This window comes from Chamaea fasciata, unplaced genomic scaffold (assembly GCF_029207755.1).
Source record: "Chamaea fasciata isolate MVZ Bird 193981 ecotype frontalis unplaced genomic scaffold, bChaFas1.0.hap1 SCAF_12, whole genome shotgun sequence".
Taxonomy (NCBI): Eukaryota; Metazoa; Chordata; class Aves; order Passeriformes; family Sylviidae; genus Chamaea; species Chamaea fasciata.
The window spans coordinates 967,864-1,101,611 of record NW_027094097.1 but is presented as its reverse complement, the minus strand read 5'-3'; the positions used below and the strand labels follow the sequence as shown (position 1 = coordinate 1,101,611).

Here is a 133,748-nt window from a genome sequence, read left to right as displayed (position 1 = left end):
CTAACAAGTAATAAGTATCAGCCAGGTATTGCTGAAAAGGTGGAAGAAAGGAGACGAGACAGGGATGGAGGGAAGGGGGTTTATTTGACTGATAATGATCAGTAATATCAGGGAGCACAAATTAAATTAAATTAAATTAAATTAAATGCAGGTCACATTTAATGCCTCTGGCTCCAGAAAAGCGAGTTCCATGTGGCTGCAGAGGCAGCCCAACTGCACTGGCACTGCACTGCGCTCCAGCCTGGAATGTGGCCCAGGCAGAACCTGCCATCCACACCTACTACATGACTTGTCCACAAGCTTAATAATGGATGTGAAGTCAGAATTCTTAAAGTTGACGGTGTTAATACTTGATTTCAGTGTCAATTTATTATTTATACGTAGATGAAAACACACAGACAAGCATTTCTTTTCAAAACAGCTTTACAGGAATTGAAACAACGTGCAAACAGGACCATCCAAAGCTACCAGTTTTAATTTAAATCTAATTAGAAACACAAAGACCTCAGTATTTAAGTATATATGGAAGCAGAGAGTGCTGCCAAAATCTCCAATCTTGTAGACGGTGCTATGTTGCCAAGGATGCCTGCTCCCTCAGAAGTTCACTTAGGCTGAACCGCTCTACTCAATCTCCCTCCCTAGTGCCGTGTGACATCCCTCTACCAAAACCATCCACATTCCCGCTAAAATCTGTTCCTTCGGGAGAGGTGAGCATCTCCAGAGGTCATCCCTGCTCTCCCACAGAAGCACCACCTCTTGCAGCTTCAGCTTCCCATACTCAGAAGCTCCTGTCTGCTGGCAGGTGACAAGTTTAGCTCAGCGTCATCGGAACGCAACCTGCGAACAACCAGCTCACGGACTGCTGTAGAGGAAACTCCCTGGTGTCGTGACTGGCAAAGTCAAATAGAAGTTCCTTAGTTTAGATTCCCGAGACTTAATCCATCGTGACCTTTGAGTGCGTTCTATTTTTACCCAGAAAATTCTCTTAACAGAAAAATTCAGCAGTCACCCAGGATAAGCACTGAGGCTCTCTTGAGTTCACCGTGTAAAACTGTATTAATTCATCTGAGTTCTAAACCTGTGAGTACATGGCTTCTTTTGGTTTCTCTAAAGAGTAACAAAAAGTGTATGACAGTGACTTGTTAAACCAATTTCTTTGTAATTATATCCTGTACCCAGAATCTAACATTCCAGGGAATGTAACATCAGTTTACAGTAGCACATCCGAAAAAACAGTGCCTACGACAAAACCCACTACCTAATTTATCAAACAGCAAATTACAGGAGCGATCAGTTTCCTGAAAAAGAACCTGTGCTGGGTTTGCCCGTTAAACATGGATACACGCAACAAGTGTTCTGACATTTTCATGGCAGAATTCCCAGTTACCAAATCTGACCGAGAGCTCCTGTGTGTTACCGCACCTCTGCAGACAGAAGTGTTGGGAGGCCCAGGGTAAGGATGTTCCATTCAGCTTCTACGGACAGGTGTCCTTTTTGAAACAGTGCCTGTGAAGCCAAAGTTTCCAAAGACAAACTCAAACTGCCTCACAACAAACCACAGCTGGCACTGAGGTGGGAGCACAGCCGCCCACTCTGCTCTTGCCCTCCCCTTGTAGTCACCCAGGTCTAATTCCCTTCAGCATTCAGCCAGACTCTGAGAGCAGCTGCTTTGCTTTCTTCTCTGTGCAGCAGGAAAAAAGAAAAAAAAAGCCACAAGATGCTGGAAAAACCTTTAAAAAACCCTAAAAAAGCAAAAGCAGCAGCATGTGTATTACTTCTCACTCCTATCCTAAATAGCACCAGATGTGTTTTAAATCGAGGTGTCCTCGTGTCAGAATGCGTGTCCCGAAAGTCCCAGCTCAGCCGGTCCGAGACACCTGAAGAAAACGCGGAGGAGAAAACGTGCTGGACGTTGATGCAAGGTTCAAACGCACCGCAGCAGCACACACCAGGGCGAGCCCTGAATGAGAAGTGCCAAACACAACCAGCGACTGCTCGAAAACTCACAAGATCTAAATGAAAAGGTGGCCAAACGGAGCAGCAGCAAAAGGGAGAAGTTAATGTCAAAGCTTCCTGCTCTCTGCTCGAAAGAAGAGCCCCGGTGGAAGGTGGCCCGCGTTTGTAAATCCCCGCTATTAGCCTAGTTTGCCTGGGCATACTGCGGGCTTAAAGTAGCGGCACTAAATTAGAAGCTGGGTTAAGAACCTTTGAAAATCTGCCCCTATAATAGCAAGACCTCTGGAGGATTTGAATGCTACCTCGGTAACCCTGCTAGGAGCAGAAAGGTGACTGATGTTTGTCTCTCTGGAGTCTGGAAATCACTCTCCTAATCAACCCCTGGACTCACTCTGGTTCAAGGCCTGCTAGAGTTCCTAATATGCATCTATTATGGATTCCTCTGTCAAAAAGTAAGTCTCAGTTGAAGACTAATTCATTTGTACTGAAGAAGTAGTAATAAATCTGGTTACAAATCCCACTTTCATCACTTAACCAAGGCCAATTCCCTGAAAATTGATATGCTGGTACTTAGAACATACTCGTAACTGAGAAACAGTTGTGAGAAAACCGTGCAAAAGTGCAGAAGGACCAAGCTCAATCCTCACGTGCTCCAGTAAATTTTATGGCTCAAAAACTCAAAGGACTTGGGCACATTCCTCCAGGTACTTGTCTTTTAGCATTTGAGAGACCTTGGTGTCATTGTGACATCTTGGCGAGACCAAAGCTTTCAGCAATATGTTGGTTACTTCTGAAACATGGGAATATTCCTGAGAACTCTGTCAGGACAGTCAGCAGGAGCTGCAGTGCAGGTAATGGAAGGGACAGGATTTAAGTGCCTCTCCTGACCAGCATCCATTTCCACTGCATATGACTCTACAGATCTTATTGGTGTATTATCTTCTTCCATCAGCCCCAGACAATCTGATTCTTAGGAAAAACTGCCGAATAAATCATCACGAGCTCCCAGAGAAAGGCAGTCTGGAGGAAAATGAGCGCAAGGAAGTTTTCCCTCGACTGCATCCCATATATCAAAGGCAAAGCTACAGCAGAAACACCAAACAGGACCGGACTTCTCTGCAGGGACCTACAAATGTGACCTGACAACTTGTGGGAACAGCATCAGGGTGTCCAGCGAAGCATGACTGGACGAGGACTTGCCAGAGGACAACGAACGTGATGAAGAGACTGACAGCAACAATAATGGCTGCGTAATGTGTGGATGGCTAGCAGGACAATGCATTAAGGATTTCAAAGTACACGCTCCCAAACGTGATTTTTATTATTTTTTTAAGCATAACTCCACATTCTAATTAGCACAGCAGGCATTTCCAAGTTTTTGCTTTACTGTTATTACCACGACTCACACACAAGGCGATCTCTTGTGTTCTGTAACTGACACAGCTGCTTGCCTGCAGAACAGACCTCAAAGCAGATTTTCAGCTCATTTTGAATAAGGCACATAAAATTAATTTTCTCCTTTACGGAAAATTTTTGTGCTTTAAGACAGTGGAGTGATAGAAATTTTAGAAAGATACACCTCTCTATAGTTCAGGTGTCTTAATGCCTCTGTCCATCAGATATATTAATTACGTATGTACATCAGGATATTAATAGTAACAGTACATGATCATGAATCTGCATTCATATATTATGATTAAGAGTAGTTTATTAGGAGTATATGTGCAGTAATATCGCTACATTATGGAAGAAAATAGCATGTTACAATTCCACTCAAATCTTAGCAGAAACAGCTTAAAACTGATAATCCTGTGTGGATTTGGGTTAAGTCCTACAAACACACAGAGAGGTTCTACTGGAATTCTCTCTTCTCAGTAGCAGGCCCTGACAACCAGTGGAGATCCCTGCCACCACATCCAGCAGTGCACGCCAACCACCACTGGCATCCTAAGTCAGAAATCTGACCCAGGCTTCATTTGCCCAAAAAGAATTTTCAAACCGTTGTGTAACACAACGCCAACTACAGCTGCCTCAGTATTCAATGCTGGATGTTTGACTTTCAAGCCAGGCACACCACAGACACCTTCCATAAAGTCACCCATTCAAAAGAAATCCTACTCAAAGAATGGTTCTACTAATTCGATTGTTGGCACACACACGGATTTTGCATTTGACAGATTTTCTTCCCTAGCCTCAGACAACGGAAAAATTTCAATCACTTCCTCACAGATCCTGGGAAAGAGGAGATGAAACACAAAACGGCCCTTGCAGATCATGAACATGACAGTAACATGACACTGGAACGTCTTATGTCAAAAACGACTACTTTTAAAAGTCAGAGAGAAAATAATACTTCACATTCCAAAGGGTAAGAGCATCTTTTTATTTAATCAGAAAGTATCTTTCCTCTTTTTTATCTTCAGTATGGAAACTAACGGAAACAGGTTCTGTGAGCAGATTGCTTTTCCCACGTATTTGCAAACACCACTCATTTGCCCTTTGCAGTATCAAATCTAAGCCCCCTCTACAGCTCTCTTTTCAATTTATACGGAAAACTAAAACTGAAATTATAAACTCTACTCCAGAGGTTTTTCCTACTTTAGCTGCTTAATTCCCTATTAGAGTCAACTCGTGTATCATCAAAAATCCTTCTTAGGGCAGCTCATCCTGAAGTCTGCTTTTTTTCTCTCTGATATTCCCTCCAGTTGGAATTACTTCCTTTTAGCTTAATATTACCGACAAAAGCTGCAGCACTGAAATTCATTCCCTATCACCACAATCGATCTTCGTAATCCACTGCTGAAACCTCATCATAGGTATCTATCTATAATTGCTGATTTTTCCTGCCTATCTGTGGTTGAAAACTGATAAACTGAAGGATTTGCTATACTGCCTTGCTCTGAAATCCAGCCACGTTAGGTAAGGTAATACACGAGCTGGCCACATTTCTGTTCACAGGAAATATATGATATGTCATCACTCCGAATTTTCATCCTTTGGAAAACAAAAAAAGGAAACACAAAAAATTAAGTAACTCGCAGGGAAGTTTAATCATAGTAAAAATGGAAATAAATGGTAATGAGTCAGTAAAAAAATAGCAAAAGTCTCTGAAACGCTTAAACAGCAATAGCAACAACTAAACAAACAAAAGAGGAAAAAGCCTTAGTACTCCTATCCTAGGAAAACTGGGTCACACTTCTCACATCAAATTTAAGATATAGAGAAGAACTTAGGAAGGGAAAGCCCTCTAAAAATCATGAACTTCCTGGGACAGTTCCAGTTAAAGACTTGTCAAAATTGACGGACATAGTGAAAATTACAAAAAGCAATCAGGCATCTTGATGGGATAATTGTTCTCTTCTGCTTTGGGTTCTTCACAGTCTACTGAATTCAGGTTTATCTGAAAAATCTCTTCTGTGATGGTCACCACTAATTTTCTGGGAAGGGATTTTAACATAAAGTAACACGAACCAGTTCCTCCAAGCTGCTATTGCAGCTGGTTATGAAAGTTCCTTGACTTGCAGAGAGATATTGCAAACTGATGAATCCTGTCACTTCACACAGCAACTAGAAAAAAATATTCCCCAACCTACCAATAAAGTTACACCAAAGGTGGCAGGAAGAAGGCAAAGGATTTAACACTTAATCATCCAGTTAACAGCAACTTTTGAAGGCTCTCCTGGTTAAACCGAGCTTTGAAAATCCTGCCTGCTGAGCCAGCCGGACTGCAGTCTCCAACACTGGAGGTCAGAGCTGCCTCTAAACCCATCTCTTTTCACCATGTCAGATGTTAAAAGATGCTGTCAATCTGTGAAATCCAACGTATTCTCAGACTTCTGATTGCATTAGGATTATTTGACTGTCTTTTCTCTCAAAAATCCAACGGATAATTCTCTAAGATAAGACTTGAAAATAAAATCCTTATATTCATTAAAAATGTAGGTTTCTCTGCATCAGTATAATTGATAAAACTGACAATGCCAGACATTCCGATTTTAAAAAATCTGACAATAGAGAATATGTAGTTGACTGAACACGTCACTGCAATTGTGGACAAACATTATACGTTCCTTGAATGTACTGAGGGAAGAGGTATTATATTATCAAGATTAAACAAAAAGGGGTGAGAAGCTAGGTTGCTCCTGGCATTTTCAGGTCATTACAATTTATTTTTCAAAGGAGATTAAGAGAGTGTTAAAAGTCTCGCAAGCCTTGAGGTTACTATTGCTATTGCATACTGCCCTACATCCATCAGCAAATTAAGTATTCCAGCTGGGATTTTTCTTTATGGCTTGTGGGGGCTTTTTTAGGTTGCTCCCACTTCTTACCTTAAATAGACCAATTTTTTGGAAGGCTCAGGGGGTTTTTGTTTGGGTTACTCCAAGTTAAATGCTGAAGTTGGTTTAGAGGATATTGAAGTTTCGAAGGCTCTCTCCAAATATCATACAGTGCTATTCTAAAACCCCACTCTGTAAAATGTCTTCATGTAAAATACCTCCTGGCATAGGGTTGGGGAAGATACATTTCCAGAAAAAAAAAACTTAATGCCCTAAGCTGCAATCAGGAGAAATCTCTTTTCCCATTTTCATACCATAACATGAGATAAAAGCTACTGGTTATTGTACCCAGTCCTACTGTATATCCTTCAAAAAAAAAATAGGACAATTATGCACAAACATTTCTCTACTGTCATTTCTGAAAATTCCTGAGGAATATGATGGGCTACTTTTAAGTACAGTAGTTTGCTCATTCATAAAACATAAACCTTCTAAAGAGATAACTTTGATGGGCTCAAGCTGGGGACAGCCCACGTTCTCTCCTAATATGCCTCATCTTTTCTGCAGACAGAATAATGACAGCCTGGCATGTCTCTGCTCCTTACCATCATACTGCTTTTTAAAACAGAAGTTAAAGCAAACCAGAAAACAAAAGTCAAGAAAGCATCAGAGGAGCTCAATGATCGTGGCAGAAAGGATATTAGCGTAAATAACCAATTAAAAGACATTAAGGCGATGACCACGCTCTCAGGGACTTCCCAGTGTGGCATCAATCTTCTGAGGGTGGCAGACAGGGAAACCAAGCATGCCCAGACGTGAACTAATGACTGCAAATTCATGGTCACAACAGCTATCCTTAAATAACAAAACGTGCGTCTTAATGAATTACCTTTGATTGCCAAAAAGCATTCCCACAAGTGGAGAACTTGGCTAAAGCAGGAGCCGCTACTGTGCCACTGTAAGATGGGAAGTCCTCTTGAAATTTTCCTTAGAATTCCTTGGGGAAAATCTAGCTTGTTTCTCTGTAGTCTTTCAAGTGCATGGAGTCAAAAAAAAAATAAAATAAAATAATAAAAAAAAAGGTAAAAATGCCACCACAGCCAGTAGCCTCACCAGCAGAGCCCGCTGTAATTCCTTGGATCACTATGGAATGAGTTGGGTGGGAAAAGACCTTGGAGCTCATCTCATTCCAACCTCCTACCGTGGGCAGGGACACCTCCCACTAGACCAGGCGGCTCCAGGCCCCATCCAACCTGGCCTCTATGTTCTATAATTTATTAGTTCTAGCAAATTGTCAAATTTGTGCTGAAATTTAGTTAGATCTTGAGAAAAAAAAAAAACAAAAACAAGTTCATTTCTTTTGCAGAAACTGAATGCTTGAGACGATAAACAGCCAGAAGATCTAAACAGCTTTGGTGTTCAAGTCATAGCAGTCTCATAAAGATATTTTTAATCTGCTTGGAATAGAAAGTAGAAAATTTCAAAATATTCAGACTGATCAAACATCAAGATGGTGCTCCACAGCTTCCTCAGGCATTCCTTTCTACCACAAATCAGTAACATTCCAAGCCTGTAAACACCCATAGCTGTCCTGAATGCACACAGAACACAGGTTGGTTGTTTTTTTTCCCCCAACTTAATTGCATGAAACCCACTGCAGTTTAATGAAACCCATCTGCTGGAAATGGATGGTGATTTCGACTTCAGCTCAGCTTGAAGTGTAACTGTTGACAGCTGTAATTCATGAAAGAGGTCATAAGAAATGTAAAAGGCAGAACATCACCCAGAAGCTACTTAATTCTTGGGGATGATCCCCCCAGAATCAATGCAGCTAGTAGGGAACTAAGGCCTCGGATGAAATTAAAACATGATCCTCGACTTCCAAGCATGAAACCCTTCAAGGTGAAAATATTACAGGAATTGGTATCTCCACTCTCTGTGTTGATCTGAACAGGATAAATACATTTAAAATACAAGCGATGCTGTTAACTGTTGGAAGGCAAGTCAAACATCACCCTCAGTGAATCCCCTGAGAAGAATAAATGAACGACAGGAGATTACGAAGCTAATGCCCATGGATCAAGTAAGGTCAAGGGAGCTTGAGACAGCAGGATTAGAGAGGCAGGATCTTTAATGCACTTCCCCCAAGCACTAATGGAATAATAATGGCTCCTTCTCAAATTAAATGCTACCCCCATGTTGAAATATTAATGTGTGTGACAGTCTAAGAAATTGTACCTTCTGCTCACTGGGTAAAAACTTAAAATAGCATTATGCTTTCACGAAGAATAAATTGTGTCCCAGTGAATTGAATGGCAAAAAATCCCAAAATGCCACCAAAAAAATGTGAGCATAACCATCAGTCCTTGCAGGCAGGGTTAACTGAAGAATATAACCCAGGGCTGCGTGATCAGTGGGGTCACTAGAGGAAACTTCTCCTTGAGGACCATGTGCCAAAAAACATGTTAAGCCCGGCAATTCTGGCATTCTCTTTAGCATTTCATGGCACAAACTAATGCAGAGGGTTTTCCTGGTGTTTCCCTTTGGTTTGGGGTTGTAAAGTTTGTGTTTTGGTTTTGTTTTTGTTTTTTTCTTGTGGATAAAATGTTTGCTAATTACGAAAAATGTAAAGATTGCCAGGCCATACTCCAGTTTCAAGTATTTTCAGCCCTCAAGATTGATCTTTCTGTCCAGTGTCAAGGCAGAACCTTACAGCACCTTCCAGCATGTGAAGGAGCCTGCAGGGAAGCCAGGGGGACACCCTTTGTCAGGAATTGCAGCGACAAGAAAAGGAGTAATGGGTACAAATCCAAAGAGGGGAAACTTAGGTTAGGGTGCTCGGAAGAAACCTTTTACTGTGAGGGTGGTGAGAGACTGGAACAGATGTCTCGGGGAGGTCGTGGGTGATCCCAGCCGGGCAGTGTTCCAGTCCAGCCTGGATAAGAGCTCACCTGAAGTCGCAATACCAATCAAGGCACTCTGTCCTCTCTTGTCCAGGCCCTGAAACTCCTCCACACACACAGGAGAATCCATTCCCTTGAAAAAGCACTGAGCAGGTCCAGATCCTTCCCTTGCTACATTCTAGTGACTAATTACTGCCTCCAGAGAACAGAAAGTGTGATAAAACATAGTCTACAACGTATCAAAAAACCAGAGAGATACACAATAAATAAACAGAACTAGTAACTGCTATTTCCTCTACAGATTGCAGTTAATTTCCCTGCAGCAGTAAAATAGACCAAACTGTTATTTCCCAGGAGCAAAAAAGGATTGGTTTTGGCATCTACATTAAAATAAAACTGTGACATCGATAACCAAAACATGTCCAGTCACAAAGTAACCACAGCTGGTAATGCGCTGGTAATAATAATAATTATACTAGTGATTTGTGCACATCCCTTAGAAAACCTTAGAGCTCAACTGCAGCTTTGCCAAAAACCTCTACCCTGGATGCTGAAAAGTTCTTCATTCTGCAAAAGCCCCTCAAATCTACCCCGACACAGGAAAACATCCCCCAGCATAAAGCCTATGGGCGACTAAGGAACACTCCAGGCAGTGATGAGTGTGTGTTGCACCGGTGGACACTTGCCAGGCCAGGTGGAGTGAGCTCAACTCACACCTTGAACAAAATGCAACTCAGAGACAGAAAACCCTTCCTTGTCATGAACACGTGGGAGGTACCTGGATATCGAGATACTAAAGGTCTGGTTGCATCTGGAACACCAGCCCTGCACACGCTGCTGTGCTGATTACCCAGGACAGAATTGACAGGAAGCAGACAGGAAAACATTCAAAATTCTGGTTTAGCTGAAGGGAAAAAAAAACAAAACCCCAATAAACATACAGTCTGTTACATGCCACTTGAAGAAAAGTTAATTCAGGCAAAGGACATCTCCTCCCCAGTGCCATTAATGAACTAAAGAGTGGGGGCTGTCACAAACTGGGAAGAAACTGCTCAGTGTTGCTTTATTACCATATATCCATCTTCTTGCTACTATTTTGAGAACTCTCCATCAATTAAAAAAAGAAAAAAAATCAGTCATTATGCCCAGAGATGCAATAGGACCACTTGTGGCACAATGCTTTTAAGCACTTTTTACTGCTGTAAAGGTAATGAAGTGCACCTTACAAATGATCCACAATAAACTACGTTGAAAAGATAAAGGTAAAAAGAGAGTAGATTTCATAAGCTAAAGTATTTTAAACACCTTGTCTTATTCTTGACATCATTGCCTGGGTAGAAGAAGAGATTAATGACAGAATTAATTACTGGTTCATTTTCAGTTCTCAGTTAGCAGGCAGCAATAGTGGAAAGTGAAGAAAAAAAAATTGAAGTAATTAATACAACTTCATACCACTTGAAAATTAATAAATATCTGATATAATAAGGTCTAATACCAGAACCCCACAGCTACTGAAATGTTTATGGTTATGTGTAATGTAAAATAAGTGACCACAAATGTTAAAAGCAAAGTAAATAAACTGGAGAAAGTATGTGAACTTGCACTTTTATTCACAACAAAATTCAGTGTAACCATCTCCACACTTTAATTCATCCTGAAAGTTCACTTCGGTCAACACTGTGTTTTCTCCTGAAGCGTTTGTAATGTTCTGCATCTATTTCAGACTAAGTAAAACACACAGGTATGCTAAGCATCTTTCACCTGCCCCGTCCTTTTGGTTTTCTTTTCTCAGATTACTGTAGTTTGGACTGTAAGGAGACAGACAGAACTTTCTAAATCTCTTTCGAAGCATTATGTTAAATGTGTTTTAACTCCTATAAAAGGAGTATGAAAGCATTCCACAACTTGAAAGAGTTTTGAAAGTATCAAGTCATTATTAACCTTTATTGAAAACAATAGTATTAATAAGATGTATTCTGAATTTAGTCTCCTTTAAACCAAGAGACTTCAAATCACCACTGTCTAAAGTATGGCATTTGGACTGTCCACAATTAATTGCTGTCTACCTAATCTCAGAGTCAGAACTTGGTCCTACATATTTCTTAGATTTATTCTCTTACTACAGCGTACTGCCTGCACTTTTATATTAGGCTAGTGGAAAATGCTCCAAACTACTTAGTGAAGCTACACGATGGTAAAAAAAAATCTCTTAAAATTAGGTTAAAACTTGTTTTAGGGTTTTTTTAAAGCTGCATTAGCAAGCAGTGCCTTGGAAGTGAAATCTCGGGCATGACAGAACGACAAGCTTTGTTCCAGGCAATCTCAGACTTCTATGTTCAGACAAGGTAAGGGAAAAAAAGGATCACAAAGGTGAGACCAGCAGTAACCGGGGGCAAGGTTAGCTACCACTCCTCTAACAGCATCCCCTCGATCCCGACAGAGGGAAGGAACCGTGACACCAGCAAAGGGCTGGAACCTGGGCTACGTGCCAGAGTGGGTGAACATGCCGGCGGCAGAGCCGGCTTGAGCCGATGGGTTCTGTCAGTGCCCCGCAGCTGCGACGTTCCCCTCGGCAGGTAGCCTCGCTCAAGACCGGGTAGCGAGGGCAGGGCACACAGAGCGCTGGGATACAGCCTTACACGGGGCCAGGGGGTCGTGGGGCCCGTGAAGATGTATCAAGACTGAGGGCTGACCTTGCGACCTCCCAGAGAGGCTTAATGACATTGCCAGACGGCTCCTCGGGTGTGTTCTGTAAAGCGAAGGTTCGAATAGAAGAGAAAACAGCGAACGACACAGAAACGAAAGAACAAAAGGTGTGTGCAGGTGCCAGAGAAGCATCTGACACCTAAGACATCCCCAAAAAACACGGAGCATCTCTGAGCTCCTTCTTGAATACACAACCATCGAGGAGGGACAGTTCGGCTTGTTGCCAATACAGTTACAGGTTTTGAGGAACATTTCTAAAGCTCAACAGTGTCCCTGTCCTGGCACTGAGCTAATGCCGGTGAGAGGGGCACGGAACTTTCTCGCTTGGTTTCTTTCTAGGTCCAGAGGTCAACCGAAACTTTTTCTATAAACAGAATCATTAGCATGGGCGTGGAAACGCCCTGCTACAGCGCTGGGTTTTGGAAATCGGTCCGTCAAGCCCTTGGTCTGCAGCCAAAGCTCAGGCCGGAACACAGCACAAAGCCAAAGCAAGTGGCACCAACACGCGACAGCGACAGGCACGACAGAGGCCCCGAGGATGGAGAGGGGGATCTGAGAGCTGCTGCTCAGGAGCCGGCGAAAGGAGCTGCTGACGCGTCCCAGGGGGAAGTGCCGGTGTCACTGAGACCGCCAGCGCTAATTAGAGCCCCGCAGGCATCCCCAGGGATGGCACAGACACCGAGGAATAAACTGCCTCTCGCTCCTGTGGGCTGCCCCTCAGAAAACAGGCGAGATAAGGCAGAGGAATCGCGTGGGAAGCTTTTCATCTCTCCCGCCTGCGCTGCTCCGTGGCGGAGGGAAATCACCCCGAGCAGCTGCACCGCGGAGCGCTTAATCCTTCCCACAACCACCGCAAGTCCTTCACACCAAACCCTTCCGGAACCTTTCCAGGAGGAAACCAGCCCAACCAGCTCCTTTCTTCTGATGAGATTTTCTCCAGAATACTCACTCTGGGCAATCTTTGGAACCTTGTTACAATCGCAAGTAACATAAAAAAAAATAAAAAAAATAAAAAATAAAAAAAAAGCGACACGGTGAATGTGCAGAGATATCCACCATTCATAAATCAAAAACATGCTTAAACTAATATGTATTTTTAAGTGAAAAATATTAACCAAAATGACGACTGAAAAGGAAAAGAGAATTTTAAAAAGCAGTGAATGAAATCAGCTGTTCCATTTAACTTGAGTAAGTGCTTGTGAAAAATGACAATTTTAGTCACAGGCACAGGCATTTTAATGGTGCACACTGAACTCCGGAGATATTTTTTTAAAAAGAACAGCTACCTAAACACAAAGGCTCCAGTCCTGCAAGACCCCACATCAAGCTTGTGAGTCAAACACGCTCAACTTTAACAAAACTCAAAACTCCATGGCTTCAGCTGCACGCTTCAAGTTAGGCGCTTACGAGATGAGAGCTATAGGGAACATTTTTATAACAAACACCTGCGTGTAGGAAGCGTGCTGCGTCTGACCTGCCGTGCCTTAACCACTCACTAACAACTAAGACTTCTGACTGATGAAGCGCTTAAGCCCCGCTGAGCGCTCCGAGCATTTTCACCGTACAGCCCACTTTTCCTAAGCTGCGTAGTACCCCTTGTCACTTCCAGCGGCTTTAATACCAACAATTTACAAATTTAAAAGACCGAAAGTACCTTCCGCAGCACTGCACGTGATGCCAAACCACTGTGAGGTGCTTGTTGTCACCTAGAAACTGTCCTCCGACTCCCTGGTGGGACGAGACCTCGTCCCTTTCTACTTGCTCTAAGGCTTTGCCTGGCACCCACCTCGGCGCTCCTGGACGCGGACGACGAGCTCCCAGGCGGCCGCCGCCTCCCTGTCCAGGGCAGCGCGCAGCGTCACCTCGCCGCTCTCTCGCCCCACGCTCACCGGCGACTCCCCGACGGGCGGCGACAGCAGCTCGAACCAGGCGGAGGCGAAGCGCGCCGGGGCCAGGGCGGCCAGGCGGGTGCCCGGGCGGGCGTCCTCGGGCAGGGCCAGCGCCAGCGGCGCGGCGGGCGGCAGCGCGGCCCGGCGGCGGCGGGGCGGCGGCGGCGGCGGCGGGAGGCGCTTGGGCTGCGGCAGCACCTCCAGCTCCAGGGGCTCGCTGAGCAGCGCGGGCCGGCCGCGGTCCCGCGCGTAGAGGCGCAGAGGGATGGGAGCGCGCAGGTGGAGCAGGGAGCTCACCAGCACCACGCGCCCGCTGCGCGGCACCACGAAGAAGTGCGCGCTGCGCGGGAGGGCGAAGTAGCGCAGCTCCGCGTTGGCGCCCGCGTCCGCGTCCTCGGCCCGCGCCTGCCACACCTGGGACTTGAGCGCCAGCGTCTCCTCCACGCGGAGCTGCGCGGAGCCGGGGCCCACGAAGCGCGGCGCGTTGTCGTTGTCGTCCAGGACGCGCACGGTGAGCGCGGCCAGCTCCGCGGGCGCGGCGCCCTGGGGCGAGCAGCGCTTGCAGCACAGCCCCAGGCGGAGCGAGTAGAGCGCCCGCGCCTCGCGGTCCAGCGGGCGGCGGGTGCGCAGCCACACGCGGGCCGTGCGCGCGTCCAGCGACACCTGGAAGTGCGAGCGTCCCTCGCCCAGCAGCTGCAGGTGCCAGCGGCGCCCCTGCACCTTGGCGCACCAGGGCTCGGGCCCCAGCCGCGTCAGGGGGATGCTGAGCCCGCGCACCCGCGTGCCCGCCGGCCGGTTCTCCGCGACGTGCCCGTCGAACGAGGGTGTCCTGCGCGGGGCGGCGCGGGCGGCGGCCAGAGCCCAGCACAGCAGCAGGCAGGCGGCGGCTCGCCGCGCTCCGCGCCGCGCTCCGCGGGGGCCCATGCCGGCTGCGGGCGGCGGCTGCGGGCGGGTGCGCGGCGCTGCCCGGCCCGGCCCGGCCCGGCCCGGCCCGCAGTGGGCGGGCGGGGAGGAGCCGGGACACGCGGCGCCGCTCCCAGCCCCGCCCTGCCTTCCCTCGCCCCGGTGTGCGCCGAGAGAACCGTGCGGGGCGCCTGCTGGAGCGTGTCCCCACGGGGCGAGCTCCCGAATGCGCCCGCCGGTGGAGCGGCGCGGCCTCCCTCGCCTCCTCCCGCCCGCCGCCTTCCCCGGCGGCAGAGTTCTCCGTCTCCGGGCCGCGGGCATCGGCGCGCAGGTGATGTCCTGCGGTCTGCGGCGTGCCGAGCGGGCTCTCGCAGCACTCCGGTGTCCCCTGAAAGCATCGAATCGTTGGTTTCCAGGCAGCTGCCTAGTCTAAAATGCCAGGTTTGCTCTCAGCCTGTACCTGAGCGCTGTCACTGACCTAAAATCGCATCTTTGGTCACAATCAGCCCCCTTATACCTCCCCATCTCTGAAAGTAAAAAAAAAAAATATATATATATATTCTTGATGAAACGTAGCCTGACTCAAGAATGTTTCTGGTGATAACCGGAGAGAAATATAATCCAACGTTTATTTGCCTGTTTGGATTTTTGGAGTAAAACTAAAAACCCAATAAAACTAAATTTTGCCATGTTGTGACTACATAAATCAGGGATATTGTAGGAAAAGTTACTAGATTATGCAATTCCTCTTCAAAACAGATCAGTGCCTTCAAGAATAAAGTCCAACACAATATAAAATGGGAACTGGCTGTGTTTATGTAGTACGTGAATCATTTAAGATTAAAGAAGAGCAAAATAAGAAAAGACACTCCATATTGGTCACATTACTCAAACTTCATGAGACTGAATAATGTTTACATTTCACATAAAACAGTGCATTTCCCTTATGTGTGCCACCCAAGGCTGTGAAAAAGCTCACAGACACAAAGTTGTGCCTTCCTTTTAGAGAAACTGGTTATCTTTTGGGGGAATCGGCAGTCCAGGACCAAGTCGGAAGCCCATGGGAGACTCAGAATGAAAAATCCAAGTGCCCTACTATTACCAACGGGGAGCGACCTTCTCCATGTCATCCCGCGAACAATCAACATACAAATCATCGGCCTCACCCGTGAGTCTATTCTCTCCATTTACACCTCACATTGAAACGTCCCTATAAAAGCACCCTCCTGGATGGGACGTTATCTTCAGTGCTTTTGTGGGGGCTCTTTTTTGGCCTTAAAATAGAAAATTTGGGAGGTCTGTGGGTGTGTAGCGAGCAAAGGGCAATGAGGACTGGAATGGGACGAACATGTAATTTGGTCACAGAGATTCACATGGCTTCAAGATAAAAGGAAATTTTTTTTCCAAGAGTTTCCTAATTAGTAGGATACTACAAGGAATCTACAATTAGTATTTGGTCAAATTTTGATCAAGCCATTTTGTGAGAGCATTTTAGTGAGTTCTGTTTTCAACATCCACTAGGATTTCCCCCTATAAAAACATACCAAGAGCAATACTATATTTTGCAAGGAACGAGGAAGAACACTATGTTTCACTTCTGCGTCAGCAATTCAACAGATAAGTAATTTAAGCACACAGGTGGTGTTAACAGACTAAAGATGAGCCTCATTCTTGATTTCGAATGCAGACCTCAACCTACATTATCCTAATCAGCAGGTAGACAGGAAACTGGGAGGTTTCACAAGGGTTTTTTAGACAAAAATAGAGACCTTATAGTATTGTTTATTTCAAAAACAAAAGGATGTTGTTTTCTAGTTCACTGCCCTATGGTAATCATAGAGAAATACTTGAGACTCTCTAATCCTATTACCAACTCCGCAAATCAGTGGGAATCTGAATTGGTGCCCTGGGTATTGTATAGTCCGAATCCTCCTGACTTCAGCCCACCTCCAGAAATCCTGACCATGGTGGCTTTACAGGACAAACTCCTCAGGTCTTCTACTTCACATGTTTGTTGAGATCTAGAAGATAATAAACTTTACACATCATTTCCTTCCTTTTCGTGACTGTGGAACAGCACTCTCTGAGGTCTCATCAGGGTTCTCTGAATGTTCCAGACCATTCTCCCATTTACAAAAACTTTTCTTTCTGTTACCTCTAAATTTGGATTTGTCAAGATGCACCAGTTCTTGCATTAAAGGAAGACCTTTTTTTTTTTTGTCCTGCCTTGAATTACACGTGCTCATCTTTTATTACTTGAAGTAACTTGAAGTTTCCCTCTTTTCTCTGGAAAATCCAGGATTTAAAACCCCAAAACTAAATTTCCTGCCCAGGCTCACAGGCTGCACAGATTCTTGCAAGCCTGAAGTGCAGGTGAGCATCATTTCCAGAGATCTCACACGACCACAGATATCTCCTGGTCACACACAGGAGATCAGGCTAAACCAACCTGCTGGGTACTGAGGTTCACCTGTGTGACCAGGTGATGGCAAGGCCAAGATAAAACCAGAATCTCTGTTGGTGCTATGAACTCATGTTCAGGAATTACTGAGTTGTAACAGTCTGTAACTTAGTGATTTGTATATAAACGTAATTTTTTACACAAACATCATGGCAAGCGTTTGATGCAAAATTTGCAGCGTACAAATTGGAATTCCTCTGAAATATGAGCAGGAAACATTCTGAGGAAAATCTTGCCTTAACCTTCTGGGGCTGCAGTGTCAATGTTGAGGCAGGAAAGAAGAACAAGGCATTCTTCCTGGTTTACATATACCTTGTAGCTGAAGAGCAGGATGGCTTAAGGAAAAGTGGGACAATCAACTTTGCTTTTGATCAAAAGGCAAATATGCCTGAAGCAGCGAGTGCTCTTGACTGCCACATACTCAATAGCTGGCTTTCCAGGAGAAGAAAGGGGCTGGAAGTCCCCTAAGATCTTTTACTATAAATAACTGTAAATATATAATCATAACAGAATTAATTGACCCCTCTGGAGCAAGATGTTTTGTGTGTCACCAGGTGCACCTGGCATTCCTCTCAAGCACAAGTTTAAACCTTCCAGAAGGGCTCTGCTCTGCCGCATATCCAGGCAAAGGATAAAATATACACTATTTTCTCCGCACTCAGGATTCTACAAGTGTCTTGGCAAGCAGCTCTGCAGGATCCAGCCCAGAGTGACACACCAGCCCTGGTGTAATTTGAGATGGTTTGTACATTGTCACTTTTTGTAACAACACTTGTAGCTCCAATTTCTCAAATGCAAGTACAAGTGATAATCCTTTCCTGTGTAATTTTGCAAATTAAACCTAAATTATTCAGAAGTACAGCTGCTGTTGTCTAATCCTTGCTAGTTCTTTATGCAGCTTTCTCTCTATAAGTCACAAATTTTTCTTGGAATCTAGCGCTGAAATAAGTGCAAGAAGCACCTTCTGTCATGCTAAAAGCAGAATTCTCCCTCCAAAAGGGAAAAGCTAGTGACATTTCCAGTATCTTTCATTATTTTGTAACAATTACTTTCCAGTTTATTTCAACCAGCTGGAAGACCCTTTCTGCTGTTAAGCACGGTGTATATACAAGGCCAAGAATGTTAGAGCAAATGTTTTAATTACAATAATGTACCTAAATGGACATGCCTCTGCAGCTGGAAACACCTCCTACATGACTTAAAATGAAATTAAATCAGCTCCACAGCCATATCAAACAGGGAAACCTGAGGTGTGTTGAAATCAGACCACGCAGTCGTGGTCAACTGTCACTGAATCACACTCTAAAGGTATATATACTCTGTTCTCCCTGGCTGCTGCCTTACTGCTTCCCAATAGAAGCACATTATTGATAATGTCCCTGAACAGTTTGAAAACCTTTACAGAAAAGCTTCTCTTAAACCCCTAAGTCTTCACATGATAAAGTTTTTTGACATGTGACTGACACGTTAATTAAAGGGGTTTTTTTAAATAAAGATTTTTGCATGACTTTATCCTACTCTCTAAACACTCATTTTTCCCCCAAAACTATGTTCCATCGCCATACTGCCTTAATAAAATATCTGTGAGAAGCAGGCTGCTGTTTTCACATTCAGTACATAAAACACAACAAATACATATGCCCAACACTAAATCTCAGTAAACCTTGTTCCATTTTTTCCAATTATTTGTATACATGCAATAAACATAAAGAAGCCACTCATCCTTGCTTGTCTTTACAAGTGTAATTCTCCATAACTTCAGTATCTTTTGTTTTCGTCATCACATTTCCCTGTGTGTGAAACCCAAACTATTTTTACCTCAGCAGAACAAATCAGAAGAACAAATTACATTGTCAGACTGTGCAGATTTGGCAAAGAAAACGTATCTGATTCCACTCTGCCCAGCTTCCAGCAGGAGCCAGGCAGGCCTCTGGTGAGCTGCCCAGCATCTGGCCTGAAGGGCTGCTGAGAGCCCTGGCCTTGCAGATTCCCCAGTTTTGGGAAAGACACCACTGGACTGCAGCCCTATGGCTTGGGATGTAAAGGCTCCCAGGGTCTGGAGCAGAGAGCTGCCACAAAATCAGGGAGCCCACATCTGCCAAGGTCAGGAGCTCTGAAACCCGCAGATGGACTGACCTAGATCCAGTGTCCAGAGCAACACTCCTCCACAGAGACCTCCTGGTCTGACAGCGGTTTGCTCCCAGGCAGAAAGAAGCAAATTTTGAGGTAAAACACATCAGTACATTTAACAGAGAGGTACTTCCAGGAGGTTTCTATAAACAATCCTTTGAGAATAACCTTTGTTTAAATAACTCCGAACAGTGTGACAGTACCATGCACCGGTGCTTGGTTCATTTCAGGTATCTTACAGTGTACGTCACAATGAGCAAGGGTGTCAAGCAGAACAGTTATTAGAAGAAATATTCTGGTTTAGTCAGTGATAATTACTTTAAAGGTGATTTCTGCCCTTGTTGGTAGTATATTATTCTTTATCTCACCTTCATCTTTGAAAATTAAAGACGCTCGACAGTGATACAAACCTAAATTAATATTCTGATTTATCTAACTCACATTTTGTGCTCTTACATGTTGAAAATACTCAAGCATAATAATGCTGGAAATTTGGAAACCAAAGCTTATGGCTGCTGTACAGGGGATACAGAGAAAATACTGTCCGTACAGCCCCAGGAATCAGTGAGGAATGATACCTCTGCGAAGGATTCACCTTTCATGTGATATGAAAGTGTGGTGAGACAAGCTGAAGGCAGTCAGTCTACCTCTTGTTTAATTCTGTTGGAAATAACTGCAGGTAAAGCACAGCACAGGCAGCAGATCCCCTGCTTTCCTCATCATTCTGTCAGGATATTCACTTTGGTCCCGCTCCACTTCCCTCTCCTGCAGCAGCTCACAGGGGTGTGGAACAGCCAAAGCTCTGCAGGTCGGCTCAGGCCTTCTCAGCACACCTTGACCTAAGCAAAGGCAAATGACAGAAGTAAAACATGAACAAGCTGTACTTTTTACCCCCATCTCACCTTTTCTCTCCCAGCTCTAGTCTTTCAATCACCCCCCTCTAGCTTACTGGGAAATCTGCCCTCCATTTGTTCCTCTGACTCTCTTTTCATCTCAGGGAAACAGCAGCCAAAAGGGGAAACAGACAAGGAGGTAAAGTGGGTAACTTCGATATTTTTCATGTGCATCTTTTATTCCTTGGGCTCTGAAATAAATAATTAGAACCAACAGCATTCCAACCGTTTAAAGTAGACATTTTTCCATAGGCTACAGCAAAATTTAATAGTTAAAATGCAATAAATACTTAACAGTGAAAAAAAGATAATCTAGTGCATCCCATACCTGTGTCATTTCCAAAAATAAGTAAAAAATCAGCACTAGCTCGTGCCTGCTACTAAAACAAGTACATACTCAGGAGAACTGCTGGCTTACTGCATCTCTTTTTTAAACAGTAGTATCTTTTAATAGAGCCATGCTTCAAATGCATGAAGTTCAAAGAATATGGAAGGGTTTATTTCAGGTTGTTTAGATTTATTTTTTTTTTAAGGAAAAGTAATTCTGGTGGACAACAAGGGTAAACCTCCACATCTCTATGTAGCAACGTTTATAAAACTCCTAAATGAACACTTCTATAAAAGTGAGAGTATCTAATTTTACTAAATAAAACAATACTACTGGCATCTGCAACAGCTTACCTTTTAACTTAGAGGGGTATTTCTAAATTGTCTACTCCTTTTAATTCATAGTTCAGATGCTTTTTTGGGGAGCTGGGGAACATGTTTCAGAATAAGAAAAGTTCAGCTGCAAGGAGAGCCAAGGAAGAAGGACAATCCTGATCTTCTCTTACAGGTGCTGCTTTACCTGCTCAGCTGAATGCAATGGCTCTAAACTGTCAACACAGTTGTGCCATTCAAGTTAATTCCTTCTCTGAACCTGAAATATGGAAAAAAATCTTTCAGAAGGGACAGTAAAACAATACAGTCAGCATTCCTCATAAACCAAACCAACAAATGAGTGACTAAGTGCTTAATCTCGTAGAAATTTAACAATACAGTAAATATTATCAGGGGAAAACATTCCAGTTCCAAAAGAAAAACAGGAATTAGTTTCATCCACAGTCCACCCTCACTTCATATATGTGCTGATAATGCAGAGTTCCTGTTTTATTTGCCTGCTGTGCTCCAGCTCATTGCACACAGCTGCTTCCCATGGGCACAAGTACAATACCCAGAAGGAGAATGAACAACCTGAAGTATAAGATTTTAGCTGAAAAACTCAAAGGCTTGCATGGTCTACTTCTTGAAAATGGGGAAAAAAAAAAAACAAACCAAAAAACCCGTTTAACACAGATGTTTTTTAAAAACTAAGGTGTATGGGCATATATATAGTAATAAAAATCCCACTAATCAAGTAGTTTGCAGGTTGGGCTTCAACCCCGATTCAGTTCCTACTGAAATCTGTAAGATACTATCACACCTTCTGCATCCTACTTTAAATATATATATATATATATATACACATATATGTGTATAGTATAAGGAAACATCTGAATGTGCTCCTCACATTTGATGACACTATATGGATTGTGTTCCTATAAAACATTTGCTATTTAGTCTTTGAAATTAAAGGCAATTTAAAAGTCCGTCAACAAAACTGGAAAGAGTAATATTTTTCCTTTTCTCACTCCTGTCTTTTAGAATCTGAGATCTCCTCACACACGGACACCATTCCCTTTCCAAATCTATTCTACTGCATTTGGCCATTATTGCATACAAATCTTTGTAAAGCCATGATCCAGCCTGACACTGTTTGTCACGACACATTAATTTATTTATTAGAGCCCGCTGCTGAGACACCATTCAGAGTGTTGCATTGCAAATAATCCTTGTCTGCATTGGTGCATTTGTTTATGGCACAATGGAAATTAAAGAGGAAATCTTCTATGGTTTTGGAACAGGCACAACGTTATTGTATAATTACTAATTAGATGCTTAAAATTCGCTGTTAATTATTGAAGACTGTCATTTCCAATCTCGCAGTTAATTTTTTTAAAATTTCTTTCTCATCAAACAATTCAGTTTTTCTTTTTTTTTTTTTTTTCTTTTATGTTTCTTTTCCTAAAGCACCTTACTTCGGCTTCTGTAAGGTGGAAAAATCTTGCCAGGCTTATTTTGAAGGTGTTGCAATGTTTGCCAATTTTTTGTAACAAAGTTTCTGTGATTAATTTCTATTAAAATTTTCATTTAGGCCAGAGACGACTAAGCAAGGATTTCATCAAGCAAGGATTTCATCAAATGAGGATTTCCAAGCAGAAGTGCCAAACACAGAGTTTAGTGTTGTCACAACCATCAGTATTTTGCTTTATTTGCAATTTCTTGAGCGGTGAGGTGTATTGCTCATGCATTTTTTCATGCATTCTGTTATGACTCTAATACAGTGTCATTCCGAGGATCATTATGAGGTCAATGTGAGCAGTACTTAAAGAAAGACACCATTTATAGTGAATAAAACCTTGGGGAAAAAATCAGCAGCTTTTCTTGAGCCCTCTAGTGTTTGAAATTGAGTCTCAGAGGGCTTGTGAAGGATATTGAAAAGCATCTCCTGGAGATTTTTACATATCTCAAGTAGTCCTGAGAACTCTGATGAATTCCTAATGTACACATAGTGCATTATTACTTGCAAACAAATTCATACTGAGCATTTTTGACAGCTGACATTCCTAAAGAATACAGAGGATAAGTTTAAAAAATAGAAAAAAACAGTCTCTTTAAAACATCTCTTTTCTGTTTACCATCCTTCATCAATATAAATGAGGCACAGAATTCTGTGGGTATATCGAAAGTGTCTAGAACTCTCAGGAACCCACCATTTCTGCATCACAACGAAAGGTTCTGAACTGTACAAACAATTCAAAACCCAACGCAAAAGCATGAAAGGGTGGACTCTGAGAAACTTTGGTCCGTCCTTTCTCGCTTTTGCATCAAGAGCCGCCCAGTTTGCAGAGGAAATGATCTATAGCTGGGAGCAGCTGAAAAAGAAACCAGGTAGCTGATGAACCAAAAATGATACACAACATAAAGCCCTGCTGCCTCCAGACTGCTGTAACGAACCAAACTCTCCCTTTTGGCTTCCCGAGCCTCGGATCGTAATTGACAACAACTACGGCACCTTCTCAAAACGCAAAAACTCATCAGCTGCCAGCTCCCTGCTAATAAACTCATCCAGAGCAACTTAGTAGGACATAACCTTTAAATGTGTGAGCAAACAAAACGCAGTGAAAGCCGCGACAGAAACATCTACGAAGCGAGATGAAGTATTAGGATTACTGCAGCTTTCTCTGGGCGAAGCCAAGCATATGGTGGTATAATGGAGCATGAATTTACAGCAGCAGAGATGTACGATAGAGATTAAAGCTTCATCTGGGAGAACATACTGCACGGAAAGAAAAAAAAAAAAACACAACAAACCCACCCCAACAAACAAACAAAAACCGCCAGCGATAATTTTTTGGTTTGTTTTCTGGTTTAAGCGTGGGCGCCGAGCGCTCTTGCGTAGAACGAGGGTTCCCTCTGCTGCCCACGGGCGAGGACAAACCAACCGGTGCCGTCCGAGCCGCTAAAAACGCCATCCCGACACAGCCCTGGCTCCCGAGGAGCCTGATGGCGCCTCTCTCAGGGCCGGGATGGATGCGACGTTTCCCGGCACGGCGGACGGGCTCCTGTGATCCGGCTGGAGGGTGCGGCAGGGAAAGGTCCGGAGGGAATCAGCTCCACCAAGTTTGTCTCTGTTCGCTGCAAGAGCTGCTGACACATTTCGGTACTGCTACGAACTAGACCAGAAATGTTTGGCGACACGTCTTTGTTAGCCCTGCTTTAAGGGAGTTGTGGTTTATTCATCCTGGTAGAGCAGCTTTTGGGGTTGTTCCTTCGGTTAAATTAAATCTCGAAGCGGAAAACCTGCAGCCTTGAACAAGAAGTGTGACGGACCAACAATAAAGGCCGAAATTTGAAATAGTTACTTTTCTAACGCGACCGAAGCTATTAAACGAGTGTGCTGGTATTCCTTGCATTGCTATTTTGACGCTATCAGAGTGTCCTCGTACCCAGTCTGATGGAGGCCGGTACCTTTGTCAGCTTTTGGGGAGAGTTTGGGGGTTTTTTCTGTTCGATACCAAAGACAGGGCCGTGGCTGGAGGTCGGGATGTCTTTTCGCCCCACTGAGGACCGTGGACCGGAGTGCGGAGCAGGGGGTTCGGCACAGGGAGGCACTTTCGGGGAGCCCCAGGCGGACAGAGCGCCCTGCCCCGCCGCCCCCGCCCTGCCCTGCCCAGGGGGCTCGGCCATCGGCGGTGGATTGGCCGCGCCTGCCCAGGGCGCGGCGGGCCGGGGGTACCGCTCGGCGGTGGATTGGCAGCGCCTGGCGCGGGCGGCTCAGCCATGGCGGACGAGGAGCTGGAGGCGCTGCGGCAGCGGCGGCTGGGGGAGATCCGGGCCGAGCACGGGGTGAGGGCACGGGGAGATCCGGGCCGAGCACGGGGTGAGGGCACGGGGAGATCCGGGCCGAGCACGGGCCGAGGGCACGGGGAGATCCGGGCCGAGCACGGGCTGAGGGCACGGGGAGATCCGGGCCGAGCACGGGGTGAGGGCACGGGGAGATCCGGGCCGAGCACGGGGTGAGGGCACGGGGAGATCCGGGCCGAGGGGACGGGGAGATCCGGGCCGAGCACGGGGTGAGGGCACGGGGAGATCCGGGCCGAGCACGGGGTGAGGGCACGGGGAGATCCGGGCCGAGCACGGGGTGAGGGCACGGGGAGATCCGGGCCGAGCACGGGCTGAGGGCACGGGGAGATCCGGGCCGAGCACGGGCCGAGGGCACGGGGAGATCCGGGCCGAGCACGGGCCGAGGGCACGGGGAGATCCGGGCCGAGGGGACGGGGAGATCCGGGCCGAGCCCGGGCGGAGGTACTGGCGGGAGCGGGGCCGGACATGGGGTGAGGCAGCGGCTGACCCTCCGCCCGAAGCGCTCTCGGCGCCCCTCGGCGGCTGCGGAGGAAGAGGAGAGGCATCTCCGTGGGCAGGGCGAGGGGAAGCGGGACTAGCCCCGCCGTGCCGGAGCTTTGGCTGCAACGGGCACCGAGCGCAGCCCGGCCCCCGGCGCCGCCTCCCTCCGCTCCTGCCCGGGGAGGTCCGGCACTGGAGCGCTCCCGCCCCCGGCCGCTCACTGCTCCGTGCATTACTGCTTTCCTAGTGTTTCCAGCCATCTCAGCGTTCAGAGCTGAGTCACAGGATCACAGAGTTGTTAGGGCTGGAAGGAGCTTCTGGAAATCATCCAGCCTCTCACCAGGGCAGGGGCACCTGGAGCAGGTGACACAGGAACGTGTCCGGGTGGGTTTGGGATGTCTCCAGAGACGAGACTCCTCCCCGGGCAGCTGCTCCAGTGCTCTGCCACCCTCCATGGAAAGAAGCTCTTCGTCGTGATGAAGTGAAACTTGTGGTTTTGTTTATGGTCGTTGCTCCTTGTCCTGTGCTGGGCACCACTGAAAAGAGTTGGACACCATCCTCTGACACAATCTATATACGGATTTATTTGAAGTGGCAATTTCCTTGTTCCTGTGAAGGATCTTCCCCACCTCCAGCCAGCCCCATTTTCTGTCTGTGGTTTTCCATCCTGCTTTAACACTTTCAAATGTTACCTGTAAAATTTGAGGTGTTGACTCCATATGAAGTTCAGGTTTTTTCCCTTTTTTTGTTCCTTGCTTCTGAATAGTCACCAGTAATAGTGACTTGGAAGTTTACCCCCTTTTATTTTTCATATGTGTTAGTGTTTAATGCAGGAACCAACTCTTGTAAAACCCTCCTCATTAGCTTTTCATTGGTTTCAGGAGTTAGACTTGATGATTCTTGTGGGTTCCTTCCAGCTCAGAATATTCTGTGATTCTGTGACTTCAGCTGCCCCGCTGAGAATGTGCTCTGTTTCATTTTACTGAACTTACCGCAATGAGTTTGTAATGCTTTTGTCAGTGTGCTGGCCTTTGGGGAAGCCTGTTATCCCGGTCGTGAGGGGAAGGGCTCTCCCTGCCCAAAGGCACAGGAATGTGTGGATAGACCAGGAGCAGCACTCACCCCGCTGCCGGCACGGCTGTGCTGGGAGGAGAGCTCAGGGTGGCACATTTATCTGCTGGGGCAGCAGATTCCCATTCCCAGCATCTCATCCATGGGCAGGCTGCCTTAGCAGGGAAGTTTTTATCTTCCTTGGACTCTGCTGGAATTTAACTTGGTGTCCTGTGTGGAATAATTCTGGGTTGTGATATTTGCTCTGCTCTCCTGCAGGATCCTTCTGCTGATCCGTCGCAACAGGAGGCAAAACAGAGGTATAAATGAGACTGTTGAGCTTTGGTCTTGCATCTAATAATTTTTAACCATTTACTCTTTTTTTTTTTTAGTATTTCTTTTCTTTGGAATGGTGCCCCACATTTGTTTTGTTGCTGGGAGAACCACCAAAGGGATTGAAATGGATGAAAGGCTTGGCGCAGGTGTGGCTCCCGTGGCATGACCTGAAGCCTGCCGGGGTGGGAGGGCACCAGGAGGAAGCAGCAGCTGCAGCTCCTTTTCACCTGGGGCTTGTCCGAGCTCAGTGATGCAGCCGGGGCCCTGGGGAAGCACCGTCCCTCCCCCTGTCACCTGCTGCTGGAAGGCAGAGTCCCTGGCTCCTAGGGTTGGTAGGAGTTTATGATCCAAGTCTTGAAGGCTGGCAGAACTCCTCCCAAACGGCTGCTTTTTCTCAGTAGTGAGGTTGGGTTTGGCTGGTATTGCAGTGGGAAGAGTTCTTCCCGGCTGATTTTTCTGGGATATCCATTCCAGTTAAAAACATGAAGCAAAATGATTTTTTGTCAAAGCTCAGTGTGGGAACAGTGTTGTGCTAAGGGGACAGTTGTAAACAAGTGTTTGAAGAGCTGACTGTGCACAGTCCAGGTTTGTATTAACTGAAGTTTCATAAACTAAAGCTCCAGTTTTGCAGATACTTACATCAACTATTGTAAATACATGGAGACTTAGCGAAAAGTTCTAAATACATAAATGAGCTTTGGTTTGGTTTGGAAATTGCATGGACAATTCCTTGTGCCTGCCTTACCATGCACTGCCTTGGGGGGAATTCCACATGGATAAATGCAGGATCTAAAGGGTAGCACAGCTTTTGTCTCTTAAAATGTAACCATGAGCAGTGACAAGGTGTAAGTATGAAACTCCACCTTGATTTCTCGGAAGATGTGTAACTTCCAGCATACACAGAGTGCCCAGAACAGGAAATGCTGTAAAAGACACCATATCAATGTAAGGTTTGCAGTGACCTAAACAAGTCACTTCCATGAATCAAAAGTCTTCTGTAATTTGCTGCTCTGTGCATGTTATTTTAGGTGTTTGAAATCCCACTTTTTATGTGTGTTCACTTTTCCTTACAGGGAAGCAGAGATAAGAAATACTATTTTAGCTCAAGTTCTTGATCAAGCAGCTCGTGCAAGATGTGAGTATCCAAGTAACTTTCTAATAAAAAAATCCTCGTCTAAGTGACTTCTCAAAAGTGTGTGTTGTACAGAGGCCAGACTAGAAAAATGCTGTTGTTGCTGAGAAGATAAAACTTGCAGCTTTTCAGTTGGCAATATCAGTGATTAGAAGGGAGAGGCTAATGGATATCTGAATTATGTTAATGTTTTGGGGTTTATTTAAATTAGTAGGAGGAATTATACTGAGAGTCAAAGTTGTTTAATCAGGGGCAAATATTTAAAAGTAAGAAATGTAACTGTCTTGTACCTGGCATAAATGAAAATGCCTTTTTCAGTTTATGTCACGACCCTGGCATAAGGAAGATTGTTTGCTAGGGACATTTCTCACTTTTTTGTTACTAGTGAAGGTACTGGAGAATGTTTTAGACCCAATTGAACAGAGCCTGTTTTTGTTGCAGTAAGCAATTTAGCACTTGTGAAACCAGACAAAGCAAAAGCAGTAGAGAATTATCTTATACAGATGGCAAGATTTGGACAGCTAGCTGGAAAGGTGAGTATATTTCCTAATTCTTTCTCACAGATATTTATTTTTAAAACCAACTCACTCTAAAAAAACGATGTTTGTTAAAGATGTAAGTTAAATTAACTGTAAATACCCTCCTAAAGACATAATTCCATCCAAAACTTTTTGTAAGAAAGGAAATTGTAATTGTTTGATACTAAGCATCTCTCAGAGTGTGTTTATCCACATTCTGTTTGCCTTTCTCAGGTATCAGAACAAGGTTTGATAGAAATACTTGAAAAAGTGAGTCAGCAGACAGAAAAGAAAACAACAGTGAAGGTGAGTTTCCTTTCCTAAACGTGCTGTGTGAAGTAGAGCAGCAGAACTGCAGGTGTGGGACAGTCGGGGTGGAACTTGGTATTTGCAGCTGTTGCCCTGCTGCTGCTGGTTCCATCAGGGCATTTGCAGCTCCTGGAGACAGCTCCCAAGGACTGGGACAGCCTTGTGCCAGCCTGCATTTACCATCACCCTCCCATTTTCACTTTATCTATTTCATTTTAGTTCAACAGAAGGAAAGTCTTGGATTCTGATGAAGAGGATGATTATTAATACTACTGTAAGGCTGCCAAACAATAGCCTGGAAAAATGCTGTTCACAGGCAGAATGCAAGATCTGAAAATGTTTACACTTCTTGACTTTTTTTTTTATTATTATAAAAGGCCAACAAATAAACTTGTAAAATAACTCTGAGAAGGGGGATTTTATAACTTCGAGTTTTGTAGTATAAGAAGCCTGAGCAGTGTGGGGTTCCCTGTGGCTTCATTGGCATGAATGTTTTGTTGCCCCTTCCTCACTGTAAGCTCTGCTTTCAGCCACTGCACGCACTTAACTTGCTGTTACTGGAGATCCCAAACACAGGAGGCAAGTGAGAAACTGGGAACAGCCACTCAGAGTTTAAACTCTGAGCTGGCTCTGCCACAGCAATGTTAGAAAGGAGATTCCCTGAGCTCCTGAGGATTCCTGTCCAGCCAGTCACCAGCTCCTAAGTCCTTGAGGGAATTGAAAAATTGAAGGTGTCCCAATAGTGTTTGGATCAGGGGACTCCTGTCAAGCAATCTGGGTAAAGAAATGTTACCAGCAGTGTTCCCCTGTCAGTTCCCGGGCTCTCAAACACAGCAAGTTAACTGCGTCAACACACAGCACTGTTCAGACACCTGGTATCATGTACTCTTAAAACTACCTCCACTTTTATCAAATGGCTGGAGTGTTTCTTACCTGGAAAAAAAAAAACAACAAACATTTTCCTAACCTCGGCAACTCCTGCATGCATAAAGTAAAACTGAACTTGTGCTGTACCTTTATTGAAGACTATGGTTATGGAAATCAGTAGGATAAATACTGTAATGTGCTGATGCACTCTCCCACCACAACCCCCTCCTCTGACATAATTTAACAGGATTGTGTACAATTCCAACTGCAGTGTTTTTTGGAACAGAATAAACTTGTTTCAAGTGAGCAGCAGTGGGTGTGGTTTTTATCTGTCTGAATGTGGTTAGAAAATATGAAACAGTTGTTATTTTTTGTTTCATTTCGTTTAGACTGTGCATTTTGCTTCTCTGTGTTTGTAATTAGGATGCCTTAGCTTTAGTGATAATGTGTGCCAAATTTCTTCAGACTAATCACCCTTACTGAGTTTGAAGCCAGAGTGTGGTGAACTGATTTTTCTTATCTCTATAGCTGAGAAATCTGAAGAATAGTTTAGTTTAAAGTGCATGCTACAATTACAACACAAGCAAAAATCTCACTCTGTAGTTTGGAAATCAGATCTATAATAGTCTACTTGATCTTAAATATCTGGAGTATTCTTGCTACAGGTAAGGACCAATGACTTACTCTGGGTCATCTTCATAGTGTCACAAGAAGGAAAAACCTGTTACCTCTTTCCTTTTGTGTCTTTTGACTTGTAATAGCTGAACATCCTTTTTTTAAAATTTGAATATAGAGCTAGAGAAGGAAGCTGTGTGAAAATGTTTAGTTTCACTAACAGTTCTGTTTTGTACACCTCTGTGCATAAATCTAAAAACACAGAACCTAATGAAGTTACCTGTAAATGTAGGAGGAAGAGAAGTCCAAGAGTAAACACAAGGTGAAGTCTTCAAATGCCTACAAAAGCAAGCAAGGTAACCTGTAATAGACTCCATGCTTGGACAGAAGCACTCACAGAAAACAGCTTTTTCCAGAGTTCTTTTACTAGTTTTTTCTTTCCATCATTTGGCACAAATCCAAGGCACGTCAGAAAATCAGATGAACTCATAAATTATTAGAAAAATAAACACATTACCCTCAAATCCAAATGTCATTGACATTTTACCTCTTAGATTAAAAAGTTAGCTGAAAAACTCTCCACTCTATCTTCCAGCTTTGTATTTTGCCAGGTAGTTTACCAATACCACAGTTAAAAGAAAGAGAATTATCTATACAAACAGTTCATGAAATAAAATGCAAGCTGGATGTGATGAGCCAAGAATAAAAAAATACTGCACTGCAAAACCTGGCTTGTGCTATTTACACCTTCTCCTCCCATAACCGAACAGTAGAAAACGCACTTCAGATCTAAGCAGCCACTCGGTAGTTCCCTGTGAGCTTTAATTCTTCAGTGATCACCCCTGGGACCGGGGCAGGATTGGGCTCTTGCAGCCAGTGCTCACTGATGGGAGAAGTACCTTTCATAAGGGGAATTGCACCTTTTTCAGAGCAGCCTCCCAAGCAGTTTTGTCTGTGGATGTTGCCCAGGTTCAGAATCACGAATACTTGTGCATTTTTGCGTTATTTGCTTTAGAGGAGGGGAAAAGCAACTTAATTTTGTGTGCCCTTGCACCTTGTGCTCGCTTCTGCTTTTTGATTAGGCTGTGAGCAGCAAGTCCAAAGTTTGGCCTCGTCCAGGGCTCTCCACTTTTCCCCAGTATCCTGGCTCCTCTGTAAGAACTCGATCTTGCAGCTCCAGTACAGGGGAGCATTGCTGAGAGATTAGCAAGGATTACATCCCTTCACATTAATAATGCAGATGTTAGGGACTACTGTTTGCCCAGCTACGGAAATATACAGAAATATATACTATAATGGTTTGTAACATTACAATAAAAATAGAGACATTTCAATTACCTCTGGCAATAAATACCTTGTTATCCAATATATCTTTTTTTATATATATATATATAAATATATTTATATTCTGAATGTAGTGATAAAAACTGAAAATGCAAAAATTATTCAAAGACTTTTAAAACAAAGTGGGTGGCTGAAAAATACAATCCAGGATTTGATTTGGTTTACTGTTACATAGACCTTTTTAATAAGTGCTGAATAGAACAGGAAAGCAATTTTGCTGTCTTCATCTCGTCATGTCCCTGTTGGTGAGATCAGGAATGGTCTGGCTGTGTGGTCACCGTGAAGAGGAGTCAGAACATTGCAGCTGTGCTGCAGGAGCTGTGCCTGCTCTGAACTGGGGGGTGCGATGCCTCCCACATCTGACACACCCTGAAGGGAGAGCTACTGAAACCCACACCACCAGCTTCCTCGGGCTTCCAATCCGTGTGTTCCCTGTCAGTGATGTGCAGCTGAGCCATGGCAGTGCTGTGCCTGGGGCAGCCCAGGCTCTGCAGGGCTGGCTGGGCCACTGTCACTGTCACTGTCACTGCCCTGCTCTGCTGGCAGTGCCACACTGACCGTGTGTCTGCGCTGCATTAACCTGCTCCTGTCAGGGGCTGCCGTGTCATCATCATCTTCCACAAACTCACCGCTGCACCCCGGGGCAGTCACCTGACCTGTGCTCTGCTCCAGCATTCCAACAGATTTCAATTTGCTTTTATCAAAGCTTTTAATAGCCATCTGTGAGGAGAGAGGAATGCTACGTTAAAAGCATTATCTACTTTCTTCATTAAGAAGGAAAATGAATACATTGTTTCTTGAACATTACTATCACACGAATTTCATGGCAACAGCCAAGATTTAAAATAGCACATTTTGTAAGAGAATAGTTATATATTTGGGCTGCATATGAGAAAACCAGAGGCCAACCTGCCCCAGGCTACACGCACATCAGTGCCAGACCTGAAAACAGACGTTCCAAAACTTACTTTCACCTCACTATCCCAACATCATCCCAACTCTTCTAAACACCTTTTGTAATGCAAGTCTCAGGGCACTTGAGATGACCAGCCATTTCTTGCACTGTTAAGAAAAGTGTAAGTAGTAACAGACAGGGTCACCCAGGTACTGCTGAAGGCAAAGGCAGCATTCCCTGCCTCCAGGGGTCACCTGGCAGGGAGGAGACCACCACCCTCCCACCCCCTTAGTGCCTCTTTTTGGTCCTTCCAACTGTTCCTATCTTCCACACCTGCTCCTGTTTCTCCTGTACAGAGTGGGTGGCTGTCCTGGATTACTGGCCACTCTGCAAATGTTAAAATAACCAGGAGAAATGAAGAGAATCCAAGCATGCCAATGACAGATCTTCTAAGACAAGAACTAAAGGAGAAAGTAGCTTATTTTACTGAAGTCGTGTCAACAATCTTGGAAAAAGCTGCAGGCAGAGGTTATGCACGTTTAAATCCACTAACAATTCAGAGCTGTGTGGACTCATGAATTAGTTCAGCCACAGCTGTGTGAACTCACAACCACAGAACAGGGCTGGAGTGCTCTGTATCAGGGTCACAAATGAGTTTTCTGACACCTGGGCACTGAAATGACATACTGCCTTCAGTGATCCACAGTTATAAATCTAAATCCCAAGTTAAGTAGTGGAGTATTATCATTTAGAAAGAATTAATAAAATATTGCAGCTTTATAGAATTAATTTAGTGTTCTCAAGGCTTTTGGCAAGTATTCAGGTCTTCTATGGGCTGTAGGAAAAGGAAGAGTATCCCATTTTTCAGAAGGACATGAGCAGCAGAGTTTGCATTTCCAAGGCAGTGTCAGTCTAATGATGGGCAGCTGCTGGACTAACGTGGTAAAAACGGGGTTTTTTTGGACAGGTCATTTTTCTCTTGATTTAGTGTTCTGAAATGGCTCAGCAGAAGATGCAAGGAGAGTCAAAGCCCCAAGCAGAGGTGAATCTATTGCACACGACTGTATCATGGCTGACAGTGCAACGCGCAGTTTGCTGTCACCCTTGCAAACAGTCTCCTCTTACAAGCACCCTTAATGCAAACCCTGATTTCAATCTACTGAAAAATGTCTCTTGCCAAAGTAAGCTACAGCTCCAAGAAGCTGCAGAGTTTTTCAGTTGTAGGTTTTGCTGGACAGGACAGAGAAAACAAGAGAGAGATGAAGCCTGCAGTAAGAGGTTAAGAGGTTTAAAAGTAAGACTGAAGTGTTTAAGAGGCGCCACAGAAGCACCACTGAAGTTTCAACAATGATGAAATGAGCGATTCGGCAAACAGAACTTCTGTGATTCAACCACCACCACCACTAGGTAAACCTTCTTTCCATGTATCCAGAGTAATAGCAGAGCAAACATATTTGGTGTAATAAAAGAATAATCTGAGAAAGTATTTCCACTTACCTGGTGCAGTAAGTGATAGTCAAAATTAGGGACACTTTTGTCTCTTGTTATTGTTCTCCGTAAGTGTTTTTCTCTGAAGAAGATCAAAGAAATTAAATGTCTTCACATAAGCCTTTCATAAAAGCCTCCCTCTCAGAAGCTCCACAGGGCGGAACGGCCTCACCAGAGACAGGCAGCTCCCTGACAACACCTTCCCAGAACTGCAGCCTACTCGTATTCCCTGTATTTTACTACGGAATTTACATTAAGGCTTAAAAAGATAATGAGCAAAACCCAACCAATGAGTGAACACCACTGCAGTATTTTTGAGCAGTCTGGCTCTGAAAGGCTTAATTGATGGCACACCAAGTATTGGTACAATTCCAATTTTAGAAACATTTTCAAGCGCTCCCTCAGCACCCCAGTGAGTTTGTCATGCCCAGAACATCTGCCTGGGGCTGTGACCGTGCCAGCCCTGCAGGATTAACACCCCGTCACACCACCATGTCATGTGTAACCACCCCTGACCCACTCTGGGGCTTTATTAGCAGCTGCACTTCTCCTTTGCTTATGGGAAACAACAAACACACGCTGAGCAAGCTTCTCTGCTTACTTGTTAAATCTGTTAATTGATTGGACCAGTTGAAGTTGTCTGCTTATGGGATCATCGGCTTCCTCACAGGGCTTAGGATGCACTGGGGGTTTAAAAGAACAGGCGGCTAAAATTACAACTGAGTCTCACTTAGGAATCAAATAAACACAGTTCTGATTTTAAATATAACAAAAAACTGTAACAGGGCTAACTTGAATTAGACTGGTGATTTATCTTTGGGAAATTTAAAAACTTTTAAGCTGCAGAAGTAAACATTCTTCCTCAGATTAGTACAACCGGCCAAGCTTCCGAAGTGACACTAATTCTGGACTTCGAGGCCCTGAATTCCAGTTTTTACCAACCTGAATTAACACACAGATGCTAAACCACCTCTTCTTTAGTATTACTTACTCATCTCTTCTATTGCTCCTTCAGAACTATTCATAATATTTGAAAGAACTATTCTCAAATTTAGGTATCAGCATGCTGTGATCAATTGTGGTTTTCTATTAACCAGACATTCACAATCTCTCCAAGAGAAGGAGGCAAGAGTTTGAAAACTCAAGGATGCTGAAATAGGCACTCCTGCTCCTCATCTTCCCTGATTGCTGCTTTGCAGCCTCCCTGTTTTCTTTCTACAGTCCTGGTGGCATCAGGCCCCTTGTTGAGCTGTCCAGCTCGGGGGGAGCAGCTTTTCTTACATGCCCAGGGGAGTGAACTTGAAAATTCACCAGAAAAACTTCTGAGGCATCAGGGAGCAGTGGATAAGGCAGATCAGAAGCTGGGGGTGAGAGGAGAGGAGAGGAGGGAAAATCTGTGGTCCTTAAGCTCCATCTCAGAGGCTGCTTAGGCACATTAAGAGAAGGGCCACGTGTCAAATCCTTTAAGGAGTGAAATAATTTGGCATCATTGACTATAACATATAATGCTATTGCTATCAAAAAAGGGGAGGTCAGAGTTAGCAGTGCAAGATAAAAGGTATCCAAAGGACGGTAAGTCTTCCTTCCCAAAGCACCTGGGCCCTGCTGCAGCCCAGCTGTGCTGTCACTGCACCACCTCCTGCCACTTGCTCAAAGTCCTCTGCAAACTGTGCTGGAAGGTTCACAGTCACCCCTGTAGCTCTCATTTCTGTCCCAGCACCTGAGAGACAGTAACCAGTGAAGAGTTACTCCCTGACCTGTTTTAGGGCAATAGAAATGACACCCAACAGTCATTTAAATCTGGTCTGCTTTGCACTGAAATGCACAGCTCTTATATGGTTAATTGTATCATCTCAAATGTGGTGTGTTTTTATCTTTAAATGTTTTTGTAGGTAAAATTCACACATATGTCCCAAAGCAGGTGAAAAGTAAGTTTGAAGCAAGGTCATGAGTACAATACAAAGTCTGCTGCATTTAATTACAGTATTTTAGGTGTTTAGGTGTTTCCTATCATAAATGTGCAAAATAATTGACTGTTCTATTACTATATGTAAAGCAATTACATCAAATCTTTGATACAGTCATCCATGAATTCCTAAATCCCTTTTTATTCATACCAGTGGAAATCTCACAGGTACCTTTTTTCCTTATCTTGACAGTAACGTGCTGCTCAGTCTCCTTCTCTCCCTCTGCTGATGCGGTGCTGCTTGGTGCTGCTTCCAGCAACTTCATGATGTTTGAATTCTTGATTTTAACAGTTTCCATTTTCAACATTATTAAAGAAAAAAAAAAAAGTACATTTTAGTATTTTAGTATGTGCAGAGTGTATTAATTAATGCTTCCATGAATCAATGCAACACACATTAAATAAGTCACTAGGTAACAAACTTGAAATCGTGTCATTCTGAGTAGAGACAAAATCAGAGTACAAGTTACACTGTAATGCAGTGATGGAGTCCTGACCTTACTGTAAGCTGTATTACTTATGGTTAAGCCAATTTCAGTTTAAATGGTAACATACATACAAAAATTGATTCAGGACAGAGTTTTGTGGTCATTAAGCTACATCTCAGAGGCCATTTAAGCACATTAAGACAGGGGCCATGTGTCAAATCCTTCAAAGACTGAAATAATTCTGTGCAATTTAATATTACATGTAATGTTATTGCTAATAATAAAGGGGGAGGTCAGTTATTTATTGCAAGATAAAAGGAATCAAAAGGCTTGAAGGGCAGAAGATGGTGGGTGGGACAAGGAACGTTGCTGCCAGTGCAACTGATTAGTGCAAGGTGTTAATTTGCCTGCACCCAACATCGCTTCTACTCTCTCTGCCATTACAGGGATTTTAATGTTAATTTTATTTAGGCCTGCGCTTTCACTCTTCCTAGACTCATCCTTTTTATCCTGGGATAACTTATTCTAGAAACACAACCGGGTTCACAGGCTGGCGGGATCATCCGTAGGCTGTGCACGGAACAGGTATCTCAGTGTTTACACCCCGTGTCCCTGCTGGCTGCAGCTCAGCCATTGCACCCCCAGTGCTGACCCCCCCAGTGCTGACACCCCCAGTGCTGACACCCCCAGTGCCGACCCCCCCAGTGCCGACCCCCCCAGTGCTGACCCCCCCCAGTGCCGACCCCCCCCAGTGCCGACACCCCCCAGTGCCGACCCCCCCAGTGCCGACCCCCCCAGTGCCGACCCCCCCCAGTGCCGACACCCCAGTGCCGACCCCCCCAGTGCTGACCCCCCCCAGTGCCGACACCCCAGTGCCGACACCCCCAGTGCCGACACCCCCAGTGCTGACCCCCCAGTGCCGACCCCCCAGTGCCGACCCCCCCAGTGCCGACACCCCCAGTGCCGACACCCCCAGTGCCGACCCCCCCAGTGCCGACACCCCCCAGTGCCGACCCCCCCAGTGCCGACACCCCCAGTGCCGACCCCCCCAGTGCTGACACCCCCCAGTGCTGACACCCCAGTGCCGACCCCCCCAGTGCCGACCCCCCCCAGTGCCGACCCCCCCAGTGCCGACCCCCCAGTGCCGACCCCCCAGTGCCGACACCCCCCAGTGCCGACCCCCCCAGTGCCGACACCCCCAGTGCCGACCCCCCAGTGCCGACACCCCCCAGTGCCGACCCCCCCAGTGCCGACACCCCCCAGTGCCGACCCCCCCAGTGCCGACCCCCCCAGTGCTGACCCCCCCCAGTGCCGACACCCCCCAGTGCCGACACCCCCCAGTGCCGACCCCCCCAGTGCTGACCCCCCCCAGTGCCGACACCCCCCAGTGCCGACACCCCCCAGTGCCGACCCCCCCAGTGCTGACCCCCCCCAGTGCCGACACCCCCCAGTGCCGACACCCCCCAGTGCCGACCCCCCCAGTGCCGACACCCCCAGTGCTGACACCCCCCAGTGCCGACACCCCCCAGTGCTGACACCCCAGTGCCGACACCCCCCAGTGCCGACACCCCCCAGTGCCGACCCCCCCAGTGCCGACCCCCCCAGCGCCGACACCCCCAGTGCCGACACCCCCAGTGCCGACCCCTCCAGTGCCGACACCCCCCAGTGCCGACACCCCCCAGTGCCGACACCCCCAGTGCCGACACCCCCCAGTGCCGACACCCCCCAGTGCCGACACCCCCCAGTGCCGACACCCCCCAGTGCCGACACCCCCAGTGCCGACACCCCCCAGTGCCGACACCCCCCAGTGCCGACACCCCCCAGTGCCGACACCCCCAGTGCCGACCCCTCCAGTGCTGACACCCCCCAGTGCTGACACCCCAGTGCCGACCCCCCAGTGCCGACACCCCCCAGTGCCGACACCCCCAGTGCCGACCCCCCCAGTGCCGACACCCCCCAGTGCCGACACCCCCCAGTGCCGACACCCCCAGTGCCGACACCCCCCAGTGCCGACACCCCCCAGTGCCGACACCCCCCAGTGCCGACACCCCCAGTGCCGACCCCTCCAGTGCTGACACCCCCCAGTGCCGACACCCCCCAGTGCTGACACCCCAGTGCCGACCCCCCAGTGCCGACACCCCCAGTGCCGACCCCCCCAGTGCCGACACCCCCCAGTGCCGACACCCCCCAGTGCCGACACCCCCAGTGCCGACACCCCCCAGTGCCGACACCCCCCAGTGCCGACACCCCCCAGTGCCGACACCCCCAGTGCTGACCCCCCCCAGTGCCGACCCCCCCAGTGCCGACCCCCCCAGTGCTGACACCCCAGTGCCGACCCCCCCAGTGCCGACCCCTCCAGTGCCGACCCCTCCAGTGCTGACACCCCCCAAGTGCTGACCCCCCCAGTGCTGACACCCCCCAGTGCTGACACCCCCAGTGCTGACACCCCCAAGTGCTGACGCCCCCCGGCGCTGTCCCCGTGTCCCCGCCGGGCAGCCCTCATTGCTGTCCCCGTGTCCCCGCCGGGCCGCCCCCGGCGCTGTCCCCGTGTCCCCGCCGGGCCGCCCTCATTGCTGTCCCCGTGTCCCCGCCGGGCCGCCCTCATTGCTGTCCCCGTGTCCCCGCCGGGCAGCCCCCGGCGCTGTCCCCGTGTCCCCGCCGGGCCGCCCTCATTGCTGTCCCCGTGTCCCCGCCGGGCCGCCCTCATTGCTGTCCCCCGTGTCCCCGCCGGGCCGCCCTCATTGCTGTCCCCGTGTCCCCGCAGGGCAGCCCCCGGCGCTGTCCCCCGTGTCCCCGCCGGGCCGCCCCCGGCGCTGTCCCCGTGTCCCCGGCGGCAGGCGAGGCCGCCGCGGCCCGCACTCACGGCCTGGGCGCACTCGGCGGGGCTGCAGCCGCGCCGGTTCCGCAGGTGCCGCAGGGCGCCGTGCCGCAGCAGCAGCTCCACCAGCGCCTCGCTGCCGCCCGCCGCGGCCTCGTGCAGCGCCGTGCTGCCCTGGGCGTTGGACGCGTTCACCGCGGCTCCGCGCTGCCGGCAGAGGGAAAACACGGTTAGCCTGAACGGCCCCGGCCGCGCTAGCGCCCCGCCGCGCAGCCACGGCCTCAGCCCGTTCTGCGTCTGCGAGGCCCCGGGGACCGCTACTTTCTGAGCCTGAGAAATGCTAGCTCCTCCCAAGGGAAACTTTTCGGCAGTTTTCTTTTTTTCCCCAAACAGCCTTGTGTAAACAATATTCCTCTCCCAGGACGACGGGTGTTGTTTTGCTGTTTGTGTTACTGAGCCAACGGGAGAGTGTCGGCCCTATTGAACAATAACGTGTCTTCTTCATGTTTTAAAAGGGCTGAATGAATTGTAAATAAACCTTCTGATTTCTGCTGCCTGCTAACTGAGTCAAGCATCTTTATTTCGACATATATCTATTACATATTCCAAGCTGAAGAGATTCTTAAGAAACCCCCAACCCTAAGTAATAGAATCCCAGGCAGGAAAACCTGCCACCTGCCACACAGAAGCTCCATATAAACAGCCACCTGTACAACAGCAAGGAAATAATTATCTAATTAAAATCTGTGAAGGGATGGGACTGAAAGGAATAACTTTAACAAAAACTCTTCTTTCTTTCCCCAAGTATTTTTGACAGAGAAATACATAACTAAAAATCCTGATCCTGAGTACTCGGTAAACACAGATATCGAATGAGAAATAGCAGAACACTCTGTCTTCAGTGATCTTACCTGCAACAACAGGGCAGCAGTCTCATAGTGACCATTCGAGCATGCATAAATTAAGGGAGTATTTCCATATATATCCTTTTTGTTTTGCTTAGCATTGTAATCCATCAGACACTTCACCACCTATTGAAAGAAGTGACAGCTTTACTCTTACTGAATACAAGTATTGAGTTACTGAGTATGAGTCTAATTTTCAGACTTTAACACCCACTTAAAAAGAAAAAAAAAAAATTAAGCAACTACAAGAAAGGCCAGAAAATATAACTCGAGGTGTGTGAAAAACAAATATGACCAGTAACTTAACCAAACATCAAAACGCAACCACCACAGCAGCAGCACCACTTTCCAAACCCATCACAACACTTGGAAGGAGTTCTTTATACTGTAATTACCCCACGAACTAATCTACAACTATCACATGAATTCACCTACAACTGAGTTGGTTTTTCTTGCTTCCCTAGTGCTTTGTCTTCCCATCATTTTCAAAATTCTCTTTTTTTTTTTTTTTTCCCTCCTGCAGTCTTCATCCCTTTATTTTTAAAACCCAAATTTTCTGCTTTTCTGAATCTTTCCATTTGCCTGTGTGTCCCTGCTGGTTCATGTTTGTTATTTTCCCCGTCTCGTTTACTCTCCCTCCTGTACTGACACCCTCCGTCCATGGGCTCATGCTTCCCCTTCGCTGCTTTTGCTTCCCTGACTTGACGTGAGGGACAAGTTATCCGCTGCCTCAAAGCTCCGCTGGGCTCACGATCTAATTAAAGGAGTTGAAACTACAGTAACTAATACTGTGCCTACTGAAGGTACCAGGACACAAACACAACCTGAAGAAGGAATGCACACAGAAGCTTCAGCTGCACAAGGGATGTTTAAAGCATTAGAAGTGCAACAGAAGGTTTCGCGCCACTTGCATTAAACCAGAATTTAGATAAGTTTTCAAGAAAAGGCGTCTACTGAAACGATTTCAGCTCCAAGTTCCCCTTTCATTCGGGAGATTTTAGACACCGAAAACAAGAACCAGAACCGCCAAACTCCTTTCCTCTGTTCCCGGTGAGAGGAATGACAGACTTGTCTCTACAAACCAACATGGGTTTGCTGGTAGATAAAACTTAGCACAGAGAGATAAAAGAAGCAATGGGAAGGATTCCACTGATTGATGAATGGAAAAGAAGATATTTGCCTTTAAAACAAACTGTAGGTTTGCTGAGAAATGAAATTGCATATTGAAAGATGAAAGAAACAACGGAAAACCCATAAATTCCCTGAGAACTAGAAATTAAGAGGGGGGGTTACACACTGAGGGGAATTTTAGGTATCGGGCACTCCGGGAAGTCTGTGACTCTCAAGTACCTCAGCCAAAGGGGAAAGAGAGAGGGAAATGCGGCCGGGAAACTGGGATAAACAGGAGGCTGTGAGACCCCAGGGGAAACTTTATTTGAATAAGGCGAAAGGACTCCTGTGTCCCCCTTCTGGACGTCAGCCCGCGGCTGTGTGCGGCCGCATTTCCCGGCGCGGCTGCGGCCGCTGCCCGCGTTACCTGTGGGTGTCCCCGCTGGCAGGCCAGGTGCAGCGGCGCCGCCAGCTGCGCGTTCCTGGCGCCGGCGCTGGCGCCGTGCCGCAGCAGCAGCGCCGCCAGCTGGCCGTGCCCGTGCAGCGCAGCCACGTGCAGCGGCGTCAGGCCCTCCGCGTCGGACGCGTTGACCGCCAGCCCGCTGGCGCTCGCCCTGCACAGCTCCTGCGGGGGGAAAAGGCACGGTTAAAGCGCGTAAAAACAACCGTGCTGCAATTCGCGACGCGGCCAAACGCCCGCCGAACGCAGAACGGGCAGATGGGCGTTACAGGAGTTCTGCCAGCGCCTCGCTTGAGGCCTTCAGAAAAAGTCGGTGAGGCAGAGCAGCTCGGCGGTATTTTTTCAACAGACAGTTACTTTTATCGGTATCTCTTTTTCTGCCAACACGGTAACTTCATGGGGAGGAATTCCAGGCGAAGTGCTCATGATGTTAAATAGAGGCTAAAGCAGCACAGGTTGAGACGTAAGTGAAACTGAAATTTTTTATGCAGCTGTTACGATGGTCATACTGGGTATGAGGCACTGTTAATGAGTTACTTTCATTTAAACAGATATTTATGCTGAGACAGACAATAAACACCTCGTTATGCCACATGAAGCTTGGGGTGATAAGGATACAAACTAAAATGAATTGAATTCATCTGGAAGCAAGAGGGGCCGGGCAGGAGAGTCCCCTGGGGAGCCAGGGGAAGGAGAGCACGTGGAGGGCAGTTTGCCCAGCAGTGCACGACGTCCTCTCTCACTCCTCCTGCAAACTGGGCCTGCCTGACATGCACAGCGGGGCACGACCTTTCACTCTGTGCTTTCCACCTGCGCCGGCCTAACACAGGCGTTAGGATTAATGAACAAGCTCTTCCTCTTCTCTTCTCCTCCTTCTCTTGTTCAGGAGAGAAATAAATTCCACGGCAGATGCCATTCCCCTCCCTGTCAGCAATGAAACGAGCTTCGTGGACGGGAGCTCTGGCATCTTTAGCACTGAACTCTGTCCTGAGGGCACAGGGACACCCCAGCAGAGAACAAAGCACGGCGTGAATGTGAAGCATTTAAGAACAGCACGCTCTAAACCTGCACAAAATAACCGTGGGGTGACAGCGGGGAATTTAGGTGAGCCACCTCACAGTGGTGTTAACGCCAAAGAAGGCAATAAACTGAAAATTTGCACTTAGGTTTATTTGGCAATGACTTATCCAGTCATGTACACCTTCAGACACCTCCTGGAAGGCAAGTTATGGAAGTTCTATTTCCAAAAAGCTGGGATTGTTCCTTATTTAAAACAACAACGCCACCAACAAACCAAGAACACAACCAAAACAACAAACCAAAAATAAAACAAACCATAAAAGGAGGGTATTGTAAAGCCTCGTTCTGTGCTACAGAGTGTGGTAAATTAGGGGGAAGGAAATCTTTGCAACTGAAAAGGAAGTCTTGGTAATTATATCTAATCTCTGAAGAGGCTTTAGATATGCTTTGTAGAAAAGATGCCATGCAATTAAAAAAAAGCCTTTATCAGCATTACACGGATTCTGGGATTAGCAGGTATTCCTTGCTGAACTGATTACTAACAGGTAAGCAGATATGATGTGCCAGTAGCAGTGTAAACTAAAGAGAACCAGAGGCTCTCTTCAGAAAAGAATGGTTGTTCAAAGTTGCCCAAATCTTCCTGACAGCACTCCACATATCCTAAAAAAAAAACTTGTGAAGCTTTCTCAATCCTTTAAACACTGAGCAAGTCCACGAACACTGTTCCTGTGTCCAAAATTTTCAACAGTTCAGTTAAAAAAAGAACCATCAGATGAAGTGTGAAAATCAGTATTTAGTTAATTGTTTTTTAAACAGAGAGACAGAGGTGCTGGGCAATATGAATGCTATTTCCCTGGAGCTAAAACTTACATTTCAAGAATATAAATTATTCTTTCAACAGAATGAATAATCCAACCTTTTGTGCTGGCCCACATTTTGAGCACTGGCATAATGGATGGCAGAATTCTGGTTTTGATGTACTGGCTGTGTCCTCCTCATCCTCCAAGTCCTCTTCCATCCATTCCAAGAGATAACGGACCTGGCATAAAAAGCAAGTCCTTCTTTATAGAGTCCAGAAGTTCCATGTCCTACCAGAGCTGCATGTAGACAAGCCAGATTTGACAAACATACACTTGTGAGTATCTCAGGGAGAGCACACAGCTACCCCCTGCCATCAGCTGCCCACAGGCCAAATTAAAGAATCAAGGGTTATTGTTGACAAAGCAGCTAGGAAGTTCTCCAAGTACAGCAGCGAAGTGAATTATAAATGACTTCCTGCTGCCTAATCACAGCTTCAGTGTTCACCCACTCTCAAACACTCCAAATCCTTTTAGCTCAGATGATTTGTGCCAGCTCATATCAATGGGAATTTTGTTTCATCTTTGGCTTTAAAGAGCATAAGGAATGACAAGGATGACAACATTTAACTGATACCCAAAACTTTGCAGGGGCACTGACTTTCTTTAGGTCTGTCACTTCTCAGGAGTTGGACAGTTTCCCTTTTTCCTCAATGCACAATGCCTCATCTTTGAGAGAGAGGCCCTTCAGTGAAGTCTTAGGGCTCAGGGCATTCATGTGTAACCTGCAAACAGTGATGCTCAGGGCTTGTAAATTTTACATTACATTTCATTCAACAGCAACAAAAACTAAGCCGTTTAAGTAGAACATTTTTATCTTGAAATTCATTAATCTACATTTCACTAAAGACATTTTAGAATCAGCAATGACTGTATTAAGTCTCCATTACGAATGGACCAAGCCAAGAGCTTTACAGCTGCTAGTCCAGGGGAGTGGGGATTTCTGAGACATCCCTCCCACTCTGTTTACTCTCACACTTGTCACAAGTTCTGCTCCTCACCACTGAGCTCTGGGAAAGCAACACATCCATGTCCTATCCACTTAAACACACGCAGCTACAACAAATCCTCGGACAGGCAGGAAGGGCTCTATAGCTGATTCTGAATGATAACATTTTTGAGCGTGAAAAGGGATGTTTTTCACAGAATATTGCTTTCCCTGCAAATTCCATGTTGTTCTCTGGAGTAAAGGAAATCTTCTCTCAAGCCTACCTGTTTCTGGAAGGCCAGCTCAGCAAAGCTTCACTACTTGCTACGTTTGTACATGTCTAAAATAAGCAGAACTGTCACTTCACTTCCCCCTTTCCCTGCAGACTCACCAAGACTCTCACAATCAACCTCCTCCTCCCCCTGTGACAGCCCAATGCTGCTGCTCTCATTCTCCAGTGCACAGCTCCCAGCACATTGATACCAGTGTGCTCCAAAAACCTGAACACACTGTGCCCATCTCTTTATAATTACACTGCAGGAGTTGTTCTTCTCGGTTTAAAGGTATTTTGTGTCAAAATATTAACTGTACTTTCAAGCAGACACACACTGAACCACCTGAGGAGATTATCCAGGTGTGCCAGGTAACTTGTCACCTGGAAGGTTCTTTACACCGCTGGGTTACTTTGGAATACTCAGCTGAGCACTCTGGGTCTCTGCACCCTCACCCCAACCTTTCAGCTGCTCCACAGCACTTATTTAAGACAAGTGATTTGCTTTTTTCCTGTGGTAGATTTGCACATATCCTTTCCCCTGGATGGGCTGGGTACAAGGAGGACACCAAATCCAGTAGCTACGCTGAGATAACACCAACCACATCACAATCTTTGGGTTTTTTTTTTTTTAATCTTCCAGTTTCTTCCACTTTGTTAATGCCTCTTGCAAAGCTCAGCTGGCTGTCACAGCAAAAATCTACAGCAGCCCTAATGACTTGGTTGCTGTGGCTGTTCCTATGGAGACAGACCTCAGGCTGTCAGAACAAGGTCAGAGTTTTTAAATACCCGTGGTTTTTGAATAGATATGCTACCTGTAACCTTTGTCATCCAGCTGGATGATTCTCCTTCTACGAACAGCTTCACATGAACTCCAGTAATGAGGAAAGTAAAGCCACAAAAGATGGTGTGATTCTGTGACTGAATGCACAGACTGGATTTCTATTTGCTTTTCATTGCTGGGCTCTATTGAGCAGTGCTAGATACTCGTTTTCCAGCAAGTTAGAGCACTCTATTTAATTTTCTTGATGAAGTTTAGATTTTCACAGAGTGGGTGAAAAGGTAACTGTCATACATGCACATACTGGCCAGGAAGATGGCAAATATCACCACTGTACATGCTACTGCTTCTTGAAATGACATCAGGGCTGGCTTGGAAATAATGACTTCTATTAAGTCACATTGTAACCCAGGATAATGATACATACTCAACAACTAAACAGTTCTTTGCTCTATCAGCTGATAAATTATTTCTATCATCTCAGTGGAATAACACATAAGAGAAACAGTAGTAACAGGGCAGGTATTTTGTAACATGGGTTTTCTGTTTTCTGATAACTCTATGAGGCTTCATTGGCATTTGTGACTCCTGCTACAAAACCAAACCCAAACAGGTTTTTCAGAACATGCACCCAGCAGAGCAAACCTGCATTCTCACACAGCTTTATGGTTTTGTTCCGTGAACTACAAGAAAATCAAGAAATCTACAGCCTTATACACGTTTCCAAAAGCAAAACCCCTAAAGATTCCTATGTCATCTTCAATTTTTCAGTAGAATGACATCGGAAGCATCTTATTTTTTAAGGAATAAAGGCAATAATAAAGAAAAAATAGTCAAGACAGGTGGTACCACAAATTACAGAACATCACCTCTGAAACTGGTATTATTACAGCCATCATCTGTCTGTGTGAAGTGAGATCCAAACTACATGTCGTTGTGTGCCCCTTGAATAGTGTCTCTGTGCTGACTACTGTCACCTCGATTTCCTCTTTACATGAGATTATTACCCAAAGCATTCTCCACTTGATCCTATTTACAAGTAGCTTCCTCAGTCTGAATGAGATAAAATGGAATTCAATAATATTCAACAGCCACATGAACACTCACCATTTCCAGATCTCCATCAGCAACTGCTCGCAGGAGTTTTTCCACCTATGTATGAAGAAAATTATTTATTTGCTTAGTTAGTATTGGTATTAAGCAGAACACAGAAAATCCTGTGTGTCCTTTGCTAACCTCCTAAGCTCATGCAGGAGGATTAATGCTGCCCCACTTCAGATTTATTGATGAAGTTTTAAAGGAAAAACCTTCTTCTTTTATGAAACAGAAAACCTGTACAAGGCCTGTGGCCATTTGATGATCTCTGACTTGCTTAGTTTAGCAGTGCTTATCTAAATTGAGGTTATGTGGCCCACCCATGAACAAAGCCATGTAAGATGATATTTATATTACAATGCTGCTCCAGCAGCAGCTGCCCTGTGCATTTCTGTGTGACCCCAACGTTAAAAATCCCCGCTCAAGGCAAATTCCCACCCTAACATACACTAATACTGTCTGGACTCTTGCTGAGCTACTCTATGCTGCCAGGAACACAAAGGATGGGCAGGTTTCATTGTGCTAGTTGAGAAACAACAGTTCACATAGAAAAGATGCTTTCCAGTTGTTACCTTTACATCTGCAGGGCACTGCTTTAACCCTGAGCTAAACCCCAAACATTAACAAATCCAAAGTGAAATTAGTGTGAAGGTTGTTTTCTTAAAATCTGGAAAGATTTAAATATCCAAGGTGTGCATTAGGACTGTTTCAGCATTGCAGCAAATTGTTCCAGCACTGTGCCAGAGGCACCCAAGATGCTGCTGTGCAAGCACACTAGTTTCAATAGTCAGGAACACCCTGCAAGCTGAAGATGCCACAGAGTGACAGCTTCGGGCACATTTCAGTCTTCATACAGAAATTACCACCTGGCTGAGGGTGACAGTGGTGCTTGGCAAGGCAAACAAGGAACAATGAGACGGAAGTTTGCGTTCTATTGCTCTGATCTCTTTCTTCAGCGTTTTAGATGAAGAACAGGACACAAACAGCTGAAAGATCAGAGGCCAGATTAAATCTCTCCATTTTTATCTCTTCTTAGGAATATTGCTAAGTTTGGTTTTATTACTGCATTTCTAATACAGGATGAAGGTCCTTGAAGTCATGCATTGGTCACTCCAAAGAGAATCTATGACTCTGATTTTTTCTTAACTTTGAATGTCTAAAAGTCAGCTGTGTAAATGTCAGCCAGGCACTTAAACTGCAGTCAACGAATAACACCTGAGTACAACTCAGGTCAAACTAAGCATGTCTGAGATTAATTCCACTCTGGAGTTGATTTCCCTCCACTGAGGAGGGGAACTAGATGTCTGAAGTGAAGACAACTGTCTTCCAGAAGCTGGGTGAGCTGAATCCCAATCTCTCCACGTACACAGCTAAAATGGAGTGGACGCACTAGGGAGGTCTGTGCCTCCCCTAAACTTCCCCTAATCATACAGAATAATGTCGCTGGAGAATGTAAAGGTCTTAAGGATTTTTCAGGAGTCATCTTATGCATACAAGATGCATAAACAGTAATAGCACTGACCCACAAGCTCTGATAATTCCTTTCCAAAAATAACAACTTTTCTTAAAGTACTAAAAGCTGCCTCAGGCCCCAGCAGTGGTACAACATTTGTTATGCAGCTTATAGATAATTAATTAAGAATACTTAGGGCAAAATGTCTGCTGCATGCATTTCCCCATCTTTCCAGCTCGTTTTCTCACTCTTCCATGGAACAGAACCTTCCTTTAAATGTAAAAATAGAAGGAACAAATCTACTACGATTCACCTGCACGGCCAGTTTTTCAGCTGCTGAAGAGAAACTGTGCATGGAGATTTTATTCCAACAGAGCAAGTCCCAAATTTACAATCTTGGCTCTTTCACTCTCTCTTTTCTACAACATAATAAACAAGCCACTATGACTGGCTCCTTTAAGACTTTAATTCAGTATTGATTAATAAAGGTCTGACTGGATCCCCTTAATCCAAGGTGAAAATTGAGCATATCAGTTTCCCATTACTTCCAGTGGTATTTCCTTCATGGAGCTCTCTCAGCATCAGGCTCTTGCCTCTTTGAGCAGGGAGCTCAGGTGAAACTTGGCAAACAGAAATGAACTAAAGCTGGATTATAGAGAAGGTCATTAACCCCAAGGACCTCAGGTGTAAGCAGTTTGTAATCTTTTTCCCTGGTTTGAACTACAGTCTTAGCACTTGGGTGTGATAAATTTGTTCCTTCAGAGAAAAAGAAATCCTCAATTGATGGGGAGAACTTATTTAGAGTGGTTGACTCTGTCCAAACAGGGAGGTACAGCCCTGCACCGAGCCCCTCACAGAGCACCTCAAGTGTGGATTCACATTGTCCAGTCAAAATTTGCATCTTTGTGTTTCTTCAGTATTTTTAGAAAAAGGAAGCTTCTGGCAAGAGAAGAATCTTTTAATAGCAGGAAAAGGAAGAGTTTGAATGTAGAGGTGATACTGGGAGAAACAAACATACTTAGGAGGTCAGTTTAGGAGCAAAATGAATAGGCAGACTAGGAAAAATAAAAAGAAGCATCAGAATGAGTATGACAGCCTTGGGAAGGGGTAACAAAGTCTGGATCTGAGATCCCACAGAAAAAAATTCAGAGGGGTGCTCTGGTGTGGACAGAGGAAAATCAGCAAACACGTACATGCAAGATATTTAAAACAGAGTCTGGACCTCTCCAGTAGTTACAAAATTGATCCCCATGCCTATTTTGAAAGCATGTCTTAACATTCCAGTTTGCTGTTTGCCAGCATGCCTGTACCAGTCTCTTTTCCCTGACGGATTTTGTAAGCTAACAGTGGCACTTAACTCCCGGATGGGACAGCCAGGTCCTCGGGGCACTGACGGCCTCTGTACTGGGGTACACCTCAACAAATTCTCAAATTACACACTTGACTTCAATAAATATGAACAACTACTTAAGAGATGGTGTCAATTTTTCCCAGAAATAACCAACGGAGCAGTTGAAACCACACAAAAACAGGTGCTCAGGGGCTGAGATGACAAGCCCCTGAGGACAGCAGTTATCATTTCCCAGACCAGACAGAAGGCTACTCCTGAAGAAGCAGCTAAAAACACTGTGGCAAATTATCACTCTTTTAGCTCCCTTCACTTTTCTTACTGTCAAAACCTAAACCTCAGTCTTACCTCTTTGTAACTGTTCTTTGCTTCTTCTTGCCTTATATCAGTTGATGCTGATGACAGGCTTGAGACAGATGATCCTCTGCTGAAAGTTTCTGTTGAGTGCTGAGGAGACCTAAGTGGTGACTTACAGTTGGGAAAAAAAAAACACATATAAAAATTAATCAAACAACCAACCAACGAGCAAAGGTTAAATATCAAATTAAGGAGGTTAAGCACAGGCAAGGAACAGTTTAGCCACGGGCTGCTACCTCAGAAGCACTCTGTCCTCTTTCAAACGTTAGGTAGTTTAATTCCATCAACGACAGTATCTGCAGAAAAATATTAAAGAGAACCAGTGTGACTCCACTTATAGAGGAATCTACTGACAGAAACATAAAATAGCTGTCAACCTAATGATTAGTAACAGATTATGACTAGGCCGATTAAAAGCATCCGTTGACAAGTTCATGTTCTATCCCACAGAGTGTATTCCCACCGCTGGAGGTAAAATGGGACCTTTCTTCCTCAGAGTGAAGCACACCTTTTCTCTTTAATCGGAAACCATATTAGCAGAGAACACCTACACCTCTGTGGTGTTGCATCAGAAAGAACTCAGGCTGCAAGGTAAAGAGGAATACCTTGGAGTTTAATGCACACTGTAGAGAAGTCTCTTTCATCCGGTTCTGGATTTCTGGGTTTGCCCCATTTTGCAAGAGCACTTCAATGATCCCTTGATAGCCCCAGCGAGCAGCAATGTGCAGAGGAGTGTCTCCCTTCTCATTGCCAATATCCAGCCTGCAGGAATGCACATCATAGTACACCAAAGCCTTGACACACTGGGAAGAAGAGGAAAGCTATCAATAAATTATAGTGTTGTGTCTCAGTTCAGACAACAGGCACAATCCTAAAAGGTTTGTTTTTATTGCTGCTCATGTAACCCATTACCTAAAGAGCAGCTTAAGTGGTTCAGTGCCATTAAATAAAGAGTTAAATCACTCCATTTGCAAAGCACTGCTATCTTTAACGTGAACTCACATTAAAAATTGCCACGAACTACCAAATAAAGTCCTCATTTAGAGCATTAAACAATTTAGCCTTCAAATATTTTTATTTACTTTTTAAAATATGTAAGTTTAGTGCTAATTTGCATCAGTTTAATTCCATTGCATTAGAATGCCCATTTGGTTTGTTACAAAACAATTACTTACATCCTCATGACCATAAGTGCAGGCTAAATGAAGTGGAGTATTTCCATTATTGTCCTGAACATCAGTACTTGCCTTGTAGTGCAGTAAGAGCAGCTTAAAAGAAAAACAAAAGTAGACATTTAAGTAACTAAAAAATTAATGTACAAACAATTATTGGCCCTGCAGATTCCTTTAGGGTTCTGGCATGATGAAGCATTTCATGAGACACTAGTTCTGCCTTCCTGTTACCACCCTCTTGGCACTGCAGCACTGTTTGTGCCCTACCCTGAGAATCAAAAAGTCTCTTCTTACATATTCAGAATTTTAATTGAAAAAACCGAATTCTCTACTGCAGCAAACACTGCAATATATTCACTACATCATCTCCCTCACATTCCAAGAGCCTATGCAAGTGAAGACAGCTTAATTTCAACAAAGCTAATTGAAGAATATCACACATATTTCATTCAAGTAGACAATAATTACACAGTCTATCCTAAACACAGCGTGAAGCATTTAACTCAGCCCAACGACTGCAATGGTTGTTCTGTCTCAAGCAGGAGCAGAGATGCTCTCTATTTGTATAATGTATTGGACATTTGTGTTAACAAAGTGGCTGAATCATCAGGAACGCAGAGCTGCCAGCTGGTTATTACCAATGGCTGAAAACCTTGCAGAAGAAGAAAAAAATAAAATATCTTGCAAACTCCAGTGATGAAAGATCCTCCATTCTGACAGCTTACAGAGCTCTGGTGAAAGCTCCCCAGAAGATCTAAATGACAGTAACAGTAGAAGAGCTTAGCAAGAGTCATGTATTTATTATTTAGGTGAGGTGTTGTGCTTACTGTAACATTTTGATATCCCTTCTGACAGGCGAGGTGAAGGGGAGTTGAACCGTGGTAATCTGTAGCATTGACAATGGCTCCTTTGGCTACCAGTAAATCCACTAATGAAGTTTGACCTTGGAAAATAAGCATTCAAAGAGAGGGGTAAACTTTGCACAGGAACACTGCTAGTTTTCAGATTCAGACAGTGACTATAAAGCAAGATATCCTGCATTTCTGCATACTGTGTGTCCATATACTGCATATTCACTGCCTTGGTATTTGGGGCTTTTCGTGGCAGATTATTCAAGGTCAAAGCCCCCTAAAAGAACCTCCGGCTAAAAGCAAGTTATATTTATATCCCAGGAGTAACAAAAGAAAGTATTTATGTTCAATATAATAACAAAAAATGAAAGTATAAATAAAAAACCATCCACTAAAAAACAATACAGCTCCTAACAAAAGGCAGATCAATTACATAATGAACATTACAATACAGGTGATACAGATCTACAATGCACAGCCTGCTGCAGGAAAGAGAAAAGTTGTCTCTCAATCTGCCAATCCTTTAAAACAAGACTGGTTTCTGAGGACACACTCTTACTTTTTTCACAGCAGAAGAAAGCACCACTGTGGTAATCACTACGGCAAAAGTAAACGGTCAGCAAACAAAGAATAGCTGAGCCATGAGAAACTGAGGCTAAAAGAATAAACGACAACTTCACTCTGTGCTCAGATAGAAACAGCAAAGTTTCAACAGCCAAGAAGCCAAAATCCAACTTAATGCAGAATTCCAACGTTAACACAAAGGTGGAAAACAGGCTGACATAAAGACAGAGAAGCCAAAGGAGCAGGAAACACTAGTGAAGAACAGCAAGGCCACTCACCACAAATAGCAGCGATATGAAGTGGAGTGTATCCCCGGTCATCTCGGGAAAAGGGGGTGATAATGGAAGGGTCATTCAGTTTCCTTGAAAACACAAGGGTTTGAAAGCAGCTGAATATCCAGGGGGTGGTAGGAAGGAGGAGAGAAAGGGAAAAGCTGCCAAGGATGACAAAAAGACTGATTTTGGAACTCTATATCCTTCCTCGTTAACAAATGATTCCATACAAAACTTTACATTTTGTTAAGAGAAGCGAGTCAGTCCCAGATGTGTAAGTTTGATCCAAGAGAAGAAACATCATGTTTACCAAAGGACACACAGGCTCCATCACAGAATGGGTTCCAAAGGATTCTGTACGCTCCCAATACTCCCTCTGTTTTTTCAAACCACATACACACTCTCTCTCTATCCGCTACATCCCAAAGTGCTACCAAATTCCTCTATAACCAAAAGCAGCATACTTCCTGAAGCAAATCTTAGCTAAAGGCTTCTACACAGCTTCCGACGCATTTGTGGGGTGAAGAGTGCTCACCCAGAAACCAGCTTCTCGCATTTGTCACAGTAACACAGCGGGTGACACATTTTCTGCACGGTATCCTTATCACTGTCACCTTGACTTAGCAGCCTCTCCACTTCCTCCTGATCACCTGAAGCAATATGCTACAAAAAAAAAAAAAAAAAAAAAAAAGAGAAGAGAGGATGAGAAACTAATATAAAAGGCCTCCTTTTAAGAAAAAACAGAGCCAAGAGTAATTTTCTGAAGCACAAAATGAAAGGAGCCGATTATGAAAGACGTATTCACGCATTAGAAAGCAGAAATTAAGAATGTCACAGCACAAAACCCCCTAATGGGCAGTCAGTATTAAAAAGAAACTGTTCTTGGCTTACTTCGCTTTCTATAAAAAAATTAAAACAATTCCTATTGTCCTCGTTAGACTCAATCATGAAATTGAGCTCCCTCTGTGCAAAAACACGTCCATAAAATTACCAAGTCTCCAGCCATAAGATGTGAACACATATAATTAGAAGCTCTGCTTTGTATCCTTTTATAGGCAAAATTCTTTTAGAATGACACTATGAAATGAACAGATAATATGAAGTAGCTGTCAGGTGACTACATTTAAATTATTTCAGAAAACTCTTCCCATTCCAAGCATTAAAAGCTGTTAGACACAAGCAGTATCACATCTGTGCATTAAATGGGCCAGGCGATATCAACAGCGATAGCATTTCATCCCCATTTGCTTCTCTAGTTCATATAACGGGCTGAAATCTGTAGGATTATATTACGTTAGTAAGGCTTTGCCACAGAAATGTACTCAGTTCAAAATACACTTTTAGCATCTACTGAAACACATTACACAGTACTCACGTAATTAACCCTTCATTACATTCCAGAAAATTGCAGAAAGGGAGGGATACAAACACGAAACATGCAAGTACATACATATTCTGCCATAAAAGTTATTGACCTTAAACAAGCAGTCTATTGGTGCAGCAGACATCTGGGACAACAAGTTCATCCTTTGTCTTAAGAGCAGCTTGTCACAGAGACTCTCAGATTCCTGAAAATAAAATAGATAGATTATCTATACAGTCGTTTCCAGGCTACAGTGAAGAACCTTAACAATGGAATTAACTTTTAAAAATATTAAACACTTATTTACTGTATGTGAATTATCAGCCACATGTGGAACCTGAAGCACTTTTAAGATTTTGAGACGTAAAAGACTGGCCTCCATACAAATATTAAGTGTAGATGTTTACCAGAATATTCCTTTACTGAAATTCGCTGTGAATCAATATTAATGAAATTATGGCTGTACCATCTAAAAAAGAACACAGCAAAACTAAAAAAAAATACACATGAATGACAGCACGAACTGTAAGAGATACAACACAGCTTTTCCAAGAGGAGAAATTAAGACAAATTCATGCAAAGCACGTCTACTGACAGCTACTAAAAAAGATGACCCAGATACAACTCGGACTCAAAGAATTCTGAACTCTGCTGCTGGCTGAAAAATAAAAGATTGCACCAGGCAAAGCATTGCTCTGCAGCAGATCCATCTGTTATATTTCCTACTTGGTTTGAGCTAAGCAGTTACAGCTGCAACCCTTGCATCAGTACTTATTCTCTGAGACAGGTAAAGATCCACTATCAGGATGCACTAAAGAATATAAATGCCTCCAAAACCAGGTGAAAACGATGGAGTTAAGATTTTGAGAGGGCAGCACTGACCCTCTCATGAAATAAAACAAGAGTCCAAGGAAAACACTTTCTAAGAACCCAGATGGAAACTTCTGCACGTGGCTGGTTCTGATCCACAGCTGCTTACGTCTGGCAGTGGTGCTGTCGCAGGATAATGGCTCTGCAGGAATGGAAAGACTTCAGCCTCCATAAAATAGAAAACCACTGCATTTAAGACACACACCCACGTATCAGGCAGACTTCAGCCATTTAGGATCTGGGCCATGGCTTTTGCAATTAAAGTCTGTCAAGACCAGATGTAAATGAGAAAAGCCAGGCTGCCTCCACTCTTACATTAGTAAGCCAGCATGAAATTTGAGCCTCATGAACTGCAAATAAACAAGATCAGCTGAGTTCAGACTTTCTAGAAATTAGACTATTCATGTTTCAAAATCAACGCAGATGCCTCTCATAAAGCTGTCCAAAAAACCCCTTCCACAAATAACATCATTAAAAACATGCTTGTGAGGTCTGGAGATGAAAGTTTTTCTCCGTTCTTCACAGCAAGTTGTTTGTATTTAGATACACGGAGATGACAAATATCCACCAATCTTTTCAAATGTCAGTACTTTAGCTAAGGATTCCCAAGCATATCTGCTCAGAATTACAAGGCATATAACACTAGTCTCCTTGGATAGATTCTTCACTAAGAACAGGAATAACTTCCCTAAAAAAGGAAGGTACAAGTTCCTAATGTCTAACCAGAATTTCTAGTGTGGATGCTCACAGACAGCTTTATACTTTCACCGTGGAGAATCCAAGTAACCACTACCAAATCTACTGTAGAACTGCTCCTTCCACAGTGTGTGCCTTCAAGAGAAGCGTTCCCCGAGTGAAATCATTATTTTAAGAAAGTCACAAAATGCAGCAAGCTTAATGTAGCTGTACTGTATATTTATTATTTAAATCAGAATAAAAAGAGCCCAGGTGAAACCACCTACCTTCAGTAGTGAAATACGGAATGACAAGAGCATCAGATATTCACTGAAGGATTAAGCAAATTTGGGCCTTCGAAGTCAGAATTCACTTGTACCAGCTTTACTCACAAGCCAAGAATTTGTATCTCTTTTAAAAAGAGATTGCTTTGAGTGGGAGTTTCAGGCATTTTAAGTGTATGTTGTCTAGAAAATACACACCCAAACATTAATAACCTTTTTTATCTAATACTCCAATGTTTAGAAGAAGGAATTCACTGTTCTTCAGAGTGTACCTGTGAAATGATCTATCCCAAGGCATTCTCACAGATTACAGCTGATGACTTGGAGGAAATATAGACGGCAGAAGCCAGGAGAGGAGCTCTCGAACACAAACTAAGGCTAATAAAGTGTTTGGTGGGGAGGGGGAGTAGGGATCATTTCCCCACCTCAAGCTCCTCCCATACATGAAACAAAATGCTGCCTACTCCCTCCCTTGACCCCCCTGGACTAGAGTCTTACTACACGTTAGCTGTGCAGAGGAATGAGCTGATTTCCAACACTTACTAACAGGAATTCTCATTGAACAACGTTGACAATTCAGAAAATAAAACTGACTCTCTCTTGCTTTACAGGCTCCTCTCTTCCCCACAACCCAAGTGTCTCACAAAGACTTGCGTGACCTTGGGTGAAGGGATTTGGCAAGAAGTCCTGAGTGCAGTTCACTTACTGACATGAGGGTGAGAATGTGCCCATTATCCCACAGGGTACATTAGCTCCCTGCTGAGTTTCTTTCTGGAGTAAGCTTCATTAGGGATTGGACAGCAGCATTGCTCAGCTGCCAGCAGCTCCATCTGAAGCCAGCTATAAAATTAAGCATAACCACATAAGGGGCTGTAATGAAGCCCCAGGGCACGGCAATGCTCCCGGCTCACTTCAATCCCACACCCCCTTCCAGCACAATCTGGAGAAGGAAATCATAGGGCAGCAAGATGACAGCTGCTGCCGCCTCAAAGTTCAATGCCTTTTCCAGAGATTAAAGGAAATATCTCAACTGGTAACTTTATGAATGCTCCCCCAGCCTCCTCACTACTCTTTTTCCATTTTGGTCACACAGTCTCTCTTCTCGTTGTGTGCCACCTTCTCCTACACCCCGGAGAAAAGGGTGGTCTGGCTCTTCCCTTCCCAGCTGTGTTAAGGGCAAGTTGTCCCTCACTTCATCCTCGGGGTTCTGCTCCTTCCAGCCAGGCTGACTCCAAGGAAAGGCAACACAAGAGGACTTTGTGTTGCACATTCACCCCACAGTGATAAAGTTCTTTAGGTGTGGAGCTGATCCAGCTGAAGTATGGGCAGAAACACTTATGGCTTGCTCTTCTCATGGTGCAGACACTGAAATCCTCCTTTAGACTTCTCAAAGACACAGTTTCTCTTTCAAGACAGGGGCCTCCCAAAGAAATACAGTACCTTAATGGAAGTGGCACTTCAGTTACAACACTTGAATGCAATCCCAGTATAAAAGCTGCTATCCTCAGCTACACCAAGAGGGATAGGATCAGGCATTTAACAGGAAACAGTCTTTATTCTAGAAATTTAAGAGCAGTATATTCTATCTTAGCTTGCTGGTGTTGTTGTGGAAGACAATTCTGCTTTGGTTTCATTTTTCTGTCAGAGCACCGGCTTTGCTCTTCGTCTATTGATTGTGAATGACAGCCAAGTGGCTGCTGGAAGCAAAATCATAAAGCAGGTTGTTTCTTTTAAACTAACATTTTTATTTCTTTGAATATGATTCAATTACAGACAAGAAATAGCACTCTCTTTACACAATACAAAAGTGGGGTTTGATTTGGGGTTTTTTTTGGGTTTTTTTTGAGTGTACAAGACAAACCTGCACAGCAAGTTCTTGGAAAAATCCCAGAAAAGAACAAAACCAAAACCAGCAAGAGGCCAAAATGTTACATTAAGTGCTCTTAAGACTGTGCCCCAGGTTGTCCCATCCCAAGCCCTGCACACTGAACCATTATTCTGGCCCCTGCAGTTAGATTCCAGTGCTTTGCAGTTGGGCAGGCTGAGACACATAGAATTCACTCTGGTTCCAAGTTCACTTCTTTTGATTTCCACATCAGCCCAGGAAAACCTAGTTTTACAACAGTAGAAAAGTTTACAGGAGTGGTAAGGCTGGATTCCTTGACTAAATAACCTACAAAGTTCTTAAATTATAGAAGTTTCTAAGGTCACATCAGCATCACCCTTGAGTAGCCTGCAGGGATGTGACCAGATTGACAGCAGGTCTAGTTGCCCAGTAGGAAATCCCTCATGCCTCCACAATTTTCCTGCCCCCGCCAGGTTGGAGATGCCAAGAGCCAAATTTAACCTTCAAACAGCAGCTTATCACAGCCCTACACACCCCCAAGCCACCAACTCAGTGCAGCCTTGTAACCTGCACTGCAAACACACGGAATTCTTCCAGTATGAAGATTTACTGAAAAAATTCTAAATTACACTGCTATCTCCATTCTGCTAGCACAGCTAAGCTTTTTTAAATTACACAAAAAACCAAGCTGTGCCTGCTCCCAGGTACTGCACTGCTTTCACAATCATGGCAGAATACACACAGGAGATAAACACGCTGGAGACCCATCTGCAGAAAACGGTGCTGCCATTTTTCCTCTAACCATATCAAGAGGCAGACATTTAAGTACTTCCTCAAGAAGTATACAATGAACAAATGTTGGTACATAATTAGGACTAAATTATAATAATTGAGGTAAATTTAGCATTTGCTTCAGGCAGTCACCTCTACCCATTTTTTTAAACAAAAAAAGAAAATTCTTACGTTAGTTATTTGTATCCTCTGGCTGGATTTAGACCCACAACTGTACACAGAACTACAGGGTATTTGATATAAGCTACAAGGCATTTGACAGGCTTTAAAAGTAGCTTACTGTTGATCTGTCAGAGAGGTTGCCTTGTCGTATGTATTCTATTGCAGCCTCAATGGAGGTTAGGCAGTATCCCAGCTCATCCTTCACTGAACTGCAGAGCCTGAAGTTCTTTATGTAGCTCAAATTGGCCATCCTGAAAAAAAAAATAAAAGTTAAAGCCATGAACCACAAAAACTAAGACACTAGCACGGTACACTGTAGCTCATCTTAGGCAATCCAGGCAGACAATACGTGTGAGTTGGGAAAAAGCTTCTAAAAAGCTTGTTAGGCCAGCAGTATGGCTGTTCTGAGCTCGTAGAGTGATCAGAACTCCACTTAGCTCCTAAATATTCAATGAAAAGTCCTTAACTGGATAGACGGAATACAAAGGATGAGATAAGGACAAGAGTGGGAGATTAACGTCTCTGAAGTGAGTGAAGCAATGCTGCAAGCACCAGAAGAAGCACCACAGTGACAGCTACAAGTTAAAAGGCCAAAGGCTGATCTCTGAGATCCAGCATGTGACAGCACTGAGAACCAGTTCAGGTCCAGCTGGGAGTTTTAGACACTGTTATGAAAATGAGGAGACAATGGCGCAGGCTTGCAGGAACTAGTTAAACATTCACATCTAGTTTCTCTGGAAGAAAGGCACCCAAGCTTGAAACGCATAAAGATGTCACAGCTCCCAACACAGACAAGAGATAACCACCCTGTGAAGGCTGTACTGACACACAGATTGGTCCAGAGATGGCCTCCTACTACAACTCTTTTCTAGGCTGAGAATCAAAACACAGGCACATTACTGACAGCTCCCTAATTTAGTTATACATATAACACTTCTTTGCTATTTGTCCTATAAAACATTTTCTGCATTTCATCAGGACCTCTTACGCTTTCAGGAAGTCATTACAATTGTCTCTTCGGCAGCACTACACAAGATGGTAGGAAGGAGTTCTGTATAGCCAAAACAGTTACATACCAGTTTGGGATTTCTGTTTTTACAAGCAAATACAGCAAAACAGAGAGAAGATCATCGGCACACATGGTTTCCATGTTAACTAAAAAAAGAATTCACACTTGGTATTAGTCATGTCATGGTTCAAATCAAGAGCAATAACTGTAAAGTTCTGCCTCTTAAGACTAAGGGCCAGCTCTACTAGTAGAGAATGCATGGAGAGCCCAGGGCAGGGCCCCAAATGTTCTGTCTCTCACTGAAATAGTCTGCCAGGAGCCAACACACAGATGCAGTTTGTGCAGTACACGCTGCAATATTTGACTAGCATCCCTCCCTTCCCACGCAGCAAGAGCTTGAACATTAGCTCAAGATATCTGAAATTCTCGAGGGCAAAGTCTATGCTCAAAGTTGCTACATCTTCCCATAACCCAGCAGTCTTCCTAGAGAAAAGAGATGAAGTAGGGAAAGCACAAGTTCACTGCGCTAGTCTATTTGCTTTGTAGAAGCATCTTCTCTTTTCAAGCTAGATAGAGTAAACGCCAGGTTAAGAGGATGGTGCTTTTGTATCACAGAACCATTTCTGTAATCCACAACAGCACATTTGTTTGGCCCCACCCAACAGTGCATTTGGCAAAAGATGCGTCTCAAGAGTATCAATTTCAAGATGTCAAGGGGGGCATGGACATACACAGGAATGATCTAGCAGCAATCTCCAGTGTTTCGAATGGATCTCCCTCAGTGTCCTGGCAGATGTGAGCTTCCTACATGTCCAAGGTAAACCACACACGAGGTAACCCAGTACTCCAGCTCAGCCCACAGGAACCAGTGCTGACACATCTACCTCCCTTCCCTTTTGTTCTGCTCAGAGACCTTAGAGCTCCAGCTCAGAGACCTCCAGCCCAGCTGTGTTTGATCCCTAAGTGCCATCCAAACAGTCGTTTATATACAGAAGTGCTTTGCATGTGCTGGTTAAGTTTAAAATGATGGATTGACTAATTACTGACCTCTTTGGCTTGGAGACTGCATAATAGTTTGTACAACTTTACGCAGACAAAGTAGCTTCTGTTGAGGGGAAGTGCATTTGTTCAACTGACCCAGTTCTCGCTTTGCACGTGGTATATTAAAACTACAAAATAATTAAAAAGAAATCATTAGCACAGAGTTCCTCTGCAGGATGTCCAAAGCTCAAGTTTTAACTTATTCAGAGCTGAATTGAAGAATGGTTCCAAAATATTCCCACTTCTGTTCCAAGTGCACCTACATTTCTGCATCATGTAGATGGCTTAAAAACATAAAAGTAAAGGAGACAACCATCAATGCAGAGGTTGTCCTCATTTGACACTTGCAAAGCTTTGATTTTATATCTCAAATGAAAGTATTCAAAAACTTGCTGCGTCTGAAGGAAGACACTTTTTGGCTGGCATAATCCTGTTTAAGACAGGATCTCAGCAACTCTTCAAAGAATCCACAGCTCTCTCTCACCTGAACTCAGGCTTCACTCCAATGTCTTTTTGCTGCAGGTCTTGAAGGCTCCTGGTGATTTTATTAAAATCAGCGTCCTAATTAATAGAAGGGCAACAGGTTTTTAAAATGTCTTAGAGTGAACATCATTGCTACGTAGCAATCAACAAAACTTACCTCACTTGCCTCAATGGTCCCCACATATTTGAAGACTAGATCATAAATAGAATGATGGATATACATCTGTAGAAAAAACCCAGTATTTTAGGCATGAAAAGGAGAATTAAAACCAGCTTGCTAATTATTTTCCTTCATTTCAGATGCTTACTTCAACTGCTTGTTTGATCAGATTCATCTGCTCTTCTTGCTTTGCAAGCATCTTCTAGAAAAGCAAAGCCATAAACAGCAAGAGAAAGTCAGAAAACTTATTGCTTAAGTAACAGTGTACTATGTATTTAGGGGAGTAAGTCTTTACCAAGTGCGAATCTCTCAAAAGATGCTGCAGACATTTGGTATAAAGTGCATTGACAGAATCCTAGGAGAGAGAAAAGATAAAAGCCATCAGAGTTACGTCAACGGGATTTGAAGGAACAACTTCTAAATAAGTAAGTCTTCCACGTCTCTAAAATTTACAGTATGGGAAGAGCTTTAGCAATAATAATTGCATTTACTAAACAGTTCAGATAGTGAAATCCTTAAATGTGAGTTACCACTTCTCCCTCCTCCCCCTTTCACAACTCTAGGCTCCTCTGACACAGAAAAGCTCAATCAGGCAAAGATAAGAGCAGCAGTGAAGTGAATTATATTCAGCAAATTAGACATCAGGAAGGAAGATACTGACTATGTAGTGGCGGAGGCTTTTCCTTTCGTGTTCTTTAAACGTTCTATAGAAAGATCCTATGTATTTATCAAATCTCTCACAGTGCCTTCCCAAGAACTCTCTAACATCTTCAATGTTTCTAAGAGAATAGGAGTTTGACGAAGCTGTAGATTCACCTAAAATAAAAGCCAAGAATCAACACAAAGACTTAATACGTATTCATGGTAAAATACATTTTGTCCCTACACATACAGCCAGCTTGTGTTTACTGAAACATGAACTCAGCTCACTGCACCTTGAACTAGAGGTATTGTCTCTAATTAAAACAATTTAACGTGCCACATTTGAGCAGGCTCCTCTGCTTTTTATGTCAAGTATTTATTTGGAATAGCTAAAATAGATTTCACTTGTCTTTTTACACTGGGATAATTTATTACCACATGCACTCAGCTTATGAGTTGTATAAGTCAAGCTTGAAAGCAGAAGAAAAGCACATTACAGTGTTGACAGAGTGCCCATGCAGGAAGTCAGGGTGCTTTAAGTGAGCTGCAAAAATCCCATCTTGGACTTTTACATAAGCTATTCTTTATTTAGACACGCTTTCTCTGGATGGGAGAGCAAAGTTACATGAGGCAACATTAAAGCAATTCCACTTTTCTTCTGAATAAAACAAATGAATCCCTCACTTAGAATTCAAAAATTTTTTCTAGGCAACTCTTTCATCTGCAGTCAAAGGCAGCCAGCTAATAAGAGGCTTAAGCCATTCTTTTCAAATTACTTTTGAAATTAGAAACTCCTTCACTTCTGAGAGACTGATATAACTATACTAACTAATGGCTGTAAAGAACATCACAAGAATAATTTTTGAGATATACATTAACACTTATAAAATGTAAGGCTACATGAATGGCAGCTGGATTGTTTTGGTTTTTTTTCAGAAAGCCTCCCATACCTTCCTCACAGTACTACTTTCACACTACCCTAGTACTACTTCTTTTTGCACTCACTTATTTCAAATATTCTCATATATATATAGGAAGACTTATGTTTTTATTTCAGAAAAAGCTGAAGCTTCTAAGCTTCTTAAGGAGCTTCTGTTCTTAATTAGTAAACGTAGATTGTTACACAAGTTCACAGGGCCATGCTGTTAACGTTCACAGTATTGACAGTAGTCTTGAAAAGAGTGTTACAGCCTTAGGGAGCACTTCCAGTGCAGGACAAAAAGTGAGACATTCAAGTTTTGTCACCACCAGGAGGTTGCTGCCTAACTCTGCCACACAACTTCTATCCCCCTGCAAAGTCAGCATGAAAGAATTTCCCTCTCCAGTTTTTTGTGCATCCACCTTGCATCTCAAGACACACACGGCCACGTTTAGGATTAAATCCGTTTTTTAAGCAGTCAGCACTAAATTGAGCACAGCTAGGAAAAATCATGCTGTATTAAATATTCCAGGGATAATTCTTAATTCTACAGGATTTACGCCCCAGTCTCAGCACTAGTTTTGCTGGAAGCAACTTGATATTTCTCTGTAGCAGCACACCAACATCTGGCCCAGCAAGCTCATTAATGCCAGGGGGCTTTTAACCAAGCCAACACTTTCCAGAACGAGTTTAATTAAGCAACATTTATTAAGCACATCAAACACTAATTTGTTCACTGTGCAAAGGCACCGACCAAATTGACACCAATACATACTTGAGCTTCCCGTTTTTTCCAATGGATGAGCTATGCACAATATACTAAAGCTTTCTTCTTTTTCATTGTAAAAGGTTTCCTCAAAGAGAACAGGTACTGAGAGAGTGTCATTAAAACCAGCTCCTAGAATGATGAGGTTTCCTTGTATGAAGATCTCCTGAAACAAAACAAGGAACAGATCATGAGTGAAACTCCGCCAGAAAGAAGTTACACTTTGGCTTCTGCCTAGCACAGTTACATTTCCAAGGGGGAGAAGAGAGACTTGCAAGGCAAGAAAGCTCCAAATTGGAGGAATTTCACATTTTCATCCTGTGTTGACACAGAAACAAAGGGTCCTTCATTGTGCAATGGTCAGCTGAACCTTGCCTACAGCCACTCCTTTTACAAGTCTGCTGCTAGAGGGGGTTTCAGACAATCACCAAGGTCTTGTTTGCAGATTTTAGAGCACTTTTAGTAGAAAGGAAATTAAAAAAAACCCAAACCCAACAGCTTAAGATCAGGACTTAAGCCCAGCCTCAGAAAAACACCATCCACCTTGTCTGTATTTCTCACACTTGGCTTTCTTTTCCCAGCAACTCCAGTGAGGACAGCTGGAATAGGAAGATCCAGATGGCAGCCTGCAAACTACCTCTAGTGCAAGCTGTATGTCCAAGTTCTCAGACTGGACTGCAGAATTAGAAATGAACAACCTGGGATCCTCTGCAGTGCCAGCCCTGCCTGCCCCTTCTGTAACCACCAGTTCACACAGTCAGCAGCAGCAGCAAATCACTTACTGGAGGGTCCCCAAGCTACACTCCGATATAAAACAGAAATACCTTTCCATTTAAGGTTTGAAAGTTTTCTTCCAGTGGCTTCAGAACATAAGATTCAAACTGGCAGGTAGAAAGACTGCTGCTTGAAAGGCTTCCTTTGCATGGAACTAGCACCTAAAAAAAGTTAAATTGAGCTTAAGAGAGAAATCCCACATATTGCCAGCTGTATATATCGATACCTTTTGTCTTTAAGGGGCAAGCAATTAAATTGGGCTTATAAATATTTAGAGGAAACATACAGGAATGATAGGTGCTTTTATTTATATAAAAAGGAAAGGTTACCACTAGACACATTGTGTGATAATTAACCCAGAAATTTCACTTAGTAACTTATCTGAAAAATGCCGACAGATGCAACTGAAGCAAACAATACTAAGGGAAGTAAATTAAATTTTTGGTTACTTAGCACCAGTCACAAATTACTTAAAATGAAAACAAATGACTTAAAGTTAAGCAGCTAATAAAAAAGTGAAGTATATTTTCAAACTCAAATGAAAATCCATCAGAAAGAAAAAGATCTAAGATAAACAAACATCTTGGGTTTAGACCAACAGATTGACAATTTGGGACACATTCTTAATTAGAAACAAATTTGATCATCAGGTAACAATAACCTCCATGTTTAATGAAGTCTCTACACACTTAATTGTGAAGGAAAATTAATTGCAAATGCTCAGATTAGTAAATATTAAGGACTGGAGTTTTTATTCCAGGTCAGTTCAATAGCTTTATTTTGCTATGTAAAATGCTCTCAAATGAGTAACTGCCTGTCCACCAGGCATTCCAAAAGGTCAACCCCATTTAAGTTATAAATTTGTGAGAGAACACGTAACCTCAGTTCATCGAAAAGCAAACAAATTTACGGTGGAGTTTAGAAACAACACCAACCTTAGCTTTTTACTAGATCTATATTTTCAACATATCAAGAGGTCCGTATTAGTAAATAACGTGCAACTTTAATTGTTCCGCTTCATTTCCAAGTTCTGTAGGCGTGAACTAATCTTTACATGTTTCATACCAGACACATGGTTTCCATTCCAATAGCTACTCTTCAGTAAGAAGTGTTTAAATATACTTTTCCATACTTACAATGCCATGGAGCTCTGCAACTTTGCTGCATAGATCAGGACGTCGCTTCTGAATGGCCAAATAAAAGGGATTTTTCAAGATATCTTCATCATACATAGCCATATGGACTTCAGATGTTCCAAGGAGATGTTCTAAAACACATACAGAGGATGGTCGATGTATCATACATGCTATCTGTTTAAACATTATATTTGGGAATACCTACGGGCAGTTTGATTCTCCTTGTCCAAAAGGAAAAAGCAGTTTCAGGTCTTGATATAAGCAGCAAATGGCACTGCTTAACTACTAATTACAGTTACTTAGAAGTTATTCAGACAGAATATTTTTCATGATTTTACATTTCCAACTGCAGGATTATCCTCAGTGTCTCCTGAGGCCTTCCAGGTGTTGGAGTCTAACTGTCAATATCAGAAGTTAAGGTGAAAATTATTACCACTTTGTATTACTACCACAAACTAACTTTTGCTGAGTTCTAAAGCCAAGAGACAAAGTAACAGCTTTTTCACAGCACATTCCTCTGCACCACAGGACACTGGTGCTTTTGCACTGTGCTCATGGAAGCCTAAAAACTCACCTGTATAAGGATTACTGACACACACCAATGAGAAACCCAGACAGTGTAACAGAAACCCTCGTGTAAGGCAATCCTCAACTTTCCAGGGAAACTTAGAGGTACACCAAGGAGATATGAATAGCCTTGTCATAATTAAGAAGCCACCGTGAAATTTCTCATAATTTGTGGTCATCTCTACTCCCATGAAAAGAGCCTCAGTGATTAGAGGTCAGGCTGGTAAGTAACATCTGGCTGAACAGAGAGCAAAAGGGCAACTGGAGAGTGAAAATCCAACCTGTAAACCTTGCAAATGCTGTCTCTAGGTGTCACAGTGCCCTGGAGAAGATGATCCCTAAGGAATCAGACCCTCACCTGCTCGCTTCCTCAATTCCAATCCTCTGTAACACACATGAGGGCAGGAAAAACCCTAACAGGTCCCTCCCGGAATAACTTCAGAATTCTTTTTCTTGAACAAGAATTGAGATCACCAGGCATACAAATGCTTAAATAACAAGCTTGCTCTATCTTTGCCCTCATGCAGGTTCCCTTAGTAATCAACAGAAGCTGCACGATTTCCCCGTGCAATTGCAGCTGTATACAGTAAGAAAGGGCGAGCACAGCCAGAGCCTTTAATTTGAGCACACCGCCCTTACACAATCAGCATCCCCTTGTTTCCTCCAACACAGAATTATCCCCAGCACATTATTTGCTCGGTGTGAGCTCACTGTGTGGCAGTTCAAGGGAGTGGAAAAACACACACCCAATTCCCATCAATTCCAGACAGCCTTTGAGCTCCAGCCATGCTATCAGCTGATCTACAGCCTGGTAACTGAGCTGGGCTCTGCTCCCTCCTGATCAGGCACAAGGAGAGTTCCCTGAGAGAGCTGAACACAAACACGACCAGTTCAAGCTACAACTCATTTCCACTCCAAAGGTACCACCAGTTTCTTAGAGCTTGGACAAGCCCAGCCTGAACCACCGAAGCCTGGCAGCGATGGACGTGTGCCTCAAGCAGCTTTTCTGCCCAGTTCCAGACGAAGCGGCCAATCTGCTTTCAAAGCATACAATAACACCAAGAGCTTGCATGGAAGACTATTTATCCAGTGCTCCCATATCAGCACAGCCATGCAGTTTGCTGACACAGCGGGGAGGAAAACGTTTGCTCCTTGACACCTTCAGAATACCAACCAAGCGGAGTAATCAGAGACTGTGAGCCCACAAAAAGGCTCAACAGGAGCCGGCAATGTGCATCTGAGGCCCCAAACCCAACCACGTCCCGGGCTCATCGCCCCGCGTGGGCAGCGGGTCACGGGAGGGCAGTCTGTCCCTCTGAGCCCCCTGCAGCGCTGCCCGCACAAGGACATGGAGCAGCGAGTCCAGGGAAGGGGGACAGAGGTGCTCCAAGGGCTGCAGCCCCTCTGCTCCAGAGACACGCTGAGAGAGCCGGGGGGCTCAGCCTGGGGAAGAGAAGGCTCCAGGTGACCTCACTGCACCCTCCAGTCCCTAAACGGGCTGGAGAGCGACTTCAGACAAGGGAAGGAGCTTCCCACCGAAAGAAGATGGATTTGAACGTACAGAAGAAATTCTTCCCTGTGAGGGTGCTGAGGGCCCGGCACAGAAGCTGTGGCTGCCCCATCCCTGGAAGCGTGCAAGGCCAGGCTGGAGAGCTCCGGAGAAGGTGTCCCTGCCCATAGCCAGGAGAGGAACAAGATGCGCTTCAAGGTCCCTTCCAACCCACACCAGCCAATTCTACAACCCACGCTCTGTCCTACCGCAGTGTCTGGGTGAACAGGACGGTCGGCGGCGACTCCGCCACGTGATGACGACTACAGGGATTTCTCGGCACGTGGCTGCAGTCCGAGTCCAGGCCGCGGGCTTCCCCCCAGGCAGCGCTGAGGGCAGGACAAGAGGCAGCACAAGCGCCGCGGCAGGTGTGCTGCAGGAACACGATCTCTCACTGCTGAGCCACACACCACCGGGGCTGAGGCACACCTCGGGGCAGGACGAGTTCGCCGCGAAAAACACTGCCAGCTGAACCTCTGGCTAGGCCGCAAGCCCGAGTCTCGGTGACTGCAGTCCAAACGTGACTCGGTGACAAATCAGGATTTATAACCAAATATCATTCGGCGTAAGGCCAGCACCAGGCAGGGCTGCGTGTACACACACCTGCAACCTGCAAAGTACCGCGCCCCAGCAAGACTTGAGAGCCCCACGTGCTTCTTCTTGGCCGGTTTTGGCTGCTCCTGTAATCACAGGAGACAAACTGACTGGAACAGGGGCTGAAGGAAGAAAGGCAAAGGAGCCCTGTAAGCAGAATCTAACCCGTGAAAGGCAGTGATGTTTACACCTAAGAAACTGCACGAAGCAGGTGGAGCCCGCAGGTGGATCAAGCTTTCAGTGAAGGATTTTCCCCACATCTAAGAAGTGGGCCTTAACCAAAGGAAACAGGCTCAGGTGACAGATGAGGAGCACCTTCCGAAAGGGAAGTTCAGCACACGGTTTAGATTGCTCGGCAAAGCTATCAAGTCTCCCATGGCGTAAATCTCAAGAAGGCGTCAGACAAATCTCTGCTAGAGGTGCTAGTGGACACAGCAAGGCTGGGAGGGTGGATTACGTGGTCTTTGAGACATTTTCCAAAGCCAGCTTCCATTAATGCAGTCGTCCCACTGAGGCAGGTCCATCTGCCTTCAGTTTGGTGAATTGATATCTCTGTCCAAGCAGCAGAAGATGAGACTGCTGCGATCCTCCCCGAGACAGCAATGGAGCAGCTGTTAACGCCACATTCTGTGTCAGGGGGAAAAGCACAGGGACACAAGGAGGCGACCAAGCATCAGCCCGCAGTGCTAAAACTGCAGGGCACAAATGTCTCCAACAGCCTTATTGCTGGTCTTTCAGCCTAACAAGTCTTCGAGTCCAAAGACTTCTTCCCATAACAGGAGGGGAAGAGGACACATACCATAAATCCTCCTCATCTAAAATCCTCCTCCTCACCATCAAGAAAACCCTCAACTGCTAAGTGTTGTCCAGAAAGAAATTTGAAAGTGACAATTCATTCCCTGGCAAAAAAAGGTGTAAGAAATTTATGTGAGGAGAAGCTCCCACAGAAAGCCTGACCTCATGAAGCTGACTGACCTCTTAAAACACGGCCTGCACCTGGGAAAAAAAAAAGAGCAACTGGAGGACTTGAAGAATCATTACTGACAGACTATCATAGGAAAAGCTTGAAATTACCTTCAGGTCCTGGTTCACGACTGTTCACCACAAACAACCCGTTCTAAACACTCAGCTGCAGCCACAGATTCTCTTACTACGAAACAACTGACAGGGTTGAGTCAAGCTTGGAGCTCCAGCAAGGAGAGAAAAGAAACTGCACACAAACGTTGAATCCTGGCATTTCAGTTACTGTAACGCACCTGAGGTGCCATTGACGGGCTCCACCCCAGGAAGGAAGGTAGAACTTCTGCTTCACACAGGTGTTTGTCACCCTCCCCGAGCAGAGCAGATGGGAACCCTGCACTGCTCCCTGCGAGAACGTTCCTACACAGCAGGACGCAACCCGCGCTGGCCACGTTAGTACTGCTTGGAGAATCACTGCTCTCAATTTCCTTCCCTTTTCTCTCTCCCTTAGCCCTGCAGCTGTTCAGTGTCTCATGAGGGGATAGCGAGCATATCTGATTAAAATGTGGGCATGAAAAACAATAGGTGGGATACTCATAACCTGAAACAGTTTAGTCACTATATTCACTTGGCCCTCCATCACCTTCCCACAGCATTCTCCAGAGACAGAAGTGTGGATGTAGAAACAACTTAAGTCATTTAAAAAAAAGGAAAAAAAAAAGAAAGAAAAAAACCCCCAAACCAAAGGAATTTAGTTTACAGATTCAAGAGAGTACACTGAAGCTTCCCCAAAGCTCAGGCATTTTTGAGACAAAGTCAATTCCTTTCCAGCCCAAAAGTTAAATGCATCTGAAAACACTGGCTAATGCATCGCTGTAATTCTAGGAACACATTAGAATTCTCCATTAAGAGTTTGTTGGCAGAACACAACATCCATCTTCAACCTAATTTAACTTGGGGGTGACACAGACCTACTCTTCCAGCTGCACCTTGGACAGCTTTAGCTTTACAGGGAAAATCTAAAATGCACAAAGCCTTCTATACATCACCAGAACTGATTAATGCTTAACAGAACGCTCATTAAAAACTATCATCCGCTCTATTCACTATGAAGTTTACCAAATTCTATCAGGTTGAGCAGTAAAGCAATTCTCAAGCACTAATGTTATATAAAAGGTTTAAATGGAATCACTTCAGCGTATGGCTTCATGCCTGTAAACCCAGAAATAGCTCAAATTGCTGGAAGAACAGAAGCTAGCTGGATCAGACAATCTAATAAGCATTATGTTACAGTTTAAAAAAAAACTATGATCGTAATCTTACAACAGACTAATCCTTTCTAGATCAAAAGCCGAGTGATAGATCTAGCAACAAAAATATGGTACAAAGGACTGCTCAAGTGAAAAACGCGGAATCTAAGCACATCACTGTTTTCTCTAAAACGTTGGACGTGAAGCCTAATTACCTCTGGTACTGGAAACAGTGATGAGGAATAAATTCTGACAGTTCATTTTCTCATTGATAGTGCTTTCCTTTAGAGACGGACAAGTGAGGAACCTTCTCTAGAGCTTGCAGGTTTCGGTTCCTTCTAAGAAGTACTTTGAAATTTAGACAAACAGCCGTCAAAGTGGATGATGCCATTGTATTTGCATTGTTACTTAGCAGTTCCCTCCTGTCCACATTCACCTTGTACAACTATTTACTCAGACCTTAGGCCCATCATCTTCTGAACATCCTGCTCCATCCCTGCTAAAGACTTCACAAAACATTCTGCAGAGAAAACATCGTTCATAACAGCATGAAGGATGGCGTATACAAACACTACAGAGTCAGCGCTCAGCAGCATAATAGTCTGTGTTTTCACCATGGCATTTTAATAATAATTCAGCAGAACAAAGTAAAAACAGCTACCCAAGTTAGTAAAAATTATGAGCCAAGTTCAGTAACCTCAACTGTCTGCAGGACAGCAAGTTAGGATGTTACACTGGGATACGAACATCAAGTTCCTCAGTGTCCTCTCCACACGTATCCAGCTTCAAGGGAGCAGAATGCCACGTTCTCCAAAACCAGACCCATCAGCACGGCAAGAAGCATAAATTCACTCAATTCTATTTTACTACTTGGCAAATTTCATGTGACAACATCACCTGAGCTCACAATAGCTGCAACAGGAATAACTAAGGCTTAGCAATCCAGTAACTTGGTATTTGCTGAAGTGCTCAAAATAATGAGTAAATGAGACACAACTCATGATTCAACTAAAAAAAAATTATCTCAGAGTAGCAGATAAATACAAACTTTATCAGAAATGTATCATTCTAGCAAACTCCACCGCTCTGGGGGAAAAAAAAAAAAGAAGGAAAAGGAAGCAACTGTTCCCCAGTTCTAAGTTAAGGGGTTTTTTTAACAGAAGTATACCTTAAGAGCACCACTTGTCAAAAGGAACAGCATAAGGTAAGCATATCTTAGAGCTCTTTACAAGGAAACAGGAACCTAACAGCGAAATTTAAATAGACTCAGTCCAAAAACTCAAGTCACCACTCCAGTTCCTGTTTCACCAGCACTGTTACTCTTCAGTTACTCTGCCTCTGGGCAAAAGTTACAATCTGAACTTGAGCCCTACATCGGCATTCACCTCAGAATAAAAGCAGAAGATCATTTCTTGTTCTGAGCATTTTAAAACTCTAAACGGTAAGCGTTGAGCAGCCTGTGAAAAACACCTGACACATTCCAGTACACCTTGCTCACCACAAGGGAATAGGTAAATCCATTCCTATCCCTTTTAGATTCAGGTTCAGCTTTTACTGCTTTCTGTGAAATGGGAGTTTGCAAGAGCAGCACCTTTGAATTATCGGTTTACAGAGTGGTGAATTCACATCAGTCAGCTCAAGGCTCACTAGCAACCGGTGAAAAACTAAGTTTGATCATCCCAGAACATCAGCCTGACAGCAATGCAACACGGTCTGGAAAGGAAGGGTCATGTGCCGTCTAATTTCTCTCAGCATCTCCCTTCCAGGCACACATTTCTGCCACGGAAGGGTTAAGAGGTGGCACAGGATCTCGTGGCTCGGGTTTTGCCTCCCCCCAACACCCCCAAGCCTTTCCCAAGCCTGGCAGCTGTGGCCCTGCTAGCACTGCTCCTCTCCTTGGCCAGGCTCCCCCAGACCCTTGTGCAGCTCCTCAGGAGTCCCACCTCAAACCCCAGAACCGAGCTCACTCCTGAGAAGGTTCACCCTTTATAGCTTAACGCTGCATTTGCAGTACTGCTTGGCGAGGCCACATCCTTACTTGTCCCTCACTCGAGGACGTGACTCTCCCCCATCACTTGTTCTCTCCTCCGGAGGAAGCACATTTCGATCCGTGTGGATCCTTCAACAGCCAAGCTTCCCACTTCTGTCCAGTTACTTTGACGTACTCAAAAACATCTTGCTTGGCATTAGCCAAGCACCAGGAACAAGCTGCGTTCTCTCTTCACAACAGGGCAGGGCCCGGCAGAGTCCCAGTTCTCACAGGTTTAGAAATCCACCAGAGCGGCTGCAAAAAGAAGTTTCATTCTTTGGCTTGCCACTGCTGCAGCTGCCTCACATTGTCCAGTGGCAGCCCTGAGCCACTCAAAGGCAGCCCTAGAACCAAGTGCAAGGGCTGTTCAGGGAACCATCAACAGTTACAAGGAACCTCCAGAGGGAGAACATTAACGACAACTATGAAGCTCCCACAACGGCTTCTCAAACAAGGATGCTCCCTTCAAACACCACTCAGCTCTATTTATGGACACGTCCTCCTCGGGCTCTCAGAGGCTTCTGCACTTTGGCACTTCACTCCCTTTCTCTGGCAGGGGCAAACTCTTCTGGAGTCGGAATACACAGAGGTTTACTTAAGCCAAATATTTTCATTTATTTAGCCACCAGTGCAAGGGTAAGAAGGCTGGAAAACAGTGCAGCAGGTGAGCTCTAGCTAGCAAATTAAATTACTTTAACCACTACTGGTGTTATAAATGCTACACAATGCAACACATAACAGCCTAAGCTAATTAACAGCTTCCTAAAAGTAAACATCGTGATACAGAAGTATCAGTCTAACCTTCCCCCACAATATACATTAAGATTCTTCCTGTGGATCAAAGCCTCTCCCCACCACAAGCAAAAAGCAAATCACAGAATTCAAAGATTTATCAGTGATTAGGGAGAGGGAAGAGGTTGACGTCACATTTCATTTTCACTGCATTTCATCCTTATTTTCCTCCTTCATCTCATAGTGGCTTCAAACTTTCCCAAGCCATAGCAGTCTCCAGATCAAACTCAGTATATGAGCTTACTCTAAAAGCAAGTTCCTCAGACAAGGCTTACCAACCATTTAAGGAAAACAAACCTGCCTTTACCTAGAATTCTACTTGAAAGTATTAAAATGAGGCTATAACATTTAATTAGTGATGTTCAAGATGCATCACAGAATACTTTGCAAACAGTTTTAGGAGCACTGCACGGGAAGAACACGGTTATCAACATCTATTGCAAGAAAGCCTTGCCACAGAACCAGGAAATACATTTGTTCTATTACTCATTAGCCTGCTTCCTAAGTCAGTCAGTTCTAAGAATTTTTACCTCCATCCTAATAGTTTTCCCAGGACAGTATTTTGGCTAGTCAGCATCTTGTTTGAAAGCAGTATCAAGATTTGGATTTTCAGAACATCGTGCCCCACAGACAAACAACTGAATTTTAAGAGTTCCCACAATCTAAGCAAATTGTATAACTGCATGCAGCTGAACTTAAATTAGAACTGATCTAAATAACAGGCTCTTCCTACATGACACACCTAAAGATGTACTTAGGCATTACCCGATCCAGATCATGACTGCTGCTACCTTCAGGTTCAAACAGTCACGGGTTTCTGAACCAATACTCCCTCCCTCCCTCCCCAGAAACATTCACAGATGTGAAGTGGCTTCCAGATTCTGACACAACTTCAGTGCTCTGCAGCAAACTTTAAACGTAGCTAAAACAGACACACAAATATGCATAATTCAGGCAGCAATAAGCTTAACACTTATGTCACACAGGACTCCAGATTCAAACCCAGAGCTAATCCTTTTTCCACCTGACAATGATTAGGCAATTACGAGACTTCACTTACAATCAGGTCAAAATCATCCCGTGTTTCTTTATTCCTACAAAGAAACGGGCATGACCGATTTGCTTCTTCTAGGCTACCAACACGCAAATTGGCAGAGCTACTCAGTTTAGTTGGTAGCAATTTGATAAGCTACACGAAGTTAAGAGGACATTTCTTCCAGTAGTACATTTCTTACAGGTAGTAAGTTACCTGCAGCAGAAGCTATACAGGTTTTGGAACTAGGGCCAAAATTAAAAGTAAGATAAAACATAAACAAAAAAACCCCCGTCAGTGGAGTTTAAGCTACCACAATCCAGAAAGAGGAACACAGGCTAGACGAGACTGTTCAGGCTGGGCTCTGCAGCAGAAAGCCGGTCTGCCTGGACTCTGGTCCTCACAGCAAATTATCTCGCTCATAACACACTGCCTTGCAAGCGTAATGATAACAAATAAGGGAATGGGCCATGCTCCCCTTCTTGTGGGACTCCTGTGGCTTCACAGCTTTGTCAGGCTGCTGTAGCATCACAAAACCGCCCAGCTACCCACAAACGCTGGGGCACATGCGACAGCACATGTTGCGACGAGCGAGCTCTCGAGGAGCCCACTGGAGCAGACACGCCGGGTGCTAGGGACAACCCAGACCAGTTCACCGAGCGGCACGCACATCAGCCCCATCCCGCCGGAGGTACACACGGGCACGGCCCAGCAGCGCCCACCGGGCTGGACCCGGCGCGCCGCCGAGGGCAGCGGCGGAGCATCGTTCGTGACGGTGACGACTGGCGTGTCTCCGGCACTTCCTCGCGTGCCAGCGCTCGACTCGAGCTAACTGCAGGCGGCCCTTCCTACGAACAACGGCGGCGAGCCCCTTCCCCGGCCGCGTCCCGGCGCTTCCGCGACACGCGGGACAACCGGGGCGCCGGGCGGGGCCGGCCTGCCACGCACACCGGGGCTCAACGCGGCCAGGGCCGGCCCTGCCGCGGGTCACCGACCGGGGCCCGACCCCGCCGCGCCCCGGCCCAGGCAAAGGCCGAGCGGCCACGGCCCCGCCGCGCCAGGCGAAGGCCGAGCGGCTCCCGGGGCTCGGCTCGGCACGGCACGGCACGGCACGGCACGGCACGGCGGGCCGGAGCGCTCCCCGCTCCCACCCCGGCGGGAGCCGCAGGCTGCCCGGGGCGGGAGCGCTACTCACACCGACACCATCGCCTCCCCGGCCGCAGAGCCGCCGCCTCCCACCTCCCCCGCCGCTCCGCGCCCCGGCCGAGCCCTACCGGGGTCCAGGGCGGGCCCGGCGCGGCCGCACGAAGCCAATGGCCGGGCAGAGGCGGGAGGGAGCGCGCTCAGAGCCGGGAGCGCCGCGGGACCGCCGCCTGCGGAGGCGGAGCCTGCGAGGGCTTATAGCGCCGGGCCGGGCGCTCCCCGCCATGTGACCGCGCGGCCGCCCGCCTGGGGCCGGTGAAGTGGCGGCGGCGGGGACCGCCGCCTGCCCGCCCGCCCGCCCGCCGCTCCCCAGAGCTTTAGCCTTGGCTTTTTTGAGTTGGTATTTTTTTTCTCCTCCGCCCTCGGCGTTCGGCACTTTCCAAACAGCAGCGCCCCGCTGAGCGCGGCGCGGAGCGAGCCGCCCCGGTGGCGCTGCGGGCGGCGCGGGGAGCGATGCCGCCTGCCCGCCGGGGCTCCCCGCCGCCCGCCCGGGCTGCCGGAGGCGCCGGCGCCGCCTGACCGGCGGGTGAGCGGGCCGCTGGATGCAGGCGCGACCCGGAGGCTGCACTTGCCATGTGTGCTGGTAGCGCCCGGCTGTGGCAGCGCCCGGGGCCCGGCACCGGGTAAGGCGGGGCGGCACCGGGCACGGCGGCACCGGGCACGGCGGCACCGGGCACGGCCCCCGCCGCCACCATGGTGAAGGAGGAGTGCAAGGCGCTGCTGGACGCACTCAACAAGGTGACCGCCTGCTACCGGCACATGGTGCTGACCATCGGCGGCACCTCGGACTCCCAGAACCTGCGCGAGGAGCTCAAGAAAACCCGGCAGAAAGCTCAGGAGCTGGCGGTGGCCAACAGGAACAAGCTCACCACGGTCCTGAAGGACAAAACCGTGAGTAAGGAAGATAAAGCCGAGTTCGAGAGGCTATGGGTGATTTTCTCCACGTGCCTAGAGATCCTAGAGATCGACATGAGGAGAGCCCTGGAGCTGGGCCACGAGTTCCCGCTGAACGTCCCCAAAAAACACCTGATCCAGACGGGCATGAGCGGGGGAACCTCCGGCGTGGCCGCCCGCGCCATGAGCGTCCAGAACATGAAATACGAGGCTGAGCACAACATAGACGTGGTGGATTTGAAAGACCTCGAGAACGAGATCAACCAGGTAGGAGAGATGATGTACGAGATGGAGATGAAGGTCAATGTCCCCCAGTGGACAGTAGAGGCTAAGCAAGACCCGGGGGCTGAACTGAAATCCACCATCAGCGTGGGCGCTTCCTCTATTGGCATGATCTCTGTGGAGGAGAATAAATCCTTCTGCGATATCAGCAAGGTTCTAGCTGGGATTATTTTCACTGCTGTGCTCATTATCGCTATTGTCCTGGCAGTGTGTGTGGTAAAACTGTCTTAGGGTGGTGGTGCAAGCTCTGACACGAGTGACCCCTCTCCGGCCGTCTCTGGAGTGTTTCATGCCTCACCTTTACTTCTAAAGTGTGTCACTTGGATGAGCTGAGAATTTTAAACGAGCACTTGAGAGAACAAAGCAGAACTTTCGCCTCTGGGTATCCTAAAATGCACTATTTGTTTCTTCATGCTTTTTGAAGGAAAGGGATGTAAATCAGCCTGCGGAATAGAATGTCCCCGTGTACTGGACTTGTAACAGTTAAGCGAAATATCAGGGTATTATCACTACTGGCTGTAACAGGGATTTGCCTGCTATTAATAGGTCACTATTCTCAGAAGCCCGTGGTTTTTGTTCTTCACTAGGCTCCCGTGTCTGCTGCTGGTCACTGTTTACAGTATGAGAGGGTAACAGAAATTTGGTGGCTAACATGGGTGTTTTGTCTGACCAAGTGAATAGATGACTTCTTTTTTTTCCCATCAAATACAAAAAGTGTTTCCTGAGCGGAAGAAAGGGGTAAGGATGAAAACCACAATAAAAGAATGTAACCAATCTCTGTTTTAAATAAGTTCATGGCTGGGGAGGGGGGAGAAAACAGAACGATGTTTGATACCAAGTACTGTCTGTTGATTTAGCCTGGATTGTACTGAACCCAGTTGCATGAATTGGCGCAGCATAAGTGAATGACTAATCGCTTTCCAAATCCCGATGGAAAAAAGGGAGAGTTGCATATTCAGAAAAGTACTAGCAAGGCTCACAGTTTTCATTCACGTTTACCATGATTTTGTCTTTCCCTGCAGAAAGACTGATTCTTGCTACTGGTTCTAATTTTTCTTTCTGAAGCAGCAATTTGCACTCCACGATAAACTATAAAAACAGGAGCAATGAATCTACCCACAGCAGATGCAGTAACATGGGAAAACAGATCTTAGCCAACAGAAACGAGAAGTTGAAGCAGACCTTCCCAATGGGATTCCCTCCTGTCGACAGGCAGGGATTGATGCTTGTATGTGTACAGTCACATTTCTGCAAGCTCCCAAATTGCAGAAACCCAGACAAAGCTAAAAAACGTGTCTCAGTTTTGTATCTCAGTCGTGTCTGATTAATCATGTGGGAAACGGGAAGTCTGTAGGACTGGTCCCATTTGATAACAGTACAATTATGGAAGGGAAATGCAACAGCATAAAACTTGCCAGCGCTTCCCTGTGGAACTGTCAACATCTAAATGTAAAACGGTGGGAACAGACACTTGCTTAGCAGAGCAGCTTTACAATATTTTGTAAAAAGGATTTATGTGTTAACAGTATTTATTATTTACTAATGGATATACCGTCTAGTGCTGTGAACACACACTGTCCATTCAGGAATGCTGGGTACATGTGCTACAGTGCCATAGGTGTATGGGGCACTCCACAGCCAAATATAAAGACCCCAAAATATTGGGGGTTTAAGAAGTCGTTTTTCTTCATAGATTATTACAGGCACATTATCAAAAAGTAATAATCAGGCACGTTTCGTGAACAGTCTTCATGTTTGTTAAATAAAACTGACAACATGCATAAACACCTAATATTTTTTAATATTTTTGAGTTAAGAACTAAACATACTTCAAAAAAAAGATCTGCAAAGTTTATTATTTAAAAGAACTGGATTTATGGGGGGAGGGAAGGGATATTTCAATCTGGTCACGTGTAGGTGAGGAAGAAAATAGTAAGCAGAGGCTTGAATTCAAAGCTATAGACTGTCCTTACGTCAAAGGATAATGTGAGCTCTGCACATTGGTCCAGTCTAACTCCATTCTCTCAGGAATTCTGCGTGTTACAAGACAACTCCGCATTCCTTTCTGTTGTGTTTCACTCATTCCATAGAATAGGTTTTGTAGGTGGTTAATCTGTGTCTGTAGAGAACCCTGACAACTTTCCAACAAAGCCAGGTCTGTATTTATCGGTGCTACAGCTCCAGCTGGCCTAGACAAGGTGTCATAATTGCTGAGTGTTCATTTAAATTGGATGATCTTCCTCACAATCACAATAAGTGAACAGATTTAAGGAAAGTACAGCAAAAGCTGCAGGAGAATGTACCTGTTTGGACTGACACCAGTTGGCATTAAGGACTTGTAGATGTTTTCACTTTTTGCACTCTCAGTTCACAGGAAGGTAGAGAAGCCATTGGGCTCTATTCTGTGCTTCCTGAAACCTCCATATATCTTGTGAAATCAGACCATTTAACCCCAAGTCATGAATGCAAGTCTGTTTTCTGGTGGATAAGTAAATGGTAACAATGACAACATTCATTATCTTTTATCTTGGTATCTTCCACACACCTAACCGTAGATAAAGTGTTTATCCATGCTTAGTTGTGTAGAAGAATTTTTAAGAATAAGTCATCTTCAAAAGCAAGCTTCAGTGGGTTGGTGAACTGTGAGTTTCCTGTCCATTGCAGTTTTGGGGCTTTTTTATTTGGATTTTTTTAGTGTAGGACTCAAAGAAGTAATATAAATCGCCTCTATGTACGGATGAATATGCACACAATTACTGTTTAAAGGATTTGCCTTGGAAAAAGAATTTTCAAATATTAAGACAAAGCTGGCTGCAAATTAATTAATCATTAGCATGTTCCTAAAAATCTGTATCATCTTATATTTAGGCTCTCTGAAATTCATAGATTAAGTGGAATTCTGACAGAGAATTGGCACTGTCTGCGTGGATAAAGTGCTGCCATTCATCTCCTGCACGTGTTTGTTCCACGTGACAGCGTCTGGCACAACACTGCAAAAAACCAAAACTAAATGAAACCATCATTGCCTAAAAGTATGGAGGCTTCCTTTAAATTTAGAAATAGACATATAGATTTGCAGTCTTAATTTTTTTCCCCCTACTGGAATGCAACTGGAAGGAGACTGGAAATGCTGCTTTGTAAGTGAAAAATGGGAATTCATCCCTCAAAATGGTCTATATTGAAACGGCGTGATGAAAAAGCACATACTCTCAATGTCGATTGGTGAGAATGTAATTATAGTACAAAAGAAGATGGTCATTGCTTGATTAATATCAGTGTTGATCTACTTCACTTCTTTTGTCTTTATTCACAGGATACACACATTACATTTGCTGGACACTAAAATCTTACTCCTGACTTGAGTTACACTGGTTTTGCCTGTGCATGGGGTGGTATTTTCTACACTTTGAATAATGCAAACCTATTACTGTCACTATTTATTTAACTTAAAATAAAGTACTTACAACTCACTGGTTTGCCTGCAGCAGTAATTCAAACCAAACAAAATCTGTCAGAGCAAGTCCAGAAGAGGCCACAAAGTTGATCAGAGGGGTAAAGCACCTCCGCTGTGAGGAGAGGCTGAGAGAATTGGGATTGTTCAGCCTGGAGAAGACAAACTTTGGGATGACTTAATTGTGCCCTTCCAGTGCCTGAAAGGAGCCTGCGAGAAAGATGGAGAGACTATATTTACAAGGGATGGAGTGAACAAGGCAGGGGGGGCTTCGCACTGACAAGCTGGTTCAGATGAGATACTGGGGAGGAATTGCTCCCTGGCAGGGTGGGCAGGCCCTGGCACAGGGTGCCCAGAGCAGCTGTGGCTGCCCCATCCCAGGAAATGTTCAAGGTCACGATGGACACGGCACAATCTGCTCTGCTGGAAGGTGTCCCTGCCCACGGCAAGGGTTGAAACCAGATGACCTTTAAGGTCTCTTCCAACTCCAACCATTCTGTGGCTCTTTGAAAAGCTGGAATATTAATACATCTTACCTGCAGTAGGCGCTTTTAACCTAAAGCTCCCGTTTCAACTACAGTAATGAAAGCAATGCGCTAAGCCCTCTCGTTAGTTTCGTTAACATAAACACAGCCCTCTCAAGACCCAGAGTTGAAGAGTGATGTAGCTTAACTTACACTGCCAGGGAACCCCTGCCTCAGGAAACAGCCACGATGCCATGGAGGCTAACACACAGTGGTGCCTTCAGCGCCGGTTGTCTAGCGTGAAGTAGAGAACCGTTGGCTTGGACAACCTGAAAACCAGACTAGACTGGACCAACGACTGGATTCTCCTTGTGTTGGGATCCAAAGTCTGTCACTCTCAGCCAGCAAAGCTGGCATTTACTTTAGCAAAAGGCACACACGACCTAAGGAGCGTGAAACTTGGTCCTGTGCTGTTGGTAGCAACAATGATCAACAGTTGTGTCAAACCATCAGAACAGGGTGTTAAATGCAGCAATTTGAAATCTCGTTCCAGGATTTCCAGTCTATCACCATAAAAACCCCTGACACTGTTCTCTAGTTTAGTAACAAAAGGAACACAGGACCATTATTAAAGTGATTCTCCTGATGTTGCAAACAATTTAACATCAAACTTCAGCACTATGAATATAAAATAAAGTTAGTTTCAAAATTCTTCATGTAAATATGAAAATACTTTTTTACAGTAATGCAATTATTTAAAACTGGACTAAATGACTGATGTAATTAGCTTTCAGATTAAAAATTAAACGTGCTTATTGTTCACAGAGAGGATTGGTTACAGGTTTGCTTTTCTTTCTCTGGAAGGTTTGTGTTGTTTATGTTTGCTTTGCAGAAATACCTTCTATTTAAGTGCTAACGGAACTCCTGGTCAACATATTTACCCTTCACAGATTTTCATTATGTAAAAAGTCATCCAGTAAGACCAGTGGATTACAGATCTCTAAGTGCTTTCTCTCAATACGATTATGTAAGTCTTTTAATGCAGGAAGAGGTCTGGACAAAATAGTTCACACGTGAGCAGCATTTGCTACATTAAGTGTACAATAAAAGTGGGATTAGAAAAGAATGTCTTTCATACGAAATTATCCATGGGTGTTTAGGGAAGAACAAAAAAAGGAAAGGAGATAGATGTATGTAGTAAATACCATTGTTTGCTTTTTGTTACATACAACAGCATCCCAATGTTAAACTACAGCTTCTCTATAAAAAAAAGGAGTATATCTTATGCCCAGTGGGACAGAGAATATAAAATATCCCTGAGTGAAACTGACTCCATTCTCTCATTAACTCATACAGAGCAAGAGTAAAAATATTTTGATTTGCTACATGTTTTTACCCATCTTACAGAAGACAGTCCTTATCTCCCTCGGTTTCACACTACAGATGTCTTTCTCCTGAAGAAGGCAGTCCCACACGGCTGGATTCCATCATCCACCCTTGCAGCTTGCTGCTGTGGTACTGGGTGCAGGTGGGATGCAGCTCAGGCAGCTGCCACAGGTGAACCTGTGGGGAGGTGAGAAGTCACGTGGCATTCAACCAGCACCAGGGCTCTGCTGGATCCTCTCAGCCAGCCAAGCATCAGCGCTCCACGCTGGAAGCAACGTGACGGCAAGGCCACGTGGGAAAACAAATCCCATCATCACCCCTCTGAAACTGTCACCTACGGAGGCCACTTACCAAGTGCAATTATGTTTATTGCTCAGGTCCAGTCATTTGTGAGAACATCTACTGTGATTTACCAGAGTGACACTTCTCAACCCTCCACAGGCTCAGGTGGGTTTTTGTTTTGTACGTTCTCCTTGAATTGTATGTTTTATTTATTTACACCGCATTGCATGACATTATTTATCACGTACTAAAATCTCCACCAAATTAAACAAACTCACAAATCCTCTCAAAGCTAGGCATAACTCAGCTGCACGGAAATGGAAGTGACAGCTGCGGTATAAATCTGGCCTGTTATTTTGATCATTTCCACTGTGCATGAAATTATCACTGGAGTCTCTCATCAGTCAAGGCTGTCTCACACACGAATGTCCAAATAACACACACAGCTGAACTCGCTGATGTGCCACAGCACCAAGAAACCACACAGCCAAAAAACTGACTATAAAAAAATCACGGGGTTTTTGAAAGAATAGTAAACCTCAAGTCATCTATCATTGTCTTGGGAAAAAAAAAATGCAATTCCTTCTTGTGATCCAGAAGAATCTATACAAAAATAGCATAAACCTTGGGAGAAAAAAAACCAAACCAAAACAAAACAAGAAAGGGGAAATAAGGAAAAAAAAAGGACAAAAGAAAATACTTAACTATTTATACCATATAAAATGACTGAGGGCTGCCAGAGACAACAAACATGATACTCCCTTAGCAACTTATTCTAATATGCTAATTGCACGTGTAACTTAAGATACACACATTTGAATTCTGGGTCCTGGAAGGTGTGCTCCGAATGATTCCTCAAACAAGCCACCAGTACTCAGTCTGGCAAGAAATTACATATGTGAAAATGACTCACATAATTAAAAGCTGCAGAATTAGAACCATAATTCCCATTTCCATGAAATGCATAATCCATTATGTGTCTGTTGGGAGGAGAACAGTTCCAGTTGTTAATACTATCTGTAACCCAGTTTTTTCATCTGCCTAATTTGTTGGAATATCATTTTGTATGAAGATAGCTGGGTTTTTTTGGTTTTCTTTTTAGTCAATCTCTATAATGGTGTTATAATCATAAACCTGCATTTCCTACATGTGACATTTATTCACAGTTTGGAAACAGCACCTGAAAACCTATACAGTGAATAATGTATTTACTTTTTATATTAATTATTAAGTCTTCCTATTTGTTGATATTATATGGGCGAAACAATCTAAAAGCTTTAGCATATCATTTGGAAGTGACCTGGAGGTATTTGAAATACCACTTGAAATAGCTGGAGGCAATTAAAAGATGTGTAGATGGGGCACTTGGGGCCGTGGTTTAGTGGTGGACTTGGCAGTGCTGGGTTCGTGGTTGGACTCGGTGATCTTGGGGTTTTTTCCCAACCCAAATGATCCTGTTATTCTACAATACTGTAAAATAAGCCAGTTTAAGAAGCAGTAGACAAACCGAGTGAAATCTCCACATTTTTTGATACTTGAAGTTGTCACAACTCACTATTGTAGATGCTGCATCTGCGTGGGGACAAAGATGCAACCAAATTAAACCAAGAACTGACTTAGTTTAATCATCTCCAGCTCACAAGATAGCTTGTAAGCTAAACTAAATGATGAAATATTGGTGGGCCTTGTTTTTCGTCTGAAATTAATTATTACAGTGGTGAGATCTGAACTGACCTGTCCGGGCAAAATAATTTATGCAATGGTGTAACAGAAGGAATGAAGTTATTCTATTGCTACATAGTCTAACCACATACAAAAAAAGCCCCTCAGAAAATTAATTTGACAATATTTTCTATATATCCAGCGATCTAAACGTTTTTAACAAACATGCTTTTTCTTGTAAGCAGTAACTGACCTGTAGAGAAAAATGCTGAAGTGACCTCTGCATTGCTGAAATATGATGCCACAAAGAATTATTATCAGTGCCATAATCTTGCAGTATTTCATGTGATGTGACTTTTGCATCACTCGGGAGGGTTTCTTTTCCAATACAACACAATCTGGTTTTGAAACAACCTGAAATACCAAGGTATTTGGGGTCCATTAAGTAAACAATTGTATGTTCTGGCATACAAGAAGCATGAATTCATGACAGCTGAATTCTTAACTTTTTAGCAAAACCACCTTTCTTTTTTTCCTTTTTTAATCATTTCATTTGGAGGGGACCTCTGACTCCTCTGCCTTCTGACACGTTTGACTGAGTGTCACACTTATCTATGGGGAGACTTCTCTCCACCCTGAAGTGCCCTGCATTCCCAGCCTACAACAGGCCCTTGCAGCAAAATGTCCTTGTGCTGGAATCCTTCCACACAGCAATGCAACAGACTGGTGTGCTTGGTTTAGGATTAGTGACAGATTTCCTCAGATTCTCTCTTTTTTTCCTGAAATCACTCATAAAGCTATAGAATATTTAAGTACAAGTGAGATAAGCTCTGCATTCTAGCAGAATGTACTGAAGAAAAAAAAGAATCATCTAAATTGGAGATGAAAAACGTGCTCTATAGATAACCTGACACCTAATTTGCCTTTAACACTTGTTCTATATTCACGTGAGCTACCTCCAGCAGGTCGGCTATAACTTTGAGGGGGCAAACACACACTCAAGAGATGATCTTTTCCCTTTCTCAGCAGGAAACTAGAAGGGGACAAAACATCCCTTTGCATCCTTTATCTTTTCTCACAGAGTTTCTGAGTGTTCATTCTCAGAACCTCCTGCAACCTCCAGTCCTGGTAACTGGGTCAGGCAGACTCACATCCTCCTGCAAATTCACATGAGATGACTTCAGCTTTGCAGTGAATGGACACTGAACTACTCTTCCTAAGACGATTTTGAAAGGAAGTTAAAAATTCTGCCAGTAATAGGGTGAATCTGCTGACCTTCAGGTAAGGAATGGCACCTTCTTAACAGGGGACTTAGACCCTCCAGAACTGTGTGGGAAAATGCAGCAAATGGAGTAGGGAAGAAAGCTTACCTTAGCTCGCACTTGGCTGTCTTTGGGCCCAAAGAACTGTTCTGGATGCTGAGCTGAGTCCTGAGCAGAGCTGTAACCCCAGCCCTGGCATTCTCTGGGTGTCTGAGCACAGCACTGTGCCAGCCACACATCCCATTTCCCCTCCTCCTCTGCAAGAGTGCCGACAGATGCACACCTGTGAGGTTTAATACCAGCGCATGCCAATGAACCAGAGGAGGCCACCAGGTCGGTCAGGGGGACAGAGCACCTCTGCTATGAGAAAAAGGCTGAGAGAACTGGGATTGCTCAGCCTGGAGGAGAGGAACTCCAGGGTGACCCAATTGTGCCCTTCCAGTGGCTGAAGGGAGACTGCAAGAAATAAGAAACAGTTTACAAGGGCCTGGAGTGACAAGGGGGAATGGCTTCACACTGACAGAGAGTAGGTTTAGATGGGATATTGGGAAGCAAATCCCTTGTGAGGGCAATGAGGCACTGGCACAGGTGGTCCAGAGAAGCTGTGGCTGCCCCTGGATCCCTGGAAGTGTCCCAGGCCAGGCTGGATGGGGCTTGGCACAACCTGGCATAGTGGAAGGTGTCCCTGCTCATGACAGAGGGGAGAACCAGGTGATCTTCAAGGTTTCTTCCAACCCAGACCATTCTATGATCCTATGCTTTGTTTGCCAGGGTTTACATGATAGCACTTGGGAGCCTTTAGACTGTCCAAGATAAAAAACCACAAACAAATATGCCAGTTAGAGACTTAGGATAACACTATAATCATCACTATTTTCTGGTATCAGATTCCCCTAGATATGTTCTGAAACTATGTCCCTGGGCTACCAGACGTGTTTTTGCCACAGTAAGACAGTTTTGTATATGTGTTGGTATTACATCTGATTTGAAAGTGACACCATCTGCTATTGGTACATGAGCACTTTCTACTTAAAATGCCTTTATGCTGAAACGATCTGACATAACGGACCCTAAATCTTTTCGATCAGCCATCAAGCTCATTGGATGTTAAACCTTGGAAAAACCTCAGTAGTTTATTAATATTTCACTAGTAAAGCAGCTTTTAGGTAAAGGACATTCCTAACAAGATGTGCGCTGAACACAGTGAAATAGTTAACTACACAAACAGTGCAAAGGGCAAACAAATATCAAGATGAATATCATTTTAGATTCAAAGTGCCTTAGTAAAGACCAACAAATTAATGAGCCTTGTGCTTCCACTGCTTAAGGTGGTAATTACTGATGAGCAAAAAGGATTAAATTAGTGAGTAAAAGGGCTGCTCAGGTTCCAAGATGTCATTGGTTTTGCTTGTATATTTGGTGATAAGCAAGGGAAGGAGAGGGAGGCAGGCCTGTCTGTTGTCTGGCCATTCATTTTAGCAGCATCAGCTGGCTTGGCTGACCTGCTCTGCCCACTGCAGCCAAACACCAGGGTGAGCTTATGGCCCAGCTGTGTCTGGGCACACCTCAAGGTCAGTTTTGGATCTGTCGGTTGACGTGATCCAACATCTCACTGCTTCGGTTGCTTCTAAACTTCAGTTCCAGTGACACACATCTCACAGGCATCAAGCACAAGCTCAAATCGAAAATCAAATTGAGAGGCTGTCAGAAGCATGGACAGGTGCGTGGGTATTTGCCAAATGTAATCTGGCAAGAGAAGGATTATGGATGGGAGAAGGATTTCCCATGCTACACGCAAATACCATTCTTGCAAAACTCCTCAACCGGTGCCATCGGCTTTTTTCTGCTTAAATTTCTTACAAATTAAAGAACACCGAGGAATCAAAATCAATTACCAAAACAGAGTATTTCCTAAAGGTTCAAAGACCCTTTCAAGGTTTTGCCACCTTGCTGAGTATTTTTTTTTTCCGGTAACAAGGTACTTGAAAACCTCAGAACAGAAGAGCTCTGCAATAATTAACTACAACGCCACCTACTCTTCCCCTTTGCACTAGAACGAACTCAAACAACTTGGCAAACGTCACGTTTAACTGCAGACCGAAAACGACTTTTGCTGTCAGCATGACTTGCTGCGGAATTGAGATAAGGAGATTTCTGCGAGGCCAGCTGGCGGGTCAGCAGCAGTATCACGGACACAAATCCGAGTCCCTGGCTCCTGACCCCGCGCTGACTCCCGGGGCTGTAACTACAGACCCTTCCCCCGTGCTCAGGAAGGTTCTGCGCTCCCAGGAAGCTCCCGGACGTTTACGCCTCGTGGCGCTGTAAACACACTCCGAGCTGTGAACCCGCGGGGAGCGGGAGCTCCCACGGCTTCCCACTTAACGCCACGGCCCCGTTTCTCCGGGCCATCGCTGCCTTAAACCCTCTGCATCTCCTTAAGCTTCCGCCCCGAGGACGCCCGCTGCTTACCGGCTCAGGGCCGCGGGGGCCGAGGCATGCCGGCCGTCCCGCCTCCTGCGGCCCGCCCCCGGCGCCGTCCCGCCCCGCGGCCGCGGCGGCTCCTCCGGGGGCGCAGGCGGCGGTGCGGCGGCCGGAGCGGCGCCCCGCGCCCGGCCGGCATGAACCCGCGCCTGCGGCACTGGCGGGAGGCGGCCACGCTGCTGCTGGCGGCGGGCACGCCGGGCCGCCCGCCCCGCACGCCGCTCGGCCCCTTCGACTACGAGCTGCTGCTGCTGCGCCGGAGCTCCCGCAGCGGCTTCGTGCCCGGCGCGCACGTGTTCCCGGGCGGGCTGGCGGAGCCGGCGGATTTCTCCGCCGAGTGGCTGGGGCTGCTGCCCGCCTCGCCGCTCTGCGGGCTGGGCGCCGTGAAGCCGCCGCCGGCCGGCGGCAGCCGCGCCCCGCTCTTCTCCACCGACCGGGAGAGGCCGGGCTCGCAGCTGCCGGGGGAAGTCGCCTTCCGCATCTGCGCTCTCAGGGAGACCTTCGAGGAGGCGGGGATCCTGCTGCTGGTGCCGGGGCGCGGGCCGGGCCCGCCGCTGCCCGCCGAGCGCCTGCCGCCCGCCGCCGAGCTCGGGGAGTGGCGGCGCCGGGTGCGGGAGGACGCGGCCTGCTTCCTGCGGCTGTGCCGGCACCTGGGCTGCGCGCCCAACATCTGGGCGCTGCACGAGTGGAGCAACTGGCTGACGCCCGTGGGCAGCGCCGGCCGCGGCGGCCGCCGCTACGACACGGCTTTCTACCTGTGCTGCCTGCAGGAGCGGCCGCCCCACGTCTCGCAGGATGACCAGGAGGTGACGGAAGTGCTGGTAAGAGGGGCTGGGGGTGCTCGGGATGCAGCGCGGCCCCCGGCTCCGCCGAGACCGTGCCCTTACACACCGAACAGGCGTAGAGTGACAGGATGGCAGGGGTTGGAATGGACCTCAAAGATCGTCGTGCCGCACCCCCGCCATGGGCAGGGCTCTCTCCATCAGACCAGGTCCAGCCTGGCCTTGCACGCTTCAGGGATCAAGGGGCATCCACAGCTTCCCTGGGCAACCTGTGGCAGGGTCCCACCACCCGTACAGTAGGAAAACTGCCTTCTAATTTCCGGTCTAAAAATCCTCTCTTTCGGTTTGTACCCATTGTACTCCTCGTGCTGTCACTGCAGTTCCTGACAAAGAGACCCTTTCCAGCTTCCCCGCAGTCCCTTCAGATACTGGAAGGTGCTGCGAGGTCTCACACAACTGTGTCTTCTCCAGATCAGTCAAAGCCCTCCTGGGAAAGCTCCTTGAGATGTGAGGAAAGGGAAGGAGTTTTTACCTGCCCTGTGCCCCTCTGCCCTGGACACCTGGAGCTGCCACCATCACCAGAGGTGCAGCTGCAGCAGCTGTCGGGAGAGGGTTTTTTTTTTGGTCAGGTCGTTGACCACGATCCGTGTCACATCAGATCCCTTTCACCGTGAATTACTGTTTCTTTTAAAGGCAGTTGACAAATACCATTTTTTTACATTGATTCCTGCAGTATAGTGCAGGGTGGTCACATCTCCTCAGCATGCTGGGAGAGATCCATGTGGTATATCCAGGTATGTTCCAGGACTGCATGAGATGCTGGTAATTTTTGTCTTGGAGAGTAACTCGGAATATTTTAAGTAACGTGCAAACTTGGTGAAATAGCCTAATAAAATTTTTGGAGTTTTGATTTTTTACCTCTTTTTAAATTGAGGTGTAAAAGTAACAAGCTTCATGAAGCTCTAAGAGAGCTCAAGGTCAGGTACATTAAGTTCCTTAAGTTTTTCTAGGATTCTGAAAAGTTTGATTCCAAGTTAGAAGTAGATTAGAAACCAGACAGTTCTGTAAAAGCCTACCTAACAACTTTGGTATTGCTTACGTTGCTCTGTATATTTGTTTAACAAATTTTGCCACAGAAATTTAAAAGTACCTGAAAATTTACTTTCAAGAGTTCCTGTTGTAATTTTGTTAATAACAGCATAAATCTACTGCAAACGATCATGCACATATTATTAATTTCACAGTGTGAGATGAAATCAAGATTGCCAGTAGTTCAAACATGCAGAATTAGAATGAAGAGCAGGATGTTCACACTCTGAAAACAATGCTTCTAAGAAGCAGATGTTTAGAGGTACTTCTAGTTTTCAAAGCATCAGTGGCAACCTCTGGTAAGAGTGAGTTTAACGTTTTCTGTTGGTTTCAGTAAACTTCTAGTCATGCCCCTAAAACAAATGCCAGTTTTTATCCTGGCATGTCTGTGTGTAAAATAAAAACTTAGTTCATAGATTGCTTATGTTTTTCAATTTTAAGCATGCCTTTGTGGTGACATGGGTATAGTTTATACGTGGCTTTTATTGTGTTCAGAAGATACGGTCTGGTGCAAGATCCTTTGCTGTACAGACTTCCTTGCTAAATGACTTTTCAGTTTATTCAGACTTTCTATCTGCTGCTGAAACAAGTACTTCAAGGCTTGTTTTCATCTTCCAGTGGTCATCACCTCCAGAAGCCATCGAACGCTTTAAGTCTCAAGAGATCTGGTTTCCTCCCCCCCAGTTTTATGAGTTCTGCAGGCTGTGCAACTTCTCTTCCCTCGAGGAGCTCCAGAAGTTCAGCTCGGCACGCGCCCTGGAGGGCTGTGAGCGCTGGATGCCAGTGATGCTGACTGCTGCAGATGGATTCATCCAGCTGCTGCCAGGTAGGGACATGCTGGAGGGTTCTCCTAAATACCCAGCCTCTCCTGAGTGCTCTGTGCTGAAGCCACATGGCATAAACCATCCTTTGCTGAAAGGAAAATACTCTTCTAAGTCAAGTTACTGCAGGCTGTTTCTACCTTGTTTGCCGCAGTTGTGACAGTGGCTGCAGTCAGAGACAAGCCAGGGGATCAGGCACCACAGTTACTTCTTAGTTCTCCAAAATCTAATTGTCTTACCCTTGTCATCATTATGTGCATTGGTGAAGAAATGCCAGCATTTCAGCTTTGTGTAACCTGAAGGGTGTGTTAGAACTCCTTCTGTTTAGTCCTTTTCAGTGGGAATTCTCCTTCAGTTACCACTTTGTGAGGAGAAGGGAATCAAGCACAGCTGCAGTGTCACACCTCCCAGCTGCAGTGTCAAGACACTGGACTAAAGCAATACACTCAGTCATTTTCCTCCTGCTCTTTCTCCTACTTACGTCTCTCATTTCATAATCGTGCAGCGTTAAGAAGAGCTGCATATACTATTTATTTTTTTTCTGCTTTTCTTAGTTTGTTTTTCATTATGCTTGCTATTTTGGGGGGGGGGGTGTCACAGTTGACCTCTAGGATTTCTGTATTTAGGGTATATTATCAGTCTTGTACAAAAGTATAAGGCCTTGAGATGAAAAAACATTTATTTCCTTTCCTTAGACACATGAAGAAGTGCTTGTCCTATTCTCCACCCATTATATGGAACAACTGCAACTCCAGCAACAACTCCAACTGCGGTGTCATTGACATGCTTCAGAAATTTATGGCTCTATCTTTAAATCTGAAGATGTTTAGAGGCAGTTTACTTTTGCATTGCGAAATACATTTCCACTGATTTAGATGTCCTGATAAATCCTAAAAAATTGCCAGTGTCACTCAGTGAAAAGGCTGAAAAATAAGGTTGGCAATCTATAACTAAATCTTTTTTTTTTTTTCTATCCCCAGGAGATGAGTTATATCCGGAAGATCCAGATTATACTGGAGAAAAGAAAATGGTTATGTCAACAGACAAGAAGGTTGAAGATCTCATGAAAGAGGGTGGGATATTTCACAGGATAGTAATAAAAAACATCAATAATCTTGCAGTCTTTGTTAATATTCAAGCAAAATATAAGCATATAAATCCACTGATGGTGAATTGTGATAATTCGGATTACAACAGCAGATTATAATATGTCTTTGGTTTAAATCTAGAATATTTTTAATTGTATGTATGTTCACTGTGGTTTGGGTGCTTTTTAACTGTTGCCAAATGGTCATGAAAATTTTCCACCCTCTGTGTGGGTGTGATGTCACATCTATGTGTATCTAATCTCCTGAGTCTTTAAAAACAGTACAGTTGTGCCACTGCTGGGTCACAAAGGCCCTCTTATTGAAAATTTAAGTGTGTATTATGTTCAGAACAAGCAGAGAAGATTGAAGGATTCTCTTACTATGCTTCCCAAAGTTGCCCACTAGATAACTGCAATGTGTGTCTAGAAATGAATGAAATCTCCCATTCTGTATTTGCTGACATTTTCCACTCCATTCTCTCTTTCATTTTGAGGAAAAGGAATGTATGTATATATACACATATATATATATATATGTGTATATATATATATATACATATATATATATACACACACACATATATACATATATATATATATATACATATATATATATACACACATATATATGAATTAACTATAATGCACTTTTTAAAAGAATATTATAATTTTTATTATATGATATACATAAATTTTTTCTACTAATGGTAATAATGCAAAACTACAATTTTCAAAGGTAGACCTAATTTAAACAAAGTCGTCTATGGAATTGAGTACATTATTTTTATCAATATATTTTTTTATCTTCAAGTTGTAAGCAATTTTAAAAAAATGAAAAAGTGTAACTTTTTTTGCTTCAAAAAGATATCAGCAACTTAAGGGAATAATATTCCTCCATGAGATACCCACTTCCATATTCTAACATCCCACTTTTTGCTTCTTAACCACTTTACTAATATAACTGAGATTTAAGAACTTCAGAGGAAAGACTGCTGCTTAATTTTTGGTTTGGGTTTTTGTTTCATTGGGTTTGTCTTTTCTTTTGTGCAATAAGTGGAGTCAGTGGAGCAGTTTTGGAAATTCTCTGTCTTGGAAGGAGAATGAATGATGACTTCAGATTAGTCAGTAAAGCTGTTCAGAAAGCTTTGTTCCAGCTTCTGTTCTGTGTTTCAATTAAAGCCACCTGCAACAATGCCATTAAATTGGTTTGTAGCTTTCATTTGGATTAAAAAAAAAATTACTGAAAAAAAAAAGTGTCTTTCTCTTCTCTGTCAGAACGTGCCCAGGCTGTTGCTGGTTTTGCAGACCTTTTTGAGGTTTGTAAACCTGTGCTGAACAATGACCACGTGAAGCAGGGCACTGTGTATTGTGCAGTAGAACATTCTGGCTGGGTGTGACATTCTCTTTTCTCCAGTCACTGGAGACTTTGCCTGCCTGCTGTGACTTTTGAAACGCAGTGGAGAGTGCCCTAGGACCCACGTTTGCTAGTTCCCTCAGAACCCTGGGATGCATCTTATCAAGTCCCAAGGACTCGTTTATCTTTATGGTCTTGAACTTGGTTTTCTCCTACAAAGGAAAGTACTTTGTATCCTCACCTTGAACTGCAGGGACATGGGAAATGGGGGAAGCATGACTGCAGCAAAAACTGAGCCAAAAAGAAAAGTCACGTGTCAAAGAAACCCTATTAGCTTCTCTCCATGTGGATTATCACTGAAGTAGTGGGAGGTGGAGGTGTACGTTTGTTTAGGTTCTCCTTTTCTAATCAATATATACCTCTGGGAGGTTTTCTTTATTTTTTTGGGGTTTTTTTTTTCCCCAGATCCCTTGCCACATTCAGCCCCAGCTGCGCCTTAGCTCTCCTGATCCCATTCCTGTACCCCAACCACCATCCCGATATTCTCCCCTATGGATACATATTCCTGCTGCCAGTGCCCGTGCATCTTTCTAGCATTTCAGCCAGACCAGAAGGGTTTTTCTCAGCTTCACTGGTCTCCTGCCTGCCTTGCCTGATCCCTTACACATGAGAATCAAGAGCGTTTGTGCTTCAAGGAAAAGACGCTTGAGGAGCAGCCAGCTCTCTTCTCTCCTGCTCCTTTATCCCTGAGGGCACTTTCCAGCAGCTGTCATCCAGCAGTTCCTTAAACAAACGACCGTGTGCTCTTCTCGAGCCTTCACTTCATTCCTCTGGATCACATCCCTCAAGATCATGAGTTCAAACACAAAAAAGATTTTATTTTTTTAAATGGTTCTGCCCCTTATGGTTATTCTGTCAGTTTTACGGTGGGAAGTGGGTATAGTGAGAGAATATTTTTGATTTTAAAACGATTTAGCGGCCGGGGCACAGCAGGACGGTGGATTTGGGAACGCGGGCAGGGGAGGAGCGCGGGGGCGATGCCCAGTGTGTGGAAAAACGCAGTTTCGGCTCTGGTGTTCGGTGGGGGCTCGCTCTCAGTCTCCTTGGGGTTACGTCTTCCTGCAGAGCCAAGAACTACACTAAGAACTTATTTCACCACTTCCACAGGGGCAGATCCCTATGAACTCTTTCCACTTGTCCACTGACTTCCTGGCGCTGCAGCCGTTTTTATTCTTTTTTTTCCCTGTGGTTGTTGTGCCCGCATTAGTTAAGAACTACCAACATTTCCAAAGAACTACCGCTATTTCACCACCGCCTCTGCTGCGGACACTTTTAAGCCTGAAATAAATTCCAAACGCCAAAGATTTATCGTAATGATTTACCTCGAGTCCCGGGAGAATACTCTTGATTTCAAGTCGTTTGCAGCGACAACGGCCTTCCTTCTTTCACAATGAGTTTGGTTTCCATTTTGTACAAAAAAAGGAGGAAAAAAAAAAAAAAGGCAGCAAGACGACGGAGTTCCGTGCGCCCTGTGAGATTCCCCGCGGCGCTCGGGCGCCTTTCCGCCCGGGAGCGGCCGGCGGCAGCCGCGCTGAGGGCCGGGCCGGGCCGCGCTGGAGCCCGCCCCGGGGGCGGCCCTGCCGGCGGGAGCGCGGCCCGCACCGCCCGCCGGAGGCGCCTTCTGGAGGGTTCTGCCCTGCGGAGCCTGCGAGGCCGGAGAACGAGGTCAGGGCCTTGTTCCTGCAGGGAGCAGCGTGGAACTGCGGCAGGAAAGAAGTGGGGGTTGCGGAGAGGGAGTGAAGCGAAGAAAGTGGTTCTTGAAGGCGCTGTGGTGTGGCCGCGCCGCTCTTGGCTCGCTCTGCTGGGCGGGCTGCGTTTAGATGGAGCCGAGGGATAACGAGCTGGGTTTTCTGGGAGTGTCTGCACACACCGGCAGGGCTGCTGAGGCTCCTTCTGCCTTCTCTAGGCCCGTGTTAATGCAGCAGGTTGGGGCGAGGGTTTTCGTGGCTTACGGCGTTTTTACAGGTTAAATGCTATCTCGTGGTGGCTGTGGGATTCGAGCGAATGTTTTCCTGCTTGGGGTGGACTGGGAGAGCTGGCCTTTTCTGAGGGTGTGCCTCATCCCTGCCACGTTGATGGGCCATTTAGTGGGTTTGCACTAATTAACCTGAGACTCAGGCTGAAGTTAATTGACGCCCCTAACGCGTTATTACTGAAAGAAAAGCCTGCTTTGCTTCAGTGTCTAAGGCAGCGCTGCGTGTCTCTTGTTGCGGTGTATTGCAGTGCGGGGCTGCAAACGAGAAACTCGGGAGCTTTGCCCGTGTTAAATGATCTTGGGTAAAGCTTCTGCAGTCGTTTCAGCCGTTCCATTGTCATGTTAAACTGGGAATGATCAGTGCTGTCGCTCAGAGCTTGTCGCTCTCTGTCACCGCAGGGTTGCTGTGTTGCTGCTTGATTCTGGCTTGCTCAGCGGTGGCTTTGGAAGTGGAAGGACAACGTCTTGATTTTCCTTTTCTGAAACATTTCCGTAGGCACCTACTGCAAGTGTTAATTCTTTCAAGTTGTAAGGCAGACACTGCGGTGATGATAGCACGATGTGATTTCACTTTGGTTTGTGCCAAAATGAAATGCCAGTTGCTTGTTGGAAGTTTCATTATTGTGTTGTGACTCCTAGATCTGGTGTGTACCATTGCAGACGGAGGTGGTGTGAAATACTAATAAAAATCTCCGACGTGAAACTTGTTTGCTGAGTTTGGGATTCCTCTTTTGTGTTGTAAATGCTCTCCTCTGGTGTTTCCATCCTTTGGTCGCCTAGGTAGGTTGCAGCAGCCTTTGTGATCAGCCTATTTCTGCTGGCCTTTGAATGGAAAAGATGCAGCATGGATGGCAAATTCTAATCAGGCTTTAACACAGTTCCTCGTTAAGAAAGATGGTTTGAACCCTTTGAAACATGTAAATCAGTTGCTTAGACTGGTACTCCGGACATGAGTAGTAAAAATCTATAGGCTTACTTTAGGTGTCTGCTCTTCAAATAGGCTTCGATAAAAATGGCTTACCAAATGTTTTTCTTTTACAGTAGTGTTAAGGGAGACACAGGAGACAAACATGGAAGTTGTGGTATTAAAGGTATGTGGCTTTTTTTTACAATCTGTAGGATTTGGGTTACATATATTTTGTCACTTCTTTTAGGTTTTATTTTCTTGTTTTTGTTGTAAAATAGGTGAGTAGGTGTGTGAATAAATACAGGCAGGCAGCCAGAACCACCACAAAACTACAGCTGAAATACAGGGCGTAAATTTACTCTGTTGCCTGGCTAACTGGAGGATCTGGGGCACACCCCGGTGGACACTGGCAGGCTCAGCCCATCCCAGCAGGATTCATCCAGAGCCCTGTGACCTCCTCTGTGCTTTTTGTGATCCCTGAGCTTTGATCTTCCTCCCAGCACGGGAGCTCAGCATGTCCCTGAGAGTGCCTCCAAACACCAGTATTACCTCTACACAGAAATTCTGCTTCTCAAAACAGGATCAACAGCAGTAGCATAATAGATGTGGTTTCCCATGCTGATATTTTCCAGACCTTGGCATTCCCAGCTGCAAGATCACTTGAGCTATTGAACCACCTTCCTCACTGTTTTTTATACTTGTGAGTCCTTCCTCCCGGCAGGAGGGATGCAGCTAAAATCTAAAATGGAGGATGTGCAACACAGTGTTGTGTATAATAAATACATTATAATAAATTATGTGTAATACAGTGCTAGATTACACTGAATTTCACAGGAGATTGTGGAAAATGTAGCACACTGCCAGGACAGCTGCCTGAGGGGATATTCACTACTATATGATGTCATGCTGAGCAGTAAAAGCTGCAGGTATGTCCGTGGTTGTCAGATTTGGCCGCCCAAGTCAGCAGCATTGTGTGTGATGAACTGTTCTGCAAATGGCCAAGCAATTGCCAGTGGGACACAATGAGTTGCTTTGGTTGCATGTGCAGCTCTTGCTTTGCCTAGTCAGCTGTTTTAATATCAGTCTGTGAGTTCTGTCACTTGTATCCTTCCAGTTGTGTGGTCATCCTGCAGGGCTGTGAGTGAGGGAGCAGCCGTGTGGGCTTTAGATGCCTACTGGGATGAAGGCTCAACAGCTGGGGACCCACATCAGCTGGAACCCTGGAATGTGACCGTTCACAAAGGTTTAGCAGAAAGCTCTCAGCCTGTTCTAAAGAAACTGGCTGTCCTGCAGACACCCTGAGCACAAAGAAAAGCCCTTTGGTAAAGGTTTATCATGTTTTTAGGAGTTTTTAGGTACTTCCTGAGGACTTCATATGGAAGTGAAAAGCTTTGTCTTTGCACTTTGCCCACTGTGTGGTTCAACCCACTTTTTAGATAATGCTGCTCCCTTGTACATCCCCCATGGTGTTTGTTGCAGTGCCAAAGAAACTTGGAGCCTGAGAAGCTATTTCATGAACTAGTGCTGAGAAGATGAAAGATGTTTCACTTGTTAACATTCTGTATGTCAGTATCAGTCACCATAATTTTGAAGGTGCTCCATAAAATTCAAGTTTTATTTTTACATCTGCTGCTCAGGTACTCTTAAAAGTCAGTAGTATTTGTTCTCTACTCCTTGCCCCAGGTTGAAGATCCAAGTTGCTTTTGGATTGCTGTGAAAGAACACGTGCCCGGTGTATTCAATGAAACTGTGTATGAAAACCTGAATGCTGAAATGAAACAGTTTTATAGCAATTATAAAGATGCAGAAAAAATAAAAGGAGAGAAGGTAGAAAAAGGCCAGGTAAGATCATTGCTCTACATAGAAATTATCTGTTATTTCAGTTGGTTTAGGGGTAAAGTATCAAATACATGTCATTTTTAATTATTTTTGCACAGAAAGATAGGTAATAGCATCTCTGTGGGTTGTGTTTTCTCATCTGTAAGCCTCCTAACTGTAAGGTGTCAGGCTTGCATTTTGCAAAGACAGTGGAAGGCTATGTAATAAATACTGCATCCTTGCCTTTGAAAAACCTTTGAGTGCACTTGAGGCCATTTGAAAGAACCTGCTGTCTTGTTCTTTGTCTCTTCCTCAGGTTTATGTGGTTTTCAGTGAGGAGCTCAAGTGCTGGTGTAGGGCAGTGGTGGAGTCAGTCTGGTGTCAGACAGATGGTTACCAGCTCGGATGTTTCCTTGTGGATTATGCCAAGTCCTGCTCTGTTGCATCAGAGAAGTATGTGTTAAGAGTTTCTTGTCACTGGTGAATTTTTTAGCAGATACAGATGCTATTAATATTTGTTTAGTCAGTGCTTTGGTTTAATTGAAGTGTAGGTTGTGTCCGCAAGAAGCTGCTAACCAGATTACACACTCGAAAGAGCCTAAGTGCAAACTAGTCCTTATTTTTTGATGCTTCAAAGATACTTTCCATTTTAGGTTTTGCTTTTTTAAAGATTCAGAATAGAAATAATGTCAGTCTGTTGTGATTGAAATGTGTGACTGCCAGTTAAAACTTACCTTCATATTCATTTCTTCTGTAATAATTCGGTATATACTCAAAAAATTCAAAATGATGGCCAATGAAAGTCAGGCACAAAAACCATCTGTAGAAGCAGGGTTTCACTTGCTGCAGCAGCTTTTGAGGTGTAAACAGAAATATGCAGTGGGGATTTTCCCACTGCAGTTGACCGACTTGTTTACTACAAGCGGACAGTTTGTCTTGTCGTGGTGCCAAAAAAAGGTGAGTTTTCACAGGTTCTGAGTTTTTGATGAAATGAGTGTAAAACCTTGTGTTTCTAAAACCTTGAGAAATACAATCTTATGTTCTGGAACAACCTAGTCCAGCTCTTAAATTTTGTTTCTCTATTAAAATATGCCACTTGGAGAACAAGAAGCTTCACCAAGTGGGTTTTGGTAGTATTCCACAAAATTAGAACTTACTTAGAGTATTTTAAAATAAATAATGTTTTAGAGATGACTGTTGCTTTGTTGGAAAACAACTTGACAATGGGTTGAATACCATGAGGATACTTAGAAGAAGAGCAGCAAGAAGATTCAAAACTGCAGTGGCACAGGATCAGAAAGATTCCAAGTAACTAGGATGTGTATTGATGCTAAATGAATAGAAAAGCAATTCTGTTCACACTTGGTCCTGATGGCACCTCTTAGAGGTGGTTAAGCCTTCTAAACAGAGGTTTCAGGGTGGGAGCCAGTGGGATCCAAACTCCTGGAAGAACTGTGTTGTCAAGTTCAGGATAACAGAATGTGGTCTGTGAGACCAGTGACTTGTGCAGAAGAAATTCTGCCCTGTAAAATGAGGTCATTTCCACTTTGTTTTGCAGCATTCGAGTTTTAGCAGGAGCATTTGCAGAGATCCCACCTAGGGCAAAGAAGTGTCGGCTGCACTGCACAAGGCCACTGACACTGCACATTGACTACTGTGAAAACACTGCCAAAATAGGGTAAGGAGAGTTGAGTAAACCTGTTCTGTTCTATTCATGCCTTTTGAAAGTGAGAGAGTTCAGTGCAGAATTTTGTAGAAGGGATTACAGTTCAAGAAGGACCCTGCAGTGTTCTCACAGTAAACTCAGAACTGTACCAGCTCCTAAGAGGAAAATGAACTCTCTTCCAGCTGGGAGGACAGAGCTCCCCAGGGAAGTGGTGGAGTCACCATCCCTGGAGTGATTTAAAAGATGAGTAGATGTGGCACTAAGGGACATGGCTGAGTGGTGGCCTTGGCACTGCTGGGTTATGGGTTGGACTCAATGATCTCGGGGGGTTTTTCCAACCTAAATAATTCTGTGATTACGTCATAATTTATGTTGGGTGCGATCTGTGATACCTTGACAAAACAGCATCTTTTAATTTTGATCAGTTAGTGATATTGGTGAGCTCAGACAATATTACCAAGATGGAAGTAATGTGCTAAATGATCAGATTCTGCTGATTTCTCTAGTTCTGTGCTTTGTGAGAATTTGCATGATTCAGAGCTTTGTGCCTGTAAAGAAATTACTTTTTTTGAAATGACCTTTTTTGTGTTTCATGATGTGGGATAACTGGTTGTGTTTGTTTTCCTAGACCAGCCAAAAGATGGGATACTGCTGCTATCCAGCATTTTCGAAAACTTCTTGAAGGCAAATAGCTCTTCTATTTTTCCAAAAAACCAATTGTTAGAGAAATCTGGTACTCATGTACAAGTTCATTATACTTTTGTATAGTTGATTAAATTTATGAATGCTGTTTGTTAAAAATAAAGGAGCTGCCTTAGTATGGAGTGACTAAGGCACAAATTTTTGTGGAGCTGCATTTTGAGTACTCTGGACTTCCATGCTGCATAAATGTTGGTAGTTGGGTAGATTGTGTTGAGGCTAGATCAGGCAAACTGAGGGAGCATTCATGTCATGTTTGTTTTGAGCATTGGAACCATTCTGTGTATTCAACATGAGACTGAATCAGTATCACAGCTCTGCTGCATTAGTGTGTGCAGAGGTGCTTCAGGATTTGGGAACACTTACTGGCTGTATGTGCCTGAATAAAAAGTGTCACAAAGCTGTGCAAATGTGCAAACAACTTCAAGAGAAGGAAGTGTCACACTTGGAAAGCACATGCTGGTGCCCCAAACTGTCAGAGTCTAAGAGATAAACCGAGACTTCTAGTGTACAGCTAAAAGTGGTTTGTCTCAAGAGGTCATTAATCTGTTTCAACTCTCAGTCATCCTTCAAAGACTAAAGAGCAGTTCCTTTTTGGTACTTTATGTTTTTATTGTTAACTTCCGTGTTTGACTTAGGTGAAGAAACAAGCATTACACATTTTTAGTTGTGATTTCTGGTTTTGTCTGTCTCAGAAAGTACAAGTGAAGAATGCTGATGGTGTGATAAGGGTTTAATCTTTTTTCTTGTGTTTGTTACTACATTTAGAGGCTACTGAGGTTAAAGCCACAATACAGGCTATAGAAGATAAAGTGCTAGAGGTGTTTCTTTATGTGACAATAAGAGATGAAAAGGTAAGATACTTTTAAATTTCCAACTCTATTGATGTTCTTTGCTATTAGTATAAGATTGGAAAGCATGACTTGTGAGTTTGGTAATTTCAATCAGATACAGTAGAAGCTAAATCATTAACTTATTAGAGGTCTGTTCATTGTAAACCTCTGAGACTTTACAGGTCTCATAGGCAGAACCTGTGTTTTTTTCTCTATGTGAACCATTTTTTTTGGAAATTATTATTCACAAGCAAGTGAAATCCAGCCAGTACTTAAGTGGACAGCTAATATGAATAATTTTGTGTACTTTTTGTGATAAACTTTTGAAGGTGTTTCAGAAAGGCAGCTTCATAATGCTGTAGAAATAACTTTAAAAGTTCACAGTCTTGCATACAGCTGAGTCCTTAAGGAGCTGGAAAAATGATCCAGTCTAGTTCCACTTGCCAGAATGTGTAACTGGTGTTAAATCTCTGCTGTAGCTACTGCCAGACTTAGGCAGCTGTATGGTAGGTACCAGAAGTTTTAGGCCTAATACTACATTTTTTTTTTCCTGCCAGATTTTGATATATGCTGAATCTAAGAGAAATAACCAGGCTTGACTGAATTAGAGGGTTCTTTTAGATGTGTAGGGCTAATAGAAACAGTTAATTCAGTGCAGAAGTTTGGCCAGAAACACAATACTCACTAATTAACACCTGTTGAACATACAGGAAGATAGGACTTTCCATTTTTTTAGAATTAATATTTGACAGAAAGCATTCACTGGTACTTTTATGTCTGGTGTTTTGTTTGGGGTTTTTTATCAGTTATAAAAGCACTGCTTTTGTTTAAGGCTTCACATAAATTCTAAACAAGTGTGTGTTGGTGTAGCTTGTTGACACTGATGAAAAGATGTCTTGTTTGGGGTTTTTTGTAGGTCTGTGTTAATGATGATCTGGTTGCAAAGCACTTTGCTCATTACAAGGAATCTAAAGGGACTGCAGGGAGTTCTTCAGACGATTCAGACCATGAAGTGTCCGTAAATGCTGAGTGTGTTCCGGTGGAGTTTGTTGGTCCTACGTTCCTTGCCAGGCCAAAGCTGCCCTTTGGGGAGGCAGTGTCACCACATCTTGGGCCAGGTGGGACCCACAAGTGTGGGGCAGTCCTGCATGCAGCACTTGGTGTGTTCAGTTGGGTGTGTGGAATGGGAACCTCCTGTCTTGGTTTGGATCCCAGTGACTGCGACACATGGAGTCCACCTCTGGCTTTTTATGTGTTCACATAATCAGAAATGGGAATCTCCGTTTTGTTTACCTTTTTAGGTCTTGATGGTTGTAATTCTGTTCTTGGAAAGACATCCCAAAGGTTATGCGCCATTGTAAATGACAATACTCTGCCTGTAAGTATTACATTTTCTGTTAAATTGTGAAATACAAACTAGAGTAAACATACCTAGGCCAGATTGGGAGTGCTGTAGTCATCCAGCTTGTTGTTCTAAGTTTTCTGAAGTCTGTTTCATCAAAATTTTTGCCTTAGTCAAAGAAACTTTAAATTTGTGAAAGAATGCAGCAGAATATTTGGAAAATCCCAGAGTTGGGTAAGAAAACCACTTTAAACTTTGTGTTTTAAATACTGCTTTTGAACATTATTTTAGAGCTTAAAATGTGGGGTGTTTTTTTCTAGGTGGTCAGCATGGTGCCAGCTTTGCCTTCCAAGGAAGATAAAGCAGTTCAGACAGAGAGGTGCGGTGCAGCATGTTGTATATGCAGAATGAGTCTGTAATCAGACAGCTGGGTGCTGTAGTATGTTTGCAGTTAGTGTTCTTAGGCCTCTAAAGGGCAGAGGGAAAGGGAAGATGCATCATACACATGCTTTTGGAGAAGGAGGGGCTTTGAAGCCTCTCATAGTTACCCAGGCTAGAAAAACAGCAATTCTTTCTAAACAGTAGCTTGACAGTGGGGGTGTGATGGGGAGATATTTTTTCTGCACACTAAATGGGTTAATTTGAGTTACTCTATTTTTAGTGTGATTTATAGTTCTCAGATTTAATGGAATATGACTGGGTCAATTTGTGCAATGCTTTCACTCTGCTGCAGGTCAGTTGATGCATATATAATAAAACTCAGGAGTATTTCTTCTTTCAGTTTCTAACTGATGCATAGATGAGGGTTTTTCTGTTTTGGAACTTTAAGAAACATTTCTTTTTCTACAGTCCAGTCTATTTTTCTTCTAATGTCAGGGAATTTACAAATTAACTTGGAAAAGATTGTGAAGGGTTGTTTTCACTGAATTTTGCTTTCCAGGTGGTGGGTTTTGATTTCTTCTTTTGTATTGAGGGTTTTTCTCATTGGCATAGATGTGTCAGAAATACTTTGAGTGAATTACTTTGTGACACCTGGGAAATACTCGTGGTATCTATAAATGACATTTTTCTTTTGCATTTATGTTGGATTTAATATCTCTCTTTCTCAGGCTTCCACAGTTCTTAAATTCCAGTTCCTTCCAGACATACACGGTTGAAGATGAGCAACAGGTATTTCAAGCATTAACTTTGATTTAACTTCTCTTGTGCAAAGGTTTTGGTAGCATTGGCTCTTTGTGGAAAGAGATCAGGAGCTGACTGCACCTGCATTGGCCTCTGCAGGCTAATGCTCAGCCAGCCAGCCAAGTTCGGGATGCCTCTAAGTCTAAGAAAGGGCAAAAAACACAGGGAAGGGAACAAAAAGAAGCGAGAAACAGGCAATGCCAGGATCAGACAGCAGAAGGAGCTCCATGCAGATGTTTCTGAAGGGTCTGTAGAGGACCTGCACTGGAGCAGAAAAGAGAGAAGGAGCAATGGAGAGAAATTGCCATCTGCATTGTGGCTGCAGTCCCTGCCTCGTGCTGCTCATTGTGGGGCTGAGTGCCAGCTGTACACGGAGCATCCACTGCATCTCTTGGGGGGTTTAAGACAGTTAAGACCATCTTTGAAAATCTTTCTTCAGGAATAGCAGTAATGAGTTTTTATCTCGCCTTCGCTCTGTAACCTGTCAGTAGGTATGAATCCTTTTTAAAGTGAATGAAGAATTTAATAAATTTCCGTCAAAATGCCGTTCTTTTTAATGCAGTGAGTGCTTCTGAGTTTTGTGTAAGCTAAACCCCTTTTGTTAAGTATTGCCGTTGTCATTTATTTATCTCATGATTTCAGAGTTTTCAAAATGTTGGAAAAGAAAAAAACTTTGTGTTCCTGAGCAAGAAAATTGAACCATCGTCAGTTTTGGAAACAGCACCACTTTTTGATGGTCTGAAAAAGGTAGAGGTGATGATACTACATTGATTATCTTTTAAAGACCAGTTTAATATCTCAAATCACCATTGGAAATACTACAGTAGTACCTCAGTTTGGTTGAGGAATGTGTACAAGATTGTTCATGTGGTGGAATAAATGAAGCTTTGGTGAAATGCTGTAAGAATTTTACACATAATTTTTCTGGTATATTAGCCACTGCTACAAGTGGATTTGAATTTTAATACAGTAATTGAACAACTCAGCCCAGAAGATGGGTTTTCATATTACCTATTAAGGATATTTGTTACCTAGTGGGTCAAAAGCTTTTAAATCACTCATGTTGTGCTCTGGCTTGTTTTGTTGGTGTTTAAGTACACGGATTTAATGGGAAACTCTTTAATTTCTTTTTCTGTAGGAACTTGCTTGGAACAAATTTTCAGGCCCCACCTTCACTGAGTCGTACTGTTGGCCAGCAGTAGCTTTGGGATGTGATGTCGTTGCCGTCTCCCATCAGGGAAAGGATCCCTTATTATATATTCCACCAGTTCTTACACTTTTGCAGTTGAAAAGTGACTCCCAAGCCTTGCCAAACAGGAGTGGAGTATGTATATATTAGACCAGAGAACCTGTTACTACTGTGAATGTTTGGAATGTGCACATTAATGTCGTCTCAGTGTATCTTCATGATGCCTGCCAGTTTCTGTAAGGCCTCTGCTTGGAGGACTTGGATGGACTGTGTGAATGGGGGGAGTCCTAAACTCATTTTTAAAGCAATCCCTAACAAGTGGTTCGTGCCCTGGCAGTTAGATACACGGTGGAGCTTTGTTTCTGCATGAGTAGTATGTACTCAGTAAACTCAAATGGGTATTAGCTGTTTTAAATACTATATTGCATTTTCTAGCTTGTGTTAGATCACAGAAACAGAATTACTGAGATTGTAAGGGACCTCTGAAAATGGTCCAGTACAACCCAAGTAAGACAGGATTCTTTAGGTTCTGTACTTCTGACCAATGCTGTGTTCTCAATTTTTGTACCTGTGTATGTAGCCACAAGCACTGATTTTATGTCCTGGATGGAAGAAGGTACAGCTTGTTTTTGACCTGCTGAAAACATACCGGAAAGGCTGCAGACAGCTTCATCCAGTGCTGATAATCCTTGGGCAGAACAAGGAAGCGGCCAGCCAGGTGGAAATCCGAGGCTGTAAGAATACCTTCTGTCACCTTACTTACGCTTGAAGGCACTGTGGGCTGCCTTAATTGCAGGAGCATGTGAAAAAACAATTTCTGCTTCTCAAGTTCTTGGTTTATGAAGTGAAGTTGGGGTTATTTTTTTGTTTAAATGGTGGTTTACGACTTGCTGTTGCAAAAAAATGCTCAGTGCTTTGTGCATCTAACTCAATAGCAGGCCGAGGGTGCTCCACAGAGAAGCAGCACAGAAGTAGTCAAAAAGCTGTTGTGGGGCTTGCCCTGATTATATGAACGTACTTAAAACATTTGGGTGTGTAGTGGCTTGATACCTTTGTTAAGCTTTGGTTGATAACCTGCATTTTCAGAAGTGGCTTTTGTTGTGCCAAGGGAATAAGAGCTATGGATAAAACTGAAAAACCATGGAAAACTCCATTTCAGCATCGTTCATCCATCATTCGCGTTTGAGCCTGGTGGATGAATTCAGACCTTTTAGCAGCAGAGCTGTTGGTGTATTTGCATCGGTGAAGATGGGTGTGGTTTTATTTCTGTGTATAGATACACATGCACACAAGTGTATGTAAATTCCCAAGTTACCGTGTGTGCTTTATTCCACTGTTGAAACTGAACTTCCCTGAAATTGCCCTTGCATATATTTGTAAATATTTCCCTTCTGGCTATTTGCTTCTGGAGTTCTTGCCTCTGCTTCCACTACCTTATGGCAAACGAGATGACATCCTGCTTTGTAAACTTGTTAACCTTCAGACATTTCACTGGATTTCAAAATACCAGAGCCTCACCCGTTCACTTCTTGGAAAACTTACAGGAGTAGAAAAACACAAACTCCTGAGCCTCGAGATGATGAATCTGAAATACAAATGTGACCCTTTCTAATAAAATTAATGCTAGCAATCTTTCCTTCCAACTTAGGCGAAGTAGTAAGTGACTACACCACACAACCTCCTGAGACTGCTGGAATATAACACTGGCTTATTGTGCAAGCTTTGCCATCTTGTTCTTGATGAGGTTGAGGTGCTGTTCTCTGACGCTGCTGAGCAGGTAAATGGCTTACACAGTCACTTGGCAAAATGCTGTTCCAGTTGTGCATGTGTCTGAAACAGTGGCACACGCTGAGGAAAGCAACACTGGAAGTGGGTTTATGGTGAACCTCCCTCTTCTTTTCTTTCTTTTCTTTCTTTTCTTTCTTTTCTTTCTTTTCTTTCTTTTCTTTCTTTTCTTTCTTTTCTTTCTTTTCTTTCTTTTCTTTCTTTTCTTTCTTTTCTTTCTTTTCTTTCTTTTCTTTCTTTTCTTTCTTTTCTTTCTTTTCTTTCTTTTCTTTCTTTTCTTTCTTTTCTTTCTTTCCTTTCTTTCCTTTCTTTTCTTTCTTTCCTTTCTTTCCTTTCTTTTCTTTCTTTCCTTTCTTTCCTTTCTTTCCTTTCTTTCCTTTCTTTCCTTTCTTTCCTTTCTTTCCTTTCTTTCCTTTCTTTCCTTTCTTTCCTTTCTTTCCTTTCTTTCCTTTCTTTCCTTTCTTTCCTTTCTTTCCTTTCTTTCCTTTCTTTCCTTTCTTTCCTTTCTTTCCTTTCTTTCTTTTCTTTCTTTTCTTTCTTGCTTTCTTCGTATTTGCAAATTACTGTGTTGGAAGGTTGGGCTTGTCTTCTAGTTACCACCTAATTTTTGCTGAGCTCTGCCATCTCAGATCTGCTTTGTCTAGGCTTTTTATAGTGCAGATCTGGACAGATCCTTTTCCTGAGATTTCCGTTTTCTCTGGACAGAATCCTGCATTACAGTTCCTTGCAGAGGCATATGCTGTGGCTACATGCTGTCCTGTGGCTTTCTCTTGCTTCCAAAGTCATTCAAAGAATAGGATAAAAGTGTGCATACCAAACTCTTCTTTTGAGGCGTGAAACTTGTAGTTTGCTGTGGTAGTGGCTTTGTGACTGGAAAAAAACAGTGTTCACAAACAATGTGTTTTTCTGGGCCGGCATGTGCTTGCTGGAATATGATGAGATAAGAGAAAAAAACCTCTTCTCTTCCTAGGTGTTCACTATACTGGGTTGTTACAAGGAAGCCACTGCTCAGGCACAGGGGAATCTACCACATCAGATCATTGCTGTGGGAACTCAGTGGAACAAACACATCACACCCCTGATAAACGAGTTCATGAATGATCCTCACATCGTGATAACAGCTGTTGAAGAAGCTGCCATCTTTGGAAATGTGCAACAGGTAAAACTTTGGAAACAGTGTCCCTGCTTGCATATGTGGCTGCTGCGGGTTTATTGGAAGCAGGTGGTGCTGCAGTGCTGCCTCCCAGTGTGAGCTGAAGTGGCTGTTAGAAATCATGTGCAAGTGGGTCACTGAACCAGATGGAAGTCTCTTGCTTTCTTTATAGGAGTGAGATGAAGACAGTCCCTTGAATATTTCATGGTTAGTGCAAGTGAGTTTTAAATTTGATGGGATGTATTTGCAAACAGTATAGTTTGGTTTTTTTTTACCAGAATGGTACCAGAATGTTTTTGCAGTTTTTAGCTGTGACTATCAGAACTACAAGGTAAGCAGTGCCAAGGCAAATCTAGTAAAGCGCTGGGTTTGCTGCTTTCACACAATACCAAACTTGTGACCTCAAATTTCTAGAAGGCCTGTTACATATCCTTAGGTATTTTTTTTTACTTAGTTTCCAGTCAGTGTGGTACATAGCCCTTCAGAATAACACAAATGGTTTAAGTTTGATTGAATTACTCTGTGGAGTAATTCGGAGTAGAATGGAGTAGTTTGTGGATTTTAAATGCTGGGAAATCTCCAAAGGTAGACACTCTGAGCATGTCAGGAAACTGGAAACCCAGGAGTTTTTGTGAGAAGCCTTAGTGATTGAGCAGAACTGAAAGTGTCAATGTGTGGCTGCGTTAGGACTAGGATTAGGAAGAATGACATGGTAAAATACGAATGGGTTGTGTGAAGCACCAGCCCTCTGTTTTGTATTTGCTGTCAGGTGGTGCAACCCTGCATGAGCAGCAGCAGAACTGCTGAGTTACTCAAAATCCTGGATTTTACCCAGAGGAATCTTCAGAAAGTGCTGGTAATCGCTGACTCAGTAACTGATGTAGAGATGATTCATAAGGTAAGAAAGTATTTAAACGTAGATAGATAAGCAGGGTTTTTTAAAATTTTAGTCACAACAAGCTAAAGTATCTTGGCTACTGAGAATAAAGGTGGAATGTGAATTTGCAAGTTAATCATTCCTGCTAAAAGTAACCCCAGACTGACTGCCAGCAGATAGCTGGCATTAGATCACGCGATACTTAAAGGTTTCTTTTCTGATGTAAATATTAGCGTATCTGGAACGTTTATGCTTTAATGATTGTTAACAGAAGCAAAATTGATTTGGGACTGTGACTTTCTAACACATTTCCCTTGAATATTTGAGGTTTCAAGCGAATCAAACCCAACCCTGCCACCACTTTAAAAAGTGCTTGTTGATACTAAAGAAGGATTGAATCTGTTCATAGTAAATCTTGTGTACACCAGCTTCAAATATTTTACCTGGCCTGTGAAAATGTTTCAGGTGTTCATGTTATGAAGAGTGCTTGTTCTGAGAGACTGAAACGTGAATCTGCTCTTTGTTAGATCATAAGTCAGATTAGAGATGACACATTAATGAGGGGAAGAGCTTGACAGTTTTACTTTCTGAAATGTCTGTCTAATGTATTAATACATGGGAACATGAGCTTGTAGTTTTCTTCTTATACAGGAAATTAATGAACCTTATCTCCATTAATCCAGGGGGTTTTTTCATACAAACGACCTAAATTTCATTAGCTTTTCCCTTGTATCTCTACAGTAAGATGGGCTAAATTCTGTTAAGAGTTGCTGCTTGTTAGAGTTGATTGGGGCAAGTACTGCAGCATTGCAGGAGTGTGTAACTTTCCATTTTGCCGTGCAGGCACTGAAGAGCAACTCAGTAGTTTCCTTGAAAAAGCATAAGGAGAGCAAGTGTAATGCTCAGTGTGTCTTGGAGAGGTGGAGAAAAATGCACAGTCGTGGCACTCCTGCTGTGTTAGGTGAGGATTCTCGGTCTGGTTGGGATTGTATCTTAATGCAGAGCTAAGATCTGCACCAAGCACTTACACTGGGTTATCTCACCACTTCCACAGGGGCATCCACATGAACTCTTTCCAGTTCTCTGTTTACATCTTCATGCTACAGCTCTTGGGTTTTTTTTTCCTTTTCTCCTGTTATTTTCCATGCTTAGTTAAAAGAACTGCCAATATTTTCAAAGATTTTCTATCATTTCACAATTATCTCTGCTACAGAGGAGATACTAAGTCTGAAGTAATTTCAAAACTCCAAAGATTTATTGTAAAGATTTTTTTGTAAGTTCCGCTGGGGTTTTTTCATTTTTTTGCAGTAGCAAAGGCCTTTATCTGTTTTCAAACTCCAGTTGTTTTTCATGTTACACAAAAACAAGAAGGTGGACTTCCTCTGCTTTGTAGGTTCATACGGGGCTGTGAGAACTCCTGCGCTATTTCATCTGGCTTCCTGTTTTACTCCTGTGAATACTGCTCAAATCTCTGTGTTCTGTGGTGCTGACAGGAAATAGAGAATTTTGTGAGATTGGCATGGAGTGCAGTCTCTGCCATATGCTGATGAGGTTTATTGCCTGGAGAAATAAAAAGCCTTATAGGAATGTATTGGGGAAAAAAAATCATCTTCCAGTGAGCGGGTGGGGAGAGGGAAATCAGCCATGGTGCATGTGATGTGGTACTTCCCATGTTTGAGCTATTACAGTTACACATCTGCGTGAAACATGCGCTTAGTTTTGACAGATGACTGCCTGCAGTCCTTGGGAATCACAGATGCCACTTGTGTGATCCACTTCAGTTTCCCGTCTCCAGGAGTCTTTGGGCAGCGCCTGCAGAGCCTGAGTGACAACTTCTGCGCTGGGATAAAGGTTTGGGGGAACCTTGACTGGGCAGTGCTACGCTGGATTATTGCTGGTGGATGCATAAACATTTTCCAAAATATTTCTTATTACTTCTAGGATTCTGCTGGAGATCAGGAACATACCAAGGCCAAGTCAGTCATTCTGTTGACAGAGAGCAGTTCCTGTCATGCACCTGGGATTCTCTGCTATTTAAAGCGTGCAGAAGCTGAAATTCCAGAGGAACTCTATGATTTGACTCCCAGGGTGCTAGAATCTGAGGAAGATAAGTTTTCAAGGCCCCTCTGTACTTCTCTTAAGACATTTGGGATTTGCAGGTGAGGAAATGTCAGGTTTTTGTGCCCTCAGTGATGATTGCTACTGATTCCTTGCCGAATTTTCCTGTTGGATGCTTTTATCTAAAACGGGTTTTGCTCATGACTTTTTTTCTGTTGCCTGTTGCAAGTCGCTTAACAGTAGTTCACAACTGAAAGCAAAGAGCTTTTTTCTAAATCTGATTTGTTTTTTGGTGTTTGTTTGTTTGATTGGTTTTTTTTTTTTTTTTTAATGCAGGAACAGAACAGAGTGTCCAGATCGTCATCAAGTTAATTCATCAATAGACATGGCCCAGAATGTTGCAGATGAAATGATAGAAACACCTGAAAGTGTGACAGTAAGTTACAGTTTTCCTTGGGCTTGGGTACCGAGAGGACACATCTTAAAACAGCTACTAAGCATGTTACTTCATTTTTTTGTATTCCATTAATCCTGCTGTGATACGGGTATCATTTGATAAGGCTGTTACTCTCCAGCTTTTTGTCCCTCTCCCTTGCATAAATCAGTGTGCCAGATGTTCCTTGTGTCCCTAGCTTGAACTGCAACTGTTTTGCAGGTACTTCTGAGTTTACCTCAAGCTTTTTTCCTGCTTTTCAAGGCTCACATTTTATGGCAAGAGGACTTGTGCCCTGTGTATTCATTCACTTTATATTTTGAGAACTTATATCGAAATTAACAAAGATGGAGGTTTATAGAAACTTAAATTTCGTGTAGGGGAAACACAGAGTAATCTGTGGGAGTGAAGAGAAGTTGGAAGTGGAAGGATTTTGTCTTAGCTGACATGTTTGTGAAAACCTGCTGAAAACTGAGTGTTTTCTGGCCTTGGGATTCGAGAAGGTTTTTTCATTTATAAGATGCCCAAGAAATGGGCAGCTCCTCTCTTGCAGGTAGAACTTTTGAGCTACTTCCTTCAAAAATGTTAGTGCTTTGGAAGACTTTTGCTACAGAGTGCTGTTTTAGTTAGACTTATTTTTTAGTAGTTCCACATTTGTGAACCCTTCATGGCTATAAGGTTGACTTTGCTGTGGTGATTCTTCACATCCCAGTAAGAGTTTGTGTCTCCAGCTCCCTTTGAGACTTCGGCTTTATTTGAGTTGCACTCACAGCAGCATTTTACACATTGGTGTGCACAGCTGTGTGTTTGTAGTCTTTTATTTAAGTCGTTTCGGTGCAAAAAAGCCATTCAGTTCTTGTAAAACTCCCTGTAAGGCTGGAGAGTGTTCAGAGTAGGGCTGGAGCGGTGCAGAAGGTGTGAGTGGTGAGCAGATAATTGCTGATAATTGGCAGAACTTGCTGGTGTTCACTGAGGCGGAATATCGCCCCACACCCAAATAGTTCTTGCTCCATACCTTGCTGTCCGCTGCTGACTGAACTATGAGCAGTTAGGATTGGGACTATTAACAACTCGCTGTTTCCTGACATGGGTGTGTACAGCAACATCTGTCACCTTTTGGGGTTGGAAAGAGGTATGTGATCTGTATATAAGGACTTGCATTTCACTGGGTTGAGAAACCATCCACCCCTCCCTTCTGCTGATGTATTTGATCCTTTCAGATCCTGCCTCTCCTCATTGTACATGCAACAAACTACTTTGGTCGAATAGTCAAGAAACAAAAGGACCAATACACAGCTCTTGCTAAAGAAATGAATGATTATTTCAAGGTACCAGAACATAGGATTTCTGTTGACGGCGTGGAGAAATCAGTGTTTTACGGGTTTTGTGAGGGAGCCATTTGCCACAGGTAAAACTCTGTTGGCTTTTTACTTTGTTCATGTGCATGTGTTTATACAAAGCTTTTTAAAAACTTGACTGTTGGGTAAAGAAAAAAATCGGCCCATCCTCAAAAGCAGCAAAAAAATCACTGCTATGCCAGTAATGCTTTTCAAAAGCTCTTGCCTGCTCTGAGTTCCTAAAGAGCAAACAAGGTGATTCCCCACACGTGTACTCAGTTACAGAATGGGCTGTGAAAATAGCAGTTTTATAGTGAGAGTAGGTTTAAAAAATACTCTGCACAACTGCTTACATGAATAATAATTCTGTTTCTTCTCCTACTGTACGAAGGGTTCAGGTGGTTGAGACTCCAGCAAAAGATGAAGAAAATGTCTGTAAGGTCACAGTTAAATATATAGATGAAGGCAGGACCAGTCAAGTGAATAGTGATCAGCTGCTTCACTTACCTGCAAAGTTTCAGAATCTGCCACCTCAGGCTGTGGAAATTGTGGTTTGTAGAGTAAAACCCATAGATAATGAAGTTGAGTGGAATCCAAAGGTAATAAACAGGTTTTGAACGGTATTTCCTTTACACTCTTTACCTTCTCTCTCTGTTTTCTACAAGAAAACACTTACAAACTGTAAACTTGGGTACCAAATTACATTGCTTATTAGTATTGACACTAAATACCTGCTATTGGGGCAGATTTTAAGGAGGTCCATTTTCTTTTTTGGTTTTTCTGTGAATACAGTGAAGTTCATGGGATTCTTTTTTCTGGTTTAAATGTCTTTCAGAACAGGTTCTCACTGCTTTGGATTCTGGGGGAGGAACAGGGGAAGTGTAGCCTCTCTAAATTGACCTGTTTGAGTGATTTTTCATTAAGGAAACTCCTTCCTTGAAGGCTGACACTGGTCTAACTTAGAGTTAAGTTAAAGTGTTCCACTGGTTTACTCAAAACTGTATTTAATTTGTTGAATATCCTTTTTGTTGTTAAGCTTAGAAGGTGTTTCATTGTAGTTAAAGTGACTGTAAAGCTGTGTTGGTATCCATACATCTCAAGTGCATTGACCACTTGTTCTTCCTAGGTGACTGATCACATTAATCACAAAATTAAAGGAAAACTTCATCATGCTAAAGTGGTCCATACCTTGGGAAACACAGTTTGGGTGGACCCAATGGTAGGTATGGAATGGCAGCACTGGGAAATCTTAGTGTGTCTGCACATGGCCCAAGGCTATTCCACAAAGTCAGCAATAAAAGAGTATTTGGGAGGTACAGGTGTTCAGTAGTTTACCTTGTGAAATCAGTTCTGCAGTTTGTCATATTCCTCTGGAAGAATGAAGCTTGGATCCTCCAAAGACGGTTTGCTGATACCCAGCAGCTCTTGAAGTAGATTTAATTCACTCTGTTCATAATTCTAAGTCTGCTCTTACACTAGTTTGTAGTCAGTTTTAGTCTAATTTTTTCTGCAAATTAAAAAACATTGAAGCTTTTCTCCTTTATTTTCTTCATCAGAACAGGAAAAATGGGTGCTCTTGTTCTTGGATTTTTCTTCTTCTACAGTTTCACATCCATTAGGATCCAGCAGACTTCTTGTGGAGCGAGTCAAGTGAAAAATGGATTGGAAAGATAAAATAATCTGGCAGTCATTCTTTTCTATAGCTTCTGTTCCTATATGGTGTAGCTCAACCTTTCACCAATTCCTAGCCTTCGGGGTTTTTATTGTGTCCCCCACTCCCTCAGCTGTTCTCGGGCTGTTCAGGACTCACAGCGCTTCACTGCCTGAGGTATTTCATGGCTGTCATTTCCGTGGTCAGGGTTGGCACTGTTGACTTAATTGCCATCCTGGATGTGTTCGGGCAAACAGCCAGTTGCTTGAGCCACTATCCCAATGCAAATGATGGTGATCCTTGGAAACCAATTAAACATGGGCAGGTTCCTGTCTGAAAATCGGGACAACCAAACTGCCTGCAGGCATAAGTCGGTAGGGCTGTGTTTGAGGTTTGACTAAAAGAGCAGCTTTGAGTTGGAGAGAGACCATTGAAGTCCTGTGCCTTCCCTTTATGATGTGTGATTCCAGGTTGGGATTACCCGTCTTCCCGTGATGAAGATGTGGATCAATGAGTACAACATTCGATCGGAGATTTTGTCGACGGGTTTGGGAACCGACAATCCTGAGCACATAGGAGAAATTCAGAAGCTGTGCAGACAGGTTCCAGTTTTGCATCATGCAGAGAGGTTGGAGCATTTGTAAGTGTTCGCAAGTTATTTTTCAGCATGTACTTTATTAAGAGAAAAATTCGATTTAACTGAATATGATTAATATTACTGGCAGTGATGTTCCTTTAAATGCAGAAACAGTTGCGTTTGTCATGTGTCTACTTCCCATTACCTGTTCTTTAGCCCTATAACCACAAGAAGAAGAAAATTGTAATTCTAGAAAACATTAACCCAGAGTTTGATGCGGACAGGCAAGTTAGTAATAAAAGTATGGAGTCTGAATTCAGATTCTTTTACAGTTTAGGACGCTCAGTTGCTGGTCTGGATGTTTGCTAGTCAGTAAGCATCTGGTATTTCAGGCACAGCCTGTTTGCGTTTATTTCTTTCTCCTGGGAAAGGGAGGTTGGGAACCTCCGTGCCATCACCAAAGCATGTAATGCTAGGGACCAGGCAACTTCATTGTGAAATGCTGTGTGCTGAAATGTGTGTAATGCAATTGCTTGGATCTTTTTTTTCTTTTTTTTTTCACAGACCTGCTAAGCCTAAGACTACTGTTGAAAAATTCAGAACTTCAGTATAGGATTTGTTAGTAGGGTACAGGTTAAAGTGGGGGGAGGCAAAGTAAGGTGAAGCTGTCATTTGTGGGTTTTCTTTTAAAACTGCTTTGTCCTGTGTTTAGAAGCACAAAAGAGGACACAGCTGGTCTAGAGGAGGTGTCAAGTCCACAGGATACATCGATACAGGCGAATTCTGCTGAAAGCTGTAACAGTTCTGGGACTTCTCCAAGCAGTAAGCCTTCCATCGTTTCCAGAAGTTCTCAAACTTGAAGTTGGGTGCTTGAAATCAACCTAGCAGTCACCCTGGCAGCTGCAGACTGCTCTGGGTGTACAGAGCAGCGCCACGTGGCTGATGTTTGCAGTCAGCCAGAGCTGCCTTGCAGTGAGCAGTCAGGAGATGCTGTGAGCCTGACTTCTGTGCTGGAACTGTGTGGCTGTTTGGGGAATGCTCTGTCCTTCAGACACTTGGAATTCTTCAGCTCTGAGTGGAACACGTGAGCAGGAAGTCTCTGATGCAGAGGACAAGAGCTCTGCTGTCTGAGGCCACAGGGTTTAAGGGAGTTGAAATCCGTTGAAACATGAGTGTGAATAATAATGCTGTTCTCTAGAGAGGTTAATTTTTTTCTCAAGATTCAGGATGGCAGAAGATGCTGCTTCCCCTCCACCATTTCTTTTTAATCTAAAAAATGTGCTTACTTTGGTCAGTAGAGGCTTAGAAGTGCTTAGGCATAGCAGGGGGACAGGATTACCTGCTGGCAGCTGACATGTGAGTTTGGAGGAGTGGAAGGTGAAGAAGTTGCAGCAGATAAAAAGGCTGGAGTGCTTATTGTAGAAGGCTTTTTTTCCCTGGTAATAGTCACGCTAATGCCGTGTTTCAAACTGTGATGTTGACACCAGTATTAGACATTTCATCCCTGAAACTCCCCACTAATTGCTCAAATGGTATGTTTCAGGTGTCAAATAAATAATGTTTTGAAACTGGAGAAAATCTTTATCTGACCTGGAAAACAGCGTGTTTGGTGAAGTTTTTTTTAATCTTCTTACACCAATTACAGAAATGTTGATAATTGAAATTTTCAGTTGAATTATTAACTCTATGAAGTCTTTCAGGATAGGAAGTACACAATATAAAGGACAAAGATAGTAATTGGATTGCTAGCAAGTTATTTTTTGATTTTATAGGAGAATTCTGGAAATACCTGGTTTCTTTAGTATAGGGAAGTATAAAAGATGTTTCTGGACGTCTCATTTTTAGATGATGCAGTTCAAACAAAAGAAGCAGAAGACTCTACTGTGCATCAGCAGAAAGGGTAAGGAAATAGTGATTTCTTCCCATCTCTTATGTGAACTGCCAAACAGGGTTGTTCTGTCTGTGTCTGTGGTCAGCTGCAAAGTTCCTTTTGTCTGTTGGAGGTTGGTTTTGCTGTTAGCTTTTCCTTTGGCACTTCAAGGGCAGACTGTGGTGGCATCCTGAAATGAGGCAGTAAGTGTGATTGCTGTGATCCCAAAGTCAGCGGAGCTTGTCTCCCCATGGAACTTGCAGACATGCTCCTCCAAAGACTTGGAATGTGCTTTTGTAGGAAGCTGGACTGGTGTCCCATCACCGGCTTCCCTGGCGCTGCTGCTGCTGTCAGGTCTGCATGGCCCAGGCTCCTGGGCTGAGGTGTGACTTCATGGGCAAATTCTGGCTCTGTGTGACACAACTTGGCTAAACCCTCAGTGGTTTTCTGCTTTGGAAAGTACTTACTAAGTTAACTTTCTTTCAGCTGTCACCCACAAATCAAGTGGTTTCAAGATAATGTGACTGTGACACTGAAGGTACAAATACTGAGGGCAGCTGATAGTAAATGTGAGTTCTCTAGAGAGAAGGTGGCTTTCAGGTAAGTTTGAGAAACTTCAGTATAATCAGCATAATCAAGTGTCTTTGTTTGGATTTAATTTTTTTAAACTTCTTGTATATTGCAGGGCTTATTCAGAGGGTAAGCTTTATGTGGCTGACCTGGAGCTGTATCAGTCAGTAATTGCAGAGAAGTCCACATGTGTGATTAAGGACACAGAGGCTGTGATTTTACTGGTAAAAGAGAAAAAAGGAGCCTGGTGCAAATTACTGAAGAACAAGGTGAGGTGAAAATTATTTTGAGTGTTACTGAATGTTCTGAACACATTTGCCGTGCATCAGAGCAGGTATTTCAAACAATGTTTTGTCAACAGAACGTTCACGTGTCCTTGGATTTTGAACACTGGGAAGAGTCTGAAGATGAAAGGCCTTTTACAGTTGGTAAGGATTGAATGAGTCTGTGTTTATAATACATAAAATGATCAGTGTTCCTCTTTTTGCATTGGCTTTATCTGAAGTACTCATTTATTCCAGGAGATAGCTCAAATTCTCTGAAAAGAGCTGAGGACTTCTAGAATGAATTAGAGGCAGCAGGGCGCTTTCCTGTCATCTTAGCACAACTACGGGCAGATAAAAGTGGTTCTGAGTGTTTTGGTCTAGTTTGTAGTCAAAAGCATTGGGGCTTGTTGGGTTGGGTCATTTAACAGTACCATGTATTTGTTCTGGGCTTCTTTTTTTCCTGGTTTATAAATGTTACACTTTGTTAATCACTTCCAGGTTCTGGAAAACTGAGCTACCCTCCTGCAGGATCTGAGGACTGGTTTGAGTCCTCAGAAGACAGTGACACAGAAAGTGATGAATAACTGGGAGGAGAAATTCCTCTCCCCTCTGATAAGAATTGTATTATTAATAATAAAACAGTTGATGTAATTGGCTGCTGTCTTGGTTTGGGAAGACAGGTATCTGCCAGGTAAAAGCTGGAGTTGCCTTTGGAATGAAGAGTGTAAACCCCCCCCCCCTCCTTTTTTTTCCCAGTTATAAATTTACAATCAGAGGCTCTTAGGCAAAGATTTGGGAAATAGGAATAGCAGTTCTTTACTAGTCTGTGTTACGAAGCAAAAAAAAAACAAAACAAAACCCACAAACCAAAAACACCAAAAAAACAAACCCAAACAACTACAGCATTAATAACAAAAGAAAACAGTACCAAGAACCTTGAGGGCTTTGTTTCACAAAACCCAGGGCAGTTTGGTTTCGGTGTCCCTGCAGGATCCTCGGAGCACTAAGCTGAAACGGTGGAAAGTCCTGGGATGGGATGGCAGGATGTCCCGGCAGCGCAGGGGGTGCAGGGTCACGCTGTAGCAAGAGGAGCAGTGCCAAGGAAGCCGAAGGCGAGGCAGGGCCTGGACCAGCTCCCGCGGGTGGCAGGGAAAACTCCGGATTCAGGCTGGAGCGGTGATAGTAGATTTCCCAGGACAGAATCCCTTTGGCCACAGTGAAACTCTTCCAGCCAACAACAGCCGTTCTTTCTCTCCCCAACAACAGCCCTTCTTTCTCTCCCCGAACGCTGGAAAAAGAAAAGCACGCAGCTGCCTCAAGCTTTGTCTTTTACCTGCGTTATCTCCCCCTTCCAACTTTGTCCACCTCTTTGTTTCCCATAAGTACTCTCAAGTATCCAACACTTGGTCTCCTTGGTAACTTATGGGGAAAAAATTCTTTAGAGAAAGAAGGAACAAACCTAACCCCCAACACCGGGTGAATTTTCATCGCTACGGAGAAAGTATTTCTGAAAAAGTCTACAAAAATACTTTAGTGGAGTTCTTATTTTTCCACAGGCTGGCTGCTGAATTATGTCAAAGAAAACTTACTGAAGTCAGAGAAGTTAGTGCAGTATGGAACGCAGCAAACTTATTTTTAAATACTCTGAGAAATCTTGACCTGATTGTGATTTTGCTATTAACAATTGACATAGTGACATTTCACTTGTGAGGGATTTGAAGCCACCTTGCATTTTCAAATAATTTAAGTAATATATTTGCATAAAGAAGTACCGTAGGTCGTTTTGACACCCCTCTTGTTTCCCTTTGGATCACTGTGCACTGATTATCTGTGGATCTTGCTTTTCTTTCTGTCTCTCTGAATCTCTGTCATGCCAGTGAAGCACACCACATCTGGCTTGCAGTCATAACTTTGTTTCCTTGGTAAGACTGTGGGAATCCTTCCCCTATGCATGTTAAGTACAACTCAGTGGACTATTTTATGGACCTCCAGCTAATTCTTGTTCTGCCCGAAAATTAGGTTGAATTCAGTAAGAGGCTACCATTACATTCATTTGCATTCCTGATAGCTACTGATCTTGTAATTCAGTAACAAAAAAAAAACCCAAAAAAACCCAAAAACAAAACAAACAAAAAAAAACACCCCAAAAAACCAACCAGTCACAATTGCCTAATCTTCTAACTTAAGATGATCTAATTAAAAAAGCATTTATGGAAGTGCAAATTAATGGCTGCATTGGATTTCATTTCAACTGGTACACGATGACCTAGAAAACACAGTGCATTGGTATGTCTCTATCAGAGAAAACATTTCCCGTGGTTAGAATGTCATGTTGGCACCAAGTAACTGGACTTTGAAAAGGGCTCAGTTATTGAGGGTGGAACACTGTTGGACCTTGGGTCTTGGATCTGAATGCACTCCTTAACACCTGGCCATGAGTTCCCTTGGAAGTCTTGCTTTGACTGCACACAATGTTTGATTTAAGGTGTTGACCTTTCCTTACTCAATGAGAATATATATATATTCTGTGGGTTTGAAGAGGGACCGAAGGGAGAGTCATGTCCAAAAATAATCTGTGCTTGTGCAGCCTTTAAAAATGAAAAATAAAGTCTTTTAAGAGTAATGGTTAACAATGTGCTCTCATTAGTCATTTTTGAATTGCTTTTCTTGGCACAAACATTTCCATACTGAACCCCCTGAAAGTTGGAGAGAATCCAGCATTTTAACTTTTTGATAAAACTCAGAGAACTCTTCCCAATTATTGTCTTTGATGGCAACAAGAAACTCCCAAAGTATGTTAGTAAATATCTCCAAACACACGCTTCTGTAGCCATAAGCTGCACACAATCCTCTAATGGGGATCCTCTGCTACAAATATTCAGCAAGTGTTGGAATACTCAGATGTAGCACGTGATAGTGTTAAAAAGCAGGTCTCAGCCCTATTGCCTAAAGATCATATTCCTGAATGTTTTCCACATGATTCATTAGCTCCTAACATCAAGTGTCATCCCTCTGGGAGAAGAGCTTGGTAAGGCACTATTTGATTTTTCCTCAGTAAAAGTCAGCTGTGTCTTGATCTTACAGAAGAATGAGGACCCAGCCCTGTGTCCTGACACAAGAGCGGAGCAGAGATGCCTGTGGGGTGGAAATACTCTGCCAGGCAGGGGGGAGGCAAGAAGCACAGGTAAGAGAAGAAGGGGTTCTTAACTGCAGCAAAGTTTACCGTATCATGACAAAAAGAAGGTATTAAAATCACCTTTTAATACTACCCAGTTGGCATGGAGGCTAAGAGAGACTTACGATCAATTTTCTTTTCTTTTCTTTTTTTTTTTTTTTTGATTTGACCACAAAACCCATTCTTCACCCAGCTCTACTAATGAGCTTCTTTCTCCAAGGTTTTGTACATAATGAAGAGCATCTGTACCTCCAGTAAAGCTTGACATTTCCCTGCCTATCCACCAAAGGCCTTTTTCACTTCTTCCAACGCAACACTACAAGCGCAGTGCCTGGGAAGGAAAACGGGAGGGGTCTCCAGAACATTCTGTTCTGATCACCTTCCCTCAATATTTCAGTGGAATGACCCAGTTCATATGGTAATCATTTCCTTCTAATCAGTGTTTCCTATGCAACCTTGTTTATTCACTCCTACTTATTCCCACTTGCCAAGAAAGCCAAATGAGACTACTGGGGGTATTTGTCTTTCAGGACGCTAAGAGCAGATTAATCATGCTGACAAAAGGATGGTTTTCATTAATTAACACTTATAAATAATCTGTTAAAGGTTTCAGAGCTCTTAATGTATTCCTTAGTAAACAAGTTATTACATGGAGCCGCCAACCAATAAATTGCTTATACCTAGAGAAAGCTTTTCTGTTGGGCTTAGAGCACTTCTCAAACTTTCTGAAAACCAAGGGCCACCTACTCTCCTGAGCAAAATGCTGATTGCCTAGTCTTGAGGAAGTGGAATATTTTGAACCTCATTGCCATTATGTTTTTCACATGAGCTTATTATATTTTTATTATTCATACTAACATATCTCTTTTTATTTTGTCTTGATTGTTTGGTCATGTGTGTAGGGTTGATTTTTTTCTGAAAGGGGAGAGATCGTTTTGCAGCCTGCTTGGTGGTGTCTGGCAAACCATCAGATTTCAGGCTGAGGTATAGTGATTTAGGGTATGCACCACTCAGGGTGCTATTAGCAACTTCTTCATCAACTCTTTCTAGAAGTGCCCTCATGCACTTAGGCTGCTTCATTAACATTACTGAACAGCTGCATATACACACATGGGAGCAGGTACAGTTTATATTTCCGAAGAAACAATCTAATTTTAATTTTAGCACTAGTGGAATTGCAAGTTTCATAGGGCATCTAATGAAGACTGAAAAACCTGGATTTAAAATTTTGAAAAAAAGGCAGCAGAACTTGTCTTTGATGGGCAAGGACTACATCAAGTCTCCTAACGCCCCTGGTATGTTAGCAGGATCTAGTGGATGCTACTTAATTACCATATATTGGTAAATATATTTAATATTTTTAATATAAAATTATAGTGCTGTGCAGGCAAAATTCTGGGAAGGTTTATATGCTTATAAAACTTCCGTGAGCCCATTGTCTTCCATTATCACAGTGTTTCTAGAGGAGAGAACAGAAAGGAAAGCTGAAGATGTTTTCCTCGTTACCTGTCTCTGATCTCAAGAGCTCCAAGTGCATTCCAGGATTCCACAATGTAATCTGGGCTGACCCCAAGAACTCAGCTGGATCCTCCCCAAGAATCTCATCCACTGTTACAGGGTGGTTTTTATTGCTGGTCTCAAGATGATAAATGTTTTCTTACAGGATCACCCAGAAAGTATTTTTTTTTAATGAGATGTTTATATGATAATTTTACACCTTGTAGGGAAACTCCGTGAAGTGGCTTTTGTTCTTTATAATGGGTACACCAGCAAAACAGCCAATGAAAATATAGTTCTGTGCCAGTTAAGCAAGGCATGGAATTCAAAGGGAATTCTCAGTTTGACTGTAGCTGCAGGGATATGCTGAGATACTGACTTATTTCAGACAAACCAGAAGTTAAGAAGCCATACAGACTTTTAATCATACGCAAATACAGGTAACAAAGATTTTTACCCTAACCTTAGCAAATGCTGGTAGGTTTTGAAAGAAGATTGGAAATATTTGCGCCCTTTTTGCTGCTGTCTTTCAACTCAGAAGTAAATGAGAGAATTTGGAATCAGGCTATTTTTGAAATACATTAAGTGTTAGAAAATGAATTTAAATACAACACATTACAGATGCCTTAAGCAGTTAGATCTTATCCATCTTTTGGGCTGTATCACACAGGAGGGATCCAAATTTTATCCTTTGGTAAGTACAATAGTACTTATAAGTGCTTTGGTAAGTACAATAGTAGGAAAAAAGTACCCTTTTTGAATCCTCAGGAAAAGTCCCAGGAAAGAATGGCCTTCACATTGGTGCATAAGCTGTCAAAAATACTGAAACAATTAAATACCGGTAATTGCAAATTTATTGCATAATTTAAGAAAATCTTGCACATTTAATAGATAAGGAGTAGGAATTATCCTCCAAGCAGCAATATACTTAAATATTTAAATGAAACGAGAGAAACTGCTATTTACGACATGAAGGCAAATCCCTGTGGTGAGGTTCAGAGCAGCCAAAAGCAGCCGGCGTGTTTTACTTCATTTTCAAATGTCAGGTGTTAAATTGGAACATTTGCATGCGGTCTGGCCCCACTCTCCTGTTCCCCTGGGGTGTGCTGTCCTTCCCGTGGGAGGGGTGGCTGAGTGGGAATGCTGTGCCAGAAGGGAGCTCCTGTCTCCCTCCAGGAGCCCTCAGGAGCTCTCTGTGAATGGCAGAGCCTGTCTGAGCCTGCAGGAGGCCAGGCTTAGCAAGGCTTCACACAGCAGAGCGTGATCTAGTCCCGGGCTGGTTTCTTCGCTGAGAATGTTCCAAATGACATCTAATATTGAACCATAATTGAGACATTCAGAGGCAAACACGCCTAGACTAACTGATGTTTTAAAACAGCCCGTCCCCCTTTTTCTAGCAGTGTATCCCTGTGGACTGCACGTAGTTAAATAATTAACATCAGATTTTTCTGTTTCGTTCATCATTCTTAACCCATAGGTAAAACTCTTGGCCACAGATTATTCCAGTTGAACTCGGTAGAGGATGATGGTTGTTTTTCACAGGAGCTCATGTAATCCTGAAGTCGCTCTTAAACTTTAGAACAGAGAGGATCCCTACTGCTCATATTGGAAAGGGTTACCATGCAGCAGTATTTTCTAGTTGAAGTACAGAAACAGGAGGTGAATCCAGCAACCCACACTTCAGGCTGAAGTATTATGCCAAAATATGATGCAATGTAGGTCAAAACATAATATATATCTCTGTACATAATGAGAGTACTCACTAAACATTTTCAGCAAATGAATAGAAAATAAATTAACAGAAAAAAACCTTGTGTTTCAGGAAAGAGTGAGTTCAAGGCAGGAGAGGGATAGTTTTAACCCACCACTCTCTACGTGGGAGGGCTTACTAAGCAAAAGTGTGAGTTGATAACCAGAAACGCGGCCGTGGTCTTTTGTGTACGTAATTACGGGATCAGGAATTCACAAACGTATCTCTTGGCAGTGCGGCAGACTTCGTCCGCCCACTTGCCCTGAGATGACTGGGACAAGAAGACACAGTTCTCACGCTTGCCCCCGTTGGGCTGGGCACGGTCCCAGTTGGAGTACTGCAGAGCCATGCCATTGACATCAACAAACCTCCCCTCACTGACCATGTCAGTGACGCCCAGCCAGAACTCGGACACTCCGGGCGCGCTCTTCTTGCCGTAATCCCGAAGGATGTTTGTCTCCTCGTTACTCCTCGGGATGGCCAATGTCCCCCCCTTGGTTATGCAGTCTTCATTGGCTTCATGGAAATGTTTGGTGCCTTCTGACATGAGGTAGCACTTCTTGTGGGCCTTGGTCCCTCGAAGACACACTGTGAACAGACAGGAGTTGGCACCTTCAGTACAAGCGTGGGCCTCACCTTTCAGTAACGGTTCTCCGAGTGATAATTTTCCAAAAGCACGTTGAAACTTGAGCAGATAAATCCTTCAGCAAGTGAAAGGCTCTTGACTCCACAGAGTGGGCCTGAAATTTGGGGTAAGGTCAGACTTACCTGCTGGTGCTCCAGTTCATGTGGGACCCTGCGTGCAGCCAGCACATCCCGTGCCTTTGGGGACAGGCTGCTAAAATACAACCCAGGCCTGCTCTCAGTGCCCCGTTACCAAACAGTCCTGCTTTCACTCCTTTTCTGCCTTATTTTACCAGTCTTGAAACTGATGGAATGGATGAGCTGTGGATGTTTGTTTTGTTGCCAAATATGGCTTGGGTATCAGGAAATCTCTATTCGGCTTTGTAATGGAGTCAGATTGAAATGTCCTTTAATATTGGTGATATTTAAGAAAAGTAAATTTTTCTATCTTATCTAAGCTCAGTTTCCAGCAAGCAAAGGCAGGACAAAAATGTGCTGTATTAAATGTGTCCTGCTGACCGGGAAAATATTGACTTGAAATTCGTAATACAAATCTCTGAGTGATTACTAAAAGTGTAATTCTTCCTGTAGAAGATTGCATATTCACCTCCCTTAATTTATTTTTTTTTTCCAGCAAAGTCTCCCCCTTCAAACTGTAAATCGAAATGAGGTAAAGTGACTTACAAGTGCTTTTTAAAAGTGCACGCTTATTAATGAGTTTATTTGACAGTCTGGACCCAATCTTCTAAAAATTTGAATTTATAAATCTGTTTGCTTTTACTTCTGCTGGGGAAGAATTGATAGAAAGTCCAAATGGACCAGAGGGTTAATTTGGCAGCTGCTCCATCACTGGAATTGCCTGCTGCTGGGATTGTTCCAGCCTGAGGTCTCTGGGGGCAGGAACATAGGAGGAATTCCTTAAACTTTGCCTTCCAGCTCTCCTAATTCAGATTTGTGAAAAACTGATTCTCCCAAGAAAAATAATGATGGCAAGATGAACCCTTCTTGGTGGAGTGTTTCTTCTGAGCTGAGGAAGGACCAACGGCCTGGAATAGACTCCTGTGGTGATTATTTCTAGAATCCTGCATGTTATTACTTGCAGATTATTTCATTTATTGCTTAAGCTCATTTTATGTATATCTTCTGTCCTGATGTTTTCTATAATCTGTTCCTAATTCCTGTCTTTTGTTCTTGTAAAAAATAATTATGTCTCTGATCAACAGGACATGGAAGTCACTTTGGACCACATCCTATGTCTCAAATTTTTATTAATTTCCAGTTGTATTCACTGCATTCTTTAGATGCATTTTTAGAGCCATAATTTTCTAGTAGGATTTAACCTTCAAATTTTAACCCTTCCAATGGTCAAAGTAATGAACCTAATTATTAAATGTGGAATACTTTAGCAAATGTATATTTGTGGGAAAGATCAGAGAGACTTTACTTCCGCAATGCTGCAGCAATGATAAGGACTGGATGTCTTTTGGGAAAAAGTTTGTGCTGCACAATGGTGCATGGCAGCATTTCACATTTCACTCTGTGTAGAAAGAAGGCCCAGGAAGCTTAAGGAAAAGAAGAAATCAGGTTTTTAAAGTGTGTCTTGGAAATGTCCATAAGCTGAAAATGGAGCTCCTTTTTCCAGTTGTTGCAAGGACATTAAAAAGACAGAGCTAGGGGGGTGATAGGTGTCTTTTTGCCAGATTTGGATTATTCCAGTTGCACAGTGTGGGGTATAAATTTAGAATAAAGCTCAAAATAAGTTTTGAGGAGAGAAAGGATTCCATTTCTGGTTTCATTTCTAAGCCACTGCATGTTTCCTCCAAAGCTCCTTCTGGAAGCAACACAGGAATTACTTTTAAACAAGCATTACTTGTCTAGCACAGGCTCCCTCTTTTAAGAAACTTCTAAAGCCTTCTTATAAGACTTTTGAAATAAAAATATTTTATGAAGCCCAGAAACCTCTATGTAACCCAAGACATAAAACTGAACAACCCAGATATTACCGTCCCTAAGGAAAATGTGTTCCCTTTCATGAGGATGATGTCATTTCCTCTGTAATGTCCTCTGGTACACATTTAAATGCCAGGTTTTGTGTCAACAGCTGTGAAAAAGCACAACTGTCTAGTAGGTGCAAGTGTATTTACCCTTCTTGCTTTGTTTGGAAATTTCCACCTGGTTATTTAAACACTAAAGGACTGTGCATGTTGGTCCAGAATATTTCTGAACTCACGGTGGATATAACCTTGAAGTTTTATGGCAGCATTCACATTTGAATGTGTGTTCATATCGAAGCTGGGCGCTTAACTCGCTGGCCACCAAAACTCTCAGACCCAGGAACCCTCCTTGTGCTGCCTTTGATGACGCAAAGCTCAGAGCCTGAAGTTGTGCAAAGACAGAAGTACTTCTTGCTCTCAGTGAAGAATCACCACTCATTCCCCGTGAGTGACCTGATTTCACTTGAATGCTTCCTTCAGCGTTTGTGTGTCTGGTAAACCTCTGGCACACCGTGCTTTCAGGGGGCTGTACTCCTCCCTCGTAAGGTCCCATTAAAGAGAAGGATGGGAGTGAAGAAGAGAGGCAGGGAGAACTTTTGGAAGCCACTGACCAGCATAAACTGCTTTACCTGTCTGGAGTGCTTGTATTTCCTTCAGAGCATTTACTTCTCGCCACAATTTGTCAATCTGGGTCTTCAGGTCATCTTTTTCTTACACAAAAAAAACCACAAAAAAACCAAAAAAACTCAGAAATTAACAGATATGCAGACAGTAAAAAAAAAAAAATTACATGTTAAAAGCTGTTTCAAAGTGTCATGGGTTGCTGCATTGCTGAGATGCATTTTGATTCTTTTAAAAGATTTGTCCTTAATGAAAATATTCCTCCAGGACTCCTGTAAAAAATGAGGAACCCACCTTTACCTTTCCTTCTCATATTTGATCATGGATGTCACCATAAAAACCGTTTGAAAAATCATGGATTGTTGCAGGTGATCATTATTCAGTAAGCTGGTATGTAATTTACAGAAAATGTCCCTTTTTCTTTTGAACCCATACACTCTGGCGTATGGACACAACATACAAAAAATAGCAGGACACAAGTTGTGTTTCTTCAAAGAAATGTTACTTCTGCGAGCATGAAAGTTTCACACAACTCTGGTTTTAGCAGAGGGAGGAACAACAAATAAAACCGACCTGACAGTCTGAATGTTGCAGATGTGCTTGCTGAGCTGCGCTCTCTGCCTCCCAGGATTAGCCTTCCTCTGTCCCTCAGTACAGAGAGGGCCTGGGGACTTGAGTCACACAAAATCACTCTGAATCAGCATTTAGTAGCACTTTAAAAAGCACCAAGAATATGATGGGACAAGAAAAGAAGCTAACTTGCACGTTACCCCATTTTTATGTCCTGTTTTCCATTTTTTTTTTTTTGATCATTAGAACGTCTTTCAGTGCTCCCTACTTCCCCAAGGCAGAATTCTCTGTTCTCCAATCAGTGCTACTTTGTGCTGGCACAAAAATATGTATGAGCAGCCTGTCCTTAGGACCCCTAAGCTTAAGACCCTAGAGATCACAAAGGAGGAGGAAGTATCTAAAACTGTGTGGCTCCAGAGCAGCTCAATGTTCATGTACAATGGTTTTATCAAAGCCACGGTTTTTTAATTATCTAGGAGTTCAAATATTTGCCATTAGTGAGCCACCATCATACCTGCTTTTATTAGAAATAAGTCTTTAAATTAAATATGCAGACATTTCGAAACAACATCCTGTGGTTTTGTGTTTACTCTGTAAGCTGCACTGTGGGAACTGATGCTTTATCCTCTACTAATTCATTGATGTTGACCTGCTAATAAGTTTGACTTGCCATTTCACAGGACTTTTCATCCAAGTGGAATAATATTCCACAAAGAGTAGATAGGCATTTTGCTAAAATTAGGAAATGGTACAAAAATCTGAACGACAATCCTTGGAGACTGAATACTTCTGCTTGTTTAACCCATACACAGGAATTTCCATTTTTCTGATCTTAGTCAGTGTAGCTACATAACTAAGAATGATCAGCCGGAGTCCTCTCTCAGCTGTACCTGTGAGTTCTAAATAATGTTGACAGAGGTGAACAGCCAGAACGGAGCAATATATTTGCAGCTGTTACACAGCTCTATTTCCATAATTCATTCTGGCACCTTATTTGTGGCTTTGCTAACTCACATAAAAGTATTTAAAAGACAGATATAATACAGACTCAAGTGTCCTTTACAAATAAACATTTGTGTAATGTTAGTTTCTGGTTCATGCAACGCTATTCAAAGTACACAGTAACTTTGCACAGTCCATAAGCTTCTATCCCTCCTCCCAGTTCGGACCCGGTACCTTTCACTCTACGTTTGCTGTGCTTCCTGGCTTTGAGTTTGGAAGCCTGGCTGAGAGTCTGATCCAGCAGTAGTAAACTTATGAGTAGAAAAATCCTCAGTCCAGTTTGTGCCATGTCTCTTTGAAAGACCCCAAGGAGGAGCTCGAAGAGATTCCCTTCAGCAGCTCTGAGAGAGGTCACCCAGAGCCATGTCAGCGGGCACTGCCTGGGGTCAGCTTTATACGGTGTGCTGGCAGCCTTGGCCGGGCTCCTGGCCTGCGGAATGCGTGCAGTGCTTCAGCTGGCTGCAGCATGAGACACCCCCTTGTTCTCACGTCCCATCGGAAAGCGCCGTTTCCCTTCTGCGCTCAGCCGGCCCAGCCCTGAACGCTGCACCCACTGCCTCGCCCGTAAGCGCCGCATCTCCTGTGTGAACAGCGGAGCCAAAACCTATGGAAAACCAGAGGGGTGTTTGTGCCCTGCCAGAGCGTTTCCACAAGTGTCAGAGGCTCGCCCAGCACGGCTCTGCCCCAGGCTGCTTAAGTCAGGACAGAGGCCATCACCTTCCATTGAAGCAAAACCAGCATGCTGCTCCCTGAGAAAACGCAAACGCTGCGACTACAAACCCGCAGAGAGGATAAATTCATTAAAATCGCATCATGTGAGGAGTGCATTTATTGGTTTATGAAGAGTTAATGAAAGCCTGATAGATACGACGGCATTTCTGGTCGAGAACAGCAATCAGCAGGGTCCAGTCAGAGGAACAAAAGGTAGCAATGTTCTCCTAAAGGTTCCCAGGGGAACCTTTGAACTGGGAACTGAACTGCAGGGTCAGAGGAAGAGTAAAACACAAGGTGCTTGAAGCGGGACAGTGTCTCTCCGGAGTCTGGAGAACTCTGAGTCTGAATCTCTTTCATTTGCCCTTGGGCCCTCTGCACTTCTGTGGGGCTGCCTTTAATTGGGATTGCTCTATGACGTAGAACCTCTCCCTGATTTTGGTGAACAAATGAAATTATCACAAAAATGTTCCCACCCATCACACTTTTCCTTTTTTTCCCTTTTATTTTTTCCCCATTAAAAGAGGGTTTTATTAAAATGTGGACACCAAAGCCATCGCTGGGTGCTGGCTAGTGCAGTTCGTGTCCTTCCTGACATCCCTTGGCCAGCTCTGCCTTGATTACATGCTACTCACATTGCTGACTTTTTTTTTTTTTTAATCAGGACTGTAAGATCAAGGGACTTAGTACTTTATTAAAAGAAAGCGGGGATTTAGGAACATGCTGGGGTACTGCATGAATTCTTACTGGCTTTTTCCAACCCCCACTAAGGCATCTCAGTACTTCCAGTGCAAACCACACCTGCCCTGTCTGTCCTGGCCACCTTGAGACAACTCCCTGTATTCTTAGAGTCTGCAACTAGCAAACATCTCTTAAGTGCTGGCTAAGAAACTTTCCATAAATGCATCCTGATATGATCAAACTTAGTTCTAATGGTTCTGCTCCAAAATATTAGCGTGCATGGCGTGGGGAAAACTCTGGATCAACATTGCTCAGTGCTCAGAGCTGTTTCAGTGCACAGCACACCAGAGACGGCTGCTGTGGGTCCCCCCCACCCAGAACTGCCCAAAACACCTCACACAGCTGCCAATTTCAGCCCACGGTAAATGTGGCAAGGGCTGGCACTCCAGCTGGCACACTAGAACTGCAATGTGAGCTGGCAGAGAGGAAAATAAGGAGCTTTGCAAGGGTGTTGTTCAAGATTTAATCTGTTCTTTAGAACAAGCCCTAAGTTCAGGCTTGATCCATGCTTTATCCCAATGGTGCTGGGGCATCAATATCAGCTAATTAAGGGCTGATGACTGAATCAATAACTGGCTCCAGTTAGTTTTTCACTGGGTGCCTTCTCAGATCTTGTGGGATCGCACGTGAAGCTGATCCTGAGTCACTGCAGCTTTCAAGCTGCCAGATTAACCTGTGCTCCTTTCAGATTGCCTTGCTAAAGGAGCTGCAAACCCCTGGAGCTGTTTCTTGTGGAGCTTAACTGTCCCACAGGCTTTGGGAGAGGCTGGAGCAGTGGCTGGGCCAACAGGCGTTTAGTGTGTGTGTGCTCAAGGTCTCAGTTTCAGAATGGATTTGTTCCTGCCCCAAGGAACTTGAGCTTGCTAACACAGGCTCCTTTTCTTCCCCTGAAAGGAGTCTGACAGAGAGAGATTTGTACTCTGCCGGGGCAGCACACTAGTCACTAGAAACAGATAAAGAAAACGTGGATTTGGTATTCTGACAGTTCTTGGCCAAGAGCCTGAGTGAAAAACTGCTTTTTGGGGTGTGCCGTTGTAGTGGTTTGAAAGCAAAACAACTGGGAGGCTCCAAGTCAGAGATACAATTTAATAGGAAGAAAGGAAAAAAAGTAAAACGAAATAGATGCAATAATACAAAAGACCACTGACAGAGTCAGAATACAACCTGAGCAGGGTGAAGGAAGCAGTCCAGGTGAGGTGGTCTTCCTGAAGCAGTGATCCTGTAGAAAGGTCTGGTAGCTCTGGTCCTTTGGGAATCCAGTGGGTAAGGGCTGCTTGTACTGTCCCAAATCCCAGATTATATCCAGGTGGGAATGCTTGGCTCCTCCCCCTGGGCGGAGCATCTCACAATGGGATGATGGGTCATGCAGGGGGTCCTTGATGGCCCATTAAACAGAGATAGATCCTGGAGGGAGTTACCTATGAGTCATGGGCAAGGCATTGATGGGCCATTAAGAGAAGATAACGGCCCAGAGGGAGGGGTCTGGGAAAACACCGCCCCACCTGGATTCAACAGTCCATGAAGACGGTGACAGAATACTTTGTGCACATCCTATACTACAACCCAGGACAGCCGTGTAATGTCCTTTCAGAAACAGGGCCGAAATTCTGTTTTGAAAGCTTAATCCCCCTCCTTCAGTATTTTCTCTGACCGTTTTGCCACTCTGCGAGTGGCTCAGCTGGACTTCACTTCTCAACGTGAATCACAAAGCTACCCTTGCAGCTGCTGGGATTGACCACAGGGATATGGGGGCTAGAATTCCTCTGGAGTACCCAGGAAACAGCTTCCACATTTATGACTAACCTCCAGCACCTGGGGAAGCAGGTTGAACTTCTTGGGTACGGTGTGTGGGCAGGAGAGCCAGAGAACAGTCAAAATGTGCTGCTGGGAAGATGTAACCTGGCAGTGCTCCTGTGAGGAGGCAGGAAGTGGAGCCACACAGGAGAATCCCTGAAGTGAGCACCTGGGCTGTGCACGGGCTTGAGATCGGCACTACAACGTCATTTAGAGGTGGATTTTTTCCTTTTACTGGCATAGTTACAGTAATATCATACAGCCCAGGGAAGGAACACAATTATACACTGAGAGAAGGAATTTTTCCTGAAACAAATGATTCCACTTTCCTTACCAGAATGTATTTATAGACATAAATATTCTCATTGCTTTAGAGCTGCATCCAAGCTAGGATGGGATTGTGGGGTTTTTTTATTTACATCACTACAGAAGTTGTGCATACAGACAGAATTGTGGCTCCTCTTGAAGTGTGTAGCTCACTTTGGGGCACTCTTGAGGTGCTCTGTCTGATAAGAAACATCTTGCAAAAGCCAGAGTTGCTGTGCTGCTGTGGCACCTGGGGTTTTGGCTCCCATCTCCCCACCTCATTCCATTTGCTTTCAGACAACCAGACCATTCAGAGCATAAACATCCTTTGGTAAAGGGCCTTTTTTCAGTTTCTCCACAGAGACACTTCAAGGTAAAAAACTCTGTTTCCTTCAGAGACAGTTCTACCTTTATGTGCTCCTGTAAACTGGCTCAGGAAAAGTCTTCATCCCGCAGTTTTTTCCTCTCCATTCTCAGCCATCCCTGAGTTTATGGAAAGAACATGCAATGGGGCACAGAGTATGAGAAGCCAGTGTGAGATGAGGACTGGATGCTGAGCTCCTGAAACAGGTCTGGCTGCAGATGTACAACAGCACTTGTAGAAAACAGCTTTAAAAAGATTTAGTGCTTCAGTCTGTTGGGAAGTGAACTGCTCACACGTTGCCAGTGGATTGTCTGTGTTTTACTGAGACCTACAGTCAGCCCCCTTGTGCTCCAGAGCTAACTGTGCTGCGGGATGTTTGACCAAGTGGGAAATGGATGGGCTGTATCTGCTCCTGGAAACAGAGCAAATTCTGTTCTTTTTGCAGCATTTCAGCTCTAGAAAAGTCAGCTCAGCTTTAGGAAAATGAAGCCATTAATGTGGTGAGTAGGTGAGTAGTTATTTGCCCCTTCTACTGAGAGTATAAAGAGAAAATGAAAACTGAGCAGAGCTGCTGCCAGGCTAAAGAATTGCAAGTGAGGGAATCTGAAGAGCCAGGATGGTCAATAAAAGTAGATAACAGAAAGGTTAGTAAAAGGTTTTACTCAAAGGTTAGTAAAAGGTTTATCACTTCCAATACATCAGGTTTTATGACTGTCTTGGGTAAATGGGACCCACTGGTTGACTTTTATTTATTTCAATCGAATGTGGTAAATTTTACAAACTCTCCTAGTCAAAGATTATGTTGTGCTTGGAAAATTACTGTATGCTTGGTTTCTTTGGCCTTGAAACGTCTTGCAAAGTCTTTCTTAAGGATTCGATCTCAGTCCTAAGAGACATGAGGCAGGATCATGGCTGACATCCCAACACCAAAGTTATTTTGAGGAAATTTGTACAAACAAACTGTGTTTAGAAAAGGGAAAGGCTAGCCTTATGGTATGTGAGGTTTTGTGAAACTTATTAATGATACTTTGGGGTTTTGCCATCGGTTCAAGTTTTTTCCCGTCATGCTAATTTGGTGTTTTGAAAGGAAACTTGCTGGACACAAGTGATCTGCTCTGTCTGACGGAATTAAAGGTGGTTCCAGGTTTATTGCAGAACCAGGCTGCCCAGCAGTGATCTGCACTGAGTGTCGGTGAGTTTTGAGATGAGGACATTCATGTCTTCTTTACATATGTCCCTCTGCTCCCCCAAGCATGTGCCTCACCTTGGCACTGTGGGCTGTAACTGGCTGATCAATAAATCTGCTTCTCAACGTGGTATTTTCCAGGTCCAGACCTACAGGTCCAGCGCTTTTCAATTCCCACGCCATAAATACAATCTTTAAAAAAATAAATAAGAACGGAGATACAATATGTATGTGAACAGAAAAGATGAATCAGGGCAGTATTTGCAGCTTCTGGAGTAAGTGCTTTTAGTATCTCTTATTTTGGGGTCTTTGTCACAAAGCATCTCACAGCTGGGTCTCAGCAAGCAGAGAGGAGGAGAAGAGATTTGCAAAATGCAACAGGAAGTCTTGTCTTCCGTCCATCACGTATCTTGAAGACAAATAGCATCATCTTGTCCATGTGACCGAATCGTCTCCCCTGGATTCCTGTCGTTCTCCTACAATGCCACTGGATATGGATTATAGGTTGTAAACCAGAGAAAACAGAGCTGATCCAAGCCAGAGAGATTCAGGATCCAGAAGAGATTCACCAAATCTACACAAAGCAAGGTGAGAAAAGCCGCTGAGCTCCTATTTTGGATTCCTGTCCAATGCACTCGGCACTGACACAGGTCCT

The 133,748-nt window shown here is 44.1% G+C and overlaps 6 protein-coding genes and 1 long non-coding RNA gene across 11 annotated transcripts; 4 read left to right on the top strand and 3 right to left on the bottom strand.

The window, feature by feature from the left end:
* Positions 1–15,241: 15,241 nt before the first annotated feature.
* LOC136295964 (uncharacterized) lies at positions 15,242–20,926 on the bottom strand. Its single transcript, XR_010722846.1, has 3 exons — positions 20,800–20,926; positions 20,175–20,309; positions 15,242–20,064 (listed from the first exon to the last, which is right to left on the bottom strand). It is a non-coding gene; the product is annotated as an uncharacterized lncRNA (long non-coding RNA).
* Positions 20,927–24,504: 3,578 nt separating this feature from the next.
* Positions 24,505–29,622, top strand: PDCD5 (programmed cell death 5). Its single transcript, XM_066194608.1, has 6 exons — positions 24,505–24,606; positions 26,434–26,474; positions 27,564–27,625; positions 28,064–28,155; positions 28,375–28,446; positions 28,669–29,622. The coding sequence occupies exons 1-6, from the start codon at positions 24,541–24,543 to the stop codon at positions 28,714–28,716; spliced, it is 381 nt and encodes a 126-aa protein (XP_066050705.1). The 5' UTR covers positions 24,505–24,540; the 3' UTR covers positions 28,717–29,622.
* Positions 29,623–30,256: 634 nt separating this feature from the next.
* ANKRD27 (ankyrin repeat domain 27) lies at positions 30,257–87,385 on the bottom strand. 5 transcript variants are annotated; one of them, XM_066194967.1, is made up of 29 exons: positions 87,366–87,385; positions 65,237–65,367; positions 64,151–64,261; positions 63,336–63,492; positions 61,661–61,815; positions 61,295–61,354; positions 61,148–61,201; positions 60,997–61,062; positions 60,841–60,917; positions 60,363–60,484; positions 59,383–59,461; positions 58,425–58,557; positions 53,790–53,882; positions 52,850–52,977; positions 52,321–52,403; positions 51,455–51,570; positions 50,631–50,723; positions 50,061–50,258; positions 49,692–49,751; positions 49,447–49,566; positions 46,310–46,354; positions 43,282–43,404; positions 41,313–41,510; positions 39,782–39,901; positions 38,916–39,077; positions 35,797–35,902; positions 34,260–34,341; positions 33,668–33,740; positions 30,257–31,995 (listed from the first exon to the last, which is right to left on the bottom strand). In XM_066194967.1, the coding sequence occupies exons 2-29, from the start codon at positions 65,336–65,338 to the stop codon at positions 31,711–31,713; spliced, it is 3,201 nt and encodes a 1,066-aa protein (XP_066051064.1). In that variant the 5' UTR covers positions 65,339–65,367; positions 87,366–87,385; the 3' UTR covers positions 30,257–31,710. The 5 variants fall into 5 exon arrangements, with proteins under 5 accessions (XP_066051064.1, XP_066051062.1, XP_066051063.1 ...); XM_066194965.1 differs by lacking the exon at positions 87,366–87,385 and adding an exon at positions 75,285–75,367; XM_066194966.1 differs by lacking the exon at positions 87,366–87,385 and adding an exon at positions 75,206–75,230.
* Positions 75,506–79,449, top strand: RGS9BP (regulator of G protein signaling 9 binding protein). Its single transcript, XM_066194401.1, has one exon. The coding sequence runs from the start codon at positions 75,907–75,909 to the stop codon at positions 76,618–76,620; it is 714 nt and encodes a 237-aa protein (XP_066050498.1). The 5' UTR covers positions 75,506–75,906; the 3' UTR covers positions 76,621–79,449.
* A 114-nt stretch (positions 87,386–87,499) lies between the features above and the next one.
* Positions 87,500–92,358, top strand: NUDT19 (nudix hydrolase 19). Its single transcript, XM_066194970.1, has 3 exons — positions 87,500–88,198; positions 89,867–90,074; positions 91,050–92,358. Exons 1-3 carry the CDS (start codon positions 87,515–87,517, stop codon positions 91,274–91,276), a joined length of 1,119 nt encoding a protein of 372 aa, XP_066051067.1. The 5' UTR covers positions 87,500–87,514; the 3' UTR covers positions 91,277–92,358.
* Positions 92,359–94,162: 1,804 nt separating this feature from the next.
* On the top strand, positions 94,163–117,390 carry TDRD12 (tudor domain containing 12). The gene is made up of 31 exons (XM_066194582.1): positions 94,163–94,235; positions 95,587–95,636; positions 97,136–97,294; positions 97,587–97,723; positions 98,829–98,948; positions 99,565–99,620; positions 100,404–100,489; positions 101,385–101,586; positions 101,770–101,846; positions 102,131–102,189; positions 102,920–102,980; positions 103,635–103,739; positions 104,131–104,316; positions 104,762–104,930; positions 105,843–105,958; positions 106,937–107,125; positions 107,889–108,017; positions 108,840–108,957; positions 109,714–109,847; positions 109,938–110,155; positions 110,391–110,490; positions 111,708–111,895; positions 112,216–112,423; positions 112,951–113,043; positions 113,946–114,115; positions 114,765–114,874; positions 115,898–115,952; positions 116,409–116,522; positions 116,608–116,761; positions 116,854–116,920; positions 117,257–117,390. The coding sequence occupies exons 2-31, from the start codon at positions 95,616–95,618 to the stop codon at positions 117,340–117,342; spliced, it is 3,687 nt and encodes a 1,228-aa protein (XP_066050679.1). The 5' UTR covers positions 94,163–94,235; positions 95,587–95,615; the 3' UTR covers positions 117,343–117,390.
* Positions 117,391–123,376: 5,986 nt separating this feature from the next.
* Positions 123,377–128,280, bottom strand: CLEC3A (C-type lectin domain family 3 member A). Its single transcript, XM_066194700.1, has 3 exons — positions 128,166–128,280; positions 126,428–126,508; positions 123,377–123,768 (listed from the first exon to the last, which is right to left on the bottom strand). Exons 1-3 carry the CDS (start codon positions 128,278–128,280, stop codon positions 123,377–123,379), a joined length of 588 nt encoding a protein of 195 aa, XP_066050797.1.
* Positions 128,281–133,748: the final 5,468 nt, after the last annotated feature.

Coding starts and splice junctions, on each gene's coding strand:
- RGS9BP (XM_066194401.1), top strand. CDS start 75,907: ATGGTGAAGGAGGAGTGCAAGGCGCTGCTGGACGCACTCAACAAGGTG.
- NUDT19 (XM_066194970.1), top strand. CDS start 87,515: ATGAACCCGCGCCTGCGGCACTGGCGGGAGGCGGCCACGCTGCTGCTG. Junction 88,199..89,866: donor AGGAGGTGACGGAAGTGCTG/GTAAGAGGGGCT, acceptor TTCATCTTCCAG/TGGTCATCACCTCCAGAAGC. Junction 90,075..91,049: donor ATTCATCCAGCTGCTGCCAG/GTAGGGACATGC, acceptor TTCTATCCCCAG/GAGATGAGTTATATCCGGAA.
- TDRD12 (XM_066194582.1), top strand. CDS start 95,616: ATGGAAGTTGTGGTATTAAAG. Junction 109,848..109,937: donor ACTTCTGCGCTGGGATAAAG/GTTTGGGGGAAC, acceptor TATTACTTCTAG/GATTCTGCTGGAGATCAGGA. Junction 114,116..114,764: donor GCAGAGAGGTTGGAGCATTT/GTAAGTGTTCGC, acceptor TCCTGTGTTTAG/AAGCACAAAAGAGGACACAG.
- PDCD5 (XM_066194608.1), top strand. CDS start 24,541: ATGGCGGACGAGGAGCTGGAGGCGCTGCGGCAGCGGCGGCTGGGGGAG. Junction 24,607..26,433: donor AGATCCGGGCCGAGCACGGG/GTGAGGGCACGG, acceptor GCTCTCCTGCAG/GATCCTTCTGCTGATCCGTC. Junction 27,626..28,063: donor TCAAGCAGCTCGTGCAAGAT/GTGAGTATCCAA, acceptor TTTTTGTTGCAG/TAAGCAATTTAGCACTTGTG.
- ANKRD27 (XM_066194967.1), bottom strand. CDS start 65,338: ATGGCTATGTATGATGAAGATATCTTGAAAAATCCCTTTTATTTGGCC. Junction 58,558..59,382: donor AAAACAGAAATCCCAAACTG/GTATGTAACTGT, acceptor TTTTTTTTTCAG/GATGGCCAATTTGAGCTACA. Junction 53,883..58,424: donor ACCTCTCTGACAGATCAACA/GTAAGCTACTTT, acceptor TTTTATTTTCAG/GAATCTGAGAGTCTCTGTGA.
- CLEC3A (XM_066194700.1), bottom strand. CDS start 128,280: ATGGCACAAACTGGACTGAGGATTTTTCTACTCATAAGTTTACTACTG. Junction 126,509..128,165: donor CAGCAAACGTAGAGTGAAAG/GTACCGGGTCCG, acceptor TTTTTGTGTAAG/AAAAAGATGACCTGAAGACC. Junction 123,769..126,427: donor AATACAAGCACTCCAGACAG/GTAAAGCAGTTT, acceptor GTCTGTTCACAG/TGTGTCTTCGAGGGACCAAG.